At 37.7% G+C, this 144,179-nt stretch overlaps 2 protein-coding genes across 2 annotated transcripts; one reads left to right on the top strand and one right to left on the bottom strand.

Moving 5' to 3' along the window:
• Positions 1-30,416: 30,416 nt before the first annotated feature.
• On the bottom strand, positions 30,417-30,626 carry LOC137246426 (barrier-to-autointegration factor-like). Its single transcript, XM_067777527.1, has one exon. The coding sequence runs from the start codon at positions 30,624-30,626 to the stop codon at positions 30,417-30,419; it is 210 nt and encodes a 69-aa protein (XP_067633628.1).
• Positions 30,627-37,529: 6,903 nt separating this feature from the next.
• On the top strand, positions 37,530-113,173 carry LOC137243896 (uncharacterized). The gene is made up of 3 exons (XM_067772184.1): positions 37,530-38,245; positions 96,143-96,349; positions 104,626-113,173. Exons 1-3 carry the CDS (start codon positions 38,167-38,169, stop codon positions 104,946-104,948), a joined length of 609 nt encoding a protein of 202 aa, XP_067628285.1. The 5' UTR covers positions 37,530-38,166; the 3' UTR covers positions 104,949-113,173.
• The last annotated feature ends 31,006 nt before the right edge of the window (positions 113,174-144,179 follow it).

Below are 144,179 nucleotides of genomic sequence, written 5' to 3'. Positions count from 1 at the left end.
TTGAAGAACCGGGTCTGCCGAGTCGAGATTTGGTATTACGTAGCAGGTATTAACGTATTGTGGCGTATATTAACAGTTCAATACATAACTATGCTGCTACTAAATAAATGCACAAGCAGCCACACTTGTGTACATGAACACATCAAAGTAAGCCATATACACACGTACATAGAAGGCGACGAAGAATATCTCACATACACATATGTAGTCATCATCATGCTCAAGTTCCTTGCAAAAAATAGTGCGATTAATCCCTAAAGAGATTGGCTTCCGATTGATCTCTTTTGTCTACATTTGGGCATAATTGCTTCCCTTTAGTCCCTTTTGGCTACAGTTGAGGTTAGTCAGATTGAAATATATAGCCCATTTTAAGAAATATTAAAAAAAAATAAAATAAAATAAAAAAATTTTAAGCACTTCCTTTATAATAAATGGACAAAAATCAGCGAAAAATAAATATATAAAGACATATTCTTGCTAAACTTTGATTTCTAAATTTCCACATAGAAACTGCAAAAATATTTATGAGAAATAAAAATATAAAAGTGGAGCGCACATTACTTGGATTGGAAGGTTGGTAGGAAAGGAGATATTATTAGTCAATCAATTGCGCTCCACCTTTATATTTTTACTTCTCATGAATATTTTTGCAATTTCTAATTTAAAAATCAAAGTTTAGCTATATAAGGAGACATTTTGCACTGATTTTTGTCCATATATATAAAGGAAGTGATTAACATTTTTTTATTTTATTTTTATTTTCTCCTATTCTTACAATGTCTCGGTATCTTAACCTATCTGTTAAGTTTTAAGCTTGCAGCTCAATGAGAACTTACATAAAAATCAATCCCAAAATTCCCTACGTTCCGTTTGATTTTTCTAAATATCTCCTCAGTCTGTGCGCCCCAGCGAAACTTTTTGTATTGTGTCATCAGCTGTCATCGGCCTTTGAATTAAGCTCTAAATTTTTAGCCTCTAGCTCATCGAGAAGTTACTTAAAACCCGTTTTCCAATTTCCAAATTATTATCTAATTTTTTCGATCCGTGCGCCACCTAACGGAATTTTTTTGTCCTTTTGTTCCTTTGTCACGGTGTCTTAACCTGTCTCTGAGGTTTCATGTTTGTAGCTCAATGGGAAGTTACTTTAAAATCGATCTCAAAACACCAAATTTCCAAATTCTTATCTAAATATTTCGATCCGTGCGCCACCTAACGGAATTTTTTCTCCTTTTCTTAAATTTTCTCGGCGTCTTATACTATCTGTGAAATTTTACAGTTGTAGCTCAATGAGAACTTACATAAAAACCAATCCCCAAATTCCCTCCGTTTCGTACGATTTTCCTAAATATCTCATCCCCTTGCGTCCCCCAGCGAATCTTTTTGTATCGTGTCATCGGGTGTCATCGACTTCTGAACGAAGTTTGAAATTTCAAGTCTCTAGGTCATCGATAAGTTACTCAAAAGCTGGTTTGAGAATTTTCAAATTCTTATCTAATTATTTCGATCCGTGCGCCACCTAACGGATTTATTATCTTTTGCTGCATTGTCAAGGTGTTCTAACCTATATGTAAAGTTTCACATTTGTAGATCAATGAGAAGCTACTTAAAAATCGATTACAAAATTTGTATGAAAAGCGGACAAACATTCAACCGACCTAATATAAAGGAAGTAAAAACGGGAACGAAATGAGAAAAATAAAAAACATCGGAGCCCTATGCCGTACCTAAATAACTAAAACTTAACGACTGCGCCGAAGTTGGGGTTAAATTTTAGGGGAATATTTTTTATTCCTTTTTGTAAAGTGGGCGGTTAACTTACATTAAATAGATTTGGTGGTTCGGCAAATCTTTTGATTGTGTTTCTGCCATGAAAAATGCGACTGAACACTGTTTGAGTCCTTATTGAACAAAAAACCACTAGTCTTCATATGGCCCCACATGGGTATAAAGGGGATTGGTCCTATCGATCCTTTTTGAATATAAATTGTTACAACTAGTCTCTTCATAGTACATGCTCAAACAAAAGGGAACAGTTCAACTCATACAAAGAGATCAAAACTGGCATTGGTCGCATACACCTTTGCGACTCATCTCGGACTCATCCTAGACTAATCGCATTTTTTGCAGGGTTGTTACTCACACATACACACGCATATAGCTAAATAACCAAGTATGAGATACAACTGTTCCAAATTGCATGTTCATGAAAAGTCTAGACCTTAGGAGAAATATGCGAACGAGGCAACAGAGAGTATAAAAGCAGCGCATGGTGAGGAAAAATCAATCAGTTTGATTTAAACCCTCTATTAGTTGTGAAGTATAATTGTGAAGTAGTACTCCCATTTTGCAATACTGAATATTGGAGTTATTTATTCGACAGTTCAGCGATTTGAACGTAAGCAGACGGTGCATAATTTTCAGGAACTCCCCAAAATTCCTTACAGTATATTGAAGTGAAACAGGCATATGCCAATATTGATAGAGGATCGACTAGTTAAGAACTCTGCCACGGACAAAATCCAAAGCAACATAAATCAACGCCGAACAATGTTAGGTTATGTTAGGTTAAAAAGACTACACGAGAAGTTGCATCCCAGCACAACACTAAGGCCAACATTGGCCCCACTGTGATACCCTAAACAGTAAGGTACTGCGTATCGAATTACTTCGTTGCATCAATAAATTTAACTAACGCTCTTATTTTGTGCTTTGTAACATCCGCTAGATCATTTAGAAACGATTGACCAAGAGCAGCCAACATCCTTCTACATAGTGCCGGACAGTGGCACAGAAAATGCTGCATGCTTTATTCCTCCTCAATACCTCTGCAGCTGCGGCAGTAATCGGAACATTCGATGCTCGTTCTAGCGGCGTGAGAATTTAGCAAAGAGTGATCAGTAAAGACACTTAACACAGGCGAAAGCCCTGACTGATTTAGAGCCAAAATGTGTTAGTGCCTACTTTATCATAGGAAGGTCAAACCAAGCCTGATGACTCGAACTTAAAGCGGCCATAGATATACCTACCGAGTTATTTTCGGGATGAATGTGGGCGGTCGTACCCCTTCAGCTTATCAGCTATACAGTTACTTTTACTATACATGTGTCCAGGTACCCATATAAGGCTAATACTGAAGTCCTTGGCTATCTCATTGCTCAGTTAGAAATTGCTAATAAAGCAGCCCATATTCGATAGCAGAGTGTTTGAGGGAACTCTCCCTGTATATTAGCATAAATATCATCTGCTTAGACAATCACCTTATGGCCCTCCCCTCCCATGAGTTGTAGTGGTCGATACGCCTTCTTCGAAAGAGCATAATTAAAGCCACCAGATATATCAAAGAATGACACCAGTATGTATTCTTTGATGTCGGGCGACCTTTCAATGACAGACACCAAGGAGTGTAGAACATTTGCAGTTGATCTGCCTTTACTATATACATGTGGAGCTTGTGAAAGAAGTGATGAGTCGATCTATCTCCTAATAAAATATTCCTGTAGTCTTTCTTAAGTTTTAAGAAGAAAAGAAGATAGGCTTTTAGGCTTCAAATAGTTGGATTTTGAGTGCGAGGCTTTCTTCGGCTTTGTGCAAAAACCACATAAACCTCCCTCCACAATGCGGGTACGTTGTTAAGCCTTAGGCAGCATACAAATATAACCAATAAACGTGGCTTGATTAAATTAGCAGTATATTGCAGTTGGGCCGCGAAGATGTCATACGGCCCCCTGAATTATGGGCCCCAAAAGTGGATAAGGTCCAGTCTAGCTACCTCTCAACTGTGATTTCTTTTATTAACGCAGGTGAGGGTACCGCTCCGCTAATTTCGGTAGCAAACGTAGAGGTATATGCGATCGGCAGATCACCCTCCTCAAGCCGAAGAAGCTTTCGAACAAAGCTTAACACAACCAACACGAATCCTTGAAATGTAGCTTTAGCAAATAAATTATGAGAGCTATCAAGGATCATATCCGATTCCCTGCTGGTATTTTCAAAGTCGAAGTTCTAGAAATAGAGAGGGTATATACATTGTATACTCCTGTCGGTGGACTCGGTGGGACGCGAGGTATGCATTTACTCAGATAGCCAAGCAGCGTGTTCATGGCGCTTAATGCCCCCATCACTTTGTCTAAGGCCGTCAGCATCTGCAAGAGATTGCATCAAGCCGCAGTTAACTTCCCAAACATAACCTTTATATGGGTACCTGGTCACAGGGACATCGAAGTCAATGAAAAGGCAGAGGAACCTGCGAGACTCCGAAGGCTGTCGAGATGCATCATCCACTTACATTAATCGAAACATACATAGCAGATTCAGGAAGTCAGCATTCTCCAAATGGTACTCCTCGGACACGGTAAGGACGGTAAGGAAACAGATGACCTAATAAATAGTTCAAGGAATGACATATTTATTATCACTACCAAAATCAGGGGCCATTGGCCGCTTGGCCTGCATGCTGAGAGAATGAGGATCTCTTTGAGCAGCATTTGCAGAAGCTGCGGCGAGGAGGGAAGCATAGAGACAGTCGCGCCCAGCTCTAACACACTTTAGGCTTTGAACTATTGGCAGTTATATACTGCCGGAACTTAAGGAAGTAGCTAAGTGTTTTTTAAAAGATATAAGCAGGTTCATTGTCCGCCCCAAATGCTTTGAATGGAGTACTGATTAGCCATACTAAATCAGCAGCAATTGGTTTCAAAAAAATGTGCATAAAAATTGGGCCCCGCGCGCTACTTGGGCTCGGATCTTTGGTATCCGGGCGACTCAGAAACCAAACAACCAACCTCTACTCTGTGCTAGCATTCATATACATAGTCGTATGTAGTACGTATGTATGTTTGTTAGTAGAACGTGCAACACATTGTGTCATATAAATATACAATTAATTCAATCTGCAAATATTTGTTGCAATGTAATGTACGTAATAATATACAAGGATCGCAAATACGAGTTTGTTCATATGTAATATATCTCGATTGTTAAGTCCAGTACTCAAACACTCATACTGTGACTAGTTCTGTGCGGATTCAATACGTATGGCGCCTTCCTGGATTGCTTACGTCTGACGGAAACAACCTTCACATGTAAAATATGTGTTTTGGCGACCGACGTGGAGTGGTGGTGCCGTTCCCCGCCTATCACAGCGAAGTTACTGGACTGAAGTTCCGGGGAGCGCAACATCAAAATTCATAAAGGAGTTTTTTCAATTAGTAATAAGGTTTTACTAAGCGGAGTCGCCCTTCGGCAGTGTTTTGTCAAGCACTCCGAGCGTATTCCTACTTCTTCTCAGTGAAAATTCATCAGCCTTACAGCTATCGTTTGGAGTCGGCATAAAACATGTATGTAGCGTCTCGCCAATTTGTAGAAAACTTAATAAAGAACACGACACAAATTGGAAGAGAAGCTCGGTCTAAATCTAGCATTCCACATCAATGTATGCCATGGGAAGAAGACTGCCTGCAAGAAGTATCCTCTTGTCTAAGTACACCTCGAACCCACCTTCAGAAGCTTAGTGGAAAAAATTTTCTACTTATGAAGCTATTATCGTTTCCAATGCCTTTATTGAGTCAAATATACGCAATCTCATCCAATTCGATCTAAATCTTCTTATCAGTACCTGACTCTCAGAATGACTTTCATTCCCTCAGGGCGTACAGAATAGAGGTGATACAACTGGCGAACGGGGTCTGTTGTATAGCTACCTAATTTTCAAAAGCCGAAAGTTCTAATGAGCATATCGCACAAGATCCTAGCACTAAGGCCTTTCAGCCCTTTTTTCCTCTTCAATTCACGACATCGTTCGCTATCACTGACAGGCAACCTCGGCGGTAGGAAATGAAAGAGAAAGACTCCTTCACTGAATGTTAATACCGCTCGGTCGAATATTGCTCCCTGGCCCAGCTGTAAGGGCTTAGTGGAGAATCAATCAGCAGTTCATAGCGTAAGCAGCCTCTGAACAACAAGCTCTTCTTGCATTTGTAGCCATCTTGCATCAAGATGGTGGTCAAATTCAATATCGACAAGTCGGAAGGTAAGCACATTCAAGTCGTTGAAGCAAAGTATTTATACGATTTTATAGAGAGACTCGCTTGCTCCAAGATGCCTGTTTCTATTTAGTTTTGGTTGTGTGGGCCGCAAAAAAAATATCCGGAGTTTAAGAGGATTTTAACAAGAGAGCGGTCCCTTGTCGGGTATGAATCTGGATTATTCCGGTACATTTCGGCATTCTAGTACTAGCCGCAGAAGCTATGGAACCCTCTTCTAAAGTTGCCTTGTTTATCATTTCTCCAAAATGTATTTGGAGAAAGAAGCCAACAGACTTAAATGAATGAGAAGGGATAGGCGACACATCCGTAGTTCCGTTATAGAGTTGCATGTCCCTGGCTTCGCCTTGTAACAGCGCCTGCTTTCAACCGCACCACTTGGTATACAAACACTCCTCATAATGGTCCCCGTTTTCCTGCCAATACAGACTTTACACGCTAATGCAATCGGCACGCCATACGATTACCTTAAGCGTTTTCTTTAGATTCGCATTGCTGGTACTGCCTCGTTGATCTTGCTACTGCTCGTAGGAATCGACGACGCGTTGCCGTTTGAAACATTCCTGACCCAACAAAGTGTGCAGCAAACGGTTTCTTGGTATATCCTCGTACATTGTAACACCTCCCATCTGCGTCATGTTGTGAACCTGCTCTGGTGCTAGCTGCTTACTCCGAGAAAAAGGTAGAATTTGACAAACTCATAGTCGGTCACGGTCAGAAGCATCCAGCCCTGGGTGTCGGCTACGTCGATTTTACCTGACTCGACGCAATGTTCACAAACTACTAATCTAGGGAAAGTGGATAAGATCAGCTCGATTCCTTAATATTTTCTTTTTTAACACGTAAGTGTGCGGTCAACCGAAGGGTTCACTTTCAATCGGTGCTATACGTAGCCGTGGATACTTTAAGTCACCCTGTAGCAGCGATTTTAGCGCAACAGCTAAATTCAATTGAGGTTTACCAGTTCACAGATATCCAAGATGTTCTGAAAAAGATAGAGAAAGGTTCTAAAGAAATTCCGCTGAATGTCAGGCAATTTTAACCGCTACGTGATTTCTGAAGTGTCTTCCATGACATAATCTATGTCATAAAAAAGCAGCTAGATTGCACCAGAATAGTGCGACTGCAACGACCAACTTGATAGTCTTTGTTGATTTGAACAAATCGGAAATTGTAGAGAAGTGTCGAGTTTTCCTGGCCTCCATAGGATATTCGCTTTACTAGTTGGGTGTTCTTCTTCATTTAACCCCAAACACACGATACAAGCACCTTCTGGTACTAGTCCAACTAGCTCGGGAGCGAGTTTTTTAACCCCTCGAGCCACGCTTCTTACCGCCGCCATGTATACCGGGGATAAATTCTGAGGCCATTAACCTTGTAGATATAACGACATTCCCACTTTCAGAAAGCTGGAAATCTCTTTGCTGAGTCCTGGGCATAGCAATTTCGAAGGGAGCGAAATTGTAGATTATATGGCCAGGAAAAGCGCCGAGATTGGTATCAAATAGGCGGACAACTGTGTACAACTACCGTTGGATCTAAAGGAAAAGAACTTGCTATGGATTAACCGGAACGGTACTGAGGTCTCAAAATCCTTATGGCAATGTATGCTCGAGCTTCTTTCTCATACTTAACAAATCTGTTGGGACTGTATTTAGGGGCTTCAGCTTAGAACATTGTGCTATCGCATTGATTTCGAAGCATGACGTAAACCAACAATTTTTCCGTCAGAGCGAGAAGGAAGACGACGAGAGGAAAGACGAAGAGTGAAAAGAGCATTGGAATCATCGCTTTATTTTGCGACACAGACAAAACGACTCAGACTTCTTGGCGAACGTTTAATTTATATTGTTGTGGTGGTGAGGGTCGTAGATCTTGCGCTCCTATTTAAGTTCAGACAAAAAGCAAGTGGTTTCATAAATATTATTTTTGAAATATTCATGCACTCAACGACTGCATTCACAATGGACAAAAATGTCGCCGAGCGGGAAACTCCCACGCAAGAACAAGTGTTCATCTCGATATGAAGCTAAAACCCTTTTTTTATATCCTCATCCCCTCAGCGCGTTAGGGACTTAGAATATACCCGCGGCAGGTATGCCTGTCGCAAGAGGCGAAAAAAATAGCAAATTGATTCATGGGGTTATTTAGAGCAACCCTTCCAAGGTGTTGCCAGCGCAAAATATAGCCTCTTCAACCCAATTGTCAATTTCACCTACCCGTGGCGAATCCTGTTAGTTTAACAGCCGAGGCTCTGGCGACCCCAAGTTCTTCATGGATCTAGGTGGGGGAAGGGCGGAATGGCCTTGAAGGTTTCATATCGTCATAGTAAATCGTTCTAGAGATGGTTGGGCTGGTGCCTTATTGGTGCTTGTTACCGGAACGTAGCGGATCTGCATCCGGCAAAGGACCTCTACGTCGACGAAACTCCTCAAGGTCTTCGGGCAGTGTCCTTATCGCAACAACAACAACACACTCTCAGTATAAATAATTTAGATCTCGCCATCGAGATAAGTTTCATTCAGTGATCTCGATAATATCCACCTACGCGTGGAGAGATACGTAAAGCTATAGACAGAAGCCTTACTGGAGTAAGCTTGAAATACAGCTGATCTGGCTTGGAGCTCATAATGGCAGCCATCAATCAAGTATATGCCACTAATACAGCTAATTTCACGTCTTGTATTGAGCTATGGGCAGGTTTAAGCTTTTAAATCCGCTAACTCAAAGTTTTGTTTTGCTGCTCCACTTAGATGATGATTTTGGTAATTTTTTAAATTAGGACTAGTTCTGCTTTGACCTGGATGCAATGCAATTGCTATAGCAATAATTTGCACAAACAACAACAACTACCGAATATATGCAACTCTGTTTGTTTTTCTTGTTTTTTTTTTGTTGGTTGATACGATTTTTTTCCTCGATCCACGTACATACTTATTTTCAACCCGAAGCGAATTAAATTCTTCTATCCTGTAATGAATTTATTTTTAGAATCGCACACCCAAATATACATACATACAAGCAAATACCAATCCTCCTCACTGGCTCTCCGACCGTGCAATCAACAATCCAACTAACCGATCGGTCAACCGGTCGCAAACGCACATTATAACATACAATGTACGAGTAGTATCATATTTATATTTATGTTTGTATGTAGTTTGTTGTTGTTGTTGTAGATAATGATGATCATGCGAATGGTGATGATGGGAATGGTGCTATTGCTTGTGAAGTTGATACTTATGCTGACATTAAATCTGTAATCGGAAGGCGAGCTTCCTTCAAATTTACATTTTTCACACAGTGGCTGAGGTGAAAATTCACGATTTCAGAAATTACCCGAACACAAATGACGCTTCGGATAAGGAGAGCAGGCGAAGTGGATTGGAGTAAATAATTCGACCTTAATTAAGAATAATTTCTGTTTGCCAGCTTAATCTTAGCAGCTCACTCTCACAGTCTAACCTCAACTTTAGCCTTAACCGATTCTATGTCGCACTATTTATTATTATTTGCATCAGTAGAGTTAACTTAATCTTATTTAGTGTCAATATAAATCTTAATCCTTATTTCAGTGTCAATCACTCAGTATTTGTTCTAGTCTCAATATGAAGATGAGTCTCGTCTTCGCGTAAAGCTTTAATCTCGCTCCAATCTCCATTTAACTTTTAGTCCCAAATTTAGTTTTTGTTTCAGTCTCCGTCTTCGTCTTAATTTTAGTTTTAATTTTAGTGTTAGTCGTAACTTGCCTGCTAAAATCAGTTTCAATTTTTTTCTCTGTTTCAGTCCAGAGCATTCGATTCAATTCTAGCCCCAATCTAAGTTAAAATTTTAGTCATGTAAATGTGAAAATTTTAATCTCAGTCGACTTTTTAGTTCTTGTCACAGTCCTAATCTAGTTGTAAGTCCCAATCCAAATTTTAGTCCCTGTCTCAGTTTTTCTTTGTTTCACTTTCAATCTGACATTTAGTTCTCGTTTCAGTCTTAATTTTAGTATTAGTTTCCTATTCTATATTTTAATTCTAGTTGCAGTATAAATTCTAGTATTTGTCTCAGTTTCAATAGTAGTCTTAGGCTTAGGCTAAACTTTAGTGTCCCTTTCAGCCTTAATTTTAATTTCGAATTTTCTATATCAGCCGCAATTTTGTCTTACTTTAGATCTAAGCTTATTTTTCAGTCCAAATCTCTGTTTTAGCCTCAGTCTCAGTTTTACTATCCACCTTAGTTCCAATTTTAGTCCCCAATTTTGTCAGCCAATTGTTTAACCTCAATTCGAATTTCAGTTCTCATATTTGTTTTAATCTTAATACCAATCTTAGCCCACGCCCAAGTCCAATCTTAGTCGTAGGCTACGTTTTAAAGGCAGTTCAACCGACGTTTTAAGTCAATTTCATTCGAAATACAATTTAAATGAAAGTCTTAAACTCATTTCAATCTCATTCTCGATTTGTGTTTCAGTGTCAGTCTTAGCTCGAATTTTAGTCACAATTTTGGCCCCTGTCTCAGTATCCCAATCGATTTCAATTTCTATCTGAGTTAAAGTATCAATTTATTTCTCTTATTCTCAATTCAGTCTACTTCGATATCAAGTTCTTCTTAGATTGAATCTGGGTTTCAGTCTCATTGCCAGACTTGGCTTGAGTCTAAGACTTAGTTTCTGTTTTAAACTCTGTTTCAGTAACAGCCTCAATTTTAGCCTTAGTCTAAGTTTTACGCTGTGTAAATTTCAACCTTAACCTCAACGGCGGCCGCCGTGGTGTGATGGTAGCATGCTCCGCCTACTACACCGAAGATCCTGGTTTCACGCTCCGGAAAAAGCAACATCAAAACCTTTAGAAACAAGTTTTTTTAATTAGAAGAAAATTTGTCTAAGCGGGGTCGCCCCTCGGCAGTGTTAGGGAAGCACTCCGATTGTATTCCTGCCATGAAAAGCTCTCAGTGAAAACTCATCTGCCTTGCAGATGCCGTTCGGAAGCGGCATTAAACAAGTAGGTCTCATCCCGCCAATTTGTAGGACAAAAATAGGAGCACGACGCAAATTGGAAGAGAAGCTCGGCCTCAGATCTCTTCGGAGGTTATCGGGCCTTACATTTATTATTTTTTAACCTCATTATAAATTTCGGCCTCAGTCCCACTGGATGGTCCAGTCTTTGTTTTTGCCCTAATTTTGATGGCAGCTTCAGTCTCACTATTTGCCAATTTTAGTTGTGGCCCTACGTTCAATAAGTTATCTCATAATGACCAAGCTCAAGGCCCATCGATAGTCCGAAATACTTGGCTCCTCTTCTACATGCTCGAAAAAGCGAACCAGGGTTAATATGGCACCAGCGATTAGAACTCTTGGCCCGATTGAACAAATCAGTGGTTCGACTTATCTTCAGTCAACGTGAGCTATATGCCTAAAATACTAAGGCGTCTAGTTCGTGCGCTACAGAGGATCCTTACCTGATGCACAATTCACCCTCGATTTACTTATTTTGCGGGGATACGGCATCTCACGGAGCTCTATATGTGACAGTTGTAGCTTTGCAAAGGCTTTAGAACATGACCGACTTCGATGAGAGACTCTACATTTCAGTTTTTACGAACATATCCAAAATGCCCGCTAAGTATGTATGTACAGGCTAAGCTTTGTAGAGTGTGAGCCAGGGGCTTGGCGAAGCGTTATATTGGTTTTATTTAGCTTCCGAGTCAGTGCAAGGGCAGAGGAGGTTTTGAGTGTTGTGAAGAGTTATATCTCTTAATACTGGGTTATTCAGGCTTATACCGACCATTGCATCTCGACAGGGTCTGAGAACGAATGTAACCTATACACAATACAAAAAAAAAAAATCATTAACCGCCGTTTCCTTCATGAACGCAATCTTCAAGAGAACTTTTTTCAGCGAATACTCAAAGAGCCATCACACCCTGCTTCTTATTTTTGTAGCGATAAGAAGATTCTTTGAAGGCTTTGATCTCGACCATCTCGGGAACGGCCATCCAACTCTATCTTTCCGTGAGATTGAAGTTTCCAGAGCCTCGCCTGCTAAATATGCAGGACTCTTCCATGGGTTGAAGAGGTTGAAAATGGTTTTGGAGAAGTTCTAAGTCGAGCTGGAAAACGATTGAAAGGGTGCTGCACACCCTTTGTATCCCTGATCAGATCTTTCTTATCACGTACACTGACTAAGTTTAGATAGATTAGATTAGATATTTTCACTGATTAGGCGGGGCCTTTCGGCATAACAGAAATGTTATTTAGGCAGGTGGGTTGTTTTTATGAGATAGATTCCCTTCTTATTTACATGTGCAAAAATCTGAACCATTCCGTCTCTTTAATATAGCGCAGACTTTCCTCGACTTCAGCCACACCTGACTTGACCACTGCTTGGCGTATAATTTTCTCAGACTGTCACTGTTAATATTCCAACCAGTGGACCTAGAATCCAGGTCTCATTGATGCGGAGAAGTTAACATTGAACACCTCAGATGTGGGATCTAATTTGGAAGCACAGGAAGGGGAGACCTTCACTGAGTTGGGAGAGGCATCAGGAGAAAGACTTGACCTCCCTTGGTGCTCCCAATCGGGAATTAGGGATAGCTAGCGTGACTTGTTATGACACGAACAAAATTTCTTGGGCAGTTAAGATCCAATGAATCATGATGATGATGTCTGTCTGCTAGTTGGGCATTAATATTTTCATGATTGTCAAAGTACACTGACACACCAACTATAATAATTAGACGTTGGAGTAGCTTGCTAGCCTCATAGTTAAAAAGAGCGTTCGATCTTCCTATTATATGTCAATTCCAAACTTACCATTCAGCTTGTATAATGCTGAGAAGATAGCTGTAAATTGGGTATGGGAAATAGACTTTCCCTATTTAAGACCTCCCTGGGGTTATTATGTGGACTGAGAGGAATAGAGCAGTTTATATGACGCAATATTTTCGGAGCATATCCAAAACCGTCGCGCCTCCACAACAGAAACGCAGTTAGTCTAAATGCACTTCAACTTCCTCTTGAGTTCACCAGACCGGATAAAGATTCAGCATAATTTGCAGAGAATTTGTGGTTATGGAGGGAAGTGGGCCTGTTATAAGCATTGTGTCTGGTCGTTGCACGCTATCTATCGTGCAGTTAGTGCGGAATGTCTGAATAGCCGCTCCTCGTACTGTTAGGCATTATATTAGAATGGGTCTTTCAATCGCTTGGCGAAGTGTCTGGTAAACCATTTCCAAAGAGCGACCCCGCTTGAGAAAGTTTTTTGTAACTGAAAAAACATGGTGCTAAAGTTTGGTGTGGGCTTGTACTTTAGGAGGATGGCGAGCGCACTACAACCATACAACGGTGGCCGCTCGAACTGCGTATATTATTGTTGTATTGACAGAATTTCGACCCGTCCAATAGACATAACCGCTCAAGAATTGTCATCGAAATCCGTTATTAGAATTCCAAGAATGCTGACATGTATTTTGTTGTTGTATAGAAATGTTGTAGTTTAAGGTGTCGCTTCCACATTAAAATTGAAAAGAGAACTACCTGCGAGACCTGCTTTCCCCTTCTTTCAAGAATTGGTGAGTCTAATATCAACGTGTGTGACTCAGCAAAGATTTGTACAGACTAAGCGTGAGACTAAGGCTAATGACCTCCTTATGCGCTTCCAAATAAAAAATCGCATCGTCGACGTTTTTGCAAGGCACCTGCTTCCAGTAGGAAGCTTGAGATCACCGGAGCCTGGTGTGCTTAAGTCCTGAAACCCTTGGAACGCAGCATACATGGAGCATAACAATGAAGCAATCCTCAGTTCACAGAGGAGCTTCGGACAACCTTAAAACTGAAAGAAAGGAAAAGATGGAAAAACTTACTGACTTATCAACCTTCCCTAGTAATTGGATTTTCTAAAACACATTGAAGTTACTGTATGTGTGTGTGCCGCTACAGACGTGTTTGGCTCGTTTAGTCACGCATTACGAAATACAAGCAAGCCCTGCCACTGTCCAACGAATGGCTGACATTGCGGCCAACAACAAGCCTTTACACATGCAGACTGTTTTCCTCTCAAAAGTCCTAAATAGGTAGAGGGCGATATATGCAGACATAGAGTGACCAAAACCAAGCTACCTACATTTTTCTCACTGCTTCCAATAGCTTATTAAAAAAATAAAGAACCCTTGCTGGGTTTCGGCGCATTGGGCGATGCGTATAAATTCAAAAGATTAGCCAGTGGCTAAATTCTGTCTACGCTTACAATAACCAACATAAAGCCGCACTTACACACACACAAACTTACACAATTAAGTGCAACATACATTAAAAAGCTGCAAGTCTTGGACATATCAGACAGATAGACAGTCTTGAAACGATATATATTCATATGATACAAAAGTCTAGAAGACAAGTAGAGACTCTATTAAAGCTCGGAACGAATCAAATAATACAATAAATGTGGAATGCAAAGCAAAGTAAAGCAATATTCCACACAACGAGCAGCATCAACTTGAAAATTGCTAAGTGTCTGTCAGTTTTTGCAAGGAGACATGATGCGAATCCAGTCACAAGGCACAAAAACAAAAACAACAATTAAGGACCTTAAAGGGTTAAATGAAAATATTTCTTATAATAAAAAGGTGAGTGGCGTATGCGGGTAGGAGCAATTGTGGGTATGACATAAATCCGATTGCTTTGGTCTACATAAAGGAAAACTATTTAAAATAGTAATGGAATGGTTGGGTTTCTAGTCTTCTTTGATAACCTACCTTGAATGATGAGGCATAACGATTGCATGCGTATAAATGCTGATTATGCCTAAGGAGTTTATTGCCTTGCCATTTCTTATTTTTAATTAGTTTGCCTTTTATCTTTGGCTCTTTACTATGAAGGTGCGAAGAGCAAGACGCACTTGCTTTTGAAAATTACATAGCAAGACCCGCACCAACCTTTCCGGCCAACTTGTTCACGGATGGGTCGAAGTTGGACGGAAAGGTTCGGGGAGGGGGCGGCCTTTTGTCAAGGACTAAATATAAGCCGCAAGTTTAAGTTGGCTGATCACTGCAGTGTATTCCAAGCGGAAGTTGCTGCGATTAAGGATGCGGTGGATGAAATGCTATCCATTGCTACTACGGTTAGGGAATTTTAAATCTACTCTGATAACCAAGCGGCTATGAAGGCCTTGAGTTCAACTACAATGCGATTGAGGGTGGTCTGGGAGTGCCTGACCTCGCTTGCGATTGCATCGAACTATTTTACAATTAAGATTATCTGTGTCCCGGGCCATAGTGATATCCTGAGTAACTGTCAAGCGTTTCTCTTAGCCCGCATTGGTATAACTGAACCGGATGAAGATGGTTGTACAGATTTCAGGATTCTGCTGGCTACATGTGGATTGCCGTTAGGCGGACACCACCTCTTGCAGGGTAGCATGATCTTTCTCTCCAAAAGTGGATGGCAGGAGGTCCGCCGAAATAATTGGGTTCACTAAGGCTCACCTATCAATGATCATTGGGGTTTTGATAGTGTACTGTCCCATGGGTATCCATGCGGTATGTCTCAATATACTGGAAACTCCATCCTGCTGCAACTGTATGGAGGATGATGACGTGGAATCACCAAATCACTTTATGCTTGATTACCCAGCTTTTACCAGAACTAAGCGAAAATACTTCGTTCGCGACTCACTTAGATCTCCCGATTTATCCAAAGTTGAGATCGGTCTCATTCGGAGCTTTATCGTTGCTACCCAATGATTCTCTAAGTAGCTATATCTACGTCACCGTTATTTTATTTTATGTGGTATCACAACGGACCTTCACGTTGTGCAAGTGAGCTTCCCTTATTACGGCAGCTACCATCTAAACTAACCAAACCTAACCTAACTTCAGCGCTAAACGCCATCAGTACATAGATAAATTGCGTATTGAATCAAAAATCCAGGCAATTCCACTTACAAAGCAATTGGCGATCCGCTTGCATGCTACGCGTCCCAGATATGGTCGCCAAACCTTAAGGTTACTCACTGGAAGAAAATACAGGCTTGCCAAAACACTGCTCTTAGAATCGCTATGGGCTATCTTCTTATGTCCCCAGAACACCACATACAAAGTGAGACGAGAATACTTCCCATTAGGGGGAAAAATTAAAAGCAGAACAAACAGTTTCTGTTGAATACCCAGAAACCTGGGCATCCCAGCAGACATCTGGTTGAAGAGGCCCCACCTCCAAGGGCTTAAGAAGTCATATCTTCTCAGGAAGCATAATGAGTAAATACAGCACTTGAGAACACAGCCGCATGAAACAAAAAAGCAGAAGCAGGTCCTCAGTGATATCCACAAAAAGGCGTCAGACCTCTATGCCAGGAATTGCCTAGCGCGTCACTCTAGCTCGACTGCGATCTACATACTGGAACCAAGACCTCTAACACCCCTCTCACTCTGGTCCACCGCTGTTGAAACTGCAAGTTTACTTGGATATTGATGACAATTTTGGAGTGTTCGCACCTATTGGATGAGGCGACGCATTGCTCCAACAACAACATGGTGGAAAGGGAGAGCATGTTGCTTCTCTGATAAATGAGCTGAGACACTCTAGCAGGTGACTATATAGGCAACGAGCTTAGCTAAACCCACACAACTCTAGGACGTCCTGATCACAGTTTCAAATTTATGAAAGCTCTATAAATACAGTACCTAGAGAATTTGATCAACCGCCTGCAGGACGATCCAGAAAGACCGTATCTACCCCTAATGACTCTAAGGCAGCCGTGGGCAAATACAAACGCGGTCGGTTTCTATGAGTAATCAGGAGCACTCCTCTTCATACCCACAAAGGCTCTGGAGGTTATGCTCAACCTTCTGGCGAAGAACTTCCGTGGTAATTAGTTACACTAAATTCAATCCCACCCTAGAACGAAATCAGTTTAGGTCAAACCAGTATACCGGGAACTTATGTCAACTATTATAACTCTCCAATTCTTTCTCTGGGTAACGCATTCTCGATCAGTCTTCACGGATGGTTTCAAATGGCAATGTGGACAATTTGACGTGGCGAAAACCAGGCTTTCCACAGTCGGTCGCTAAACGAACTGGGTTATCTGTCAACCACAATAGTGAAGTGGGGGTACCCGATACTAGTAGTGTGCTTGGGAACTGTGTTGGGAAGAAAGCCACTGGCCAGACAGAGTTTCATTTGAGGCACATCGCGCTCGTCATCTTGTCTTCTGCAAACAGTGACTCATGTCTGTATTCACTTAGAAGGTTAAAAGCATATGAGTACTTGAACCCACATGGAGGTGTCCAACAAATTTGGTCTCGCATAAATGAGAACCGAACTAGGTTTCTCATTAATCTTAATCGTTTCTTTTTATGACCATCTAGTAGGAAATCCCAAAGAATGACTTTTGTCGCAGCTGGAGGGATGAGGGAGCAAATAGAAAGTATGAAGTTTTCCTATTCAAATGCCCTGGAAGCTCTTCATCTCTTTAGTGAAGCTTGGCTCTGCTGAAATCGAAGCCATCCTGTGCGATGTAAGAGGGAGAAATTGGTTCATACATATTTTAAAGATGAAGGGCATTATATTATTCCACTATTGTTTAAGCCAACTTATCAAGTCATAACTGTCGCAAATTGGGTGCACCAAGGCAATTAAACTCTGGCTCTACCTGTTCCTCCCTTCATATGCCTCCAAACTGGTTACGAAAGGAATACTTACAGAGCCGGAGTGTCATTTTACATTATTGTAGCATGACCAGCCAGCGAAGCCTTTGCACTTTTATTCGTCGTAAGATGTTCTTGTCATCGTTGTCATCACGGGAAAGGACCACAAATCTTTGGAGGGAGACACCGTTCATGATTCCGAATCACACCTACGCTGATGGGCGTCTTGAAGACCGTGATTTTTTTTCATCGAAGAGGAACTTTACTTTTCAGTTGCTTACTCAGTCCAAGGTAGTTCATGTTGACAAGAGTGATTCTACGTTTGATTTCTTAGCTGAGACTAGTTAGAAATAAAACCACAAATCTTTTCCAGAGTTGTAAAAGCAATGAATATTGGTGTCAGCATCATCTAAGTACACGAGACGAAGTGTGTTTGTAAAAATTAATATAACCATATCTGTATTCAACAGGCGAGGCTATGGTAATTATACTTTTCGTATGGAAGGTAGGCTCGCGAAGAAAGTTCGAATCCTTTATTAAAGACTTCAAACATCAATCAGGGTGAGCCAAGAAGGACGTAAATATTTTGGGGGCTATCACAAACCAACAGAATATGTTCCTGTTCTTCGGCATCGCATAGCTTGACGACAGAGACTGCTACCTTAAGTTCCATTAAACTCAATGTAGATCACCGTCATATCCAACCCGGACTGCCTCCAAAGTACAGTACCGATATTAAACCCTCAAGTGACTTCCTACATGGGGTATTGCAGGTTCCAGTAGGCAGGTCACAGGCAATGGGATTGTCGGTATTGAGCTGTGCTGATGAATATCATCGACGTAAGTCAAATACGATCTCATGGTTGCTTCCGATTGATGTATACACATCACATACACAGTGAGACGCGAATGTTAAGCATCACCACATGATTAAAGAGCATACTAAGATATAAAACCTGTAGTCGCCTAAGGTGACATCTCAACAGACAACTGCTTGTTACGAGTCCGCCTCCCTGGATAGCAAGGAAACACCTACGTAAGCACAACGATGAGATCCGGCAATATATAAAACACACGTTTCATCTGACATATAGCCACCTATAGCAAAAGTAAAACTCGATCTTCCCAGGGAGACTGCTTATGATGAAAACCCGTCGCTTGTTAAGACCCGTTATCAATTTTCTCCGTCCCTGATAATACACGTTTTCTAGCGCAAATTTAAGATGACATCGATAAGTATATGTGAATGGCCGTTGTCGACACAACAACAACATAGTAGAGCCGGAAGTAATTGAGATTTAAATCTTCGATAAAAGGTGATCTAACACCGAGCATCTCCGAGTGTGGGCTTCCTCCTTTTTTTGAGAGGGTTCGTACTAAAACTTAAATTTAAGCTTTGCTTCTTGGCTGCTTAGTTGGCTAGTCAACCATCCTCTTGTCTAGTAAGAGGTAGGTGCCTCAGGTATTTGCTGACCACAACCCTTATATCACTTCCCCCAAGTCCTCTGATGAATGACAAATGTAAAGCGCGATAACCTCCGAAGAGATTTTAGGTCGAGCTTCTCTTCCAATTTGCTCCAATGTGCTCCTTTTAAATTTTTTTCTACAAATTGATGGGACAGGGCCTACTTGTTTTATGCCGACTCCGAACGGCATCTGCAAGGCAGTTGAGTGCTTGCCAAATACTGCCGAAGGGCGACCCCGATTAGAAAAATTTTGTTCAATTGGAAAAACTTGTTTCGGGATCTACGGTGACAATATCCGGGGATTATTTATTAAAGGTATTTTCTACTTTAACTTGTTGTTGATAGAAGTGGTCTCATTCAATCGGCGATGGTGTGTTATGCGTCATTTCCTATAATCGACTATAATTTGCTTTGTTTCGCAAGATCTCTAGAGTGCTTCGAGAAGTCGACCTCAATTCTTTGAAAGTATGAAACCGATATTATTAGTTGGCCCGGCGGAAGGAACCAATACGTGCACAGACAATCACTGCATTTGGAGATTTTGCTTCATCACTCCTACGTCGTCAGATCTACTGCTGCCTCCAATCCGAACCTCCGCCTACTATTTGATTTACCGTGTCCCAAATCGCGTCTTTGATCTATATGTTGCCTTGATAAGCGTAGTGGTCTCTTTCATTCGCAGAAGGTGTGGTCTGGAATTCGGGTTTTCAACATTTTTCTAAATATACTATGGAAATATTAACGGAAATAACCTTGTGCGGTTGAAAGTTAGATGAGGCAGTAGCCGTCCTGTACAACTGCAACTGCAACTGTGGGCTCAACTCAGGAACTAATCTCTAGTCCACTTTTATGCAGTTCTTCTGCTCTTTTTCTGTGTTGAACTAAGTATCGATTTTTTCCGTGCCTCCTTGGCAGCAATATCTTTACACACCAGTTTGTTAATTCCCATTTTTTTATACTCAGTTGAGCAGAGCTCACAGAGTATATTAACTTGATTGGATAACGGTTGGTTGTACAGGTATAAAGGAATCGAGATAGATATAGACTTCCATATATCAAAATCATCAGTATCGAAAAAAAATTTGATTGAGCCATGTCCATCCGTCCGTCCGTCCGTCCGTCTGTCCGTTAACACGATAACTTGAGTAAATTTTGAGGTATCTTGATGAAATTTGGTATGTAGATTCCTGGGCACTCATCTCAGATCGCTATTTAAAATGAACGATATTGGACTATAACCACGCCCACTTTTTCGATATCGAAAATTTCGAAAAACCGAAAAAATGCGATAATTCATTGCCAAAGGCGGTTAAAGCGATGAAACTTGGTAGATGGGTTGACGTTATGACGCAGAATAGAAAATTAGTAAGATTTTGGACAATGGGCGTGGCACCGCTCAGTAATTTAAAAGTTTTGCAAGCTGTAATTTGGGAGTCGTAGAAGATATCATGATGAAATTTGGCAGGAACGTTACTACTATTACTATATATGTGCTAAATAAAAATTAGCAAAATTGGATGAAGAACACGCCCACTTTTTAAAAAAAAATTTTTTTAAATTCAAATTTTAACAAAAAATTTAATATCTTTACTGTATATAAGTAAATTAAGTCAAAATTCAACTCCAGTAATTATATGATGCAACAAAATACAAAAATAAAAGAAAATTTCAAAATGGGCGGGCTCCGCCCACACAGTCCACCGTCTGTCCTTCCGCTCGGCCGTTAACACAATAACTTGAGCAAAAACCGATATATCTTTACTAAACTTATCCGAAATCCGACCATAACCACGCCCACTTTATCGATATCGAAAATTACGAAAAATGAAAAAAATGCCATAATTCTATACCAAATACGAAAAAAGGGATGAAACATGGTAACCGGATTGGTTTATTGACGCAAAATATAACTTTGGAAAAAACTTTGTAAAATGGGTGTGACACCTACCATATTAATAAGTAGAAGAAAATGAAAAAGTTCTACATGGCGAAATCAACAGCCCTTGGAATCTTGGCAGGAATACTGTTAGTGGTATTGCATATATAAATAAATTAGCAGTACCCGACAGATGATTTTCTGGATCACCTGGTCCACATTTTGGTCGATATCGCGAGAACACCTTGACATATACATCTAAGGGCCACTCGCTTTTAAAACCGTCATTAATACCTTTAATTTGATATCCATATCGTACAAACACATTCTAGAGTCACCCCTGGCCCACCCTAATGGCGATATCTCGAAAAGGCGTCCACCTATAGACCTAATGCCCACTCCCTCTTAAAATGCTCAGTAACACCTTTCGTTTGATACCCATATCGTACAAATATTCTAGAGTCACCCCTGGCCCACCCGAATGGCGATATCTCGAAAAGGCGTCCACCTATAGACCTAATGTCCACTGCCTCTTAAAATGCTCAGTAACACCTTTCGTTTGATACCCATATCGTACAAACATTCTAGAGTCACCCCTGGCCCACCCTAATGGCGATATCTCGAAAAGGCGTCCACCTATAGACCTAATGCCCACTCCCTCTTAAAATGCTCAGTAACACCTTTCGTTTGATACCCATATCGTACAAACATTCTAGAGTCACCCCTGGCCCACCCTAATGGCGATATCTCGAAAAGGCGTCCACCTATAGACCTAATGCCCACTCCCTCTTAAAACGCTCAGTAACACCTTTCGTTTGATACCCATATCGTACAAACATTCTAGAGTCACCCTTGGTCCACCTTTATGGCGATATCTCGAAAAGGCGTCCACCTATAGAACTAAGGATTACTCCCTTTTAAAATACTCATTACCACCTTTAATTTGATACCCATATCGTACAAACACATTCTAGAGTCACCCTGGCCCACCCTAATGGCGATATCTCGAAAAGGCGTCCACCCATAGACCTAATGCCCACTCCCTCTTAAAATGCTCAGTAACACCTTTCGTTTGATACCCATATCGTACAAACATTCTAGAGTCACCCTTGGTCCACCTTTATGGCGATATCTCGAAAAGGCGTCCACCTATAGAACTAAGGATTACTCCCTTTTAAAATACTCATTACCACTTTTCATTTGATACCCATATCGTACAAACACATTCTAGAGTCACCCCTGGCCCACCCTAAGGACGATATCTCGAAACGGCGTCCACCTATAGACCTAATGCCCACTCCCTCTTAAAATGCTCAGTAACACCTTTAGTTTGATACCCATATCGTACAAACATTCTAGAGTCACCCTTGGTCCACCTTTATGGCGATATCTCGAAAAGGCGTCCACCTATTGAACTAAGGATTACTCCCTTTTAAAATACTCATTACCACCTTTAATTTGATACCCATATCGTACAAACACATTCTAGAGTCACCCTGGCCCACCCTAATGGCGATATCTCGAAAAGGCGTCCACCTATAGACCTAATGCCCACTCCCTCTTAAAATGCTCAGTAACACCTTTCGTTTGATACCCATATCGTACAAACATTCTAGAGTCACCCTTGGTCCACCTTTATGGCGATATCTCGAAAAGGCGTCCACCTATAGAACTAAGGATTACTTCCTTTTAAAATACTCATTACCACTTTTCATTTGATACCCATATCGTACAAACACATTCTAGAGTCACCCCTGGCCCACCATAATGGCGATATCTCGAAAAGGCGTCCACCTATAGACCTAATGCCCACTCCCTCTTAAAATTCTCAGTAACACCTTTCGTTTGATACCCATATCGTACAAACATTCTAGAGTCACCCTTGGTTCACCTTTATGGCGATATCTCGAAAAGGCGTCCACCTACAGAACTAAGGATTACTCCCTTTTAAAATACTCATTACCATCTTTCATTTGATACCCATATCATACATACACATTCTAGAGTCACCCCTGGCCCACCCTAATGGCGATATCTCGAAAAGGCGTCCACCTATAGACCTAATGCCCACTCCCTCTTAAAATGCTCAGTAACACCTTTCATTTGATTCCCATATCGTACAAACACATTCTAGAGACACCCCTGGTCCACCTTTATGGCGATATCTCGAAACGGCGTCCACCTATGGAACTAAGGATCACTCCTTTTCAAAATACTCATTAACAGCTTTCATTTGATACCCATATCGTACAAACATATTCTAGAGTCACCCCTGGTCCACCTTTATGGCGATTTCTCGAAAAGGCGTCCACCGATAGACCTAAGGCCCACTCCCTCTTAAAATGCTCAGTAACACCGTTCATTTGATACCCATATCGTACAAACAAATTCTAGAGTCAGCCCTGGTCCACCTTTATAGCGATATCCCTAAATGGCGTCCATCCATAGAACTATGGCCTACTCTCTCTTAAAATACTCTATAATACCTTCCATTTGATACACATATCATACAACCACATTCCAGGGTTACCCTAGGTTCATTTTCCTACATGGTGATTTTCCTTATTTTGTCTCCAAAGCCCTCAGCTGAGTATGTAATGTTCGGTTACACCCGAACTTAGCCTTACTTACTTGTTTCAGCTTGCAAAAGTATAGAAGCGCAGGCGTATGATATCTATTTTTCATGCAGGCCGTAGGACAGCCTACTTTTATTTAGGGTAATAATCTACTCAGATTTTGTATGCTTCGCGGTCTTCTCAAAAGCGCTTCTAAAAGGTAATATTACTTTTTTGCCTTGTACCCCCCCCCCCCTCCCCCTTTTTTTCGTGAAGCTGGGTTCTCTTATTTCTTGATCTTCAACCGCTATATTAACGAGGCCCCGCCTTTAAGTGAATATCACGATGTCCGTATTAGCTGTCGCCAGCTGAAGATCGTAGCCTGTCTTCCAACTACGTTGCGTATAGCCTGACTGTAAGTTGTGCCAGATTGCAATTTCGTGCTGCTGGGACAGCAGCCACATCTGCTGCGAAAGGAACCAGAAAAGAACATTATGCCATGTGCAAGCGATGCTCACTGTCGTATTTAGCATTCCGGAAATCGGTGCTGACTCGCCTGCTATCTTAACTTTTCTCTGATCGTGAGATGTTAGATACTAATCTCTCAAGATATTCAGCCGATATTCTGTAGCACTATCGATCTTGCAAGCTGGCACGCTGCAATATGGAAAATCGTAGAACAATTGCTGATTAAAAATGGTTTTTTCGATGTCGCTACTGGCATGCTTTTTTATTTCACTCAATAGTTTAAGGACCAAACTAGACTATTACACCGAAAAATTATACATATTATATGAAATGATTGTTTTACAATATCACAAACTTTAAGTTTTGACGGACGTCCATGTTAAACCCATTCTCTTCATCACTTTCAAATTGATTTTAATGTTATACGTTACAGGAAAAGGTATGATGTATTATATATTTCTGTAAACCTGGTTTTTTGAAGAATATGAAACTACTAATATGCTTTTAATATTATGTTTATGTTTACCTTAAAATAATTTCAAAATAAAATATGGTGAAAAAAAGTTTTTTTAAAGTTCATCGAAACTTTTGACAGTTGCCCACGTTTACCCACACTTTACATTTTATGTTGATTTATAGCCTAGCTATCCACAAACATAATCAAATAAAAACAAGTAAGAGCGGGACTGTCTTCGGCTGTGCCGAAGACTTCATACCTTTTATGAATGGGGCTGAACAATAATCTTATCCCGTTCGTAATCTCCGAATAATCGGATGTATAAGATAAGAAATATATAGTGAACAGATCTACATACATACCTTAACGATTTTTAAGATAAATATAAAATAAAAAATAGGTAGGTACTTTGTGTGAGGATGCAAACTTTCAGGTTTTTTGTGATCTGCATGTAAAAATTATGACTACGAATCACGTATTTCAAAAACATATGACGTAAACGTAACTATTTGATGAAATTTGATGAATTTTGAAGCTTCTAACCGTAAAAAAGGGGCAAAAATTACAGTTTATATGAAGTATATAATATATATACCACCGATCTCTATGATTTTTGAAAATTGGTGAAATTTGAAGCTTCTAGCTGTTAAAACGGGGCAGAAATTGCGCAAAGTTTCTTATCTGAACAATTGGTTGTATGAGATATATGCTATGTATTTGGTATTCCATCCCATTTCAACCAATTTTGAACCCGACCCCTTTAGAATTGGCTGAAAGTTTTTCTTCTTTTTCTAGCTTACGAAAGACGTTTTTCTGAATTTTTTCATCCAACTCAAAAGAAGTTATGAATTTAAAAAAAACACCGTTTTTGTTTTCAAAATGCTATAACTTTTTCAAAAATTGACCGTTTGGGATCTTTTTTTTTTAATTTTTTTTAAATGTACTTTTCGGAAAAAATACAAAAAAATTTTTAAAGTTTTTTTTTTTAATTTTTCAGTTTTTCGAGATTTTTCGAATTTCGCCATTTTTGTTTTTTTTTTTTGCTCATAAAAAACTTCAATCAATTCTGCAATCATCCCCACTAATCCCGGAGTGGGCCGATTTTTTTATATTTTTTTTTATTTAATTGAAAAAAAATTTCAAAAATAAAATTTTTTTTATCAATTTTATTTATATAACAAAAAAATGTAAGAAAATGATTTTTAAGTATCCTTTTCTTTATATATTATGGTAATCTACGATTAAAATGACTCGCTTTCGCTGTCCAGCATTAATCCTGCATACAAACAGACAGACGGGCAGACGGGCATGGCTAAATCAAATCAGCTCTTCATCGTGATTATTTTGGTATACTTAATGGTGGGTCTATCTATTTTCCTTTAAGGACTTACTTTTGGGTTTCGTGACGAAATTAATATACCATTTCATTTTCATGAAAGGTATAAAAAGCTGCGGAAATTTGCGATTTTCGGAGTAACTATTAAAAATGTGATAAAAGTCAGAAAACGGAAAACCGCTCGCTATCTATTGGGGTTTTAAATGTTGCTGTGTACATCAATAATTTGCGGTAAGTTTTGTAATTTTTCATTGATATTAGGAAGTTTATCTATTTGCACTCATGTTGCGTGTGAAAATATTAATAAACAAGTTGCACACCAGAGAACAGCGCTGAATGAATCTTCTTTCTTCTCAATAAAAATCCCAGTTTTGTCAAGTGACCGTGAGGGTTGAATACAGATTTACACAATAAAAAAAGTAAAGCATTATCTTTTCAAACATCATAACAAAAACACTAAATGCAGTTTTACCTAAATTTTTCAATTCCAGTGGGTGGAAATATATTATTACTATGTAAATTACCTATTTTTTATCAATAAAAATTCCTGCTCTTCCGTGTGACATTTTAATTTGGATCCTATTTTAAACAATAAAAAAGTAAAGCATTAAGTGCAGTTTTGCATAATATACCTACAATCAGAACCTTTGTTGACAGAGTACTTATGAATATACACCTTAGGTAGGAAACTAACGAGGTTAAAAGCGATTATAACGGAATTTTCAAAATACCCTTTGTTTCAACGCACTACCCTCATATTTCATATTAGTATATAAACCGAACAAAATATTAGTGAATTAACAGAAATGTAATTGTTACGAATACAAATAAGTATGTGTTTCGTTGTCCCTTCAAAATGTCTACTTTCAAGTGTTTTAAACGTGAAATAATACTTTCGTATATCGAAGGAGGAAAATCATTGGAGGCATTATCAACAGTTTTAAAAGACAATTATCACGTATCTGAAGACAACTTATGTTTCATCCTCAGTGTTTTTCAAAGACATATTATTCATACTTTTAATAAACGATGGGCAGAAGCTTCACGGAAAAAGGATACATTTTTAATGAAAAACAGTAATTGGTTAGAAGCAAAATATTCAGTAACTTTACCGAAATCTGAAGACGTTACAACCAGCTCCACACCATCTACTTCTTCTGGAAAACTTGGGAAACCGTGCGTAGCTTATCCAGATTTGTCAGAATCCAGTAAAAGAAGAAAAAATACAATGCTACTTAATTAATATGGATTTGAACACGTCTATAATGCATATCTTCAAGGGTTATGTATGATAGGAGAAGGAACAGAAGCTAAACTTGTGGAAACATTAAGGTTTGCTGACAGTGAAAATAAGGCCTTATTCTCCAGTCTCATAGAAGACGCAAGGCAGACAAAAATGTTTACGGATGAAGAAGCATTCAGCGTATTTATTGACTTGGATTTAACGAAAGCACAATATTTGTACTACGGGACAAATGAGCGATTTGACTAAAGTGACTGCTAGGCCTGAAAATGAAGATTCTTATTAATATGAACTGTCTACTTTACACGCCTGGATTCGTTGTATGTAAATGATTTTACATATTTCCTATAATCTGTCTTTCCAAACATGGTGAGCCACAAGCGAAGAAAAGAAACGACTCAAGCAAGAGAAGAAAACCCTGGTACAAAGGCGTTTCCGTGAAGAGCTAGGATTGATCATCGACACACCAAGGGAAGTAAGTTGTAATACTAATGACGGTAATACTTCCAGAAGAATTTTTCATAATGCATGCTGCTCTGCTGAAATTACAGGAGTGGATATAAATTTGGTTAGACGACTTTCCCAAGCTCTTTCAATGATAAATGCTGAAAAATTTGGCAGTTATGCTATTGAGACTGCCAGGATCTATGTGAGCAATTATGAATAACATTACATGGCATCTTCAGATCACAAATTTTTTATTCATTTATGTCATGAAGCATTTTGCAGCACTTCCTATTGTTCAACTTTCGGAAGATGCACAATAATCCCGTTATAAGGATTATAAAAAATTTCGTTTACTTCATGCTAGAAAATGATCAAAATCCGCTACAAACAAGGACGTATTTCATACTCTTCTTTATACTTCAGATCCTTACATAACCAGCATTAGAAAACTGTATACTAAAAACGTGAAGGAACTTGATGAAGACACGTTAGATCTTTTGAAAGTGAACGAATTAATTTTAGATCCTGAAGTTCATCAGGAATAAATAACATAATAAACATATGTATATGTACAATAACAATAGTAAACATTACAATTAATTAATTAACCTGTGTTCAATTTCAATCACCATTTTTTTATGTTTTTGTTATTTAAATTGACTTGTATTTTGAAGGACTATTTGATATTTGGTTTTTGTAGGCATAAAATAATAGTATTAAGTGTGTAAATGTATAAATTTATCTAGTGCGTAAACGAGCTGTCAAATTTTGTATGAAAAATCATTTACACAATTTGTATAAATTTACGCGCACATTTCATTGTAACAACGCGGTAAATTCAAAGGAATGCAACCTTGCAGACATTACAGCAGGCATTCCCTTCAAAAAAACGCGAGTACTCCATAAATAGTGTAAGGCATACTCCTTTAGGAGTATAGGAGTGTTCCAAAACTAATCTGTATTCATAAAAAAATGTGCTCCAATTAACATTGCGATGTCCTAGGAGAGGAGTAGGTGATCCCACTCTCGCTTTGTTTGTGAGTATTCCATAGAGTACATACGTGAGAGTACTTTCCAAAGTACTTTCACTGTATTACTCCATGGAGCACCCACAGAGCATCATATGCCAAAGTCCTAAAGAGGAATTGTGTCGGAAAGAATTATCGGAGTGAATTTAATTTAAAATGAAAGTAACTGAAGAGGGGCAATACAACTTTTATATTTTATACTACCAATATTCTTATGTTATTTAGCATTTGCATGAATAAAGAAACTAATATTTCACTATACATACTATAGAATGTATACATAAAACCAGTGCGCGGTTGCATTTTATCAGAGTTGCCATAGTAAAATTTTATTATCAGTTATTTGTATGCAATATTTTACTTTTGGCAACTCTGTCCGATCGTCATCGTGTCGTGATCAAAACGAGCAATGATCGACTGATGGTGGTCCGCAAACGCATTGCAAAGGAGTATTGTTAGAGTACTCCAACATGAAGAAAATCGAACACGTAATCCAACAATTTTTGCAGGGTTTTCAACAGAAATCTCCAACATCAGCAAGTAAAGACGTTTTAGTTTTGATTTTTCACTTAATCTTGGCATTTTTTAATTTGTATAACAATCAAAAAAATTTTGTTTGGAAATAATACAGCTGATAAACAATCAAGTTTATCAAGAATATTACTAGGTGCGTTCATATAACAGTGTGTGTAAATGGATATAATTTTACACCTCATAAGTTTATATGCTTTCATGAGTCCCCCTATTGTTAATAAATAAATATTGTAACCAAAAGCTTTGAGAAGAAATTGTTTGGGATTTTATTTAGTTCACCACACTAGAATATTTATATTCTATTTACAATACCCGTGCATAAAGCTCACCGCTTTTCAACAGATATGAGCTTGTTTAAGCTGATAAAAGCTTCATTAAAGTAGAGAACATACATACATACATAAAAGTACTTCAGCGCCTATTTGTATGCTACGAATTTATTCAAAGTGGTAAAATAATTTATGAGCGTAGTGGTGTACAATGGGAACTGCTATACATGAGATTAGATAACTGTAATAAGCTTTCTATACAAACAAACCACTGCACTGTGGGTCAAGATTTACGATTATGTTGTCAAAACTTAATCTGAGATATTGGAAATAACTAAATAAATTTTTGAAGCGAGATATTATACATGGATATATGCAAGTTTTATGCGGCAATATATACTATACCCGGGAGCATAAAAGCTTAATTTTAGAAGAACTGCCAAATCATATTAAAAATTTGTATTCATTCAAGTCTGCTAAAGTTTGGATTTTTATGGAAAGGATTCTTTAAGGATAGTTCTTTCCAAAACAGCGAGAAGGCATCTGCACTACATGGAAACTAGAAAAGTCAGAAGGTCTAAGTTAGAGTGGAACTGAACATTATATACTCAGCTATGAGAGTTAATTAAATTTAAGTCCTTTAACCCTAAGGCTGGGTACGAGTTTGCGTTAGTTTTTTTTTGTCATATAAACTGGTAAAGCAAAATATTATTTGCACTAATTGAAATTCAAATATGGTTACTAATGTATATGTAGCAGCCATTTGAGAATAAAAATCGCGTGCGCATTAAGTTAGTTTGTCCATTCTTCAGTAATTAGTACTTTTGAAAACATATACTTTTTGTATTATAAATTACATTTAGATATATTACTTATAACAGAGTTTTCATACAAAATTTTATAAAATACAAAACATTTTTGTTTTCTTATGCGCGCTTTTGAGACTGTTGTTACCATTTAGTGCATATGTGGGATGTAGTTATGTTGATTTATTAATTAAAATAGCGTGACTTAGTACATATGTATGTATGTAGCATAGCATGCTCACAGCAACTCTTCACACTAATCATTTAAACAATTATAACAATCTGATGCTAGCTTTGAACTTGCATTACAAAATCCCTTCATCCAGTCCTTAAATAATCCTTCATATTTTTTCAATATTAAATATTGTCCCAGCACGGTGTAAGCCTTATCAAATCCAGCCCCAATAAAGCTTCCTCCTAGCGTATCACCAATGCCCGCTAACTCTGTCAGAGATTTGTTGCCCATCGGCTCCGCCACAAAGTTTCGGTATTTTTGTTAAGTTCCAACCATTTCGCTCCTTTCAGTGCTTTACGCTAAGGCTTTAGTAGTGATAGTAATTTTGTAAATGCCAGTAGGCTTTGGAGAAATTATAAAATTGTAATTAAATACATATTTCGTGAAATAAGAAATAGTTATGTATAAATATGTATGTATATTTTTTTCTCTTTTGAAAATAGTTAAATCGTATAAAAAAGAAAAAATTACTTCATGTTCAGGCTTTGACTTTAAAGACTTGGTTTCCTACAGCGGCCGCTCATAGGGGAGAGCACGTTGTAAAAAATATTGCAATGTAAAAGTAAATATGTGGAAACTAAGAAGACGGTGAACGTAACGTAATATAGCGGCAGGGCATAAAAAATTAAGGCTTGGTTTCCTCGGAAAGCGGTGCCGCTTTATCACGACCGCTAAAGAACGGCCGGTATACTCACCGTTTTCAGCGGCTTCGCTTTGTTGTGATCTTAGAACCACGATCCGCTAAATTACATTCTGTAATTTTTCTTGTTTTTATTAGGGATTTTGTAGTTTTTATGAAGCACATATAAAAAAACCATGCTAAAACTTTTTTAAAAAAGGCTTGGTTTCCTCGTAAGCGGTGCCGCTGTATAGCGGCCGCTACATAACGGTAGAGAACGTTGTCAAGAATGTTACAGTGTAAAAGTAATTATATGGAAAGTAAGAAGACGGAGAAGTTCACCGTATACGTCAACGTCAACGAATACAGCGGCACCGCTTTCGAGGAAGCCAAGCCTTTACAGCCGTCATGATGGTAGAAACTCGTTCAACACCTTTTTTTCCCCACCGTTATTGTCAAAGCGGTGAACATTTTGTCAAATAACTAAAAAAAAAACTTAAGTAAAAAACACGTAAAAGTGCAAAATTAAGTTTTTGAATCGTCTGCCTTAACTGTTTCTGCTTTTTTCACGGCTACAAGTTCCGCCACCGGATCTATTGTGACCCCAAGATCTCTTGACTATGTTTCATGCCATATGTTTTATGGTTCTGTACTGCTACATCCATACGGCCTGCATGCAAGCTTCCCTCACCCTAAAGGAAAAGTTTTTATTCAAACTCGTCTCGGATGGATATGGCTTAACGAACTACTTTTTTCACCCTCATGATTCTGATACGGAAATTTTTGTTTATCTCGATTAGTTTATGCCGTTACGGATTACCGTTTTGCGGTCAAAACTATTATACCCTGTTAGCTTAGCTCAGCTTAGTATAATAAGAATTACTTACTTGTCCATCTTAACACCCAGATGCAAATCCAAAAACAAATATTTTATCCGTGGCGTAGACTACTAGGACTTACCCTGCGCTTGCAGGCTAAGATTTCAGCTATTAGAAGTGATACAGCAGTTAGATCTAGAAGCAGCAAGTGCCATAGGCCCTAGAAAGCGTGTACTATTTTCCAAGAGGACGAAGTTATTTTATTACATAGGTCCTGGTTTTTGATAGGGTTTTCAGTTCGGTTGTTAAACAAACTTCCGGTAACACTACCGACTCATTCAGTCAGTGTGAGGTCTTCGTTAGCCGGTTCAGTTCAACCCAACCTAACCTATCCAAAAATCGAAGCCAAAACAAGCCCTTGCGTTTTGTATCTGAAACAGATCTGGAAAGAGTTTTCAAAGGAAGATACTTAATAACTGAGCTAATGTTATACTAGAAGATTAAAAGCGTGCAAAACGTCTAACAAGTTTTAAGTAAGTTTGAAAGTTTTTGGCCAAAGAGGTTTTTACCTTTTAGCTCACTGTGCTCCGGTCATCCAAGTCAATCTGTTATACCATAAACGCACCCAGGAAATATTCATACATTAACGATTATTGAGTATAGGGAAAAATCAAATAGTATCTCCCATATGACGCTGGAGCCATTGTAGAATGGGTGATAGAGACGAAAGAGACTTCAATGGCTAAGGTAGGGTGAAGGTTGTGGCTACGGCGACAACGGTGGTGGTATCTGTTGGTATGTGTACAGCTTGTTGTTATTGTACTGGAGCTTCGGCGCATGCCGTCGCAGTGTGGTGACTTTGGCTTTTTCGGCTTTATTCTTTTTTCGTTTTTTTTTTGTACTAACAAGAAATGCATATATACAAACGCACCCGCACTCGCCATTGCATACAGCAATATATGCATTCATACAAGCTTCCACAGCGCTGTTGTCAGTTCGCACACATACAATGGTCGAGCGCAGATGAGTGCTGCCACAAGAATAAAAGTAAGTGACTAAAGTCATAAAAAAAGTACTAAAAGACCTGGAATGTATTACATAACTGGCAAAACTGCGATCAACTCAAATAATCGCAATGTTCAGAAAACGCGAAAAACTGTCTGCCTCTCCCATATACTCCCATGAAATTTGTAGTTTCTAAAAAGCCTTTTCTCGCTGATTAGTGGAAGTATTAATAAATCAAGTATACAGTTCGATAGCAGTTGAATTAGGAAGCTTGGCGGTACTCATAGCTTATATCTACATGTATAGTAAAGTTGTCACGAAAGAGTTTATTTATCAGAATATGATAATGTAATGTGTTTCTTTAGGCCCACTTGTAGAATGGCAAGTTATTTTTTAGTTCAGAAGTAATTGTCAAAAATATATGAGCTTAACCCGTTAACCCTGAGTTAAAATTCGAACTTGCCATTTTGCAAGTGAACCTTAATGTTTTGAAATGTTTTATTTATCTGAATTTAGATATTTTGTTATTTTGTAAAGAAAAATTGCCCTTTTTTGTTCTATTATTTCCAAATTTACGGAGGACACTTTGGTGTTGGTTTGAACAAACTTGAGACTCCTTATTTAGTAACGCTTGACAGTGTAGAGAACATCGCATTTTAGCAGACGTAGATTTATTAAATGAAGTCTAGCAGCCTATCTAAAACAAGAAGGGGTTTAGATAAATCCTTATTTAGAGCTTGATTTGCATACCCAGGGGAGGCAGATGTCTAAAAACTCAATAAAGATAACCTGGCGGGAGCGCTCGATCATCGTCGTTCACTATATTGCAATATTTTTCATACGAATGAACTGTACTCTCTATGAAAAACTATTTAAATTTCGCACTAGTTTAATAATAATATTTACTTAACATTTCTTTCAGAAAGACTCGATAGGGATCGAGATATAAAAAGTCCATTTACAACATGTCGAATCTTGTGACCGCTATTTGAGTATTTTCTTGAAACTAAGAAAATTTTTCAGAACCCCATGGCAATAAAGCATGAGGGAAAAAAATTTCACTATTCGGTACAGGGATCGTAAAAATTTAAAAAATCGCCCGAACTTGAAAATGTTGCTTTCGAATTTTAGGGAAATCGAGTTTAGGACACTTTGAATGAAACTTTGTGCTCTATAATATTGTAATATTTGGGATAAAAAAGTTCTCGAGATAAAGCAGGGATCGGGATATTTAGAAATATTTAGAAAGTCAATTTATAGCACGTGGAATCTTGCGACTGCTATTTGAATAACTTCCCGTAAATCTAGATTCTTGAAATTAAGAACTTACTTCAGAACCCCATGACAATGCAATAGTTTTAGCTAGGTGGCTCAGTGATCGTCAAAATTTAAATAATCGTCCGAACTTAGAAATTTTGCTTTCGAGTTTTGAGGAGCCTCCCAATAACCTAGAGACCTGAAACTTTGAACGAAACTTATGGCTTTATAAGGTTATTATATTTAGAATTTAGAATGAGGCAGGCATCCAGATTTTTAAGAGTTATTAAACGTCCATTTATATTTCTAGAATCCTGCGATCGATTTTTAAGTAACTACTCATTGAGCTAGAAAATTGTAAGGCTTAGTTCAGGTCACCTTGAAAATTGAACAAAAGGATAAAATAAAAGGAAGGTAAACAAAGTTTTAGTACTTCATTTATATAAATGAACCAAAAGAAACGCAAAATATCTCTTTAAACAAAGATATAACCATAACTTACAAAAAAGTGGAAAATGCTTTGAAAGTATACACTTTTACTTTTCCTTTTATGTTCATAGGTACTATCCCTCAATAACGTACAAGGTCCCAAATTGGATAGGGCTTAAGTGAAGAGGGGTGACCCTACACGAGAAACCTTGCACGAAATATCTAGGAATCATCCTAGACAATAAGCTGTCATGGAAGCTCAACGTGGAGGAGAGGGTTAAGAAGGCTTCCACGGCACTTTATGCATATAAACGAATGCTGGGGTGTACATGGGGCTTATCGCCCTCTCTTTCTCATTTGGTTTTTACAGCGATTGTAAACCCTATTATATACTATGGTGTTCTTGTTTGGTGGAAAGCCACACAAAAAACAACATACCTCAAAAAATTAGAGGGGGTATGCAGACTATCAATGCTTAGCATTACGGGAGCTCCGAAAACAACCCCGACAGCTGCACTGTATGCCATTCTGCACATTCAACCTGTAGACCTGGTAGAAGAACATAGCGTTAACAACTGCAACCAGGCTCCGTGCCTCGGGGAAGCTTGAGCGCCGACCATACGGCCATAGGAGTATAGCGTCATCAATCACAAGACGAACAGACTACCTGATTCCCCATCTGCGCTTCGAGGGCGATCTTAAAGCCACAATAGAGGTAGACGGTTGGCGCAAGGGTGCGAAAATGTTGGACGAGGCGATACACGTGTACACAGATGGTTCCAAAGTAGTGGAAGGAGTAGGGTGTGCGGTATACTGTGCTGATCCGGAAATAAACAGATACTACAGGCTGTCGGATTTCTGTAGCGTGTGCCAAGCGGATATAATACCCGTGACAAAAGCAGAAGAAACCCTAAAAGAAAATATCCAAAACTGCAATCGTGTTAACTTTCATATTGACAGTGAAGCAGCAATTAAGGCATAGCACAGCATCTAAATGCGCGTTAGAGTGTAAGCAGTCCCTGGAGAGAATAGGGACAGGGAGAAGCATACATCTATATTGGGTCCCAGGGCATATGGGAATAGTTGGGAATGAAAAAGCAGATGAACTAGCTAAAAACGGCGCATCCCTTGAAGCTTGCTCCGTAGACGTCCCAATTAGACTGGGTGAAATTAAGCGAAGGCGAGAGGTGCACATGATCGACCAAGCAGTTAAGGCGTGGGTTTAAACGCGGGACTGCAAAGTATCGAAGATTATGTGTGGGTCTTACAACCTTAGACTAACAAAGTTGCTTCTATCATTAAAAAGAGAAGACTGTAGACTCATGACGGGTATTCTGACTGGGCACTGCCTTCTGGCGTCACATGCCTTTAAATTAGGCTTGGTCAGTGATAGCAGATGTAGAAAGTGCGGGCTGGAGGAGGAAACGATCGAGCACGTTCTGTGCTCATGCCATGCGCTTGCCAGGCTAAAACTCCAGCTATTAGGAGTGATACAGCTGTCAGATCTAGAAGGAGCAAGTGGTTTAAGTCGTATGAAACTTCTAGTATTTGCCAAGGGGACGGATTTATTTTATAACATAAGTCCTGCTTTTGGATAGGTTTTTTTCAGTTTGGTCGTTAAAACAAACTTCTGGTAACACTACGGACTTATTCAGTCTATGTGAGGTCCTCATGGACCGGCCAGTTCAACCTAAGCATCCCTCAATAAACCCCAAATATAGTCTCCCAGCATGTTTTCATTATATTGGCCTTGGTGACAATTACTTTTTGGTGAATTTAAATCGTTAAAACCTTCAGTAGTAATGAAGTGGTGTTTTGGTTGTTCTGGTGTCGGTAAAAACTCCTTATCGGCATTGCTTTTATAAGAACTAAGAGATGATCCACTTCTCTGCGACAATTTTTGCGGTGGCTCGGGTACTGGTGGTGTCAGATCGTGTGCGACTGGAGCAGAAGAAGATTCAAGAGCAGGATATCGATAGGTTTTGCATTTTTACCTCTACGTCTTTTACTCGGATTCACAATGCAAAAGTAGCAGTCTTTAACGTGGTCTTTTCGTTCTCAACAGATTGTTGGTGTTGCAAATTTCATAGATATTTTCTTACCTCGATACCAACCTAAAATATAGAAAGAGAAATCAAATTATCTACTTTATTTAATTTACTATTTAAGTAAAATTTGCTTATAATCCAAACATCTTTCACAATAACTACAAGCAACATGTGGGGACCATGTCTTGTATTGATTCCAAACAGGACAGCCAAAATATGCTTCGTAGGCTTCACAGAGGATTAGTGATGTATTTAATTCATATTTTATATCTCGAACTTTAATAAATTGCCCACATATTTAACAAAAAGCATCAGCTTCATATTTACACTTTCGCGACAACATTTTAGGCTATTCTAGATTTGTACAAAACACCTCTAGCGCCATGAGTATTGTTACTATAACTATTACGAAAGAAAACTTTAAACGGAAAAAATGTATTTTCTTTTCGTTTTTGTTTATAATAAAACATAAAATCATGAAATAAACTTTAGGACAAACAACATAATTTTTGTTTTCTAGAGTCGTGTATATACATTAGGGTAGTACCAGAACAAAGCGGATAGTTTTTCTTATAATGGAATTCGTTGAACGTTTGACTGCCTTTCTCTATGCGATGGCCAATTTTTAACAGAAATTGCCTTAAAAGATGAAATCTTTACTACAGAGTAAAACATATTTAGAAAACTGCCAATATCGTTCCCAAGTAAAAAGTGCCACTTTTGGTTAAATTTAACCAAAACGGCAACGCTAGTGCAGATACAAAAAAGCTGTAATATTGAGTATTCTTCGCGCAGAAGAGTCTCATCACGTCATTCTTTCATATTTTCTACGATTGACATACTAACACAACTACACACTTTTATGTATGTACATACGTATAGTAAGGGGTATAAAAGATTTTATGAATGTGTACAAACAAACAAATAAACATAGCAAACGACCTACAACGACAAACGACAACGGCAACAGCAACATTAACACCGCCAGCCAGCAACAACACACAGCAACAATATCGGCAACAACGGCGGCTGTGTGGCAGGCATAACGACCAAACCGAATCGTTTGATTCCAATATATCGTACATAGTGAGCGAGTGAGTGATTCAGTCAGTACGATTTGTGGCTGTGCGAAAAAAAATTAACAAAACATTCCGACAACGTTGGTGTGCGACATTCACAACATTTAATACCAAAAAGTTTATTGAGAAAGAAAGAGTGTCCTGTTTGTTGGTGGCTCATGCAAACCAAAAAAAAATTAAATAAGAAATAAATAAAAAGCGAAAGTGGTGCTAAAAATATATTTAAAAGTTTAATAAATTAAAATTAAATAATATTTATTAAGCAAAAAATTAATAAATAAAAAATAAAGTGCTTTTAAAGTGTTGTTGCTGTTGTTTTTTCAACACGTCTCATTGTGTTGCAGTGCAAAAGGCGTTAATTTAAAAAAAATATTCCAGCAGCTGCTCAGTGATTATTTATTCAAAGCAAATAAATATCAATCTGTATTAATCAGCAGATTCCACATTCGTTTGAACAAATTGTTGAAGTTTTCTCCTTTCACTTTTTCGGGGAAGCCATCATCAGCCTTGTCAGCCATGACATCAGTGCGCAACAATGCAGTCTCCACCGCTCTGCTGCTGGGATGGGTTATTTTTGGGTGCCTAAATTGTTCTGGTATGTGAATATGTAAATATGTATGGATGTGTATTGAAAAGAAAAAAATATTTCGCGATTTCTACGTATAAGGGGGAAATGCCGCTTATAACAATTTCTACAAGTAGAAAAAATGAATGCATCGTTAACTACGAAAAATTGTCCTTTAACCATTTAAAGCTGCTGAGAGTCGTTTTTTTTTTTCTAATATTTTTGTTTTTAATTTTTCAAATAAACTTTTCTAAAGAATCAACAATAAATTACATATGTATAAAACTGGGAGGTGTTTTCATTGAGTAAACCTTTATCTCATAGATTTAAGTTTTTGTATGATAGCACATATGGCAAAAGTCATACTGGAAAAATTATGTATCTGTGTAGGTTTATGCATTAGGGTGTGTTTTATTTTTCAACTTTTTAACACAAATCACACCACCCTAGATATCTATATCAGGTCTTAAAATGTGCTTTCCTTAGTCAAATCACTTTAAAACAAGTAAGAACGGGACTGTCTTCGGCTGTGCCGAAGACTTCATACCTTTCATGAATGGGGCTGAACAATAATCTTACCCCGTCCGTAATCTCCAAATAACCGGATGTAGAAGATAAGAAATATATAGATGTACATACCTAAACGATTTTTAAGATAAATATAAAATAAACAAGTAAGGAAGGCTAAGTTCGGGTGTACATACTCAGTTGAGAGCTGTGGAGACAAAATAAGGGAAAATCACCATGTAGTAAAAAGAACCTAAGGTAACCCTGGAATGTGTTTGTATTACATGTGTATCAAATGGAAGGTATTAAAGAGTATTTTAAGAGGGAGTGGGCCATAGTTCCATAGATTGACTCCATTTAGGGATATCGCCATAAAGGTGCACCACGGGTGACTCTAGAATGTGTTTGTACGATATGGGTATCAAATTAAAGGTATTAATGTGGCTTTTAAAAGGGAGTGGTAGTAGTTGTATAGGTGGTCGCCTTTTCGAGATATCGGCATAAAGGTGGACCAGGGGTGACTCTAGAATGCGTTTGTACAATATGGGTATCAAACGAAAGGTATTAATGAGTATTTTAAAAGGGAGTGGACCTTAGTTCTATAGGTGGTCGCCTTTTCGAGATATCGCCATAAAGGTGGACCAGGGGTGACTCTAGAATGTGTTTGTACGATATGGGTATCAAATTAAAGTTATTAATGAGGCTTTTAAAAGAGAGTGGTGGTAGTTGTATATGTGAAGGCGTTTTCCAGATATGGACCTAAATGTGGACCAGGGTGATCCAGAACATCATCTGTTGGATATCGCTAATATATACTTTATATATATAATACCACGAACAGTATTCCTGCCAAAATTTCAAGGGTTTTTCATTTCGCCCTGCAGAACTTTTTCATTTCATTCTACTTAATATGGTAAGTGTCAGACCCTTTTTACAAAGTTTTTTCTAAAGTTATATTTTGCGTCAATACACTAATCCAAATACCATGTTTCATCCCTTTTTTCGTATTTGGTATAGAATTATGGCATTTTTTCGTTTTTCGTAATTTTCGATATCGAAAAAGTGGGCGTGGTCATAGTCCGATTTCGGCCATTTTTTATACAAATACAAAGTGAGTTCAGATAAGTACGTGAGCTGAGTTTAGTAAAGATATATCGATTTTTGCTCAAGTTATCATGTTAACGGCCGAGCGGAAGGACAGACGGTCGACTGTGTATAAAAACTGGGCGTGGCTTCAACCGATTTCGCCCTTTTTCACAGAAATAAGTTACCGTCCCAGAATCTAAGGCCCTATCAAATTTCACAAGGATTGGTAAATTTTTGTTCGACTTATGGCATGAAAAGTATCCTAGACAAATTAAATGAAAAAGGGCGGAGCCACGCCCATTTTGAAATTTTCTTTTATTTTTGCATTTTGTTTCACCATATCATTACTGGAGTTGAATGTTGACATAATTTACTTATATACTGTAAAGATATTAAATTTTTTGTTAAAATTTGACTTTAAAAAAATTTTTTTTTTTTCTAAATTTTCGATATCGAAAAAGTGGGCGTGGTTATAGTCCGATATTGTTCATTTTAAATAGCGATCTGAGATGAGTGCTCAGGAACCTATATACCAAATTTCATCAAGATACCTCAAAATTTACTCAAGTTATCGTGTTAACGGACAGACGGACGGACATGGCTCAATCAAATTTTTTTTCGATCCTGATGATTTTGATATATGGAAGTCTATATCTATCTCGATTCCTTTATACCTGTACAACCAACCGTTATCCAATCAAAGTTAATATACTCTGTGAGCTCTGCTCAACTGAGTATAAAAATGCCAAAAAACCTCCTTATCTGAACGATCGGTTGTATGGGATATATATTATATATAGCTCCGATCGAAATGATTTTTACAGGAAATCTTCTATGATATATTAGAATATATATCATCGAGTTTCACTTTTATACTTTTTAAATTGCGGTAGGAATGGCCAAAATCGTCTTATCTGAACGATCGGTTGTATGGGAGATATATGTTATAGTGGTCTGATCCTACCGGATCCGACAAATGTCTAATATAATACAAAAATACATACTTGTGCCAAATTTCATTGAGATATCTCAAAATTTGAGGGGCGGACGGACATGGCTATATCAACTCAGTTCGTCGCCCTGATCAATTCGGTATACTTAATGGTGAGTCTATCTTCTATATTTCTCAACGTTACAAACATCGGACCAGAGTTAATATACAATTTCATGTTCATGAAAGGTAAAAAAAAGTATCGATAGCATTACCCACTTAAAAACTTGGACCAAAGTATCTATGCCATTACTCATGCTCAGTAAAAGACATCGTGTATACTCGATCCATGTGAGTACTTCGGAACTTTTACCAAAAGTGAAGAAATTTAGAAGGTTTTAAAAGAGATCGTATATTTTAAATTTATTATTTTATTTATTAGAAAAAGCAGATACATTTAGCTCAGACCTCAACGCTGTAATTAGCTGCCCTACTCTGCATCCGATGAGTACCATTTCGGAGGTAGCCATAAAACCTGTACGAAATTGTTTCTTCTGCAGGGTACGTACCATAAATATGTACATATATATTGCAAATTTTTTTTTTAAATTTAACTCTTTAAAAGAGGACGTGGTCGAATAGCAAAATCTTTTGAATTTTCTTTTAATTAGTATCACGCCCATTTTACAAAATTTCGGTCCTGCGTCATCAACTCTATATCGTCAACTTTTACCACTTTATCAGTATTTGTTACTGCATTGTCTCTTTTCAATTTCTTTTTTAAATTTTTGATGTTGAAATAGTGGGCGTGGTTATAAAGTGATTTCGCCCATTTTCAATACCAATATTCGTCAACAAGGCAGTAAAAGCTGCTAACTTCATCCAACAAAAAAAAACGCAATTGAATAAACACGTAACATTTTTAAATGTATTGAAACTTTGTTGAGTTATCAGCTTTTCTTAATCTTGTTGGGACTAGGGGGTTTTTGTTTGAGAAATGTTTAGTGGTTCTGGGTAATAAACACATATCTTTTTGCCATCATAAGCGAAATCGTGTCCCATTCAACAAATATCTAAAAATGTTTTTGAGTGAAAAGCTTAGTATCCACATCAAAAGAAAAATGCAAAGTTCAGATAAAAACGCTCAAGAAACATTTCGTTTTTCAAGTAGTACCCACCTCTCAAGAAAACGAGTACGCATTCTGTAACCTTTTTCTAAAGATTTATTAGCAAGCGTGCACAGGAGAGCCCTGGTTTCGCCAAGAAATATATGAGCGCCTTATTATTTCTTGAGAAACGACCCTGTAAGAACACAATCGGCTAAATAACAGGGATAACAGTGGCTATAACAGTGACTGTATTTATAAGTTTTTGTAATGTAAGTTTCAATTCTATTTGAGCTAAAGTGTTCCTTTTCTCCTTTTGATGGTATTCTCGTTTACTTGAACGCATATGTTGATTTCAACAAATCTTCTTCTGATGCATTGCTGAGTCTGATTTTTGTGTCTTGCGGGGAAGGGACGGCGCTTCACAGAGAACAGAGAGGTAAAGGAAATGCCAGATTTTCCTGGCCACTAATACTTCACCCAAATGAATGAACACTGAACTATTTCTTGAGCGTTTTCTTATAATGTGAATACCACGCAAAAATAGGAGTTACCAGCTTGAGTTCGGATAAGCTCGTCTACCAGATTTGGTGATGAAATCTAAATTTTTACTCAAGTTTCGCATTAATGGGCTGCACTTTGTTGAATTCAAATATTTAGACCATATGTACTTGATAAAAAAGTGCGAAATCCTCAAGTAAGTTTTGGAAAAGTATCGATACTACTCGCTCAGCACTCGTATCGTTGTATTACTAGCCTTCATTAAATTCTCTTTCATGTTTCTCGGTAAACTTCAGTACTAAATTGGGTGATCGTGTGATCGATTTTTGAGTAACTTTCCATGGAGCTAGAGTGGTGAAACTGAGTTAAAAGTTATGAAGAATAAAACTCAATGAAAATGCAACATGAGGTGAATATCACTAGGTGGCGCCACGAACGTGATATTAAAACAAAAATGTATTCTGTTCTCGTGTTTCTTTCCAAAAGCCTATAAAGAACCTTTGAAAATAGCACAGAGCAGGGGTCTGCAGTCCATAGCACAATTGTGCTTTCTTGCATATGAGAAGTTTATAAGAGTTAGTTTTTGGTGACCCATGTCTTAGAGCCATATTTAAATGCAATGTTTGGAATGAAAAAATCTTGTAACTAGGGCGGGGATCGAGATATTTAGAGATATTTACAAAATCTATTAAAAGGAGGTAGAACCTTGCGATCGATTTTGAGATAGAAATTTTAAACCTTCCAGTTCAGGACAACGACACAATGCAGCAAGAGAAAAAAAATTGTATTCAAGGGGTTGTTAATCGCAATTCACAGCTTTCCAATTATCAACCTCACCTACGCGAGGCGAATCCTGTTAAAAATATGATTGTATCATACACATATTTAGCAGGCGATGTTCTGGCGACCCCAAGTTCCTCATGAAATGATCGGGTGGAGGGCGGAATGGACTAGAAGATTCAATGCTGTCATGTTAAATCATTCCCGAAATGGTCGGACTAGCTCCTTAATGCTTGTTATCGGAACGTACCGGATCTATATCCGGAAAAGGATCATCAACATCGATAACAGTCCCCGAAACCTTCGGGAATGTCGTTATCGCTACAACAACAACAACAGGAGAAAAAATGTCCGCTTGGTGACGCACAGCTCGAGATACTTAGATAATTCATTTGAAATTTGCAAAATTTTTTAATTGAAACTGGAACATTGATCTGTCTTTACTTTGGCTTTGAGAAGCTTTACATTGTTTTCTTATGGTCTTGGTGTTTTGAGGTCTGAGGTCGTGAAGACAGCGTGGGCTACTCATCCAGCTGTAACCCCTTAAAGTAATTCGTTTCACTAAACAACGAAAAACGACGACAAAGCTCAAGGATACGTTAGAAATAATAAAAGAGAATATAAAAAACAAGTAAGGAAGGCTAAGTTCGCGTGTAACCGAACATTACATACTCAGTTGAGAGCTATGGAGACAAAATAAGGGAAAATCACCATGTAGGAAAATGAACCTAGGGTAACCCTGTAATGTGTTGTTTGTACGATATGGGTATCAAATGAAAGGTGTTAATGAGTATCTTAAAAGGGAGTGGGCCTTAGTTCTATAGGTGGACGCGTTTTCGGGATGTCGTTATAAAGGTGGACCAGGGTTGACTCTAGAATGCGTTTGTACATTATGGGTATCAAACGAAAGATGATAATGAGTATTTTAAAAGGGAGTGGGCCTTAGTTCTATAGTTTTCGATATATCGCCATAAAGGTGGACCAGGGGTGACTCTATAATGTGTTTGTACAATATGGGTGTCAAATTAAAGGTATTAATAAGAATTTTAAAAGGGAGTGGTGGTAATTGTATATGTGAAGGCGTTTTCGAGATTTCGACCAAAAGGTGGACCAGGGTGACCCAGAACATCATTTGCCGGGTACCGCTAATTTATTTATATATGTAATACCATGAACAGTATTCCTGCCATGATTCCAAAGGCTTTTGATTTCGCCCTGCAGAACTTTTTCATTTTCTTCTACTTAATATGGTAGGGTCACACCCATTTTACAAAGTTTTTTTCTAAAGTTATATTTTGCGTCAATAAACCAATCCAAATGCCATGTTTCATCCATTTTTCCTATTTGGTATAGAATTATGGCATTATTTTTCATTTTTCGTAATTTTCGATATCGAAAAAGTGGGTGTGGTCATAGTCGGATTTCGGCCATTTTTTATACCAATACAAAGTGAGTTCAGATAATTATGTGAACTGAGTTTAGTAAAGATATATCGATTTTTGCTCAAGTTATCGTGTTAACGGCCGAACGGAAGGACAGACGATCGACTGTGTATAAAAACTGGGCGTGACTTCAGCCGATTTCGCCCATTTTGAAATTTTCTTTTGTTTTTGTATTTTGTTGCACCATATCATTACTGGAGTTGAATGTTGACATAATTTACTTATATACTGTGATATTAAATTTTTTGTAAAAATTTCACTTTAAAACAATTTTTTTTTAAAGTGGGCGTGGTCGTTCTCCGATTTTGCTAATTTTTATTCAGCATACATATAGTAAAAAGAGTAACGTTCCTGCCAAATTTCATCATGATATCTTCAACGACTGCCAAATTACAGCTTGCAAAACTTCTAAATTACCTTATTTTAAAAGTGGGCGGTGCCACGCCCATTGTCCAAAATTTTACTTATTTTCTATTCTGCGTCATAAGTTCAACCCACCTACCAAGTTTCGTCGCTTTATCCATCTTTGGTAATGAATTATCGCACTTTTTCCATTTTTCGAAATTTTCGATATCGAAAAAGTAGGCGTGGTTATAGTCCGATATCATTCATTTTAAATAGCGATCTGAGATGAGTGCTCAGGAACCTACATAACAAATTTCGTCAAGATACCTCAAAATTTACTCAAGTTATCGTGTTAACGGACGGACGGTCGGACGGACGGACATGGCTCAATCAAATTTTTTTCGATACTTATGGTTTTGATATATGGAAGTCTATATCTATCTCGATTCCTTTATACCTGTACAACCAACAGTTATCCAATCAAACTTAATATACTCTGTGAGCTCTGCTCAACTGAGTATAATAATAAAGCACCAATTTTTAAACTTAGCAGCTGTTTAATTTTAGTTGTTTTAAGGATTCCAAAAAAAAAAAATCGACTTCGCCGCCCACTCAACATAAGCCTCATATTTAGGCGAGATCTTTAAGTCACATTTTCATTTCGTAGTGGAAAAGAGACCCAGCCTAATGTTTATATGTGCCAAGACCCCCAAAAAAGACTTAAGTGACAAAAATTCAAGATTTTCAACTTATCAGAAGACAATAGCCATCATAAACTTAAAAGCTCTGTTACTTAAAAGTCGTTGTAAAATTTTGTCAAGGTATTTTGGACTTAAGCTAAAATTTGCAAATTTTTAATTTTTGTTTTTAATAATAGCAATTCTTATACTGCGAAATATTCGTCGTTTACGTCTTTTTGGTGCTGATGGTTATATACATATGTATGCAAATGTGTGAATGTGAATTCTGTTTGTATGTATGTGCGTATGTGTGCATATGCAAATATGACAAACAGTTGTATAAACAGATCTGAAGATAAAATCAATCACACTAAAATTCCGTTTAATTGCTGCGCGTTTTTTTTTTTTTGAAAGTGCCGCAAGTTCGGTTTTGAGAAATTGTTTGTTCGAAGTAACTTGAGTAGGTAATAGATATTCATTCGACCGTGCATACAAGAAATCGCACAGGACCGCCCTTAAATTTGAAAATTTTGCTGAGGTGGTCACGGAACAAAGTTTCATTTTTTATATTTCTAAGAAGGGGCGGAAATTGGGAAAACTTTACAACAACTAAGGCATGACGTAGCTGAATGCGTTTATAACCATTTCAAATTATTTTTGTTTTTACTTTGTTATCTATGCATTCATGTTTCAAAAGCTATGACTCATTATTTTGATCTTGAGAAGCTCTTGAACGACGAAGGAACGCTTTCACAATCGATTTCATACTTTGGTGAAAGTTAAACCACTATAGAGGTAATTTTACCAGACCAAAAAATGTTGGGCTTCTTTGCTTATCGGTACCAACGAATAACGACAAGTTATTGTTTTATTCATTGTAAAGGTTTAGATGAAAGATTTGTATCAGTTGTTCGTCCACAGCTGTGCTCACTTATGCACTATACATTTCATACTAAATTTTTCCAAAAAAAATTGCCATCATAGCGACCCATATCTGAATTTCCGCTCCTTTTTTTTTTAAAACTTTGCATCTCTGCGTTGTTGTTATTATTGTTGTAGCGATAAGGGCACTGCCCGAAGGTTTTGGGGAGTGTTATCGATGTTGATGGTCCTTTGCCGGATATAGATACGGTACGTTCCGATCATAAGCGCCATTAAAATACAAGCCCGACCATCTCGCGAAAGATGTAATATGACCACATTAAGCCTTCTAGGTCCTTTCGGGCTTTTCGAGAAGAGCTTTTTGCCTCTTATCGTTAACATCAGATATAAGTCATTGTTTTACTGTCGGATTGTTATCGATAGCAAAGTATTACTGTGGACTTATCCGTATGTAATCGGCTTCTTATCGCTGAGTCATCGGCTTCTTATCGGCCTGTTATCCGCGGATTATCGTAATCGATTTTATAAGTAGGTTTTATCAGCATCTGTTTCATAACACACCGATGAGTCGTCGACAACACGCCGAAAGCTAATTGATATGAAAAATCGATAACTTTTTGATAACAATTGGATGACTTATATAACAAAGCTGCAACTTTTTAATAACATACTGATACCTTTACGATAAGCAATTGATTACTTTTCTATAGCAAACCGATAACATTTTGATAACACATACGATTACGATAAAAAATTGATAATATTTTGATAACAAATCGATAAATTTTCGATAACACAACGATAACAAATTGTTAATACACCGATAAAAAACCTATAACTATTCGATAGCAAATCGGGTACTTTTTGTTAACATATCGACAACCTTTCTATAAATAATGGATCAGTTTTCGATAACAAACCCGATAACTCGTGGGTAAAATATTTGTGGCTCATAATATTTATACCTTTGTTATAGATAGCAAGTATATGTATAACACATAGATAGCTCGTCGATAATAAACCTATTACAAATCGATAACTCGTCGATAACAAATAGATGACACACCCAATATATTGTCGATAACAAATACGTATACCATAAAACAGTATACATTGGGGTGGGTCGATTTTTATGGACGAAAGTTAACCGATTTCGCGCCATCGATGTTTCGGTAGGATTTGGGCTCAGAAAAAAAGTTCCAAAACAAATAATTTTCGAGCCTGCGAAATTTCATTTTTTGGCTTTTTTTTCGACTTTGATTTTTAAGGTTTTTTTCATGACCTACTAAAAAATGTTCATATGTATAGCCTGTCCGACCCTTAAAAATCAAAGTCGAGAAAAAGCCAAAAAAAAATTAAATTTCGCAGGGTAGAAAATTATTTTTTTGGGTATGCGTAGTGGAACTTTTTTTCCTGAGCCCAAATCCTCTCTAAAAATCGATAGCGCGATATCGGCTAATAAATCGACTCAGTCTAGTATACATATTGTATTCAAATAGGCACATTTTAGAAATGAAAAAATCTTTTGAGCGTTTCCGAAGTCACGATCTAGATTGCTGAGTTGCTAAATAGGCATCTTTTAAGTAGATCTACGTAATTCAGCTCAAAAATTAGATTGTATAAACTCGATGAACTACATAAATGTTAAATTGAAGCTTAGATTTCAATTGATGCATGTATTCGCCTATAAAAACCCAAGGTAAAGTATTTATCTCGTCAGTATTTGAACTTGTTATTAAGGAGAATACGTCTTGCGCCAGCATATTTCTAGCTCTCTTCTAGCGCACGCATATCACTCTCTTCATTTTTATTCTGACGTAAAGAAAAAATATGCAAATATGTTTTATTGCATCATAAGTTACAGCCCTTTCCGCTACTTTATATTTATTCCAAAAACCAAAGAGCATACATGAATACTTTAAAATATTTATCCTTTCACCGTGGCTAAAGTCAAGGTCAAAAATGCACTTTCAAGGCTATTGAATTGGGTGTGATGTGATGTATTTGCTACTTGTATAACAATTTCTCTTTTTTTGTTTACACTAGCACTTAGCACTTTTGCTTACACAAATAATGCTCTAAAATGAAAAAGAGGTCAGACACAAGATTCTTGGCAAGCAGATAAAGCCAAATATTGAGATTTTTTTGTGGCATTTTAGTATTGATATTTGCTTGAATTTAAGATTTATTCACTAAAACTAATACTCTAAGGCGGACGTGAACCGATTTTGTACTAGATAAAGAATTGTTTTCTTGTTCATTACCGGAACAACTTTTTTTTAAAGTTAACGGGCTGTTCGGCTCAACTAATAAGTTTGGGTTTCGAAATTGCTATACCCTAAAAGTTTTGAGAATATTAAATAGAAGTAAATTCCTTTATAGAAAAATATGTACAAATGTAGATCAGGTCAAGGTTAGGTTGGATTGAACTGGCCGGTCAATAAAGATCTCACATAGACTGAATGTGTCCATAGTGTTGCCAGAATTTGTTCGACGATCAAATAGAAGAGCCCCTATCAGCTGCTAGAACTGAATGTTATAGAACAACTCCGTCCTCTTGACAAATACTTGAAGTTTACTAGAACCTAGCTTAATTGCGGACACGACATCTGACAACCAGCATTGCCATATATTTTTTTTTCCAAGTCGTCAGACGCCGCCCAAAAAATCGTCAAAAATTGTCATATCTATGGCAACAACCAATAACAACCAAAGTTGAGTTAGGACGAAGTTGGGTTATTACCACGGGGACGTACGATTGTATTCACCGGAAACCAAAATGAAATAGCCGGATTTAAAAGCGATTTTCTGAAAATTCTTTTTGATTGTTATTTTTTGTTGCCACTTACAACATACAGGGCCGCAGAGAGGGGGAGGCAGCCAGGGCAATTGCCCTGGGGCCCGGAAGGTTTTTGGGGGCCCGGCAAGGCAAAGCAGTATTGACAGTACTCTAACTAGGATTTCATAGATACATACATATTTTGTTGCTACCAAAAATTGTTTTAAAATTGAAAATCACTTAACCAAAATCATAAGCATCCGATCAAATACTATAGGGCATAGTCATAGTCGAAATAAAATGTGATTTTAAGTTAGATAAACGTTTTTGACACAATTGTATAACCGCTATCTGTCAAAAATGCTTCAACTAACGTAAAATGACAATTTATTCCGATTTCCCAACGACTTAAGTGGTCGCCATTTCCTTCAAATCATACTCCATACTACTCTAAAAAAAACGGAGAAAAAATAAAGCGTGATTGGCTCGTTTGGAGTGCAACAAAAGAAGCACTTTTTTGTTTGCCATGCCGGCTTTTCAGCAAAATTTCCGAAAATACCCGATCAGCTTTGAAAAAATCTTCAGATTATTCTAAAGAAAAACGTTGGAAGAGGTTACACGACAAAATTCCTGAACATGAAAATAGTTAAAATCATAAAACTTGCTATATAGAGTGGCGCCAATATGAAATGAGAATTCGAAATGCAAGTTCAGTGGATTTTCTCTTAGCGGAAACCCTTTAAAATGAACCAGCTCGCTGGAAAGAGATACTTCGCAGAATTCTTGATGTTGATTTATTTCTTGGAGAAAAAGGATTGACATTTAGAGGAGATAATTCATTGATCGGAAATCCAAAAAATGGAAACTTTCTCGGTATTTTGGAACTGATCAGCAATTATGAACCCCTATTGCAAGGACATTTGGAGAAGGTTACGGAGTCTTAAACGAAAAAGAATCATTTCCAAGCACATTATTTGTCTGGTGGAATACAAAATGAGTTCAACGAAATCTGTGCAAGCAAAGTAATTAGAAAGATGGAAGGCGAGAGAAAGTCCGTCAAGTATTATACAGTAATAGTGGATGCAACCGCTGATTCGGGGCATATTGAGCAGACTGTTTTTATATTGCGTTATGTTTTATTAGACACGGACTCCGGAAAATCGAAAATCCAGGAACGCTTCTTAGAGTTTGTCGATTGTAACGCAAAAACAGGAGAAGCTATCGCTGAGCTGATTCGCTCTAAACGCACAATATTCCACTGGATGACTGTCGTGGGCAAGGGTATGATAATGGCAGTAATATGAGCGGTCATTACAAAGGAGCGCAGAGTCATATCCTGAGAGATAACTCCCTGGCAATGTTTGCACTTTGTGCTTGTCATAGTATAAATTTATGTGGAGTGCAAGCTGTTGAATATTGTGCAGAAGTCATCACATTTTTCGGTATTATGCAGACATTGTATAACGTCTTTAGCGCAAGCCCTCAGAGATGGGAAATTCTCAAGGAAAAACTAATTGCTCCTTGCACAGCATGTCACAAACACGATGGTCTGCTCGTGTGGATAGTGTGAAACCTTTCGCAACTCACATTCCCCAAATATTGAAAGCTATTGATGAAATCAAGCTTTTGAATCTGAGTTCAGAAACAGTAACGGATTTGAAAGGTATTGAAGCGTATATGGGCAAATTGGCTGAAAGTGTTGACGGTAATCAACCATCGAAATCTGGTACTGCAAGCTAGAAATGCCACACTGGACGTGGAAACAGAAAATATACGTAGCCTGATTGATGAGTTGAAGAAGTTCAGGGATCAATGGTCGATCATACTTCAATAATGTAAGGTTCTGACAGAGAGTATAGGAGTTGTGAATACCTTCGCAGAGAAAAGAAGGAAGATAAGAAAGCGCCAGTTCGATGAATTCCCTGGCAAATCACCTGAGTGTGTTTCCGGAACTCAATTCAAACAGCAAGTTTTTTACGTTCTTTTGGACTGCTTTATCGGTAACATGACAAGAAGTTTCGAAGCCGTAAATGACATTGCGATTAAATTTAGTTTTTTGTGGAAGTATCAGGATCTGACGGAAGAAGAGCTCAGAGAAAAAGCAGCGGCATTCTGCACGATTTATGGTATCAATATTTCTACGGATCTAATGGATGAAATCATTCATCTCAAAGCCATCCAGCAAATTTGGGATGTGATTCGCTGCCACCATTTCAATTTCTGAACAAATTTCATGACTTGAAGATGGAAGTATTATTTCCGAACATCTGCATAGCATTAAGAATATTTTGCACACTTCCAGTCAGTGTGGCTGAAGGGGAGCGTTCTTTTAGTCTATTGTCTGGCGTGAAAAATTTTGTACGTTCTACTATGAGCCAAAATCGCTTGACAAGCCTTGGAACATTGGCGTTGGAGTCCAGCCTTGTTCGCAGCATTAGTTTTGAATAGGTAATTTCCATATTCGCAGACCGAAAAGCACGGAAGGTTTTCCTTGGCTGATTCAAGCTCTTGAAATGTACATATTTAGAAAAAGTTAATTTAAGCAAATCAAACAATGAAATCTAATATTTCATTTATGTAAGTGCTCCAGTAAATCTTATTTTATATGATATAAAACTGACAATGTGAATTGAAAAATTTATGTATGTTATGTAATTTTTTTTTACTGGATTGAGTTTATTTTTTAGGGGGGCCCGTAAACGCGTACTGTCCCAGGGGCCCGGCTCGGCTCTCTGCGGCCCTGACAACATATAAAACCGTTTTCAATTCATTTCGTTTTATTTTATAAATAACAACAACGTCTTAAAAGATAAATGTGTATTACATACAAAAGGTACTTATTTTTAGTCATTTTAACAATTATTATTATTTGTTCTTTGAGCTCGAATCGAGCCTCCTATATCCTATATCTTAGTTCATTTTTTAGCTTATTTATTTGCGGTTCAATATTATGACAGGAAAAGTTATTCAATTTTAAATAATCTTGGCCAGCAATATTCCTTTTAATGTATCAGATTCCAGACGGTTTCGGATTTTTGTTTTGTTTAAATTTATTTTAGAAAAAATTCGTTTTACATTCGCTGAAGAGTGTGGCAAGCACATTAGATCTGCAACGAATGCACATAAATTAGAAAAGGCGTATGTAGAGTCAGCTCTCTTGATAGTAGAAGTAGTTTTCCGAAAAACTTCTGGAGGAACCTTAGAAATGTCTTCAAAATAGAGGAACTGCGGCATTTGTGGTATAGTTTTTGGGTAATTTTGGCCTAACCAAAAGTCCAATTCACCTCTTTTTCGTCACATTTTGTTCTGTCAAATATCATCGATAGCGTACTTTATCAAAAGTTTTATACCACCAACAGTTTCTAATTTATAAGACGAAATTCGGGTGAGCCCAAAATACCGCTTCCCCAAAAATTGCCGGGTAATGTGATACGCAAACGTAGGCTAATTTCGTATAATATACCATTTAACCCGAATAATAAACAGATCAGTTTTACTAAAGAAAATATTAAATAACTTCTTTTAAAATTTACCAATTTTATTAATAAAAGATAAATAGCGTCTCTAAAGATAAAATAAAATGCCTCCTTGGCTCGTTGATATTAAAAATGAATAAGTTATTGGATATATCAAAACTGCTTAAAACTTCAATTTGTGCAAGTCTCGCAAATAAAAATTAGATTTTATTTGGGAATGCAGACGTTATGAGCCCAAACCGTATCGCACTGTGAACAAGCACTCCATTCTGATATATTTTTTTCATCCTTCCATAACTTTTCGCAAAAGGAGCAAATTGCTTCGTGTGTAGGAATTTCAACAAAACCCCTTGGCTTGATTCTGCGTAGACGACGCTTACTTCGGAGTCACTGGTTAATTCTTCACATTCAGCGTTTCTAACTTTGAAGGTTCCTTTTCTTTTTTATGCTCAGTTGAGCAGAGCTCACAGAGTATATTAACTTTGATTGCATAACGGTTGGTTTTACAGGTATAAAGGAATCGAGATAGATATAGACTTCCATATATCAAAATCATCAGTATCGAAAAAAAATTCGATTGAGCCATGTCCGTCCGTCCGTCTGTCCGTTAACACGATAACTTGAGTAAATTTTGAGGTATCTTGATGAAATTTGGTATGCAGGTTCCTGGGCACTCATCTCAGATCGCTATTTAAAATGAACGATATCGGACAATAACCACGCCCACTTTTTCGATATCGAAAATTTCGAAAAATCGAAAAAGTGCGATAATTCATTACCAAATACGCATTAAGCGATGAAACTTGGTAGGTGAGTTGAGCTTTTGACGCAGAATAGAAAACTAGTAAAATTTTGGACAACGGGCGTGGCACCGCCCACTTTTAAATGAAGGTAATTTAGAAGTTTTGCAAGCTGTAATTTGGCAGTCGTTGAAGATATCATGATGAAATTTGGCAGGAACGTTACTCTTATTAATTTATGTCTGCTTGATAAAAATTAGAAAAATCGGAGAACGACCACGCCCACTTTTTAAAAATTTTTTTTTTTTAATTCAAATTTTAAAAGAAAAGTTAATATCTTTACAGCATATAAGTAAATTATGCCAACATTCAACTCCAGTAATGATATGGTGCAACAAAATACAAAAATAAAAGAAAATTTCAAAATGGGCGTGGCTCCGCCCTTTTTCATTTAATTTGTCTAGGATGCTTTTAATGCTATAAGTCGAACAAAAATTAACCAATCCTTGTGAAAGTTAGAGGCTTAGCTCCTACGACGATAACTGTTTTCTGTGAAAAAGGGCGAAATCGGTTGAAGCCACGCCCAGTTTTTATACACAGTTGACCGTCTGTCCTTCCGCTCGGCCTTTAACACGATAACTTGAGCAAAAATCGATATATCGTTACTAAACTCAGTTCACGTACTTACCTGAACTCACTTTGTATTGGTGTAAAAAATGACCGAAATCCGACTATGACCACGCCCACTTTTTCGATATCGAAAATTACGAAAAATGAAAAAAATGCCATAAATATATACCAAATACGAAAAAAGGAATGAAACATGGTAATTGTATTGGTTTATTGACGCAAAATATAACTTTTGAAAAAAACTTGGTAAAATGGGTGTGACAACTACCATATTAAGTAGAAGAAAATTAAAAAGTTCTGCAGGGCGAAATCAAAAGCCTTTGGAATCATGGCAGGAATACTGTACGTGGTATTACATATATAAATAAATTAGAGGTACCCGACAGATTATGTTCTGGATCACACTGGTCCACATTTTGGTAGATATCTCGAAAACGCCTTCACATATACAACTAAGAGCCACTCCCTTTTAAAACCCTCATTAATACCTTTAATTTGATACCCATATCGTACAAACACATTCTAGAGTCACCCCTGGTCCACATTTATGACGGTATCTCGAAAAGGCGTCCACATATAGAACTAAGGCCCACTCCTTTTTAAAATACTCATTAACACCTTTCATTTGATACCCATATCGTATAAACAAATTCTAGAGTCACCCCTGGTCCACCTTTATGTCGATATCTCGAAAAGGCGTCCACCTATAGAACTAAGGCCCACGCCCTTTTAAAATACTCATTAACACCTTTCATTTGATACCCATATCGTACAAACAAATTCTAGAGTCACCCCTGGTCCACCTTTATGGCGATATCTCGAAAAGTCGTCCACCTATAGAACTAAGGCCCACACCCTTTTAAAATACTCATTAATACCTTTCATTTGATACCCATAACGTACACAAAAATTCTAGAGTCACCCCTGGCCCACCTTTATGGCGATATCTCGAAAGGACATCCACCTATAGAACTAAGGCCCACTCCCTTTTAAAATACTCATTAACACCTTTCATTTGATACCAATATTGTACAAACGCATTCTAGAGTCACCCCTGGTCCACGTTTATGGCGATGTCCCGAAAAGGCGTCCACCTATAGAACAAAGGCCCACTCCCTTTTAAAACACTTATTACAATTTTCGTTTGACACCCATATTGTACAAACGCATTCTAGAGTCAACCCAGGTCCACTTTTATAACGATATTCCGAAATGCGTCCACCTATAGAACTTAGGCCCACTCCCTTTTAAAATACTCATTAACACCTTTCATTTGATACCCATATAGTACAAACAAATTCTAGAGTCACCCCTGGTCCAGGTTTATGGCGATATCTCGAAAAGGCGTCCACATATAGAACTAAGGCCCACGCCCTCTTAAAATACACATTAACACCTTTCATTTGATGCTCATATCCTACAAACAAATTCTAGAGTCACCCCTGGTCCACCTTTATGTCGATATCTCGAAAAGGCGTCCACCTAAGGCCCACGCCCTTTTAAAATACTCATTAACACCTTTCATTTGATACCCATATCGTACAAAATAAATTCTAGAGTCACCCCTGGTCCACCTTTATGGCGATATCTCTAAAAGACGTCCACCTATAGAACTAAGGCCCACTCCCTTTTAAAATTATCATTAACACATTTCATTTGATACCCATATCGTACAAACAAATTCTCGAGTCAGGCCTGGTCCACCTTTATGGCGATATCCCTAAATGGCGTCCATCTATAGATCTATGGCCCACTTCATCTTAAAATACTCATTAATACCTTTCATTTGATACCCATATCGTATAAACAAATTCTAGAGTCACCCCTGGTCCACCTTTATGTCGATATCTCGAAAAGGCGTCCACCTAAGGCCCACGCCCTTTTAAAATACTCATTAACACCTTTCATTTGATACCCATATCGTACAAAATAAATTCTAGAGTCACCCCTGGTCCACCTTTATGGCGATATCTCTAAAAGACGTCCACCTATAGAACTAAGGCCCACTCCCTTTTAAAATTATCATTAACACATTTCATTTGATACCCATATCGTACAAACAAATTCTCGAGTCAGCCCTGGTCCACCTTTATGGCGATATCCCTAAATGGCGTTCACCTATAGAACTATTACCCACTCCCTCTTAAAATACTCTTTAATACCTTCCATTTGATACGCATGTCATACAAACACATTCCAGGGTTTCCCTCGGTTCATTTTCCTACATGGTTATTTTCCCTTATGTTGTCACCATAGCTCTCAACTGAGTATGTAACGTTCGGTTACACCCGAACTTAACCTTCCTTACTTGTTAATATTTGGCTTCACTTTTTCCCCGATCTTCCAGCTGATTCTTATTTGGTGATTTTGTTAATTCTGTCGATTTTGACTTTCTTCCTCTTCTGGTAGCAACTGGCTTTCTAATCTTTGGCAATGGTAAAATCTGCCATGGTGAAACGAATCCTTTACTGGTTGATGCTACAGGTTCTGGAGAAGTCACTAGATTTGTATTAGATGTCGGTGAAGTAAGAGTACGTCCAGTTGCATTATTTTGCTCGGAAACTTCAGAGTTTTCGTCAGTTACGTGCTCACACATATCATTTGCAGCAATATAGTCTGCATCAGTAAAAATATTTCGATCGAATGGGTTTATACCAGTAAATCTGAAACCGTTAACTGCAACCTGGTCAGTCTAAACCTTATATACGCTTTGGAAAAGAGACCAACTAAATCGAATTTAGTAACTTTTCTCTCATAAAACGCTTTGATTCGTTACTGTAATAAGTCTTGAAAGGGCTCATGAATGCTCTATCTAGCGGTTGCATTTTATGAGTGGAATGCGGAGGCAATGATATCATCACCACTCCGTTTTCACGAGCTAAGTTGATCACTTCAATATTTATCGCTGTAGTGTCCCCCTACAATAAAGAAAATAAATCTTACATAAAAGGCAGGCTTAAATCGTAATTTTTCATAACAACATCGTCCATTCTAGTTGAAAATCGCCAAAATGACGACGGCGTCGTCAATCTGTCAACCCTGCTGACAACTCTGCCGCCTCTAAATAGTTGGAGCATTGAACTTGCATACGCAGCACACGAAAACAGAACGTGCTCAGCAGTTTCTCCCTGCTACTCGCACTTTCTATTCTATATCGATGTTGCTGACGAGGCTAGACTTATAAATATGTGACGCCGGAAAGCAGGGTCCAGTTAGTATACCCATCGTGTGCCTTATGTCTTCTGTCTTTAGTGATATGAGCCACTTTGTGAGTCTTACATCGCACATGATCTTAGAAATTTTGCAGCGCCTTTCCACGTCTTTCCTGCTTGATGGATTATATGTAACTACTGTATTCTTTTCATTTCACACGTCTACCGTCGATTTAGCAAAAGTGCCAACTCATCGGCCTTTTCTTTACCGTCTATCTCTTTATGACTGGGAACCCAGTGTAGATGTATGTTCCGGCCTGCGCGAAGTTTTTCTAATGCTTCTTTGCATTTGATCAGCTTTTCTTAATAAAGTACTGTGTGAGATTATTGTCTTAAGAGCCGCCTGACTGGATCAGGTCAATGAAGAAACGAAAAGTACTACCAGGATAACAATTTGAATTTAAACATTTTTGACATATGAACTTTGTTCACGGTATAAGGGAATAGAGAATGTAGCCGTAAGTGCAGTCAGTATAGTGTAGCATAATGTGGGAAAAGTGAACGTGGAAGAATTGATATGAGCGAAATCAGACAAGGCAGGGAAAACAAAGTAAAATAAAGTAGTGGATAGGAAAGAGTAGGAAGGGAAAGCAAAGAAAAATCAAGTTTGTTATAGGTGTGTTAAGAGCCATATATAGAGGAGTTACTGATTTGTTATCGAAAAGTTATCGATTTATTATCGGAGTGGTGGCTTAACATCAACCCATGGGCGAGCTTTACTTAATATCAGTTTACTAAATATCAGTTTTCTTGGCGTAACTACATCTTTATGTTTACACATCGAGCCTCATGAGTACTTGGTACCCCGCCTTTTTTTTAAATAGGCGTGGCACCTCCCACTTCTAATAAAATACATTTTATATATATGATTGGCCATAAATCAAAACTCGATAAAGTTGTCAAACAAGATCTTGTGGGATATGAGTCTGAGAGAAAATGGATAAAATCAGTTAAAGACCACGCCCACTTTTATATAAAAGATTTTAAAAAGAATTTTATCTTTGCCAAAAGTAACTCAATGCTCAATTCTGGTTCACTTCTAAGGTGTAATAATAAGAAAAATTGGCACCAACTAAACAATTTCGAAAAGGGGTGTGGCACTGCCCCTCGCTGCCCACAAAAGCACTTTCTTATGTGCCTGCTGCACTTCAAGCCTGTTGCGCTCGTTGACGAATGCACCTCGTAATATCGGATTTTCAGAATCCCGTTACCACATATTCCAGACAATTTTCAGAAATACCGACAAGGCTCGTTATAAGAAACTCAAAAATTCGAAACTTTTAATTTTTTTTACGCTTTTTGTAGTCGGATTGTGTCTCGTCGGACTCTAAGTATGAAATTGATAATCTATCGACGTAAGAATTCAGCCCATTCCATCTCTAACAGCATAGTTTTGGCACAGCTGCAGCTTCCTCTATAGCAGTATTTGTTCCTTGCAGCCAAAAAACTGATGGATAGCTCAGAAATAGTGGTCTGGTGAGCTCTGTTAAAGATGCAACTAAGGTCCATGGGCAGATTGGTGTCCTACTTTGAGATTTTAAAATCGTTTTAACCCAGTCGTAAAATTCATTTAATCTTGACGACTGTTCTATAGAAACCATTTCGAGCTATTATATATACATATGTGACTACCCCACGGAAACCCCTAATTAAGTACCAGGACTAATATTATAATATAACTCTCTCTTCTTGGCAAATACCTTAACTTTCTAAAGTCCTAGTTGAATTCCTGCTGGAACTTCTAATAACTTTGCCAGCCCAAATATACGGAGCCTTCAGCTCGCGAATGCAAGACATGAATACAGAATGTTTCCCTCTGCAGCTTGCACTTCTTGCAACTGTTCTGACTGACGACGCCTTATTTATAAGCATGTGACGCCATAAGGCAAAGCTCCGTTAATGCGCACATCAAAAGTCTCAAGTCTTCTAGCTTTAGAGGTAGGAACAACTTATTAGTCTAGTCCAGTGCTTTTTCTAGGATGTTTTTATAACTGGACTAGTTTGTGAATATTCTGAGTCTGTTTCCGATACGATTTTAGTACATAATGTTTACATTACTTTAAGGAGCACGTAGGGGTCCATTCTTTACCATTGGCGATCTTTTTCGAATGATTTCGTAGTGCTTAGAAATTAGATTGCGTTCTATTTGGAATATTTTTGGAGTGACTTGTAATGTAAGTCATCCCGCTAGGGACCTTTTCCGTAAGATGTCGGGTTTTGCTTTTAATATCTTAGAGATATTTTTGCTGTTATTTTCGGCATTTTATGGAAACCATTACCAATTGTTTTCCAAGATACTTTCGGGCCATCTTTGGGATTGTTTCGAGAACATTTTCATGTCTGGGCTCCCTATAACGTTTTGTTACTGGACCAGTTTGTATATATTCTGTGCCTATCTTCGACTTGATTTTTTTTTTACACCGCTTTTAGGATTTCTTCGGAATCTGTTATTTACCATTGGTCATCTATTCTATTAGCTTGCCGTCTATTTAAAATATTTTAGGGGTGACTTTAGTAATGTAAGGTATCCCGTCTGGAATCTTTCGAAACGATGACGGGATTGGTTCTCGATAACTTCAAAATCTTTGCACGATTATTTTCGAGACTACTCCGGAACTTTTCCATTATTGTTTTCGAAATAATTTTACGACGTTTTGGAATAATGTCGTGACTATTTTTATGTCTTCTCCCCCTGGAACAGTTTTTTCGGGATTAGTGAGTGAATAATCTGTATATTAAGTTGTAAATATTCCATTGGATTTTGATATTACTTCCAGCATTTCTTCGGAATCCGTTCTTTACCGTTTCTGACCTTTTCGGAATGATTTCCTGACGTTTTGGGATTAGTTTGAAATATTTTCGGAATGACTTTTGTAATGTTGAGCACCCAAATCGGGACGTTTTCCGAAAGAGATTAGTTCTTAATAACTTGGGCACACAGTTTGGGATTTTTTGGAAAGACGACAGGATTAGTTCTTATTAACTTCGAAATCTTTTAGCGATTATTTTCGGCATTATACCGGTACTTTTCCTAGATTACTTCGGTCTGCTTTTGAACTATTTTGAAACCATTTCAATGTCTCCTCTTCCTGTTACGTCTTGTTACTGGTTCGTGACCTTTTTTGAGATTAGTTCTTAATACCTTGTCCTTTTGCGGTTATCTAAGAGTATATAGCGGAACCTTTCTCTTTTCTAGATTACTACGTGACCGTTATCTTTTGAACTATTTCAAGACTATTTCGGAATTGTTGTTAGTTTCATCTCAAAATTATTTTAGATACTTTTTCGCCGCTGGTGTTATGGCAGCGGACTTTACATAACTCTGTAAAAGAGAGCATTCAACTAATGCAGTGATGCACTCGAGAGCTTTGTAGAACTTCGGAAACTATGCGTTCGCCTACACGTCGTTTGAGCGCAGCGACAGAGAATCTGTAAACTAATCAATCAGTTTTAGCTTGAACTTCAAGCAGTAAACATCTTATGCGTGAATTCTATGCTCAAACATTATCCATGTACTACTAAAAAAAGGAGCGTTTGGACTCGAAGCTCTGCCGGTGTTCTGCACCACTGAACTAATGTCACCCTACCTATCATAATCTTTGCAGATGGTTCTGATTTTTTCACAATCCTAATGCATGCGTGTGGCATACATTTTTATACTCAGCTGAGCAGAGCTCACAGAGTATATTAATTTTGTTCGCATAACGGTACCTCATAACGGCATAAACTAATCGAGATAGATACAGACTTCTATATATCAAAATGATCTGGGCGAAAAAAGAAATTCATTTAGCCATGGCCGTCCGTGCGTCAACACGATAACTTGAGTAAATTTTGAGGTATCTTAATAAAATTTGATATGTAAGTTCCTGGACACTCATCTCAGATCGCTAATGAACGAAATCGGATATCGAAAATTTCGAAAAACCGAAAAAGTACCATAATTCATTACCAAAGGCGGATAAAGCAATGAAACTTTTAAAAGAAGGTAATTTAATAGTTTTGCAAGCTGTTATTAGCAGTCGTTGAAGATATCATGATGAAATTTGGCTGGAACGTTACTCCTATTGCTATACATATGTGTTCTAAATAAAAATTAGCAAAATCGGATAACGAACACGCCCACTTAAACAAGAAATGTTTAAGTCAAATTTTAACAAAAAGTTAAATATCTTTACTGTATATAAGTAAATTATATCAACATTCGACTTCAGTAATGATATGGTGCAACAAAATACAAAAATAAAAGAAAATTTCAAAATGGGCGTGGCTCCCCTATTTTTTATTTAATTTATCTAGAATATTTTTAATGCCATAAGTCGAACAAGAATTTACCAATCCTCGTGAAATTTGGTAGGGGCTTAGATTCTATGACGGTAACTGTTTTCTGTGAAACGAAATTGGTTGAAGCCACGCCCTGTTTTTATACCTAATCGACGACCGTCTGTCCTTTCGCTCGTCCGTTAACACGATTACTTGAGCAAAAATCGATATGCCATAATTCTGTACCAGATACGAAAAACGGGATGAAACATGGTGATTGGATTGGTTTTTTGACGCAAAATAGAACTTAAGAAAAAACTTTGTAAAATGGGTGTGACACCTACCATATTAAGTAGAAGAAAATTAAAGGGTTCTGCAGGGCGAAATCAAAAGCCCTTGGAATCATGGCAGGAATACTGTTCCTGGTATTACATATATAAATAAATTAGCGGTACCCGACAGATGATGTTCTGGGTCACACTGGTCCACATTTTGGTCGATATCTCGAAAACGACTTCACATATACAAATAAGGACCACTCCCTTTTAAAACCTTCATTAATACCTTTAATATGATACCCATATCGTACAAACACATTCCAGGGTTACACCAGGTTCATTTTCCTACATGTTGATTTTCCCTTATTTGACAAAGGATGAAGGAAAATCGTTGCAAAAAACGTCAATAGTTTACAATTTGGTCGATATTTCCTAAACGTATGTGATATGGAATTAAAAACCACTTATAAACCATCTACGAAACCCTACGAAACCAACGCAGCTAAGCTCTCACCCGAACTTAGCCCTCCTTACTTTATTAAGTTCAATTTGGATCATATATGTACTGCGCTTGTTTATATTTTCACAAGGATAAAAATAGCAGAAAAAAAAAAACAAAAATTAAATGGAAATTTAAATCCCACAATTTACATTTAATTTCTCAGAATTTTCATCTTGCTTAGCATAAATATTGCAATGTTGCAACTTTTGCGTGGCAGTCTCTCAATTCATTCCATGGGGATTTATGAAAATGAAAAATTATGCAAAGCTGTGCAAATGTGTTAGTGAGGGTGTTTGTTTTGCTGTATATATGTAAACAAGTTTTTATATACCCAGTAACAAAAGGTAATATATAGGAAATGAGTTGGTAATAACCAAAGTGAGGGTCTACTGCTGAATTCATCGCTGAATTTTAACACAGCGATGTCCTACGAAATTCATACCTGAACAACTCGCTTACCCGTGGATATTAACCAGTCAATTATATGAATTGCCAACTTACATACTTGGGTAAATGAATTGATCAGCTGTTCACCTTACCGACTCACATACTTTGATAAAATAACTTTTGTTCAAAATAACAACAACGATTTTAAAACGAAATTTGTTTCTTCCCTCACCCCGCATCCTGTTACACATCGCTTACCTCTTTCAGTTCTGAATTCTTTTGCTACTGGGTAGCTTGGAATGAGTGAACACATACATAGGTATGTAAGCATTTTTATATGCATATATGTAGGTTATGTTATGGCATTTTGTTCGAGCATGCAAAAATTGGCAGTAGCAGTGGCAGCGCAGCAGCAGAGCTTTTAAAAAGCTTGCATGCTGCAAAACAATTCAATTCTGAATTTTGTGATAAGAATTTAATACAAAATTCAAGAATGCGCATACTCTAACAAACATACCTACACATATACGTACATACATATGTACATAAATGCATACATATTTATGAAAATATAAAAGGGCCGTTCCATTGGTTTATCGAGCTCTGGCTCTGGCTCAAATCTCATTGGAACGATCTGGATCAACTTTATGAGAACTGGCAGCACTAATATAAAACATCTGTTTTGTTCAAAATAAGAAGAAACGTACACAAAATTTTAAGATACTGATAGAATTATTAACATTTAAATAGTTTCGCACGTAAGCAAACTATTTATTTTCCTTACATCATCTTCAAGTTGTTTACCCTTTCCGTGTTTTTGCTTTTAAATATGGCGAAATCTTGTATGTATACACATTTGTATACATATTTATTTCAGTGCTACCATGGCTCAACTATATGGTTGTCTCATCTCACCAGCTGATTTTATTTTTTTCATTTCACTGAAGTAGGGATTGTCAGAAGGAGATAGCAAACTCAAAATGAAACCAACACATTGACAACATTTTCTTACTACACACAAAAGCTGCTAAGTTTTATGTTTTCATTCCATTCCATTCGTCTAACAGCAACACTCTGATTTTGGCAATGTGAACAAATGTATGTTGTTGCTGTAGAGATGAACCAACCATATAGTTGAACCATGAGTGTTACCAACTCAAAAGTGGTTAGCTGTCAAAAAATCTACTACAGAAAACGAAACGAACAGAACTGCTATACGGATCAGAAATTGAACCAGATAAATATGTATCAGGATCACAACGTTGTTGTTGCATTTGCATGTTAAATTTCTATCCGTATCTCGCTCAAGTCTCAATGGAACGTAACTAATATATGTATAAATCTATAATGGATGAAACCAGTAACTGAAATGCGACAAGAATGGAATTACTAAGTAATTAAAAAAAATACAAAAATGAAAATGGCATTAGAAATAGATACAAAATTAGAAAATACAGTAATCGCAATAGCAAAAAACGGTCAAACCGAGGGGCGGAAATGCTAAGGCAAATTAACATACAAATATAGGTACATACACAAATTTTTATATACAATAATTGTAAGTGAAATCATGCACCGCTTATTTATGTACAAATATCTATATGTGTATGTACTTGCCAACGTACATACATACAAAGAAAGGAACTAAATGTATATTTTGACTGAATATCGGCTTTTATAAACTTTTTTATTTACACACGTGAATGGATATGAATAGAAGCGTACGCAGCGCACAACGGTTTATTAGGGTGGGTCAAAAGCATAATGGATAAGTAAAGCTTTTTCCCCTATTACGTTTTACAACTCGACTTAGTTAGATTTTAATAAAAACAAATCAACTTTAAGGCCCGGTTTTTCAGTAATTGGTTAATCTAAGCTTAAACTAAAGCCCCCATTACTGATACTCAGCATAGACTTGACTTGACTTGGCGTAAACTTGGCAACTTAGCCACGATTATACTCCACTTGGCGCATACAATCTGGCATCATAACCAGCGGTGAAATTTATTTTTAAATAAATGTCAATTTGTATGACAAATTGTCAAAATGAAATGGAAACAAACAAATGGCATCTCAAAATGTAAACGTCACTTAGAACTTACATAGAAAATCAAAATTCAACAGACTTCTAAGTCAAGTTAGGTGTTGCTAAGTTTTGAGTAATCAGTAACATGCAATGTTCATTTAACAGAACTGTAAGTGACAGTTCTCAAGCCAAGTCAAGTCTATGCTAAGTATCAGTAATGGGGCCTTAAGTTTGCTTAAACTCTAGTCAAATTTAAACTCCAGTTAAACTACTGAGCAACTTTTCAGCACAGTTTAAGGACGCCTTGTGGTATGCTTTTTTATGCGGCAACATTGGTTTTGTATTATCTAGATAATTTGTAGATACGGCAACAGCTGGATTTTGTTTACCCAACAAACATGGAAAAAATTCTCCGCCGAAATATATATCTAGTTCCGGAAATATCCAACATCGTTATTTAATTATTCTTAAACCAGATAGTTCTCGAGTTGATATCCAACTTCAATCTCCAATCACTATCCAACCTTTGAGAAATTTTGTAAAATTATAAGTTTTCGAGTTGATATCCAACGTCACTAATATTTTCCAATTAATATCCTAAGAGAAATCTTTAGAAATGTACAGTTCTCAAATTAATATTTAACACGTTTCTCCAGTTGATATCCTACATTGGATATCGGTTTGGCGTGAAGTTGAAAAAAAATCTCCAAGGTGGTACCACCAATGCAAATAGCTATTGTGAGAAATACGCACCTAATTGATAGCAGTAATGAGGCGTAAGTAATCAAAAATATATTATATAGGCGGCCGCCGTGTTGTGATGGTAGCGTGCTCCGCCTACCACACCAGAGATCCTGGCTTCATGCCCCGGGCAAAGCAACATCACAATTTTAGAAACAGGTTCTTCAATTAGAACACACTTTTTCTAAGCGGGGTTGCCCCTCGGCAGTGTTTCGCAAGCACTCCGTTTGTATTTCTGCCATGAAAAGTTCCCGGAGAAAACTCATCTGCCTTGCAGATGCCGTTCGGAGTCGGCATAAAACAAGTAGGCCCCGTCCGGCCAATTTGTAGGAAAAATTAAAGGGAGTACGACGCAAATTGGAAGAGAAGCTCTGCCTAAAATCTCTTCGGAGGTTAGCGTGTCACATTTATTTATTTTTTAAATTATATATATTTCATTTTATTTTCGTGAAGAAACTGTAGTATCGAGTCTTACATTTGGTCCAGTTAAAGTAAGTAAATTTGTTCAACTTAAGTAATAGCATTTTTTGCTTTATAAAAAATTCCCTCTTTTGCTGAGTACGCTATGATTCTCGAGTTGAACCACTGTTTCGAAACAACTTTTGAGATTTTAGAAGTATGCCTAGTAGGGCGGGTCGATTTAAAAATCGCTCATTGCTCCTTTGGGTCGAACTTTTGTGTAGGGGCAATTTCAATTCTACCTGCTGTGTCTTGTGGTGGCTTAAAAAAAAACAACACAAGCAATTTTACGATCTGCAATTCTGTCACAGTGATACCTTAATTTTTTAAAACGGTTGAATAAAAAACCCACACAACTATGTTTACGACATGCAAATGCATCACAGTGATGCCTTGGTTTTAAAAGGGGGTTGTAAAAACGCTAATTTCTAATAATTTTTTTAAATTTCTTTTCTATTACTAAGTTAAATTCATTTTTTCATTTACATATGTTCTGACAAAATAAATTTCTAAAGAGAAGGAAGGCTAAGTTCGGGTGTAACAGAACATTACATACTCAGTTGAGAGCTGTGGAGACAAAGTAAGGGAAAATCACCATGTTGTAAAAAAAACCTAGGGTAACCCTGGAATGTGTTTGTATGACATGTGTATCAAATGGAAGGTATTAAAGAGTATTTTAAGAGGAAGTGGGCCATAGTTCTATAGATGGACGCCATTTAGGAATATCGCCATAAAGGTGGACCAGGCCTGACTCTAGAATTTGTTTGTACGATATGGGTATCAAACGAAATGTGTTAATGAGTATTTTAAAAGGGCGTGGGCCTTAGTTCTATAGGTGGACGCCTTTTCGAGATATCGCCATAAAGGTGGACCAGGGGTGACTCTAGAATTTATTTTGTACGGTATGGGTATCAAATGAAAGGTATTAATGAGTATTTTAAAAGGGCGTGGGCCTAAGTTCTATAGATGGACGCCGTTTCGAGATATCGCCATAAAGATGGACCAGGGGTGACTCTAGAATTTGTTTGTACGATATGGATATCAAATGAAAGGTGTTAATGAGTATTTTAAAAGGGAGTGGGCCTTAGTTCTATAGGTGGACGCCTTTTCGAAATATCGCCATAAAGGTGGACCAGGGGTGACTCTAGAATTTGTTTGTACGATATGGGTATCAAATAAAAGGTGTTAATGAGTATTTTAAAAGGGCGTGGGCCTTAGTTCTATAGGTGGACGCCTTTTCGAAATATCGCCATAAAGGTGAACCAGGGGTGACTCTAGAATTTGTTTGTACGATACGGGTATCAAATGAAAGGTGTTAATGAGTATTTTAAAAGGGCGTGGGCCTTAGTTCTATAGGTGGACGCCTTTTCGAAATATCGCCATAAAGGTGAACCAGGGGTGACTCTAGAATTTGTTTGTACGATATGGGTATCAAATGAAAGGTGTTAATGAGTATTTTAAAAGTGGGTAGGTCTTAGTTCTATAGGTGGACGCCTTTTCGAAATATCGCCATAAACGTGGACCAGGGGTGACTCTAGAATGTGTTTGTACGATATGGGTATCAAATTAAAGGTATTAATGAGGGTTTTAAAAGGGAGTGGCCCTTAGTTGTATATGTGAAGGCGTTTTCGCGATATCGAACAAAATGTGGACCAGGGTGATCCAGAACATCATCTGTCGGGTACCGCTAATTTATTTATATATGTAATACCACGAAGGGTATTCCTTCCAAGATTCCAAGGCCTTTTGATTTCGCGCTGCAAAACTTTTTCATTTTCTTCTACTTTGTATGGTAGCTGTCACACCCATTTTACCAAGTTTTTTTCTAAAGTTATATTTTGCGTCAATAGACCAATACAATTACCATGTTTCATCTTTTTTTTCGTATTTGGTATATAATTATGGCATTTTTTTCATTTTTCGTAAGTTTCGATATCGAAAAAGTGGGCGTGGTCATAGTCGGATTTCGGCCATTTTTTACACCAATACAAAGTGAGTTCAGATAAGTACGTGAAGTGAGTTTAGTAAAGATATATCGATTTTTGCTCAAGTTATCGTGTTAACGGCCGAGTGGAGGGACAGACTGTGTATAAAAACTGGGCGTGGCTTCAACCGATTTCGCCCTTTTTCACAGAAAATAGTTATCGTCATAGAATCTAGGCCTCTACCAAATTTCTCAAGGATTGGTAAATTTTTGTTCGACTTATGGCATTAAAAGTATCCTAGACAAATTAAATGAAAAAGGGCGGAGCCACGCCCATTTTGAAATTTTCTATTATTTTTGTATTTTGTTGCACCATATCATTACTGGAGTTGAATGTTGACATAATTTACTTATATACTGTAAAGATATTAACTTTTCTTTTAAAATTAGAATTTTCTCCGATTTTGCTAATTTTTATTAAGCAGACATATAGTAATAAGAGTAACGTTCGTGCCAAATTTCATCATGATATCTTCAACGATTGCCAAATTAAAGCTTGTAAAACTTCTAAATTACCTTCTTTTAAAAGTGGGCGGTGCCACGCCAATTGTCCAAAATTTTACTAATTTTCTATTCTGCGTCATAAGTTCAACTCACCTACCAAGTTTCATCGCTTAATCCATATTTGGTAATGAATTATCGCACTTTTTCGATTTTTCGAAATTTTCGATATCGAAAAAGTGGGCGTGGTTATTGTCCGATATCGTTCATTTTAAATAGCGATCTGAGATGAGTGCCCAGGAACCTACATACCAAATTTCATCAAGATACCTCAAAAATTTACTCAAGTTATCGTGTTAACGGACAGACGGACGGACGGACGGACGGACATGGCTCAATCGAATTTTTTTTTCGATACTGATGATTTTGATATATGGAAGTCTATATCTATCTCGATTCCTTTATACCTGTACAACCAACCGTTATCCAATCAAAGTTAATATACTCTGTGAGCTCTGCTCAACTGAGTATAAAAACATAGGCATTTCAAAGTGGGATTTTTCAAAATTTGCCCCTACGACCCAAAGGAGGGGGGCATCAGAATTCGTTTTAGAGGTATGGTTCTATCGGCAAAGTTTCTTATTTTGATCCCTAGAATATGATTTTTACAGAGCAATGGGCGATTTTTTTGCCTCCCCACAAATCGACCCGGCCTAATGCCTAGTTATCAACATGAGCTTTAATGGTACTCAAGCCCAAATGCTTGTTGGGTATATTCGACGCCATTTCGAACGAACGAAAATCACCGATAGGTTAACTAGAGTTTAACCCAGCCATATCGGCCGCTTAAGCTCAGTTTAAACTTCAGTTAAAGTAGACTGAAAAACTGCAGAATAAGTTTAAGCGTAGTTTAAGTAGCAAACTGAATTGAACTTGTACTGAAAATCCGGGCATAAGACAACTCCACTCGTGTTTTTGGTATTACGAATTACAAATTATTTCAGTTGAAGTTCAATTGATTATAGTTATGTACGTTCCAATGGCGCGTGAACCAGATACGGATAGAAATTTCACATGAAAATGCAATAACAACGTTGTGTTCCTGATACATATTTATCTGGTTCAATTTCTGATCCGGATAGCAGTTGGGTTCGTTTCGTTTTCTGTAGTAGATTTTTTGACAGCTAACCACTTTCGAGTTGGTAGCACTCATGGCTCAACTACATGGTTGGCTCATCTCTACAGCAACAACATACCTATGTTCAGATTGCCAAAATCAGCGTGTTGGTGTAATGGACGAATGTAATGGTATGAAAACATAAAACTTAGCAGCTTTTGTGTGTAGTAAGAAAATGTTGTCAATGTGTTGGTTTCATTTTGAGTTTGCTATCTCCTTCTGACAATCCCTACTCCAGTGAAATGAAAAAAATAAAATCAGCTGATTAGATGAGCCAACCATATAGTTGAGCCATGGTAGCACTGAAATAAATATGTATACAAATGTGTATACATACAAGATTTCGCCATATTTAAAAGCAAAAACACGGAAAGGGTAAACAACTTGAAGAAAATGTAAGGAAAATAAATAGTTTGTTTACGTGCGAAACTATTTAAATGTTAATAATTCTATCAGTATTTTAAATTTTTGTGTACGTTTCTTCTTCTTATTTTCAACAAAACAGGTGTTTTATATTAGTGCTACCAGCTCTCATTAAGTTGATTCAGATCGTTCCAATGAGATTTGATGGTGAGCCAGAGCTCGATAACTAAATGGAATTTTAACCATTTGAAAAAGTGATTTTTTTATTAATAGCAAAATGTATATTAGCTTAAATTTATTTTATAACTACGAAAATGTTGGTGACAAAATTGACATGTCGCGAATACGGAAAAATTTAGCGTGGTCACTCCAATCTTTTGGGAATGCCAGGCACCAATTACGAAAATGTTTAAGTGACAAATGATGAGCTTCTAATGAAGTTATTTTGCAGATTTGTTAGTTATTTTCGGTTAAGTAAGGGAGCATTTTTCTCCTTACTAAACAAAATGAAAGACCATTTCCGCAAACGGGTTCGAGGGACAGCTTTACCTCCATTTTAAAATTATGCGCTACACTCCGATTTCTTGCTGACGGCAGCTATCAAAAATGCTGTGGAAATTATGTTAATGTTGGCCTGGAAAACATCTACAGTTATTGAAGAGGTTTTAGATATTATTGAGGATCGTATTTGAACGAATTGGATTAAAAGCCAAATGACTGCAGTGGAGCAAAGCGCTTTAAAATCGCATTTTTAAAAGGGGATTCCCAAGAGTAGTGGGTAGTATCGATTGGACTCACGTTCACGTAATTTCACTTATTTTCGCTGCATCCGAACTTCGGCTTGATTCGTTCCACTTCGGGAAGTCGCTCCATAAGGTCAATAAATTTTTCAGCGTAATCCTTCCTTTCAACCATGTTTTTTCTATTAATTTGTAAAAAATTGCTGATTTTAAAGTTTGTTAAAATCAATTTAAAAAAGGTTTAATACCCCAACCTCCATCTTTTTTTTTTTAATTTTCCGGTAATGTTTTACAAGACGGTGCACCATCTAATTTTTATCAAAAAATATCAAGGATGGCATCAAAAGGCGCGGCTCGGCCTCCGTTTTTAGAACCCGAAAGCGGAAATTAAAAATTTTATTTCTGTCGAGAGATATTTGCAGGCACGCATAAAATGGCCCGAGAGAGTCCGAAATATTAGGCCCGATCCATAGTTTTTTTTTTTTGCATAGAAGACTTTCTGCGTTGGCGGCCTTCGGCCTCGATTTAAAAACATACCCCTGGGTGGGCCAACACCTTTCTGCATTAGCGTGTTTGTGTGTACAACAAATCTGGAAAAATACAACAACCACATGAAAATATGAACCGATTTTCTGCTTATATCTTTTGACAGAATAAAATGTTTAATTTTCGCTTTCGGATTCTAAAAACATAGGTCGAAGTGCGCCTCTTGATACCACCTTTTTGATAAAAATTTGGTGGTTCACCGTCTTGTAAAGCGTTACCTTTTTTCCAAACAACTGCAAAATTTTCTGAGACAACTGCTAGTTATCAGTTGTCAGATTTTGATGTCTTTGACAACTACACCAACACAAGGTTGTAAACGGTAATGCCACAAAAAGTTGTTAGATCAGGCAACTTCAACCGACACTCTTTTTGACAGGTTGAGTTGTAATCTGTAATACCAAATTGCAAAATATCAAATGAAAGAGAGTTGAGTTGTAAACCGTAATAATAATAATATGACTTGCCCTTTTAAAAACATTCAAATATTTAAGCATTCTCGAATAAATTTTTTTTTGGCAGAACTTTTCTACACATAAGACTTGGGAAAACTTATTATGGCTTCGAAAGAACGAAAAAAAAAAATCAAAAAATTGAGGTAGATTTTTAATCTTTCAGCTTTTTAACAACATTTTGGTAAAGTAGGCGTGGTAAGGCCGGGAATTTTTCCGTAAAAAACAAGGAAATAAAGTTAAAAAACTATACTATCGACCTTCACAATGGGCTCCTTTTAACTCTGCACAACGATTTCAACGTTTCTCCCATGATTGGAAGCTCCCTTGGTCCTGCAAAGTAAGCCCGTTTAGCACCACGGTTACAGCTTCTTCGACCTCCTGTACGCCGCCATGACGAGTTCCTTTGAGGTGCGACTTCATTTTGGAAAAAAGTCGCAATATCGGGGCTAGGGGGTACGTTAGGCACTGTTAGGATGCCTTTTCTTCAAAAACTCTTGCTCAACAAAGGAGGGGTAGGCTGTTGCATTGTCGTGATGCAAGATACAGCCATCCTTGGGGAGTTCGGGTCGTACACGAAAAACAAAGGGGTTTTGGGCACTGTTATCGATATTGATGATCCTTCGCCGGATATACATAGATCCGGTATCTTCCGGTAACAAGCACCATTACTGTATAAGCCCGAACGTCTCGATTTAAGTTGATCACATTGAACTTTCGAGACCATCCTGTCATCCGCCCCTTAGTTTCATAAGGAGCTTGGGCCGCCAGAGCTTGGGATGCTCAAGAACAAAATTAGCCACGGGTAGGTGACATTGAAAATTGGGTTGGAGAAGCTATTAATTGAGCTACCGTTCCATTGAAAGGGTTGCGCTACTCAACCCCGTAGGTATTCAAAGGGTTAATAAACGCTGTTCGTAGCTTCCGCAACCCAATTGTCAAGGCTCTGGCGACCCCAAGTTCCTCATGAAACTAGGGTGTGGGGGAGCGGAATCGTATAGAGGGTTCAATGTGCTCATATTAATCGTATATCCGGAAAAGGACCATCAACATCGATAATACTCCCCAAAACCTTCAGGGAGTGTCCTTATCAACAACAACAATAACATCAGCTAACATCTTCCCCATCCGCTCGGGTTGTGGCCATTATGTTCACGGTATTAACCATGTACAGATTCAGCATTGCGCGTAGTAAGTACCTGCTGGTAGGAACTAAATCCTCAGCTTATTTCACCTACAAAAAACTTAGTTAACCTACAATCTTGCTAATTTCCAGGCATGCTTAACGAACGAAACGATATCATTTCGTTACGATAATCAACGCTAATAAACCAGGGATGCACCTTAACGTTAAGCTAATCGTTTATCAAAAAATTTCCACCGTTTCCGTTGAAACACTTCGAAATATTATCGATAAAGAAATTATCAAGATAAATTGTATCTCGTTTTTAACCGAAACGAAAAGCTTTCGTTAACGTTAAAAACGTTAACGAAAACGTGATACTTTATGTTTGAATTATGCTGGCAATGCTATAGCCATGGTGAAGCCGTAAGGTGGCAACAACGAGCGCACATACACACACAAACTCTATGTAAGTTGTTTGTGTAATTCGTTGGTGGCAATGTCAAAAATACTCTGAGAAATGTTCGTACTGTCAAAATTCATGAGAAAAGTTGCAATCAGCTTGGATAATGCTTTCACCTTTAATGACTCCGCCATCAATCAGCTTTGCCAGCATAGTTTGAAATTAATAATCAACATAAACGATTTGATTTCGTTTTGATATGGCAGAAAACGAAACGAAATCATTTCGTTAATTTGACGATCTTAACGTTAATAAACGAAACGAAATGACTTCGTTTCGTTTATTAACGTTGATTATCGTAACGAAATGATATCGTTTCGTTGGTTAAGCATGCCTGTAATAAACGAACGTTAACGTTAATTTGACGTTCTTAACGTTAATAAACGAAACGAAGTGACTTCGTTTCGTTTATTAGCGTTGATTATCGTAACGAAATGATATCGTTTCGTTCGTTAAGCATGCCTGCTAATTTCTATGTGCCCTACCCTAATTCACTACATTATTATGCACTATACAAACATCCTAACTCTTGAGTTTATTTTCATAAGCTTCCATGTGTACACCCAACAACATAAATTCTTGCATATCGTATTCGTACATCTGTTTGTCGTATGCACTCCCTATTTTGTGCCGCATTATGTATGCCACAGTAGCATGCCAATGAGCCGGTTCACTACTGGAAGCTCTCTCGTTCTATTCACAATCGAATATGCTATAATCCACCGCTAAGCTATTTCAATGTTTAATTGCTTCATTATAATTATTATTTGTTGTTGTTATTTATTTTTGCTTTTTTTTAATTTCTCCTCAATGTAAAAGTGTTGCACACATGTTCACAAGGGTACTTCCATATATGAGCACTTACTTTAATATAAGCGCATATTTAGGTGCTTACAAGAGGAGGCTGATAAGTACGTAGTATGAAAGCTATTTAGATGTATTGTGCTTGATCTTTCAGCCTATTACTGTATGTTGAGGGTTTTAAAATATTTAATTTTCTCTTCAGGCAGAGCTAGGTAAATTCAACTCCATTACATTACTCATTACATTCCTCAGTAATTGGAAAAAGTTATCAATTCCTTTCCTCCACAGCAAAGGAATTGATTACATTTCAATGACTCAAAAAAAAAAATTCAAAAGTAATTTCGTTTTTTGAGGCTCGAGTACAAAAAATTTTTTGTTTGTAATTGAAAAAAACAAAAAATACTTTGCGCAATTGTAATTTCTTTCGCAGTACTTTCGAATTCACTTATATTACAAGGAATAGAAAAAGTACTTTCAGATTTCCCATTCCATTCCTCAAAGGAATTGCGAAAGTAATTTGAACAAGTAAGGAAGGCTAAGTTCAGGTGTAACCGAACATTGCATACTCAGTTGAGAGCTATGGAGACAAAATTAGGGAAAATCACCATGTAGGAAAATGAACCTAGGGTAACCCTGGAATGTGTTTGTATGACATGTGTATCAAATGGAAGGTATTAAAGAGTATTTTAAGAGGGAGTGGGTAATAGTTCTATAGGTGAACGCCATTTAGGGATATCGCCATAAAGGTGGACCAGGGCTGACCCTAGAATTTGTTTGTACGATATGGGTATCAAATGAAAGGTTTTAATGAGTATTTTAAAAGGGAGTGGGCCTTAGTTCTATTGCTGGACGCCTTTTCGAGATATCGCCATAAAGGTGGACCAGGGGTGACCCTAGAATTTGTTTGTATGATATGGGTATCAAATGAAAGGTGTTAATGAGTATTTTAAAAGGGCGTTGGTATCAAATGAAAGGTGATAATGAGTATTTTAAAAGGGAGTGGGCCTTAGTTCTATGGGTGGACGCCTTTTCGAGATATCGCCATAAAGGTGGACCAGGGGTGACTCTATAATGTGTTTGTACGATATGGATATCAAATTAAATGTATTAATGAGGGTTTTAAAAGGGAGTGGTGTTAGTTGTATATGTGAAGGCGTTTTCGATATATCGACCAAAATGTGGACCAGGGTGACCCAGAACATCATCTGTCGGATACCGCTAATTTATTTATATATGTAATACCACGAACGGTATTCCTGCCAAGATACAAAGCCCTTGATTTCGCCCTACAGAACTTTTTCATTTACTTCTACTTAATATGGTAGGTGTCACACCCATTTTACAAAGTTTTTTTCTAAAGTTATATTTTGCGTCAATAAACCAATCCAATTACCATGTTTCATCCCTTTTTTCGTATTTGGTATAGAATTATGGCATTTTTTTAATTTTTCGTAACTTTCGATATCAAAAAAGTGGGCGTGGTCATAGTCGGATTTCGGCCATTTTTTACACCAATACAGAGTGAGTTCAGATAAGTACGTGAGCTGAGTTTAGTAAAGATATATCGATTTTTGCTCAAGTTATCATGTTAACGGCCGAGCGGAAGGACAGACGGACGACTGTGTAAAAAAACTGGGCGTGGCTTCAACCGATTTCGCCCTTTTTCACAGAAAACAGTTATCGTCCTAGAATCTAAGCCCCTACCAAATTTCACAAGGATTGGTAAATTTTTGTTCGACTTATGGCATTAAAAGTATTCTAGACAAATTAAATGAAAAAGGGCGGAGCCACGCCCATTTTGGAATTTTCTTTTATTTTTGTATTTTATTGCATAATATCATTACTGGAGTCGAATGTTGACATAATTTACTTATATACTGTAAAGATATTGAATTTTTAGTTAAAATTTAACTTAAATAAAATTTTTTTTAAAGTGGGCGTGGTCGTTCTCCGATTTTGCTAATTTTTATTAAGCGTACATATAGTAACAGGAGTAAAGTTTCTGCCAAATTTAATCATGATATCTTCAACAACTGCCAAATTACAGCTTGCAAAACTTTTAAATTACCTTCTTTTAAAAGTGGGCGTTGCCACGGCCATTGTCCAAAATTTTACTAATTTTCTATTCTGCGTCATAAGGTCAACTCACCTACCAAGTTTCATCGCCTTGTCTGTCTTTGACAATGAATTATCGCATTTTTTCTGTTTTTCGAAATTTTCGATATCGAAAAAGTGGGCGTGGTTATAGTCCGATATCGTTCATTTTAAATAACGATCTGAGATGAGTGCCCAGGAACCTACATACAAAATTTCATCAAGATACCTCAAAATGCATGGAAGTCTATATCTATCTCGATTCCTTTATACCTGTACAACCAACCGTTATCCAATCAAAGTTAATATACTCTGTGAGCTCTGCTCAACTGAGTATAAAAACTACAAGTTAGTCTGTGTATAAGAACTTACTCCGGTTAATGTGGGTGACTTTTCGGGTCACACTTTTCGTTATTTCATCAGATTTTTCTTGTGAGTGATAACTGAAGGCATTTTGAAACACCAATGAATATCAAATAATTATCCTCTTAAAGTTCCCAGCTAAGTAAGGACATATCCTTTCCTTCCTCCGTTATCGAAGTGTGCTGGCTATAGGAAAGCATCATACTTTTTAATTTTCTTTAATACATTCAGCTGGCATAACGTAAACACCATTAATGTTCCGGAAAACTTTTTTCTCCTATTCCTGATATTTTTATCCATCCATAGTTGCCTCCTCTGAGCGGTTTAGGAGTGGCATCCACGCCGTTTGTCGCGATGTCGGTGACCAAGAACTGCCAACCCCCTAATCCAAGGTGTTATGCGGACCGTGCCTATTGGAAGAATTGCAGCCAGGAAATTAATTCGGCGGCTGTATTCGAACAGAGCCTTCCCGATACCGGGCCACCTCGGAAAGTATTGGTGGCCTTACGTAGAGGGCAATGCTGTGGCGGACGAATTTTTCCCCGTATATAATAGTAGACCGCTGAGCCCGCTTTTTGAGCAGGTGGTCGTACGACTGAGATGAACGACTGATTTTCTAATTGTAATTAGGACGATTATAAGGGGAGGAGTTGCAAGCCAAGGAAGACAAAAACGCATTAAGCGATGCGTCGGACTCGGGGAACGAGAGTAGTGCTGATTCAATGAACTCCGTGTTGGAAAAGCATAAAAGTGAAAACGGAACGAAAGTGGAGAAGGGTACGGAGCAGAGAAGTTAAGAGAGCACTGTCGCTGTACCGAGCAGCACTAAGAATTATCCAACGCCTGGAAGCAGTGGTCGACGCAACAGAAGTGGAAATCGAGCGCTTGGAATGGGCTCATGAGATGGTATAAGTAGGTCGAAGGCAATTCAAAAGGTTTGCTGCGAGAGACCCTCGGTACTGCAACCGGTACGAGAAGGAAGAAGCGTCGAATGGCAGAATGAAGAGGCAACGTTCGGCGGAAGGCGACAAGCTTGTTTTCAAGACGCAGAAACGACCAAGTCCCAGAGCCGCGAGGCAGGACAGCCGCATAGACAGGACAAGTAGGCCTAAAGCTGTAGGACAGATGGGTCAAATGGTGAAGAAGCAACTACCTCGAAAGCTGCAAGTCAAAGGGAGGACATCAAAAGTAGCAAAGTGCTAACTATGGAAGTAAGAGGTAAGCCAAAGGGAGATAACGCTAAGGCTCCGGCTTTTCCCGAGAAGATGAGTGATATGGCATAGCAGTCACTGACTGTGGCGCTGATTGATCGTAGCAATCGTTTCGGACAGATGACTACTGAAAGGTGGAGATCTGTAGAAAGGAAGTTTATTAGCTTAATGCTTAAGGTGATGCGCGAACAACCAGGTTAGTCCCGAATATACCGACACAGGATAGGACATTGGGATCTATACATTTATTTCAATTGTGTTGCATTATTCCAGGCTCAGCGCTATGATTCTGGCTCACCTGATATATGTTTAAAAATTAATTAAAGATTATCTAGGGAAATTCCGCCAGGTGCTAATGTGACCTAGCGAGACAACTTGACTCATATTAGGAATCTCAACTTGAATACTATGCGGCTGGTAAATTAACACAAACACGCATTTGGGAAGAGCATCTAAATAACTGCAACCTCTCTTGGGTGTCGATAAGCCGTGGTCAATAGTCAAATTCTTGTCTAACCCGAAAAAACACAATGATAATATATCGATCGCCTTTGGCGATAAAACTTTGCGGACTCACAGACATGCGTGAGCGGTTTTTGCCGGCAATTTGTAATGCTTCCTTGAGTATACAAGGCCAGATGAAGTGCAAACAGAGGGGAACATAAACACAAACACGACATGTGACCCGTTACCATCACCCCACAGAGGTTGAAGAAGCCATGAAAAAAACCAAACCTTTTAAATCATTAGGTCAAGATGGATTAGCCATGCCAATGCTAAAACATCTTGGCGCTGAGGGAGTAAGCTACCTGACGCGCGTTTTCAAGCCTTTGAAACCGGCTAACGAAGGTGAGTCATAACGACCGGTATGGTTCCATTCGCCAGTTGCGGAGACATTGGAAACCTTCCTGCTCCGTCAGTTTACTGCGAAGCTTCGTCTAGCCACTCATCAGCATGGTTTCCGCAAAATGCATAGCACGACCAACGCTGTCAAAAGCTTTTGACACAGTCAACCACGCACTCTACAACAAGATATAGAAGGTTCACCCTTTCCTCTTTGTATAAAAAGATAGACTGCAAATTATCTGAACCTAGCCGACCAAATCCACGGCCACTCTGTTTTGCGACGTGGAATATTGGACGTTCATTATCAGTAATCCAAAAATCTTAGGGGTAACATTCGGTCACACTCTCACCTTCAAGGCGTATGCCATCAAAATTGTATCTAAAGTACAAAGCCGCAACAAAATCCTCAAGTCGCTGGCGAGTAGCACTTGCGGGAAAATATGAAGAAACGTTGCTAGCCACGTAACAGGCAATTGGCCGGCCGCTCAACAGTAAATCTAAACTACGGTGATACAATCTTACTATACCCTTCCTCGTATATGGCAAGGAGAAATGATTTACCAGTCATTGAAGACAGTGCTTGTATTTTGCAAAAGTTTTCTTATGATCCAAGCAGTTACTATGGCCTCATAAAATCACCGCTTGAATCGCAAAAATATTTTTTACACTAAGAATTTTTCAATTACTTTTGCAATTCCTTTGAGGAATGGGAAATTATTAATTACTTTTGGCATTCCTTGTAATGTAATTTGAAATTTTTCAATTCCCTTTGCAATTCCTTTCGAAAGTACTGGGGCAGAAATTACATTAGAGCAAAGTATTTAAATTTTTTTTTTTCAATTACAAAAAAAAAAATTTTTTGTACTGGAACCTCAAAAAACGAAATTACTTTTGATATTTTTTTTGAGCAGTTGAAATGTAATCAGTTCCTTTTCTGTGAAGGAAAGGATTTGATTACTTTCCTTAAGTACATGTAATGGGGAATAGACGGTAATTGAATACCTAAAGTAATCATTACTACCCAGCTCTGTCTTCAGGCGTGCTACTCCATATCTGCCTAGCCAGAGTCACACATTCGCAAAGAATGTGAACCGGTGTTTCATCCTCCAGCTCACAAAAACCACAGATTTATATAACGCATAAATTTAACTTACTTAGGTGATGTCGTAGACTACAGTGTCCCGTAAGTGAGAGTTCGTAGGTCCTCTCTGCTTAGATTAATGAGCACTCATTGCTGGGAGTGTAAACGATTTGGCCTGCCATTCCCCTGGGCATTCAGTCCTGTGTTGTCTGAACTGCTTTGTTATCCAGTTACTTATGATTTTCCTCATGTGTGCCTTTGTGAGTCTACAGAAGGGCTCTGGCGTAAAGAATGCTTTTATAGCGCCCTGCTTGGCTTGTTTAGATATATTTTAAAGTCTTAGAACAGTTTTAAATGTCCAGTAACCCAATTTTGGGAGATAGCCCTCATATTTTGCCATGGAGTCGAGTGCCGGGGAAGAGCGCTCTTGTTTATTTTTTTTTTCGTGTAAGGTAGCTTCTAGATTAGCATTCTTTATATTAATAGGGACTAACGAATGATTTAAGAAAGTAATCGTAAAAACTCGGATTATGACACATCATCTGTATTTTTTGGCCTTAGATCTTTCTGAATCAAATTGATAAATTCAAGGCCTACCAACCCTCACCTCTTACAGCGGTGTCGCGCCACCTCTTACTCTTGGTTTTGATAAGTGTGAAAGGGTTATGGGGTGAAGTAGCCAATGTAGTCTTCTTCTACATGAAAACTTATCCTAGGCTTAAACAATAATCCAAGCCTGGTCATTCAATTCGAAACCGGGCCGCCGTCCACTAAAATTTTCTTTTTCTTACAATCGCAAGTGTAGATTTCTATAGTTTGAAACTAAAACCCAGTACAGCGCACTCACTTTCAGGAAGGCCGGTGTAATCTAAATTTTAAACCAAACTTGGTTTGGTCATACATATATGTAGTATAACAAAGTTTCAGATTTGGGCTCAAACATTAACCGTGCTACAGTGACGTGATTATTGCCAATGTCGTCAACAAGCGCTAGATCCTAATGACTGAGTTAATACCTGCCAACCATGCTAAATTCTTCACTTTGCCGCCTACTATTTAAAACTTAAACTTCAAGATTGATAGCACATGCTCTCCTTCACACCACCACCATCACAACTTAGGTCGAAAACTTGAAAAAAAATCCTCAAGCCAATTTTCACAGGCGGTATATACAGTGGCGAAAGCTGCAAGCTTAGCAAAATATTCCTTAAATCCCACGCAGTTCTTGTTTGTGTCTCCTAATCACTTTCGGTTTTTCTTCCTCCTAGACAAACAAGACGCGCAGATGAAACCGTACTTAGCCTTCATTGTCTATTGTCTTGTTTTCGCCGTACACAGTTTACGACTAAATACTTACTTACTATCTAAATTGGTGCTTAACCATTTAAACGGTTATGGCCGTCCAACAAGGCGCTACAAACGCTTCTTCGCTCTGTCAACTGTCACTCCGTTTAAATTCGCTGGACTACTATCGCCAACGCGTAGAGGTCCATAAATCTTTCGAAGAACTTTTCTCTCGAACATTCCCAGAGCCGCTTCATCTTATGTTGTCATGGCCCATGCTTCAGACTAAATGGAAGCAGGTGTTTAGGTGTCAGTGAGCTGATGTTCGTCTCTTAACACGTCTATCCCAAAAACTCATATCTTATCCTAACGAAATCGTGACAGAGGCACAAAAATTGCCCAGCCGTCTTATTCTCCGCAAGAAAAGAAGGAAAGGATGGGTTGTTACGTATACTGATTACAGTCTTGTGTTACTACCGTTTGAAGTGGCCTGTCAACAATGCCCCAAATTGTCTGCACTCTGGTCTTCTCAATAAAAGCGAATACCTAGCCCACCTACAACCTCTATATAATTCTCAATCGCAACGTGCTTTCCCTCTAGCTGAATATACTCACGACAAGGTATTATGCTTCGGAGGACCTTTGGCTTGGGACTACCGTATGTATAGGTAGAAAGAGCTCATACAAGGTTCTGCGCCTAGTGAAAAGAACAACGCTAGTTTTGGCTGAGTAAGTCACGAATCTCAAAATTGTAAGTCCTTAAAGGAGAAGCGATAGACCCACCAATAAGTAAACTGAATGTCGATCGGAGTTGATTTGCCCGTCTGTTTGTCTCACTGTTTGAACGCAAACTAGTCCCTCAATTGTTGATAAAATTTGTCGGAACCGGCCGGATCGGACCACTTTAGCATATATGAGGAATACAACCGATTTTTCAGAAAAGAGGATTTGTGTCATATCTTTCTGAATTTATCAGATTGAAGCTTCAAATTTCCCCATAAGCTTTCGTATATGGCACATATTGTTGTCAGAAAAAATCATTTAGATCGGTCGTGTAGTACTAACAGACCCGGCAGACGTTGTTCTGCCCTAACTGCATAATTTTTAGGAAGTTTTTACCTCTTACTCTCCCTCCTCCTCTCTCCCCCTTTTCCTTATATTTTTATTCACTCCTGCCTCTGCCTTCCTCATGCTCTGCGTCCCTTTCTCCCCCTCCGTCTTTTCCTCAACTATTGCTATCTCTCTATCTTCGTCTAACTCTATCTCCTTCTCAGTGTCTTTCTCCTTCCCCCTTTGTTCTTCTCTATAGTTCTTTTTATTCTTCTCCACCCTTTATTCTCAGTCATAGCCCCAGCTCCAGTCCCTGTCGCAGCCCGAGTCCCGTTCGTGATGCAAATTATCCGAATATCATAATGAAAATTACTTTACTTTAAATCTCTCATCAACAGCTTTCATTTGATATCCATATTGTACAAACACATCCTAAGATTACCCGGATCCACGTTTTGGTCTGTATCTCAAAACCCTAGCCACCTAGCGAGCCTAGGGACTTTCGTGGGGGAAACCGCATAAGCATGCGCATTTGTGCATAATTCCGTTGTGTTGTGCCATTACATAACAACATACAGACATTCGCATTTATATATACATAGATATATCCCATACAACCGATTGGGATAAGATTATTGCTCAGCTCCATTCATGAAAGCTATGAAGTCTTCGGCACAGTAAGGACGGGGCTGTACCTATTTGTTTATTATTCGCTTTCTAAGTATGCGTTTCATGGCACTATTGGAATGCAAAGGGTTAAGAAAAGCCATTAAAGTAAGATGACCTTATTTAAACAAACAACGAGTAACATAATTAGTTTATATTAATATCAGCATGATGAGTCATCATTACAATGATACACAAACATATCCGCCAACTCTCGTACCCTACATATTTACATAGCGTTCAGTTTATTTCAATCTATTTACGCATGCTCAACATGACATTTGAGAATTTTCGATTTGTATTCTTTACTTTAATTGAGGAATTCAGAAATTGTGTACAGCAAAGTTGTTTGTTGTTGTATTAACAGTTGTTTTTTCCATAACTTTCGGTAATTTTTTTATATGTTTTAACCCTTATCCAGCAACAACTACATGTGTATACATGCGCCCATACAAACGATATACAAAACATACTCGCACGTACTTAAATTCATTAAATTACTCATTGTCCCATTATTGGCTGGAAATTTTAATTGACCTTCCATTTGAGTATTATCCCGCGCATTTTTCATTGCTATTATTTTACAATATTTGTGCGTTTCGCGCTTATTTTGTATGCTTGTTTTTTGTATTGTTCCACATAAGTTCAATACCAATCGCGGATGGAGCGATAAAATCTTGACGCAGTTAAAATACAAAAAGAGGGTTCCAGAAACAAGCGGAATTTATTAGTAGACGAATCCGCAAAAAATATGGTCAATAATAAATATTCATCAATACCAAATGTCTAAGTAATTCGATGTTGGTGCCACCTAACGGCCATTTTGTTATGACTCGCTTATATTTTATGCGAATAGTGAAAGAAAAAAATACTTGGTGCGATTCACCTCCGAGGAGATGCAGGCCAATTATGTCAGAGTGGCCTAATCGTTAACCAGGCAAGTTAACCCAGCGAAGAAGCGACTGGCGCACCTTGTTGGACGGCCATAACCGTTAAGCGCCGATTAAGTAAGTAAGTAAGTAAGAGATTTAGGCCGAGTATCTCTTCAAATTTGCTTCGTGTCCCTTTTAAGTTTTTCTCTAAAAAATAGCTAGACATGTAGGTCAGGCCTTATGCCGACTACGAAGGGCAGTTGCAAAGCAAATAATGATTATTCTAAATACTCAAGTGCTACTTCGGATCATAAACACAAAATTTCTAAATACTGTGACGAATATTAGCATCACTAAGTGATATCACATCACTAAGCGGTTATTAAATAAAGGCACAACAACAATAAAGCAAGCTGCCACTCTGGTGTACGTAAACAAATCAATCATCATTTATGCACATACATACAAGGCAGCAGAGAGATACTCACAAACGCATGACATCATCAGCCGAAGTAGTACTCATATATACACACGCATATGGCTAGTGACCAAGCATGAAGCTCACGAAATTACTAGACCTTAAAAGAAATTGGTGAACGAGGAAACCGAGAATATAAAAGCAGCGCAAGCTGAGGCATGACTGAGCAGTTTGATTTAAACACGCAATTAGTTGTGAAGTAAGAGTTTTTGTGAACTAGTCTAATAAAGACCATTTTGCATTACTGAATTTTGGAGTTATTTATTCGACAATGTAGCGATTCGAACGTTAGTAGAAGGTTTGGAATAAGCAGAATTTCCCTAAATTCGTTACAATACATATCGCTCATTGCTGCACCTAGTGAAACTTTTTCTTTATATTGCATTATCGTCTTTCTCACCAATGTTCCATTCTTGAAGTACAGAGCTGACCGCGAAGCTGGATAATAATTTAACACGAGATTTCCCAGATACAGACTTGAAAGCGCCTTAATTAAAAATCATGTATCTAGCAAAGAAAATTACCCGCCATCCACGCGGTGGAGGTAGACGCCCTAAAAATGGATCGCGTTTTTCTTCACAGGTCTAAAAGAGCAGTAAACTAGCAGTGCTGAGTATTTGAATGTAAGGCGGACTTGCCAATCGTGACTTAAGTAGGATTGTACGGCAGTTCCGTGTTACTACATACGAGTTGTGGCAATTAAGTTCCGAGAATTTGTCAATAAAAAACCAAAAAACAATTACTGTAGGCTTTTAAAATAGTCTCTTTCTAACTCTACGCAACGATTTCAAAGTTTCGCCCACGATTGAAAACATGCTTGGTAGTTCTCCGAAGTTAGCCCTTTTAGCACCACAGTTACAGCTTGTTGGGCCACATGTACGCCGCCATAATGAGTTCTCTCAAGTTGCAACCAAATCTTGGGGGATGGAAACAAGTCGCAAAGGGCATAATTGGGGCTATAGGGTGGGCTGAGGCAATGTTGGGATGCATTTTTTTCCCAAAAAAACTCTTGCACAACGAACTAGGATTGGGCCGGTGTATTCTACTGGATCGATCCCAATACAAAATAATAAAGTTACGAAAGACTGCCCACAGATTTGACGTTTAAGTAGAGAGGAGCTTGGATAAAAATTATTATTTTTTAAACAGTTACAGTGACATTTCTTCGTTGTGCTAACTGGCACAATTGGTAATACCAAAGGAACTTAAATCGTTTTACACCTGTCCCTTCCAGCGGATCGCCCTCTTCTGCTTCCTTTGATGATTTCCGATAAAAATACTTTTTTGGCCGGAGCAACATTTTTCATTCACAGACCTTGCCAGCGTAGCCGCTGTGCTTTCTGCATACGGAAACTGAGCTTCTAATATGACAAAAGCCTTCATCCCGTTGCAAAGATCCTGAGTGCAACAACAATGATTTGAGCCAGATAAATCCAGATAGAAGTCTGGTTCAATTTGTGAGCCAGATAATTTGTTAGTTTCTTATCTTTAGTTCGGCAACGCTGCCTTGAATAAACCTACTTTTTTCAAAAATAGATGGCGCTGCTTGGCCTTATCCTGTGTGACAGAATGAAATACAATGGCGACATCTGCCTATCACAACTCATATGTACAAAAATATCACGACCTCTGCTTCTCAAGTCTCGCAATGGTCCAGAGCATCATTCCCGTGAGAACTGACCGTGATACAGAGCTAGAAAACTCACTGGATGATGGCTAAAGAAGACGATCCTGAATCAGTAAGATACTCTATATGAGTTAATTTGAAAATCAATAGTCTCACCGACTGACCGAACCATTACCGTGAATCTCTGCAAGTATAAATAAAATCAACCAGGTTGGGTAAGGCAGGGGTGGAAGAACCAATTAAGAACTGGACCTCGTCCCTTTTTCTTAACTGCGATATATCAATCGAGCTAGAACGAGGGATAATAATAAACCAAACTTCTGCTATAGCTCATAACTATAAATAATATTCTGGCAGATTATATGGTACGTTGAAGATGTGACGATCCTGATTTCGGGTCAACTCTCTTCCGTGATAAGTAAAATCATATAAAAAAACGTTCACGAGGCAGGCAAGTCACCTAGCTTTGAGTTACCAAGGTCAAACGACAAACGATTGTAAGCTCAACTGGAAAGTTTGCATCGAAGAGCGGATACGGGAACACTGCATCGCTTGCTTCGTCTATAGTGGTGCTCGGTATGAAAGGGGATCTCAGCCCAAAGATGGCGCTATGGCTATAGGAAGTAGTGCTGTCGCATAACACCATGGAATGCTGGGAAGCTTTTAGTAAGAACTACAATTTCACCAGCCTAGATAAAGTTCAGCGCACTGCGTGCGTTGGTACCACCGATGCTTGCTACACCTGTTCCATTGGGCCAAAACAGATGACTATCCATACGTACACTGTAGTTTTAGTTCCAATACGGAATGATTTGAAAAGGGATATGGTTCCAGCTGATAATAGCGTGAAAATCTACGTCGACAGCTCCTAAATGGACTCAGATGTGGGGGCTGAAATATATATTTGCATTATCTAGAGATTTCAATGTTACAAAAACTGTCGTCATACTATAGTGTTTTTCAAGGAAAATTTCTCGTGATTTGGCAAGTCTGCAAATCACTCAAGGTCTGTCTTCCCTGCCAGCCAAGCAGCAATAAAGGCGCTAGCTGCACTATACACCAGCTCTAGGCTAATAGGAACAAGCAAGTAAGTGTAAGCTGAGTTAACTGACAATTTAGAGATCTCCATTATCTGGTTTCCGAGTCAAAGGAGAATCGAAGGAAATAAGATGTCTGATGAGCTGACAAGTAGGGCTCAGCGGAAATAGATTAGGGAATAACCAGCGTCGAAGTAGCCATCCGTTAGAATTTGGAATTCAATACCTGCTGGCATAAAAAGCAAATGGAACGGAAGTAACCTGAATGATGTCCGATATATATACTTTTTCACAAAATGAACCATTTACATAATGTACTGTGTACTTATTTCTTGTTACTTGTTTTAATATACTTATTGATTGATTTAATTTAATTTATCGTTAATTTATCGTAAACTATTTTTAATTTATTTCTGGATCTGAGTGTTATTTTTCTGTTGTGCAAAAAGAGATGTAAATCTTACTGTACTAATATTTTAGAAATAAAATTGAATTGAATTGAATATGTACCTCTAGGCTCATCCAAGGGAAAATTCAAAATATTTACGTGGACAAAGCTCAGCGGCAAAAGTGGAAGAGCACCGAGAGCTCTACAATATCAAGATCTAGACCAGAATATATTGAAAGAAGGAGAAAGAGTATACTAAGTAGATCTAGGGCCGACACCCGCAAACTTATACTGGTCTGCACAGGCCATTTGAATTTAGGAAAAGATGTAGGATGCATAATGACCACTGCAAAGCTGAGAAGACTGCAGAGCACTTTCAGTGTAATAGCCTGGCTCTAGCTAGGACACATCTAAGATTTAAAAATCTGGGAAAGAGCGATTCCAAATATTGTTGATTTTATAAACAACTTGGGCTAGTTGTAATACATATCCGATAGAGCATTCATTAGGTTAAGACAGTTTTATGTTATCAAAAAGGCTTTTCACCAGCAACTTGATAACCTGGGTTGCAACTAATATACTTACCTACCTATCCACACTCTGAGAGCCAACCAAACTATTGCCGCGCAGCAACTTCGCTCAAAAAAACTTCTCCTATACTTGCAATGGAACTTTAACCTGATACTAAGGCCCGTGGCGAATACTTTTAGCAGCTGAGGCTCTGGCGCCCCAAGCTGCATGGAACTTGGGGATGTGGAAAGCTATGGCCTAGAAGGTTCAATGTGTTCATATTAAATCGTTTCCGAGATGGTCGGTGTTGTACTGTAATGGTGCTTGTTACCGGAACGTGCCAGATCTATACAAAGGACAATCAACATCGATGACACTCTCCAAAACCTTCATGCTATTTTATGCAGGCCCAACGATAGGGGTGAGGGGGGAGGATGGGGGGGGATTCCCCCGGGCCCGCGGTTCGTCAGGGAGCCCCCGATTTAGAGGTACTAAGACATTTTTTTTAATTCAGGAGAGTCCTTACTTGTTCCATGTGCAAATTTTAAGCCGAATTTCAAAAGCAACGAATATTGATAATAATTTTTTGCCTGGGCCTGAGGAGACAATAAAAACATCAAAAAAAATCTATGTTTACATGAATCCGAAATCGTAAAGTTTTCGTGGTGACACTGATGAAGATTCATCTTCAAAAAGTATGTCAACAATACCACCAACTGTGTATCAAAGTCCAGATTATTTAAACGACTTCGATATCGGTACCGTGAATAATGAGTTTTTGCGATCTGAAGATGTCAACGAAATAATTCGTCGAGTTCATCAAAAGTGTCCTGTTATTTTTCCATGTGATTGTCATGAGGAGGCATTTCCTACCTCGTTGTTAAACAGAATCTTGCCAAATGGAAAGAAAGTGGAGCGTGACTGGTTAGTGTGGAGTGCCAGTAGCAATGCTTTTTATTGCCTACCATGTCGTCTGTTAAGCTCCAATACTTTAAATCGACCTAAAATTTGTTCTGCGGATATTCGAAATTCCAGGTATGGAAGAAGCTATACGATAAACTGCCATCACACGAAAATACTCAAGATCACATTAAATGTTATATTCAATGGCGATCTTTACAAAATCTAATTAAAAAGGAGGCTACAATTGATACACTTATCAATGACCAGCTAATCACTGAAACTCAAAAGGGGAAAGAAATTTTATATAGAATTTTGGACACTATTTTATTTTTGGGTGAAAGAGGCCTAGCTATCAAAGGCGAGAGTATGTATCTTGGTGAACGAAACGATGGACATTTTTTGGGCATCTAAGATCTCATAACCAATATGATTCGATACTTAGAGATCATTTGGAGAAAATTAGGATTTCACAACAGCAGCACAAACGTTTATATGTTCACTATCTTTCCCCAGACATTCAGAACGAGTTTATAGAAATTCGTGCAAAACACGTGACGGAAACTATATTAGATCAAGGCAAGAAAGCCAAGTATTTTGCTATTATCGTTGATGCTATGCCTGATGATAGTCACGTTGACTACGTTCATTTTGCGCTAACTCCATTTCAATTTGAAAGCAACAAATTTTACAATTCAAGAACGGTTTTTGGCTTTCGTGAATTGTAACCAAAAAACTGGTCGCAAAATCGCTGATCTAATTTGCCATACTCTAGGTAAACATGAAGTCCCATTATATGAAAGGAGCTTACAACGGAGCACTACGTCACATTCTCGACAAAAACTCGAATGCTGATTACTCGCCTTGTGCAACCCACAGTCTCAATTTATGTGGCGTTGATGCTGCAGAATGTTGTACGGCTGCAATTACTTTCTTCGGATTTATACAAAAATGTTTTACTATTTTCAGCAGCACTCCACAACGATGGGACATCCTCAAAAAAAATGTACCGAGCTCTCTTCATTGTCTATCAGCCAAAAGCCAAATTTGACTGCAAGCATACGGCGATGTTACCGGCATTCTCAAGTACATCAACAAGTTCGAATGTATCTTACTGTACTCAATTTGGTTCAAAATACTGACTACCGTTAATGAAAGAAACGTGGTCCTCCAAGCTAGAGACGCCACCATAGATGATGAGGTCCGACAGGCCTGTATCTTCTTCTAGTGAGTGTTTTTTAGGCTTGGTGACCATATAGGGGACGCATAGCGAGCAATCGGATGGCCAATTGCTTTGTATGTGGTAATGAGAGTTTCTTTGTTTTTCCCCAAGTATTGCCAGAGAGGGATTTGAGGATTTTATTATGGCTCTGGATTTTCGGTACAATTGCGTCTGCATGCTCACCAAAATGTAGATCCTGATCAAACGTCACACCCAAGATTTTGAGGTGTAGGACAGTCGGTAGCGTAGTGCCATCGATGTGGATGTTCAAAATGGTCGACATTTCGGACGTCCATGTTGTAATTAAGGTCGCCGAGGATTTAGTCGGTGATAATGCCAGATTTCGCGAGGCGAAAAAACTGGAGAGATCAGGGAGGTAGCCGTTTGTTCTCTTGCAAAGCGCATCGATCTGTGGACCTGGGCCTGTGGCCATTATTGTGCAGCCGTCGGCGTAGGAGACGATAGTAACTCCTTCTGGTGGCGAAGGTAGCTTAGATATGTAGAAATTAAACAAAAGTGGGGGTAGGACACCACCATGTGGCACCCCTTGTTTAATTCTTCTCGGTTTTGATGTTTCGTTTCTAAATTTTACCGATGCTTCCCGACCACCCATATAATTTGCGGTCCACCTTTTAAGACAGGGGGAAGGGTAGACCCTTCCAGGTCTTGCATTAATGTGCCATGGTTGACCGTATCAAAAGCTGTGGATACGTCTAGCGCAACGAGTACTACTCTATGGTGGGGGTTTTGATTTAAACCCCAATTTATCTGGGTGCTAATGACATTTAGCGCGGTGGTGGTGCTATGGAGTTTTCTGAAGACATGCTGATGACAGGCTAGCTGCAAATTTGCTTTGAAGTAGGGGAGCAAAATGGCTTCAAGCGTCTTGGCTACTGGCGATAGGGGAGATATCGGGCGATATGACTCTCCTATCTTAGCTGATTTCCAGGCTTTAGTAGCGGGACCACCTTGACAATTTTCCATTTTTCGGGAATGACAAAGTTGGAAAGAGACAGGTTGAAGACATTTGCTAAAGATTTGAAACCCTCCTTCCCTAGGCTTTTAAGCATCGTCATGGCTATGCCGTCTGGGCCCACTGCTTTGGATGGTTTAGCATGACCGATGGCATCCCAGAAACCTGGGCATTCCAAAGGACATATGATTGATGAGCCAACACCGCCTGGGGGCTTAAGGAGTCATCTCCGTAAGCATTATGAGGAAATACGGCACCTGAGAACTCAGCCGTACGAAGTAAAAAACACAAGCAAGTCCTCAGTGAACTCCACAAACAGGCGTCGGACCTTTATGACAGGAATTGTCCGGTGAATCCAGTACTCAAAGAACAGTCCCCAAAAGTTGCGGAAGAGGAACGCAGGGAAACGCGAGTCACTTCTAGCTCAACTTCGTTCTAGATACTGTAACAGGCTAATCACTTAACTATCCAGAATCAACCCCGACATACAAAACGTATGCCCCGCTTGCAATATGTCCCCACATGACACCAACCATCTCTTTAATTTTAATGTGGAACCAACGTCTCTAACACCCCTTTCATTATGGTCCACCCCTGTTGAAACAGCAAGCTTCCTTGGACTCCCGTTAGAGGATATTGATGACAATTTGTGACCGGTCGCACCTATTAGGTGGGGCAAAGCACTGCTACAACAATAACAACAATATGAGGTCCGACATATAGATGCCTTATTAGCTGATTTGAAGGCGATCAGGAACCAATGGGAAACAATTTTAAACGAATGCAAAACAGCTGCTAAGTATTCAACTGAACATCTCGTCAAAGTTACCGTACATTCGAAAGAGAAAAGCCAAAAGATGTTCTGAAGATAATTTAAATGAAATGATTACGGATGATTCAGAGTCTCATTTTAAAAACAATACATTCCTGGTGATCGTTGATTCGGTAATCACTGGCATTACTGAACGATTTGCAGCTATGGGAGATTTGAGCGAGACGTTTTCCTTTTTGTGGCAATTTGAAGGCATGGACTACGGTTCGGGCGAGCGCAGCACAATTTGTCGAAAAATACAAGTAGGACATTTCTCAAATCTTAGAATGCGAAATAATTCACTTGGAACTCATTTACGAAGCAAATTTTGATAAAGGTCTGTCACCATTGGAATTGCTGATGCCATCTACATATGTTAAAAATCTGTATACGATTTTCCCCAGGCTCATTCCATTTCAAGACACCCGGTCCGCGCAGGACATGATTTTTGATTTCGATGAAATTTTAATATATTGTTCTTTGATCAAAATAATGAAAGACGTGTTTTTTTTTTGCTCCAAAAAATTTTTTTTCGGATTTATCGGCAATTGAATTCCATAAAACGCAATCGGTATTTTATTCACCTATTTTTAAAAATATAGAATATGGCAAAATATTTCACTAAACCTCCAATACCGTCACAAGAGCCATGTCCTGTTACAAATTCACTGTAATTCTGAAAAATAATAATAAATATATGTTTTCAATAATAAATGTGATATTTAAATTAATTTTAAGCATTTGGCATTGATCGCCTTGTATGCTGATATGTATTGCATCAATATATGGCGAAAAAAAGTATTCCAAAATTCATATTTCGAAAACAACGAGTGTTGGCTAATAGGCTTTTGGCCAAGTTGAAATATGAACTGTTCACTCAATATAGAAAAAGTTTAAACAAAAAAAAAACACCATTTTTGAGAAATTAATTTTTGAAAAAAGTCATAAATTTTTACTAAATACTAAACAAAAAATTTTTTTTTAACTATATGCTATTGTTTATAAAAATGTATAAAAGTAAATATAATAACGAATATTTCAAAGAAAAAATCATGAGAATCGGTAAATTTTTGACAAAGTTATTGACAGTTGAAAAAATAGGTTAATAAAATACCGATTGCATTTTATGGAATTCAATTGCCGATAATTCCGAAAAAAAATTTTGTTTAGGCAAAAAAAAAAAAAAAACAACACGAGTTGTATTATTTTGACCAAAGAACAACATATTAAAATTTCATCGAAATCAAAAATCGTGTCCTGCGCGAACCGGGTGTCTTGAAATGGAATGAGCCCCCAACATTTGTGTTGCTTTACGTATCTTTTGCACTATATCCGTCACTGTAGCTAATGGAGAACGTTCCTTCAGCGTCCTTTCAAGAATCAAAAATTTTCATAGATCGTGTTCACCTCAATAGCGAATTGCAGGACTTGCCACGCTTTGTGTTGAATCCGTTTTGGCAAGACAGTTAAATTTTGATATTATTATAAAAATTTTGCAGAGAAAAAAGCATGTAAAGCCACTCTTTGATATCCGAACTTTCTATATTGAATAATTCAAATTTATAATCATCATTAAATTTATCAGAAATGTACTAAAATGTTACCAAATAACTAGAAAAGATTATTTGAAACAATACGTGGCTGCTAAAAGAGAATTTTATTTCTACTAATAGTATAAATAGTAAATATTCTGTGTTAATTTTATTGTCAGCTCTTAGTCCAAAAATCATTTAGCTGATGTGGCAAACATTTTTTTTGATATAATCCAACAATAATGATTCATGAATGAGACGTCATTAATTCAAGTGAATCAAGTGTATTAGTGGAGTTTTAATAGGGGGCCCGTAAATTGTTTAGTCCCGGGCCCGAATTTTCTCTCTACGGCCCTGATTTTATGTTATGGTATGGTTACGTTTTCAACCTTGGTTCTACAAAAATAAATTCGTCCATTTCATCAAGATCTGGCAGATGTCAAAGAAAGTTTACAGCTCAAGGGGATTTATGTGTATTAGGATGTCTTTTTCTCCCGCCAAATTTGCAGTTTCTCAGAAGCCTTTTTGAAGATTTTTTATTGCGTATAGTATACACATACATAGATAAATTTAAAGCGTTTATTGTTATACTCAGCGTGCTTTGCACACAGAGTATATTAACTTTGATTGGATAACGGTTGGTTACAGGTATAAAGGAATCGAGATAGATATAGACTTCCATATAACAAAATCATCAGCATCGAAAAAAAATTTGATTGAGCCATGTCCGTCCGTCCGTCTGTCCGTTAACACGATAACTTGAGTAAATATTGAGATATCTTCACCAAATTTGGTGCACGAGCTTATCTGCACCCAGAATAGATTGGTATAGAAAATGAGCGAAATCGGATGATAACCACGCCTACTTTTTATATATATAACATTTTGGAAAACACAAAAAACCTGATAATTTAGTAAATAATACATCTAGAATGTTGAAATTTGACAGGTGGGCTGATATTGAGACTCTTGATAAAAATTTGGAAAATTTGTTTAAAATGGGCGTGGCACCGCCCACTTGTGATAAAATCTAATTAACAAATATTATTAATCATAAATCAAAAACAAGTAAGAAAGGCTAAGTTCGGGTGTAACCGAACATTACATACTCAGCTGAGAGCTATGGAGGCAAAATAAGGGAAAATCACCATGTAGGAAAATGAACCTAGGGTAACACTGGAATGTGTTTTTATGACATGTGTATCAAATGCAAGGTATTAAAGAGAATTTTAAGAGGGAGTAGGCCATAGTTCTATGGGTGGACGCCATTTACGGATATAGCCATAAAGGTGGACCAGGGCTGACTCTAGAATTTGTTTGTACGATATGGGTATCAAATGAAAGGTGTTAATGAGTATTTTAAAAGGGACTGGTTGTAGTTGTATATGTGAAGGCGTTTTCGAGATATTGACCAAAATTTGGACCAGGGTGGCCCAGAGCATCATCTGTTGGGTACGGCTTTTTTTTTATATATATGTAAAACCACGAACGGTATTCCTGCCAAGATTCCAAGGGCTTTTGATTTCGCCCTGCAGAACTTTTTCATTTTCTTCTACTTAATATGGGAGGTGTTACACCCATTTTGCAAAGTTTTTTTCTAAAGTTAAATTTTGCGTCAATAAACCAATCCAATTACCATGTTTCATCCCTTTTTTCGTATTTGGTATAGAATTATGGCATTTTTTTCATTTTTCGTAACTTTCGATATCGAAAAAGTGGGCGTGGTCATAGTCGGATTTCGGCCATTTTTTACACCAATACAAAGTGAGTTCAGATAAGTACGTGAGCTGAGTTTAGTAAAGATATATCGATTTTTGCTCAAGTTATCATGTTAACGGCCGATCGGAAGGACAGACGGTTGACTGTGTATAAAAACTGGGCGTGGCTTCAACCGATTTCGCCCTTTTTCACAGAAAACAGTTATCGTCCTAGAATCTAAGTCCCTACCAAATTTCACAAGGATTGGTAAATTTTTGTTCGACTTATGGCATTAAAAGTATCCTAGACAAATTAAATGAAAAAGGGCGGAGCCACGCCCATTTTGAAATTTTCTTTTACTTTTGTATTTTATTGCACCATATCATTACTGGAGTCGAATGTTGATATAATTTACTTATATACTGTAAAGATATTAAATTTTTTGTTAAAATTGGACTTTAAAAAAAATTTTTTTAAGCGGGCGTGGTCGTTCTCCGATTTTACTAATTTTTATTAGGCATACATATAGTAATAGGAGTAACGTTCCTGCCAAATTTCATCATGATATCTTCAAGGACTGCCAAATTAAAGCTTGCAAAACTTTTAAATTACCTTCTTTTAAAAGTGGGCGGTGCCACGCCCATTGTCCAAAATTTTACTTATTTTCTATTCTGCGTCATAAGTTCAACTCACCTACCAAGTTTCATCGCTTTATTCGTCTTTGGTATTGAATTATCGCACTTTTTCGGTTTTTCGAAATTTTCGATATCGAAAAAGTGGGCGTGGTTATAGTCCGATATCGTTCATTTTAAATAGCGATCTGAGATGAGTGCCCTGGAACTTTCGTACCAAATTTCATCAAGATACCTCAAAATTTACTCAAGTTATCGTGTTAACGGACAGACGGACGGACGGACATGGCTCAATCAAATTTTTTTTCGATGCTGATGATTTTGATATATGGTAGTCTATCTCGATTCCTTTATACCTGTACAACCAACCGTTATCCAATCAAGGCTAATATACTCTGTGAGCTCTGCTCAACTGAGTATAATCATTAAACCTATCGTAACAAAATTCGGCAAGAGATTGCCTTTACTATAAAGAATGCTTTGAAGAAAAATTAACGAAATCGGTTAAGGACCACGCACACTTTTATATAAAACAAATTTAAAAGGGTCGTAGACTGGAATAATAAGCTATAACTTAGCAAACAATAATTTTGAATCAATGATATTTCACTTATCAAGTTTTATTGTAAGAGGAAATGGGGAGACATTTTTTTTTAACGGGCGTTGCCACGTGTTATGTAGAAAAGCAATTTATCTGAAATGAAATGTACAATTGAAGCTCACGCTGAGTATATAATGTTCAGTTACACCCGAACTTAGACACCTTTACTTGTTTATTCTAATTTTAACAAATCTCTATTTCTTTTAAGTTTTAGCAGAGCCCCAAAAATCCAGTGAAAAATCAGGTCAAGACAATCAAGATGTTGGCGACTACGATGAAGCGAGTCCCGAGAATATAAAAGTGCCAACCAAAGCTGAACCCACATTAAAGCCATATTTCGATGAGGACAAAAAAATTGTGTACGCTAAGCAGGATTCCAAAGTGATTTTGAATTGTCCAGCTAAAAACTATGATGGTAAGTAATTAGAAAAAAAAACAATGGCCTTAAAAGAAAAATGTGTAGATATCAACTAAGCTATAGACAGAAGGATGTATGTATGTATGTATTTACATATGTGTTTTTGTGCATGGAAAGTATTTTTTCTGATGTTTGCATGATTCATTGGCGTAGCTTTGTAATCACACAAACAACAAACAAAAAACATTTACGAGGGTAACACAAGGAGTGCGAGGCTTGGGCATACATCCTTTGAACGCAATGCGCTGTTTTAATTTTTTTTCATTGGTGCTCCACTGTTTGTTGTTGTCTTTCTTTTTTGTTACCAAGCAGCAGGGTGCAAATTGTAAATGCATGCATTCCAATGGCGTCATGTTCATGATCACCTTGACCTGCATAACTCGAAATTATTGTTTAATGGGAACATTAAAACAGTTTCTAGTTTGAAAGTAAATAAATGTTTCATTATGGACTGGCACTGCCGCAGCACATTTGCATCTAAATATGTGTACCTAAATGCATACTTACAAATTACGGTTTTTGGGTCAGCTTTACTTTAAAAAGATTAAAATTTAAGAAAAAGAGTCAGTTATTTAGTCAATGTGGAGTAAATGCTCGCTTGGACAACGTGAATGACCACTGAAGTATCACATGAGATAATAGTGACGTAAGCTCCATAGGGAATCGTTGTTGTTGTTTATGTTGTAGTGCTTCGCCCCATCCAATAGGCATGATCACTCACAAATTGTCATCAATATCCTCTAACAGGAGTCTAAGGAAACTTGCAATTTCAAGCGGGTTGGCTGTTAGAGGTGTTGGTTTCACATTGCAATTGAAAATATGGTTATTGCCAAGGGAGCACACACACGCGCATGGTATACACGACGTATATGAGAGTTGGTTCTAGACAAGTAAGAGTTTAACCTGTTACAGCATCCAGAACGAATTTCGGCCGGAGTGACTCGTGTCTCCCTTGGAAGCGTGATTTCTTCTCCTCCAGGGGTTGGATAATATTGTAACAAATTTTTGGGATTTCTTGATTACTATACACCTTCTGCTAACGTTCGAATCGCTGAACTATCGAATAAATGAAAATTAAAGAAACTCGTTTAAGTCAGGAACTTTTTTTATAAAAATAGGCTAATAGCTGCATATGGTGACATTAAAAAGAATGGAATGTGGTATGACATCCTTCATCGGAATTCGGTCACCAATGCTAATTCTTTTGTCTTAGATATCAACGGGGTGGATGTTTCTCACCCAGTGGACGTTGCTAATCACTTTAATGACTTTTTTGCTACAATCGGAAAAGCTTCCTTGCCCAATAATAGCCCTATTAGCTGCACATGTAACATCAACCTTTTTGATTCTGGAAATACTTCTCCAGAAAGTAGCTTCTTTTTTGACCCTATCTCTGGCACATAGATCCTGAAGTTAGTAAACTCTTTGAAAAACAATAATTCAACTGGAAATGACAATATTTCGAATCGCATGTTAAAAAAGATTGCTCTCTATGTTGTTGACATTTTAAAGTATTTATTTAATTTTTGTATAGTCTCAGGAGTATTCCCAGAGGATCTGAAATGTGCTGTTGTTATACCACTATATAAGAAGAGAAATAGGAAAGATAAGAACAACTACAGACCTATTTCTCTTTTGACATCAATTTCGAAAGTTTTTGAGAAAGCTGTGAAGTGTAGGGTCATGGCTTATTTGGAAAAAATTAAATATTTCAGTCCTATGCAATTCGGTTTCCGGTCAGGAGCTTCTGCTTAAGATGCTCTTCTTGACCTATTTAGCTTTATGTATAAGTCCATGGACGAAAGAAAGTATTGTGGTAGTTTTTTTGTTGATATGACAAAAGCTTTTGACATGGTTGACCATAATATTCTTCTAAGTAAACTACATTCAGCTGGCATCCGTGGAAATGTTCTTGATTGGTTTAAATCATATTTAAATACAACAATACAAAGGCTCAGAATAGACAATTCTTTAAGCACAGCTAGTTCCATGGATTTGGGGGTCCCTCAAGGTTCAGTCCTTGGTCCAGTTTTATTTTTATTTTATATAAATTCTATATTTTCAATACCTTTCCTGGGTAAAGTCAATGCTTTTGCAGATGACTTGGCTATTGCATATGCGACAAACAATGCATTCAATCTTTTTGCGGATATAAATCATGATGTGCACCTGCTGAGGCAATGGTTCGCTTCTCATAAGCTGATTGTTAGCAATAAGACCAAGCTGATGTATTTCAGCCTCTCAGGCAAGGAAGTGCCAAGCAGTGATATTACTTTGCATTCTGCAAGTTGTATGCCGTATGAACTTTATACTCATACTTGTATTGATCAGGGGTCTCGAGTTGGATATGCACCTGAATTTGACTGCGACGGAAAATGCTTTAAGATCGAAGTGGTATCCAATTTTAAGTACCTGGGTGTTATAATAGATCAAAATTTGAGTTGGTCGTCCCATATCTCTACTATGAAACAATATCTGTTATCCACTCTGCGCTCATTTTATCGTCTTAAAAAACTATGTTCACGCAGTGTGCTGAAAATGGTGTATTTTGGACTAGTACAATCTAAATTACAATATGGTATAAGTTGCTGGGGAAGTGCGTATAATAGTAAAACTCGTCCGCTCTTAATTTTGCAGAAGTGTTTCATAAGAAGAATATGTAACGCGAACCGCCTATCGCACACTATGAACCTTTTTAAACGGTTAAATATTCTGCCTGTGAGGCACTTTTATTTCTATAAAGTTTTAAAAATATTTGTATGAGGTGTGGGTATCTACGTAGTCCAATATACCCCCCACAAAGGCTAAGAAGCAGCTCACATTCAAATGTTGTAGTTCCTGCTTCTCGTACCACCCTGTTTCGCAACTTCTACACAATAGTGTCCTGCATGGTTTTCAATAAGCTTCCTCCTTTCTTGAAGGAGGTGAAATTATGGCTCCTTTGTTTGAATCATGATGATGTAGAAGTTCTGTTGCGGCCTGTTACGTAAAGTGTTTCCCTTTAAAAATTTAACAAATTTTATAATTAATTAATATAATTACTAGTATTTTCATTATATTTTTTGTCTTTCACTACCTCTGTATACTTCTTTCGTGGTAAGCACACTTGTAAATTGGAATTTGTTTAATTCTTCAACTTCTGTAACTATTTTTACTTCATGACATAGATTTTGTATTGCACCCCACAATGTTCAACATAGATTTATAGTTATTTAAGGAAATGGTGTTACCTCTGTCCTGTTATTTGGACACTAAACACCATTAACTGTTATCTTTTGCAAATTTTATATACATAAGTATACTTATGTTTTATGAATTGTATAAATTTAAGATTGCACAAGATAATAATGAATAAAAATGAATGAATGAATGAATGAAAAATAACTCCAATATTCAGTATTGCAAATGGTCTTTATTTAGACTACTTTGGGGGTAGTACAATTATTCTTCACTAATAGCGTGTTTAAATCAAACTGATTAGTTATTCCTCAGCTTGTGCTGTTTTTATGCTCTCTGTTATCTCGTTCGCATATTTCTCATTAGGTCTAGACGTTTCACGCACATGCCTTCTAGAATAGTTGTATATCATGCTTGGTTATTTAGCTATATACATGTATATCTGTAATTTATGCTTTTCTTCTAGCCATATGCCTGTGCATGTGTGAGTAACATCGTTGCTCTTAGCTACATAATCTCTTTACTTCAAGATGCTGGTTATGTGTATTGAATATTCTTCGTTGCCTTGTATATAGGTGTTGCTGCATGCTTTAATGTGTACATGTACATAAGTGTGGCTGCTTGCTATTTTTGTTGTTGTGATTATTTACTAACAGCATAGTGTTGCTAATGTTGGTCACAATATATATTGCTAAGGGGTTTCAATCGGTTCGCTTTCTCCGGACTCTTCGCAAGGGTTGTGGGAGGTGTACGCTCAGTAAATTACTGATGTCCAGCACAACTCCGATGTAGCTACAATGCTCTGCGTCCAGTTGTGCAGATGTTTGGTACTTTAATCGTAGTATCACTGGATAGCATCATATTCACCGCATCCTTAATAACGACATTTTCCACTTGAAAAAAAAAACTTCAGTAATCGGCCAGCTTGAGCTTGGCGCTTACACCTCTGCAAACAAAATGGGAGACAGTCACGAAAAGCGACGGGTACGCTCAACAGTTTTAATGACTACCTCCAAACTGGTGCAAATCAGTTGCAGAATGGGACAATTGGTAGCCACAATTGTACCTACAGAGCTTAGGCCCCTCGTAGGAAAAGTCTACTTCCTGTTCGCCCTCAATCTCTTTTACGAGCTTTAAATTGGCGAATTAAACATGGCGATGCCTTAAGCGGTGAAAACTGTCACCGCCTACGACTGACCAATTTAAAAGCACGTTGAGCATGTTTGCAAAGAGGGGTAGCTGTCGTTTCATAGGACCATCTCAAAAAATCCTAAAAATATCAGTAAAACTACCTCGGAACTAGTGCAATTGTTGCAGAGATCGATATCCTGCCAGAACCCGCCTCCCCTTCTCACTTATTCCTCTTAAAAAAACGCAGTGCCACTTTACTACCATGTCAAATTGACCTTGCAAAATAATAAACAGATTGTCCAGAAATGTTTGTCTAAACAGAACTTACAAGTCATTTGCGTAGGTCACTGTTTCTAGTTCCACCCAAATCTCTTTTAAAACAACCACTCAGAGTGGAGGAGACAACCCCATTTGGGCGTGGCTCTGCAAGCTTTTATCTCGATTGGGGCCATACTCTTATCCTACACGACCATTCCCTTTCTTTATGAATTTAGCCAAAGCCCTCGATTGATATACCGACCAGGGCCCTTTCGTTGGCCACAGGGCCTTTTCGATTGCCACGGACAGGGCATAATTAAAAACCTTTTTAGCTGTCTGTCAAGGCACCTATAACAAATCTTGTGCGTCTAAGGATTCCTTTATTTGCTTTACAACGCATTCCAAATTTTTTTAGGAGAAAGAAAGCGGGATTGATTAGTCTGAAGCCCTTGAGTGATACGTGAGAACAGGTAACAGACTTTGTAATTACTATGTTCTCCTACTTCAGACACCAGTTCAGTTTACCGGTACCGGGAGCTTGTAAAGTTTTAAAGAATTACTAGCCCAAACAGGGAAGTACTTTATGGAAGGTAAACTCAATTTGTATGGACCCTTTCATGCCTACTTTGAATGAACTGTCATTTCTTGTCCAAAGCAAATTACTTTTTAATCCACCCACGTACTTACGTACATAGATATATAGCCATGCTTAGATTCATATGGTCATTCGCTCAAACATATGTACACATGCACATATTTGTAATTTACATAGTCACAACAAAATATGTAAATTAATGCCAACGTAAGCGCATGTGTTCGGTCGTCTATTGAGTTCGTTTGTAGACAAATTCACACCTACTTCATTTTTGTTATTGTTGTATATACACACCTTTTCCATGGATTGATCTATGCGAAATTAGATTTGCTTTCAACTCCACCCTACGTAGAGCCCATGCATTTATGTGTTCTTATATACATACATATGTAAGCCCAGTGCCGGAAGTGAAGTATAGAAGTGCGTGAAGGGACATAACGGGTAGGGTCCCCAATTTATATCAATATTGGAATAAATAGGCGTTATATGACAGACCACCCGCGTCAGAGGCGAAGTGTTGGTTAGAATCATGCAAGCGTCTGGTAAGTAAGTAGACGGGGACTTCTGTTAGGAAGACACCACAGTATGACAGTTTGAATAACATAGATGTCTCTAGGGAAAGCGAATAGATTCGAGTCCCCACACCTGAGTCCATTTTGAAGCCATCTTAGTGTCCTTGCCGTGTCCCTCTTCAAACCATTCCTATTTGGAATAATATTGTTATCATCGCTCTCAAATTGCAGTTTTCGGTAATAAGAATCTTGTTCGGAATTAAAAATTCCCGGCGGCAGTAAATTATGGATACTGGTAAGCACTATCTGAGTATACTTCCAGCACCCAGATTCCTCGAGTTTTGTGCCGACATACATAATATATACATGTCAATCCTGAGCACGTTTAAGATGGGTCTAAAGCCGCCACGGGGCAGTTGAACTAAAAATTATCTATGTGATCGGCCGTCATTGGTGCAGCTCAGGAACGTAACATCCAAACCCAGAAGAATTGAACAAGTAGCTTTTGTTTTATTTTTACAAATGAAGCCCCCTTCCCTCACCAGACTGAGTTACCATTGTATCCTACCCCGATGTCTGCCCGATAATGAAAATAGGTCCTGGCGCATCCATTGTTGAGCTATGCTCTAAAATTAACGACTATCTCCCCAGTTTTTACAGTTTTTTCATCTCTGTCATCTCACTGTCACCGACCAAAACCTCGGTGACCTTATTTACAACGTGGATGAAGCAAACGTCAACCATATTGGATATTCACGCCAATTGCACTACGTTACCGACTGTTCAAGACCCAAAAAAAAACAAAAACTAGGTGTGACGTTCGATCAGGTCCTACCTTTGGCGAGCGTGTAGTCACACTTTAACAGAGCCGTTACAAAATCCTCCAGTCCCTTGCTGGTAGCACTTTGGGCAAAAACACAAAGAAATGCTCATATCCACTTAAAAACCAGTGAGCCGGCTGCTTGTTTGCTCCGCCTTCCCAATATGATCGACGAAACTAAAATAAACACACTGAAGGAAATTTCAGGCGTGTTAGAACATCGAGATCAGAACTGCTACAGGATGTCTTCTTATTCCTTTAGATCATAATCTACACAGTGAGACGAGAATACTCCCAATAAAAGAGAGAAATGCTAAAAAACAATTTCTGTTGAATACCTAAAATCTTGGGCATCCCAACCGATTGAAGAGGCTCCGCCTCTCGGGAACTTAAGAAGTCATTTCTGTAAGAACTATGGAGAAATTCCGCACTGAAGAAGTCAGCCTTATGAAGAAAGGAAGCACAAACAGGCCCACAGAGACATCGACAAAAAGTCGTCTAATTGCTATGCATCTCCGGTGAACTCCGATCTCAAAGACAAATACGCCAACTAAAGGAGGAAAGGAAAGCAACCTCCCCAGGGAGACACACGTCATTCTAGCTCAACTTTATTCTTGTTATATTGTAACAGGTTAAACTCTTAATTATCCAGCATCAACCCCGACATACAAAATGTATATCCTGCTTGCAATGTGTCCCCACATGACACCAACCATCTTCTGCATTCCAATGTGGAACCAACGCGTCTTAAACTGTCTTCTATGCAACCCTGTCGGATTCCCATATAGTATATATTGATGACAATTTGTGAGTGATTGCATCTACAGGATGAGACGAAGCACTGCTGCAATAGCAATAACAGATCAATGCTGAGTATATTATGTTCGGTCCCACCCGAACTTAGACTTCCCTACTTGTTTTATTATGTATTACTAGCAACTGTATTACTGCAAAACTTTTAAGAAGTGTTTACCTCTTACTCTTCCTCTCCCTCCCTCTCTTATTCATTTATTCACTCCTCCATATGCCTTTCTCCTTCTCTGCTTCGTTTTCTCCCTCCCCGTCTTTTGCCGAACTTCTTCTCCTCTCCATCTCTCCCTTTTTTCACCTAACTCTATCTCAGTCTCTTTCTCTTTCCCCTTTTGCTCTTCTCACTAGTTCTTCTTATTTTTCGCCATTCCTTATTCCCAGTCCCAGCCCAAGTCCAAGTTCCACTCCCACCCGGTCTTGGGTGCAGTTCCCGAAAATAAGTGTCGTAAATACTTATCTAGATAAAAAGCTACCTATGTGCTACATTTCAGGCAAATCGAACTATGCATAGAATTTGTTCGAATAGAATGGTTCCTGGTACCTTCGCGGAAGGAATTTTTCTCTCCGTAAGAACCATCCTCATATTTCAGGAAATATTCTAAAAAAATAATTAGCGAAATTGGTCCAACCGTTCTGAATTTTGCGCTTGGCAACAACATTCAGCGACTCATTTTTATTTTAAAGATTATGAAAAATATTTTTATTTCATTAACTTCAAAAAGTCCCGGCCCTGAAAATCGTAATGCCTAAGACACCCACCCTTTAATACGGCCCTGTGTGTGTATACCTGTACAAATCTTTCTCATATACACATCAACATTAATACATACAGATTTGTTCTAATATTTAGCATTAATTAGAATATATTTTTCTATTCTAATAAACATACGCTTGACCTCTATTCTGATTATTATTTTCTAATTTTTCTTTGGTGTTAATTTCTTTTCTTCATGCATTTTGACTTGCGTAGAAGAACATCACGTCATAATTTGGTCCAAGAACAACAACACCATCGCAACTGGACGTGATGTACTCGTCGATGCGTCGCAATATCAACTGGACAAGGATATGAATTTGATCATTAATAAAGTTTCTGAAAAGACCAAAGGCGATTATTATTGCAGCATAATGCCACAAAATGTACGTATGAATATAGTTTTGGAAATTGGTGAACAGCCCACAACGGATAAAAACAGGCAAATGATGGTGACAGCAAGTGTTTTGTGTTTGGTCTTATCATTGCTGGCGCGAGAATTGAGTTTTGGAATTGTAAGCTTAGACAATATTTTTTAGATATTTATTTACATAAAGCAGATGCAACAACATTAGAGATATTATAATTGTACCATAGCTAAGAATAATTGTATTTGTTTTTGTTTATTTTATTATTTTTCAATTCAATTGTCTACCAAAACTTGCATACCTAAGTAATATAGAGATTGTATTAAAAATGTTAGTATAAAATTCAGTATGATATTTAATTCAAGTGTATGTAGATTTGGAATGCCGAGAAGTATATACTTATCTATTCACCCTACATAACTTAAAAAAGGCGCATGCCATGTGACACAAAAAAGATTTTCATCGATTCGACGAATAATATGAATAATCAGTTTTTGATATTTTCTCAGTTTCCACGCAAGGAGCAATAATTTAAAAAATATTTGCATGAGTTGGGATGTACAATAAGTCTTTCATCGAATCGACGAATAGTCAGTTTTCGATGTATTTTGAGTTTTTAAGCCAGGAACAATGATCTCCTCACAATATTCGCTTGAGTTAGGATGTACACGAGTTTTCATCAATTCGACGAATGCACCGAAGAGTCAGTTTTTGATGTTATCATGGTTTCCAAGGAAGAACAATAATTTTCAAAAAATGTTCGCGTGTATAATTATGTTCATGAGTTTTTCATCGAATCGACGAATACTCTAAATAGCTAGATCCCGATTCTGTGTGCTTGTTTCCTTCAAACCGATACATTTTGCGCAAAGATTCCAATGTTTATGAATTATATTGTATTTTTTTTTTTTCAAAAGAAAATCATGTAACTTCGACGAATAATCGGAACAGTAAGCTTTTGATAATTTTTTGGTTTCCAAGCAGGAACAATGATTTTCCGAGAATTAGGATATACATGAGACTATTATCGAATAGACGAATACTCTGAGTAGTTACGTATTAATACTGTATGCCTTCTTCATTCAAACGAAGAAGCATACATTTTTTACAAAAGATTCCAAGGCTTATAGATATTAATTTCGTTTGCAACGAAGAGAAAAGCTAATATTTAAACAGAAAAAATTCCACGTGTTCGTATAATAGTTTGAACAGCTGGCTTTGATATTTATTTTACATGTCAAATCGATGAATTTCGAAAAAAATCAATTTTTGAGGATTATAATATAGTTTTTTCATCAAATCGACGAACAACTGTAAAACCTAAACAAGTTTTCATCAGTTCGATGAATATTGGGTTTTAAATAATTCACAACACTTTTGTGATCTTTTCATTTCAAATTGTTTAGAATTGGTCATAAGAGAAATAAAGTATTTGAAGTTTATATTTACATATATTTTCATCGATTGGACGAGTAATCGAAAGAGTAAGTTTTTGATATTTCAAACAATGGAGCTGCTTAGAATATTGACGTGCTTTATCACAAATATGTATTTTTCATCGAATCAACGATGTTGGAGGTCCTCTAATTTAAAATAAAAAACAGCCGCTCTTCTGAACAATAAAGAATGTTTATTTCGACTTACTTCAACGTCGGTTAGATACACACAGATAGAAAAAGAATTATTCGTAAGTTAAAATGGCGAATACAAAGAAAGAATTCGCAAAGCAAAAATGCGATTACAAGTTGCAAATGAAAAACAGAGTTGCCACATGAAATAGAATTTCAACACTCCTCCTCAAATCTGGTATTCATTTGCAGTCACAAATTAATAATTTAACTCAAAAAAAAACTTTGAAGTTATTTTACATGTACTAGATTAAACCTAACAATTTTACAAACTTGTTATGATTTAACTTGCTTAGATTTTTCGTAAATACATCTGCAATATTATCTGAGCTTGAACAATATTGTAATTCAATTAAATTTTTCTGATACATATCTCTTATATGATGATATTTAATTTCTATGTGCTTACATCTTGTATGGTATACAGCATTTTTGATAAGATGTAATGAGCTTAAATTATCACCATTTACAACAATTTTGTCAGGCCTATGTACATTTATTTCGTCCAAAAATTGTTTTATGAACATAACCTCTTTTGCGGCAGTTGACAACGATATGTATTCCGCTTCGGTGCTGCTCAAGGCCACTGTTGATTGCTTCTTCGACTCCCAAGACACCGCACCACCGGCTAAAAGAAATACATAGCCAGTGAACGATTTGCGCTCGAGTGACTCTCCACCCCAATCAGCACCAGCATAGCATTGTATCGGCGTTCCCTTCTTACTGTACGTGAGCGATAAATCAATCGTAGAACATAAATATCTTAACACCCTTTTTGCCGCTGCCAAGTGTTCACTATGTGGCTCATTATTATGCTGCGCAAGCTTGCACACTGTATGTATAATATCTGGCCTTGTGCACAACGCCAGATACAACAACGAGCCTATCAGCGACTGGTACTCTTGTTTGCCAACGCGCTTGCAACTAGAATCAGCGCATAATATTTGTTGCTTAGGATCGAGTGGTGTTGCTATAGGACGACAGTCTAACATGTCATGTTGTTGCAGCAATTCTTTGATTTGCCCTTTTTGTCGTATAGCTATTGCGCCCCTTTCACCTTCTCTTTCGACTTCCATACTAAGAAATAATTGAACAGGACCCTTATCTACCACTTGCAGTCTTTTCGAAATTTCGTGTTTAATAGAGCTCATCTCTTTCTTGTTTGAGCTGGCTATTAGCAAATCATCTACATACACTGCTAACAAATTGATGTGCCCGTCGTGATGCTTCGTATATACGCAAGGCTCTGTTACACATTGTTTAAAACCAATATTAATTAAAACGTCATGCAACCTCATATTCCATTGACGTCCTGCCTGTTTCAAACCATATAAAGCTTTCTTTAACTTTAAGACTTTATTGGGATACTCGCTGTTTGTAAATGTTTCAGGCTGCACCATATATATTTCGTCATCTATGATACCATTTAAAAACGCAGATGAAACGTCAACATGGTGTAGGTATAGCTGGTACTCTGCAGCTAACGCGAAAATTGTACGGATCGTAGAATACCGCACCACAGGTGAAAACGTATCGGTATAGTTCACCCCATATACTTGGCTGCACCCTTTGGCTACTAGCCTTGCCTTAAATCGATCAATTTCACCGTTCTTGTTTTTCTTGATCGAAAATACCCATTTGCACTTTATGGCTTTCTGATTTTTTGGTAAATCTACTAGCTCCCATGTATCGTTGTCTAAAAGAGCTTGATATTCAGCACACATTGCTTTACGCCACTCACTTGCATGGTCACTAGACATGGCTTCACCCACTGTATTCGGAATATCAACATCATTGAGAAAATTTGCATAATGGTATTCTTTCTTTGGCCTTCCTGGTTTCCCTGACCGCACCAACTTAGGCCGACCAGGTCCTACTTGTTTAGTAGCAGGCTCTTCATCACTTTCTTCTTTTGCAGATTTATAATCACTCTCTGGGTCATCTTCAGCACTAACACGTTCATTATCTAGCTTGTCTTCAGTGCTAACACATTCACTTTCTGGCTTGTCTTCAGTGCTAACCCACTCACTCTTTAGCTTGTCTTCAGTGCTTACACATTCACCTTCTGGCTTATCTTGATTTGACTTTAAAATATATAAATCAACGTTTAGATTTTCTTTCGGAATAGTTGGTTCTATAAATGATACATCACGTCTTAAAATAATTCCTCTTGTGGCAGAATCATACAAGCGATAGCCCTTGGTAGCACTACCGTAACCAACCATTACATACGCTTTTCCCTTAGCATTGAATTTACTTTTAGGTTTTTTATCTAAGGCGTAAGCCACTGATCCAAATGTTCTTAGATGTGACACAACTGGTTTTCTTTTATACCATGCCTCATAAGGCGTCATTTCATCAACTGCTTTTGTTGGTGACCTATTTCGCAAGTAGGCTGCAGTATTTACAGCTTCTGCCCATAATGTATCACTCAAATTCGCACCAATTAGCATGCTCCGTGCCATCTCTACCAATGTCCGGTTATAGCGTTCAGCTACACCATTCTGCTGCGGGGTGTAGGGTACCGTGAACTGATGCAAAATGCCACAATCTTTTACATACTCCTGAAACAAATTATTTGTGTATTCAGTGCCATTGTCACTTCTAATAGCTTTAATTAGACACCCAGTTTGACGTTCAGCGAAAACCTTGAATTCTTTAAATTTACTGAAAACTTCGCTTTTGTGCTTCATTAAATAAACAAAACCATATCTTGATTTGTCATCTACAAATGTCAATACGTATTTCGAACCACCAGCCGATGTTTTTACTGGCCCAAATACATCTGTATGTACTAGTTCAAGTAATTCGCTTGCTCGATTTGAACTTGATGTAAATGGTTTTGTTACACATTTACTCTGCATACATACAACACACTGAATAGATTTTGGCACATTTACTTGAAGCCCGTTCACTAAATTTTTGTTTACAAGCATACGCATGCTGTCATAGTTCAAATGACCATACCGTGCATGCCACTTCATTGCTTCATTCTGCTGGCCTGCAAAGAATAACATTTTCTTATTTTCTGTGAACAAAAATATACCACCAACTTTGTTTCCACGCAATATTACGCTGCCGTTGTTTTCATATACCGTGACAAAATCTTTTGCAAATTTAACGCAAAGGTTATTTTTCACTGCTTTCGATACTGAAATAAAATTGCATTGCAATACAGGAACATAAAGTACATCAATCAGCTGGATTTCTTTCCCTTCTGCTTTTAGTCGAACTGTTCCCTTTCCCATTGCTTCTATACATTTGTTACCAGCTAACAAAATGTTTTCATTGTATTCATTCAACTCATCGAACATGTTTCTGTCACAACACATATGCGACGTGGCTCCGCTATCGATACACCATACGTTCGACTGCAAGTTGTTTGACTCAAACGCTGAGAACAGAGTAAATGCTTTTGGTTTCTCGTTTGTTTTATCTGTCTGTTCCTGGTTTTTGTTGCTTTTGTTGCATTGTGCAGCAAAATGACCCGTGCGTCCACAACTAAAACATTTTAAGTTCGATCGATTTCTAGAACATTTACTTCGCTGCGACGACTTGCTGCCACTGCTTTTACCCTTTTCATGTGCCATGAAAACTTGCACGCTACTTTCTGCAATAGGCGACATACTCATTTTTCGACGTTGCTCTTCCTCAAGCAATTTAATTTTTAACAAACTCAGCTTTGGAAGCTCATCGCGTGACTCTAACGCGACAACTAAATTTTCGAAAGACTTCGGAAGACTAGCTAGGAGCATTATTACAAATAACTCCTCCTGCAGATCTATACCAATTTCTGCTAGCTTCTCAACTATACTCGAAAAATTGCTTAGATATTGTTGTACTTTATCACTTTCTGCCATACGCATATCCAGTAGCTGCTTAAATAAAGACACCTTTCGCGCAGGGCCTTTTGGTCGATGTATATCCTGCAACACACTCCATGCTTCTTTTGCTGTTTTGCATTTTTTCACGTAGGCAATTTGTATTGGCGTTAGGCTTAACACAATTGTTGCCATGGCCTTCTCATCACTCGATTTCCATGCTTTTTGTTCAGCGTCTTCGGCTTCTGTAGCTGGCTGCATAAGTGCACCTGACACCACATCCCAGAGCTCCTTGTATACAAGTATACTTTTTACTTGAACGCACCATGCGTCATAGTTGGACTCATCCAACTTCTCAACATTAAAAAACGAGGAATTGTTCATTTTTCTTAGCACTTTATGTAGGGGCTGGGCCCATAACCTGTTGGAGGTCCTCTAATTTAAAATAAAAAACAGCCGCTCTTCTGAACAATAAAGAATGTTTATTTCGACTTACTTCAACGTCGGTTAGATACACACAGATAGAAAAAGAATTATTCGTAAGTTAAAATGGCGAATACAAAGAAAGAATTCGCAAAGCAAAAATGCGATTACAAGTTGCAAATGAAAAACAGAGTTGCCACATGAAATAGAATTTCAACAAACGAATACCCTGAATTTCTGGATTCTTCGCACTTTTCTCGTTCAAATCAAGGAAAATTGGTTCTTAGAAACAGATTCAATTATTTTAAGATTTGATACCTTTGCAACGAACTACTGCATACCCTGAGAACATTTGCATTTATTTGATGAATATTTAGAAATTGTTTTTAAGCTCTTTTTATATCAAACCGAAGAATGCCGTTTACAAAAATTTTGTTTCCATCTAATCTAAAAGGCCTTTTTTGCCGTTTTTGCAATCTATTATGAAGCGTTTTTCATCGATTCGATGCATTTCCACATTTTTTTGATTTCAAGCAACTAAAGTCTAGTTTATGAGGAAGGCAAACACTTTCAAGTTTTGTGCTTAGCTAATTTCCTGGTTAAATATTCTTGACCGCCTTTATGGATTGGATGAATTTCTGGCTTTTATATTTTTTGATTTTAACTAAAAGAAATAGATATTTTGGAAAATTAGTATAAAAAATATACCTAAATGAAGCGTTTTCTGAATAAATTTACCATCTTTAATTATTTTTCATCAATTCGATGTTTCCGGTTTTAAACAACAAAAAGTGTAGTCATAAGTAAGGTAAGCTTAAAAAGTTCGATTCATCAAATTCATGAAAACAGTTCGTCAAATAGATGAAAAGTACGTTTTCTGGCTTCTTTGAAAACATACCATGCCTTGTCGCTACTTCGTGAAACTTGGATAGTTGGTGTGTTCGTCCAATCGATGAAAATACTTCGGTTGTATGATATAAGAGTATAAACTCTGCATAGTTGTATTTAAGAAAACTGAAAACTGAGCTAATTGAAACTTGTTAAGCTCATCGAAGAGATATACATACATAGTTGCTTAAGAAAGAATTGATAAAAATCGGTAGAGCTTTATAAACGCTTCTTAAAATCTTCTTCCGATTACCCAAAGCATTTTTAGTATCTTTTCTAAGTATCTTTTAGTTTGCGGAAAAGATATACGTTTGTAAGCATTCTTAAACAAGAGCGGATTTGAATTAAAAAAATATATATTTTCAAGTCAGCCATAAACTAAAGTAGAACTTTTTAAAACTCTAAACCGCATATTTGTTTACATACATACAATTACACACTAAATATGTACTCTTTGTAAGGACTTTGTAACTTTGGCAGGATTTGGAAACTTAAACAGCAGTTATAATAGAAAATTTTTCTATATGCAGTCAAAATCGCATATGCAGTACTTGTTAGAATTCTAAAAAGCTTGTAAAATAGAAGTACTTAAGAAATTATTAAAAAATGTAGCTTAATGACGAATTAAAGAAGTCAAGGAATTGATGAAGAACTTGTAAAATATACTTAAGTATGCATTCTAGGGTGGAGCGAATAAAAAATAAAATTTAAAAAGCGTGGCACATATATGTTGGCGATACTAAATTTAGTTGCAGCTTTTTTGACAGATGGCCCATAGGAAATTATGTTAAGCTGCAACTTACTTTAGCACCTATTTTATTCGGGCTATAACTATCCGTCTTAGTATCTTAATGAAGAAAATCAACTTTTGAAAGATACAAAATTTCATTTAACACATTAAATGACTTTTTAAATTGAGATTGAATAAATTTTTTTGGTTGGAAAGGAGAGTTTTTCTCCAAAAGTTATATTTTTATCCTTTGTTATATTTGTAATTTTTTATCAAAAAAACTATTTTCCACCAAAATGTGTGTTTCTATCTCCAAAACCATGAAATAATTTTTAATCGAGTTTCTTAAACCTTGTACATATCTCTAAAAATGGATTTTAACCTTCAAAAACTGTATTTAATCTCAAAACTCTTGTGTAAATATCTTGGAATTTTATCAATACACCGGGCTTATAATGAAAACATCACTTTTTAACCAAAATCACATTTTATTACATAAATATATTTCATTAATAAAACCACACTTTATCACTAAAACCAGATTGTATCGTTAAAACCAACTTTTATTATTGAAACCGGGTTTAAGTCTCTACAATCAGGTTTATCACTGAAATCGGGTTCATAACCAAAGCCGCATTTTATCACCAAAACCATTAAAGCCACATCGTATCACTAAATCCGCGTTTTATCACTAAAAAATTCTTTCTTAAAAGGCCGGTAGTTTATTTTTCTAATTTAATCCCTAAATCGTTATTTTATCAAAATGGATCTAGCTCATCCCAGACAAATAGCTCGGCTTTTATCATGAAATCAGTTATTCCACTGCTTTCCTTCTATCACTAAGCTCAGGTTGTGATGCGAAAATCGTTTTTATATTTTTTTCGACCACTTTGGGATTCAAATCAATATTTTTGGAATAACTCAAAAATTTACGAAATCAAAAATTTTGCTGTATGATTAATTAACAAAGTCTGTATCTATCACAACAAAATTCTCTAGCACGCCTCAATTGTCGACCGCTGTATATTAGTTAGTCTTTTAACGAATATGACAGCGAACTATCCACAATAACAGCTGACTTCTGACAATTGACGTGAGATTATTTTCATAACCCATGCGTCACATAAAGATTCTCCATCAGAAGTCGATTGTCGATCAAAGTTATAACTGTCCTTTTAATTTAGTCATTCGTTCAATCTACTATGACAACTTACTGTCAACCATGACAATTGACTATGGACTGTGACAGCTGACAATCATTATAACTTAAGTTTACAACGTCTGTTTATCAAATCAAGATTCTTTACCAGGGGTCGTCGACCAAAATTCCAGCTGACCTTGTTTTCTTCGTAATTGACTATGACAGCTTACTATCAGCTGATAGTTAACTGTGACAGCTGACAATCGCCATGACTCTAATTTACAAAGTCTGTTTACCAAATGAAGATTCTTTATCACTACTCATCGACCACAAATGCCAGCTGAGTTCGTTTTCGTAGACTATGACAGCTGACAATTGGCAAAACGAGATTTTGAAAACGACTTAATATAGAGCTCGCCAGTGTCTTAGATTCGTTTATCGTGATGTAGTTATGTGAGCTTAAATAATTCACATTTTAACAATAATTCTAGCTTAAAAGAGTAGAATCAGATATTTTTTTTAGTAGCGATTCACATAATAAAAGCATGCAAACTGACAGTTAAATAAAAAACGCAGGAAACCGAAAAGTGCCATTATTTTACAGTATGGGAAGATAGCGATGGAAGAAAAAAAGTTTTAGTGAAAATATTTTTTTAAACAAAAGTAAACTAAGAAATCTGTCTAAAAAAATTATAAAACAAAAAAATCTTAGAAAATGTTAGGCTTCATCTAAATTATATTTGCTACAAAGTTTTATTATCAAATTATTTTTATAGCAAATTATAGCAACAATTTAAAATAATAGAAATAATACTATACACAAATTAAAAAAAATATATATATATACTTATTAGTAAAAAATTATTCACCGTTAAATAAAATCTATTATAACTGCTTGTTTACGCATGCCATGAGTACAAATTTTTATTTAGGACATTGAAAGTTTAAAAATTATGTATCGTACTTGTAGATGGATTATATTGAAAATTGTATATGTAGCAAATAGTTATAGCTATGCTTGTTAATAGCTTACAGAATTTATTAAACAAAAAACAAAACAAAGTAAATAATTTAGTAAGAAATAAAAATTGTATGAAATGTAATGAAAATTGTAGTAGCTTCCTAGCAGCAGCAGCACTAAAAAGGCCTTTAACAAAAATTTTAATTATACATCTATGACTTTAATGTATGTATGTATCAATTGTTGTGCTTTTAATGAAGCTGGAGGGGAAGTAAAATAAAAACCGAAAATTACAATTTCTGTGTACTTAAATGATAATGCAAGCCAAATAAAATAATAAATTGCATGTACATATAAACTGATAAATAAAGATTGCGCTCTTATTTTTCGAAAATGGCAAAAAAGTGTGTAAAATCTTTTGTTTGTATGAAGAAAGATTATCGTTGAGGCATATGCAATACCACCTACATATCTGACGGCAACCAAATTTTACACGAGTTGAAAAAAACGAGTTTTCTTTTAATATTAATTATAAATTTGATACTGAAATCTTTTTTCTACTTTTAATAGGTACAACTTACCTCAGTAAACTATTATTGAATTGAAGTTTATCATAATTGTGTGTTTCTGTAAGTTTTATTTTTTACAGACGGTTTTGCAAATAAATTTTCCTCTTATTTTTGCTCTTATTTCCAACCCGCATTTCGAATAAATACAAAATTCTTTCTTTTTATCTTTTTATACTCAGTTGAGCAGAGCTCAGAGAGTATATTAACTTTGATTGCATAGCGGTTGGTTGTACAGGTATAAAGGAATCGAGATAGATATAGACTTCCATATATCAAAATCATCAGTATCAAAAAAAAAATTTGATTGAGCCATGTCCGTCCGTCCGTCCGTCCGTCTGTCCCTTAACACGATAACTTGAGTAAATTTTTGAGGTATCTTGATGAAATTTGGTATGTAGGTTCCTGGGCACTCATCTCAGATCGCTATTTAAAATGAACGATATCGGACAATAACCACGCCCACTTTTCCGACATCGAAAATTTCGAAAAATCGAAAAAGTGCGATAATTCATTACCAAATATGGATTAAGCGATGAAACTTGGTGGGTGAGTTGAGCTTATGCCGCAGAATAGAAAACTAGTAAAATTTTGGACAATGGGCGTGGCACCGCCCACTTTTAAATGAAGGTAATTTAGAAGTTTTGCAAGCTGTAATTTAGCAGTCGTTGAAGATATCATGATGAAATTTGGCAGGAACGTTACTCTTATTACTTTATGTCTGCTTAATAAAAATTAGCAAAATCGGAGAACGACCACGCCCACTTTTAAAAAAGAAAAGTTAATGTCTTTACAGCATATAAGTAAATTATGCCAACATTCAACTCCAGTAATGATATGGTGCAACAAAAAACAAAAATAAAAGAAAATTTCAAAATGGGCGTGGCTCCGCCCTTTTTCATGTAATTTGTCTAGGATGCTTTTAATGCCATAAGTCGAACAAAAATTTGCCAATCCTTGTAAAATTTGGTAGAGGCTTAGCTTCTAGGACGATAACTGTTTTCTGTGAAAAAGGGCGAAATCGGTTGAAGCCACGACCAGTTTTTATACATAGTCGACCGTCTGTCCTTCCGCTCGGCCGTTAACCCGATAACTTGAGCAAAAATCGATATATCTTTACTAAACTCAGTTCAGGTACTTATCTGAACTCACTTTGTATTAGTGTAAAAAATGGCCGAAATCCGACTATGACCACGCCCACTTTTTCGATATCGGAAATTACGAAAAATGAAAAAAATGCCATAATTATATACCAAATACGAAAAAAGGAATGAAACATGGTAATTATATTGGTCTATTGACGCAAAATATAACTTTAGAAAAAAATTGGTAAAATGGGTGTGACACCTACCATATTAAGTAGAAGAAAATGAAAAAGTTTTGCAGGGCGAAATCAAAAGCCCTTGGAATCTTGGAAGGAATACTGTACGTGGTATTACATATATAAATAAATTAGCGGTACCCGACAGATGATGTTCTGGATCAACCTGGTCCACATTTTGGTAGATATCTCGAAAACGCCTTCACATATAAGGGCTACTCCCTTTTAAAACCCTCATTAATACCTTTAATTTGATACCCATATCGTACAAATAAATTCTAGAGTCACCCCTGGCCCACCTTTATGGCGATATCTCGAAAAGGCATCCACCTATATAACTAAGGCCCACTCCCTTTTAAAATACTCATTAACACCTTTCATTTGATACCCATATTGTACAAACGCATTCTAGAGTCACCCCTGGTCCACTTTTATAACGATATTCCGAAAAGGCGTCCACCTATAGAACTAAGGCCCACTCCCTTCTAAAATACTCATTAACACCTTTCATTTGATACCCATATTGTACAAACAAATTCTAGAGTCACCCCTGGTCCACGTTTATGGCGATATCTCGAAAAGGCGTCCACCTATAGAACTAAGACCCACGCCCTTTTAAAATACTCATTAACACATTTCATTTGATACCCATATCGTACAAACAAATTCTCGAGTCAGGCCTGGTCCACCTTTATGGCGATATCCCTAAATGGCGTCCATCTATAGATCTATGGCCCACTTCCTCTTAAAATACTCTTTAATACCTTCCATTTGATACACATGTCATACAAACAATTTCCAGGGTTACCCTAGGTTCCTTTTACAACATGGTGATTTCCCTTACTTTGTCTCCACAGCTCTCAACTGAGTATGTAATGTTCGGTTACACCCGAACTTAGCCTTCCTTACTTGTTATAATTAACTTTACAGACATAAATTTTAGTATCTATTGTTTGTAAGGGAATAAAATAAAAGTAGTGACAGTCTGAAGGAATTACATGTTTCAATTCTAGTAAGTGCTGGTATTTAGATTTTTGTATTGGTATACGAGACAAATAAAGAGCGTGAGGAGTGTTTTTATTCCATTTACGTTTAGGTCGGTGTGGAACTCTAGAAAAGTGCTTTCGAAAGAGAACTTATAATTGATTGATGCATCGGAAGATTATTTCAAGACACGTAAATCGAAAACGACTTTATACCCTTTTTTGCGACCTGGGCGTATGGATTCATATAATTGATATCCTTTATTATCATAGTCTTTAAAAAATGTGTAGTCCAACTCTCGTGCGTTATATGGAAACGGATTGCGTCTGGATTCCTGTGTTGCCGAAATATATTGGCTAGGTAAATATATTTGCCGATTCTTTAATTTCCGCTCAATTACAGAGTGAACCGAATCTACCTCCTTCTCTGTATGCCCCTTTACTAAATTTTTTTGAGTTATGTCAACATTGTATTCAATGGCAAGCCTAAGGAGTGCATTGGCGACAACAGAATTTCGATTCTGATATGTGCAACCATCGGAATAAACAACCACAGGTTTTACATCTTTACGAAGTATTGATGATATATAGTCCACATAAAAGTTGGCAATCGTTGAAGACTTTAAGTCGGCTGCGGTTTCATCAAACCAATAGCAAACAACTTCTTTAGTAACTAAGTTGTAAGCTGTGAAGTTATGCACAGCAAGCTTAGTTTTATAATAAACAGCGCTGGCGTTTAATTTTGGGCATAGTTTAACAGCCTGTAGGTCAACGGTAATTAAATGAATTTCTCCAGAATTGGCAAGAATGGTATCATTCTTTTTTTCTAATCGTGCTGAATTTTTGAGGTCGATGTGACATTTATATGCCACTTCGGATATATTTCCGGTCTTAAAAGCAATGCAAGTATCACACTCATCTTTTTTAGGTTTATAAAGAGATATATTTTCTTCGGAGAAGATATTATCAAAATAACATCTTGAGAATACGGGTAGAGAAAGTTCGAGAGCACTATTTTTATAAAGAGAGTACAAATGTGATTTTGTTTCAATGACTGGCTCTAAATAGAGTTTTCTTGATGTTGACCTGCAGTAATGTGACGGGAGCTTTGGCAAAGATGCCAAAAAATTTAAAAAAAATTTTTTTTTTTTGAAATTCTTCGTGGAATTGAGTTTCATTTTAGAGCTGCACGAAACCTGTGTATTAGTGAGCCACGAACGTACAGTCCATGCCTTTAGTCCTAAGGTCGATAAAAACATATTTTTGCAAACCCTTCGCCTTTCGGTACCATCTTTGAGAAAATACGCGAAAGAATTTGATTTATTTAAATTGCTGCGCTTAGTTGCTTTTGTATTTTGAACGTGAACCAGCGAACAAACATATTTTTATTTTTGTTGCCCATTAATGTTTTTCCAAAAGTTTGCAAAAATGTGTTCTCTTTGCTGCTCACTAAACCTTTTACAATCAAATGTTTTACTCTTTTTGCAAGCTTTAGCACAAGTTGACTTATTAAGCACTCTCTTTATTCGTGGCACATCTTGGACTATTTTGTTTTGTGTTTTTCGAAACCCTATGTACTCTTCTCCAAGCATTCTTTTCTTTTTGTTGATCTTCTTTTCCAATTGTCTGTGTTCCGTTTTCGTCTTTTATTTTTGTTTTTTTCCAAAATTTTTATTTCTGTTCATTGCTGGGGGAAGTATGAATATCACAGTCACCTTTGATAGAATCGTTGCTGTGTTTTTTTGATTCCGCCGCATTGTTATCTGTGTCGCTCTTCGCTCTTGCCGTAGCTGGAAGAAACACATACAACATTTCTTTACATGTAACCAAATAGCCGCATAGTGTATTTCTTATGGAGGTGGAGGAATTTTCTTACCACGCGGTGAATTCCTTACCCGCGACCTTCTGAATTGCGTAGGTTCCTCTTATGTATATTCTGGCTTCTTTGCAAATAGTTTTGGTTATACCTTTCTTAACAGGAGAATTGAACATACTGGGAAAATTGAAAATTGAAAAAATTGAAACCTGCTGAGCAGAACTAAATGATGGTTGGTTTTGCAAATAAAATTTGACTACACACTTTACATGCGGTTTTGCATTTATCATTTTTTTTATGGAATTTTCTGTTGGAATACAAAATTTTTTATTTTTATAGATGAAATTCGATGCCTGGAATGCAGGGTTACCAAATCTCATTTTTGCCACTTTCGTCAGTTGGGAGGTTTTGCAGTTGGTAGATAGGTGGTATTGCATATGCATCAACGTTATGTAAGTATTGCTACGAATCTTAAGGATTCTCGGCCATTCTGTGCCTTCTGTTATCGTTCGGATCACTGAACTGTCGAATAAATGAAATCAAATTGTCCGTATGCAAAATGTTCTTTACCTACAGCACTACTATGGTAGTACTTCACAATTAAATTACTCGCGTGCTTCACTTACAACGTTTTAAATTCAAACTGATTGACTATTCCTTCCTGCTTTTACATCAGACGCCGGCAAATAGTGAAACAATTGTTCGCACTCAATTCACACGTATGAGCGTTTGGCGCAGTAACATCGATTGTGTGCGTCACTTGCAATGTTGACGAATGTTGTCCATATGTATATTAGGAGTACATATTTAAAAAAAAAAAATCCATTAGGGTGTGTATATTTTGCAAAAAATGTATCTTAGGATAAACCATTATTTTCCTGAGTAGAATTGGCAAAATTGAAAGAAATAATAATAATAAACGATTTTGTTTTGTTGCTTGCTAAGAAGCGAATGAATAACGCAAAACAATGCGTTAAATGATGTGCGAGATCATCGCGCTCTCACTAACACATCTGCATTTTCATATTGCCACGTCTGTTTTGTATACCGTTGCCTCCTCGCCTATTTCTCCCAGGGTATAGACCAGTGGTCGTCAGCTAGTAAAATAATTATTCGCGCTCACTTCACACATAATCAGACCAATTCTAAATATTCTCGCGGAGTTTTGTTCTCGCGGATTTTTTTTATTCCCGCGGAAAAATTCCTCCAATTCTTTTCTCCTAGGGAGAAGAATAATTGGGGAATAGGGATTTCGAATTTTCGAGGTCAGCTGTTTTGTCAATTGAAATTTCGTTGCGCATTTCTCATTTTGTTTAAAAAATTGTAAAGTTTAATTATTGTTGCCAATTTCTTTGAAATTAAGAAATAAGGTATAAACAATGCACATTATTGCATTTCATGTGGTATTCACTGAAATGAGTACTGAGGACCATAAGAAGAAGACCGGCGGGATAACACAAATCCGCCGGAGTTGCCTGCATTCGGGGCAGCTTGAGCGCCGACCATATGGCCATAGTAGTATAGCGTCATCAATCACAAGACGAACAGACTACATTATTCCCTATCTGCGCTTCGAGGGAGATCTTAAGGCCACAATAGAGGTGGACGGTTGGCGTAAGGGTGCGCAAATGGCAGACGAGGTGATACATGTGTACACCGATGGTTCCAAAGTAGTGGAAGGAGTAGGGTCTGCGGTATACTGCGCTGATCCGGAAATAAGCAGATCCTACAGGCTGCCGGATTACTGTAGCGTTTTCCAAGCGGAAATATTAGCCGTAACCAAAGCAGTAGAAACCCTGGAAGAGAATAACTTAAGCTGCAACCGTGTTAACTTTTATATTGACAGTCAAGCAGCAATTAAGGCAATAATCTCGCATAGCACAGCATCTAAATGCGTGTTAGAGTGTAAGCAGTCTCTGGAGAGAATTGGGACAGGGAGAAGCATACATCTATATTGGGTCCCAGGGCATATGGGAATAGATGAGAATGAAAAAGCGGACGAACTAGCTAAAAAGGGCGCATCCCTTGAAGCTTGCTCCGTAGATGTCCCAATTAGATTGGGCGAGATTAAGCGAAGGCGAGAGGTGCACATGATCGACCAAGCGGGAAAGGCGTGGGTTCAAGCGCGGGGCTGTAAAGTGTCGAAGATTATGTGTAGGTCTTACAACCTTAGACTAACACAGTTGGTCCTCTCATTAAAAAGAGAGGACTGTAGACTCATGACGGGTATTCTGACTGGACACTGCCTTCTGGTGTCACATGCCTTTAAACTAGGCTTGGTCAGTGATAGCAGATGTAGGAAGTGCGGTTTGGAGGAGGAAACGATCGAGCACGTTCTGTGCTCGTGCCCTGCACTTGCCAAGCTAAGACTCCAGCTATTAGGAGTGATACAGCTGTCAGATCTAGAAGCAGCAAGTGGCTTAACTCCTAGGAAGCTTCTAGTATTTGCCAAGAGGACGGAGTTATTTTATAACATAGGTCCTGGTTTTTGATAGGGTTTTTCAGTTTGGTCGTTAAAACAAACTTCTGGTAACACTACGGACTCAATCAGTCTATGTGAGGTCCTCATGGACCGGCCAGTTCAACCTACCTACCTACCAGCCTGCATTCATTCTGCAAAGCAATTTTCTAGCGGCCAAGTCGAGCTGAGTTCACCTTTCGCCATATGCCAAAATCTATTTAAGCCTTCATAAAAAATCCTTGCGCAATTTCTGGATGGCTGCATCAAATATGCGAAGAGCTCTTCCGTTGCTTATGATATACTTTTTGACTTAAAATAAAGAATATTGTGGTAGAATGTACATATTTTAGAAGTAACAACGGTGGAGCCTATTGTATATTTCCGCAATTTCCAAAAAGATATTTTGCAAACAAACGCTCATGCGCAGAACGTTTTAATGATATTATATTTTGTTAAAATATTTCTTTAGACTCAAGCAAAAAAGTAGTATTTGCGAATTCTTTTTTTAATTTTAACAAACATGGGTGCATAAATCTCACCTGATTTTGTATTAACGACTAAACCACCACCACTACGTGATTTTAGTTTTACTAACTGCCACAGTTTGTTTTGGTGACCCCTGTTGTAGACTTTTCACGAACAGCCGAATATTTCCTTATTCACTTCTCTTCTCTCTGCATCTCATATTCGCTGCTGCCTCCTATGCATGTGTGTATACTTAATCTAATGCAGCCCTAAAGAAATTAGTCTCCGATTGATATCTTTTGTCTACATTTGGGCATAGTTGATCGCCTTTAGTCCCTTTCGGATACAGTTGGGATTAGTCAGCTTGAAATCTGCGTAGCCCATTTTAAGAAATATTAAAAAAACTGCAACGAAATTAGTAAAATAAGAAAGATTACAGGTGATTGAATCGAATTATTTAGAAAAACGAGTAGGGTTAATGTAGTACCTGAATAAAATAAAAATTATGAAAAACGGAATTTTTGAACTTGCTTATTTCAATATACCGGAAATGAAACTAAAACAAGTTTAATTATTTTTTAAAATAGATTACATTGGTGAGTATCATTCTACTACCATTTGGGTTAAAAATACGACTGGTCCCTGTTTGAGTCCTTATTGAACCGAAAAGGGAATAGTCTTCATATGCTCCCATAGGGGTACAAAGGGGATTGATCCTATCGATCCCTTTCGGGTATTAGTCTCTTCATAGGACATGCTCAAATAAAAGGGAACAGTTCACCTCATATAAAGAGATCAAAACTGGCATTGGTCGCATACTCCTTTGCGACTCATCCCGGATTCATCCTAAACTAATAGCATTTTTTGCAGGGAGGGGTCCCCAAAATCAAAACTGTGGCTGTGTGAGTAAATCTTAAAGCCCCGACACATAAGCACTTTTTCATATAACACAAGCTTATGCATTATGAGTAGATTGCACGCATTTTTATGGAGAACGGTAGAATGGGCGACACTGGCGCCATCTGATATTGAAAAGTAGCCATCTCCCAAATTTTGTTACAAGCAAAGCATAAGAAGAAGAATGTGACATTTGTTTTGGTTAAGGGTGTTGACACACTTTGCAAGTGAAATTATTTTTCCCACTGGTTGGTAAATTTTTTAACATTTTTCGCAAGTAAAAACTGTAATATAAAAAATGAATACGACACAAAATATGTTAGCAAGTATCTTTGTTGTATAGGGATAATGTTTATACCAGTGCTTTGCGAAATTTTTTATGTGAATGGGCAAGGCGAAATAAACTTCAATTGCCAAGTCTGAAGTTCTTTCATATTTACAAACGCAACATCTTGGTTGATTGTGGCAATGTTATTGGAAGCATAAGCTTGCGTTAAGCGCATCTTTATGAAAAATGTCATTGTGTCACGGCCTTTATTGGTAGTGGTTTAGTTGTTGATGAAAAATCAATGAGGTAGGGTGTATGTATGCACTCATGTTTGTTAACACACAAAAAGTTATTCGTAAATATGCCATATAAATACTACTTTATTGCTTGAGTATAAGGAAAAATTTAAGCAAAATTAATTGTTAACATTAAACCATGAAAACATTCTGCACATGAGCGTTTGTTTGCAAAATATCTTTTCGCAAATGCGCAAATAAACAACAGCTTCGCCCGATGTTGCTACTCTGCTTGTTCAGCGACAACAAAAGACGAATAAAGAGGAAAGGGAATAATAATACGTGTGAAGTGACGCTAATAATTATTCAACTAAATGAGGATCGCTGATCTAATGTCATATGCGCTCTTTGTTATTGAGTATAAATAAAAATCAAATTCTGTGTGTGTATTACCTACGGAAACGTATTTCCCACACTTCAATCACCACCAAATTTTGGCTATAGGTTCCATCGATCAACACGTAGGTTTTAGGCTAAAAATAATTTCGATATATAAAAGAGGCGTGGCACCTCCCATAAAACTGGAATCTGTGGTACTGCATAACTCTGAGGGTATACATGCCAGAACATTGAAATTCAGTAAGGAGTTATATGAGGTCAATCCCTAACACCTCCAGTAAAATGTGGAATTGGGAAAAAGGGGCTGGCACCTTCCCTACAAATGGGGTCTTTCAGAACTATGGCTGCCGTACAAACTTAGGTTATTTTAACACCTAAAGTTTGACTGCAGTGTTGAGTTTGGCTGTTATTCCTTTTGGACGTTTAGTAATCTGTCACCGTTAAAAAAATTTGATAGCTTCAGTCTATCTACATCTTCTATAAAAATTAAATTCTGTGTGTGTGTCCCTATGGAAACATATTTCCCACACTTCAATCATCACCATATTTCGGCTATATGTTTCTTCGATCAAGACGAGGGTTTTTCATATTTCAGAATAAAGAATTTTAAATTAAATATTTTTTTTTTTTTTGCTATGCGTACGAGCAATTTTAGCTCCCAAATATGATCATGTTAACAAAATCAATGACCGTATTCAAAACCAAATTCCTGGTGAAGTGGCGAAATATAAATCGATCGACACAGTTACAGATGAAGATCAAGTTGTGAATTATCCAATTGAATTTCTAAACTCTTTAGAACCACCTGGAATGCCTGCGCATATATTAACAACTTTGAAAATTGGCTCACCAATCATGCTTCTTCGGAATTTAGGTCCACCAAAATTGTGCAATGGAACCAGACTTTGCCTTAAGAAATTAATGCCGAATGTAATCGGAGCAACAACCATCAGCGGTAAAAGCGAAGGTGAAGATGCGCTCATTCGACTGATCCCAAAGATTCGTACACGTTTGCCATTCAATTTTAAGCTCTTACAGTTTCCTGTACGCCTTGCTTTTGCAATTGCAATCAACAAAGCACAAGGACAATCGCTTACTGTTGCAGGATTAAATTTAGAGAGTCCCTGCTTTTCCCATGGCCAGCTACATATATGTTGCTTGCTCTAGAGTTGGAACGCCAAAAAATTTGTTTATCTTTGCACCGAACGAAAAAACCAAAAATATTGTGTACCCACATCCATTACAATAAGATACAATAATAAAATGCTTTAAACGAAAATTTCACCAAATATGCGTACAAAATTCTGATATTGAGACTTCTATCACTTCGTGGCGACAGGCTGACCATCCATTCGCATAACAATTCGCTGAGCTTGTAACATGTTAGTTGACTAGCAACAGGCAATATAATTTCATCCAAGTGATATATAATACTATGATTCTCCACTGTTTTATGAGCTTCGCTATTTAAGTAAACAGATTTACCAAATTTACTGACGTTGTTGGACGCATGGCGGAACGATACAAGGTGGCAGCATGGTGACATACCTGCAAACATAAATAAAAATTCCATCTACTTTGTTTTTATAAATTCGATGGCCAAATGTCAATATCGTACTGCGCCGGAAGTTTGATGTATCAAATCAAATAAAAAAAGTTTATAGTATCATTCCGCCATGGTTGGACGGAACTGTTCCTCCGACAGGCCAATTATAGGTGGGGACAGATGTGAGTCCTCTGCTTGACAGATTGACCCAGTTCTCGACAAAGCACACCTTATAAGCTTAAATTTGCTGCACTATTGCGATATACGGCAAAAGCTCGTACTGCTTTTCATTAAATTGCCTTCGTCGTTGGCATATAGAGATTTATGGTGTAATTTTTAGAGGAGCCCGCTATTAAGGGGCCACGGCATCTTTCTACGTCAGTACAGGTAGGATAAAAACATGTAGAATCTGATTAATGGTAGATCATTATCGTGCGCTTAAGTCTATCCACAATACGCTAAATAGATCATTATAGCTAAATCGTAATTCGAGATCTCCTATGGAAATCAAGTTCCTTTTTGGCGATAAGAGTTTATGCATGACTTTTACCAACTCATCATCATAAAAACTACTGGATTCGAGCTGGGTTCGGATTTAACCGACGAATCTCAAGAAAAAAGCTGATTGTTCAGTTTATTCGAAAGTTTATTCGAATCGTTTATTCGAAAGCACCAAACTTTCCATTCGGTTCCTTTAATCGAATCCTAATTTTGCACCTAATATGCGGACAACGTGCGTCATTGCCATTAATATCTATTCACACCAGGTGAATCAGTGCCCAAGTATACGGAAGATCTAACTGTAATGTAAACAACTTATGTACTGAGTAATATGCGTAACAAATTGCCAATAAAATATTTGGGCTTACTCATTTTGCACATATGTACATATGCTATTATTCCATGAATTTTGATAATGCAATAAAATCTTATGGGAGTACCTACACTGAATGCGAATTAATTACCAAAACCATATCACCAATCACGAAATGAATATTGAATTGACAAATATGGTGATAATATTCAATTAAAGACCACCATAAACCACTGTGCATGACTAAACCATTGCCTGATAAATGCTTACAAACTTTTCTAAGAAAGCTAAACCTGAATATCAAAAGCTTGGCACAATGGCACTAAAGCGGTGAATTTCAAAAAAAGTTTTGCTTCGTAGTTCGAACGGGAACAGAGCCGAGCATCAGCTCTTGCCCCGTCTCTTCTGCCCTTTCCGGGAATGTCGCTTGTGCGAGGCAAGATTATCGGCTCATGGTCCCTCGTGCCCTGTGTACCGTGTGTCAGCAATTAATACGTAGGTATTTCATGCGTACGACCAACCTCATAGACTTCATACCGTGATCGATGCCTTTCCTAGATGTCCAGGGCAAGCAAAGGGAATCCGAGACAGCGCACACCACAAAGCCTCACAACTACTATGCTGGCTCATCCGTTCGTGACTCCCAAAGTGACGGCCTCATAACTGACGGACTTCGAATTTCTGCAGTTGAATTACAACGGTTAAAGAAGAAGATAACAAAAACAACTGATTTTGACACCAAGCTAAACGCTAGATTGAACTCCCGAACATGCTGTGGCTATTGTGTCCATTTTAAATATCATAAGAGAGATAATGGAGAGTTTTAGCTTTCATTATCCATCATAACGCGCAGTGCAATCAATTTAACCTTTTGTGATCCTTCGCGAACTTAATACGCAGCATGACCTCTGGAATTTCAATTGGTAAGCGAGTTGTAGAGCTCATAAACCGCGTTGGACTCTATGTTCCATAACCTCGTAACACACCGACTGAACTAACTTAAAAAAAGCTGAATAGGACGAATTCAAAGCATATACATATGATGCCCGAGAGGGAGGGCATGAGTTCTGCAATATCCACGATTCGACCTCAGCTCGCTTAACACTCAGAAATGACCCCAAATTTTCTACATGTAGCTGCGGCGGAAATAATGCGATCTCTTGAAACGGCTGAACCCGCAAAACCCCTAATTTGGAGAGCTTAATGCGGAGTTCGGAGGGGTTGTAAACAAACCCAAGTGAGGTTGTAAACAACAACAACAACCGAGCTAAAAAGGGGGAGCATCCCAAGAGTTGTAACCCCTCTTCCAGTTCTGATAAACTCTAGTCAATCGTGATAGCCTTATCAAACGGCTCATCTTTATACCTTCCTTCGATATTCGCCAATGGCAGCACGTATAGCACCATAAATCTGTATAGTTATCAGCTTTTGTGATATAACTCATAGAGCTACGACCGCGCTAAATAGCATAAATACCCATGAACGAAGAACTCAATTCTAAAAAAAGTCTTTGACACTGTCAACTACGGCACGATTCTTGTCTGAAGAAGTGGGCCACTAACAGACAAGTATGTACAATATAGAAACGAAAAATCTAAATCAAGGTGAGTTAAACTGACGGTTTCATAAAGACGTGTCCTAACTCTTCTCTGTTTACTTTCTACACATCCAAACTTCTGTATCTATCGAAGGTTTCACCATAGTTTCTTATGCACTATAGTCGTAATTGACTCCGGCCCTTCGAAAATGAGCTCTGTTCTATCTCTGCAGTTTTTTTCACCGCATGTGACTTCGTACTGTCACCGACTAATCTAAGCCGTTTGCGTCCATCTGTCGGGGAAAAGGCAATGAAACACTGCTGACGATGTATAAAGCAATGTGATTCATAGGGGTTGCTTAGCGCAATACAAAGCTTTTTAAAATCACAGCTTCCCACCCAACTGTCTACCTCACCTGTCGACCCTAACTTCGTCATGAAACTAGGGGGCGGTTAGCGGGATGACCTAGAAGCTTTAACGTGGTCATATTAAATTGCTCTCGAGATGGTCGGATCAGTACCTTAATGGTGCTTGTTACAGGAACGTACCGGATAAATGTCTGTCTAGTATTTGCCAAAGATACGAAGGTATTTTATAACATATGTCTTCATTTTTGGGTTTTTAGTTTAGTCGTTTTTCAAACTTCTGGTAACACCATGGACTCATTCCGCCTGTTAGGTCCTCATGGACCAGCCAGTTCAACCTAAGCTAATCTATATCCAGCAAAGTACCATCAATATTTATAACACTCACCAAAAATTTCGAGGAGTTTCTTTACTGCAAGAAGAAGAAGATGTAAAAAATCAATCGGCTGCCATCCTAAACAATATCCACTGGAGAAAGTTTCAGGCCTGAAAAACTCGGCGCTCTGTACACCATTTACGTAGCGAGGCGAAACCGACCAACATTAGAGAGAGTAATAAGAACAAGCGAGTCTGGCGACGATATATACACAGAGTCTTTGGCTTCCTTTAAAGAATCACTCCCGGTTAGAATAACATTTCCTGACATCGCTGAGGACGAACGCACACTTTCCACAGATACGCGTGTCACACTGGCTGAAGTTAGGTTAAGATACAGAAACAGGATAAACTCGTTACGTCAGCACGCAGCGAAACCCATCTTTTCGACTACAACGTGGGAACAACAACTTCTTTAAGGTCCAAACCTGTTGAATTTGTTGGTTTCTTTGGACTCTTTCCAGAAGAATTTGATAACAATTTCTTGAGTAATCAAGTTACAACAAAAACAAAAACCACTATAAAAATGTTCACGCTTCATTTACGAGTCTCCTTAGCCATTGGAACAAAGCACTCTGCGTAGAGATTGAAATTTCTCCTTAGAGAATGGCTGCCGGGGTGTGGTGGTAGGGAGCCCCGATTACGACATCAAAGTTCTTATCTCAAGTCCCGAACTAAGCAATATCAAAAATTTAGAAAACCTTTTTTGAAGTATAAAAAAGACGCGAGTACCGGCGCATCAGCTTCGTATTGGTTTGTTATAACTGGGTTAGATATGTGTCATAGCTCTTCGTCTTTGCATCTCCTGCAGTAATCATTATAGGGAGCACCAGTCCGTTGTGCATACTTCCTGATTGCTATGTGGCCGGGTTTAAGTCCAACCACCAGATATATGTCCCGCTTCCAAGAAGAATGAGATTTCTTGTCCGTCTCGCCTCCCATTCAGGTCACACGAGCTTAGTGTAGTAGCAGGATTCGAGATTGCTCCATCTCGCACCCGCTTCTCTAAGAAAAATCCCTTTCAAAGTGAGCTTACAGATAGCGAACGGCATGCTCAATCCCTGAGGGAAGTTTGCTCAGCGGTTTCGTTAAGAGATTTGCGGCACTTCTCTACTGTCCTGGACTTACATGGGACCGATCCAAGCGCTTTCAGTGCAGCCTAGCGGTCAGAGTAAATACAAATTAGATCATAGCTGTGACCAGCATTTTCTCAGGCAGCCACCTCTGCCTGAAAGACGCAGCAATGATCGGGTAGGCTAAAGATTAGATTCCACCCTAGTTGAGGTGCAAAGACCCCCCTGCCCCCCTTTTTAACCAGTTTGGAGCCCTTAGTATATATATGCAGCCTATCGCTCAGGTCTGGCGGCTCATTCAACCAATAATCCCTATCCGGGATAACAACCTCGAACTTCATATCGAAAAATACAGTCGGAGTGCAATAGTCCGACGAAGGCGAATCCAAATTCTTAAGGATGGCTGCATTGCCAACCACATTGTCTCCCCAGCCGTATAACTCTCGCAGCCGCACAGTGTAACTTTTTTCACTTTTAGGATGCCAAAATTAATAGCAGCCAAACCAATAGAGCAATTCATTTGAAATTTTGCAGTGTGGTTGCAGATACCAAAATCTGATTTGAGAATAAAAATGGGCGTGATACGCCCACTTTTTCTGCTTGAAATTTCACGTAATCATATTTTCTACTTTAAAAGCATTTTCCAGTGCCAATATAAATAAAAATTGTTTAGATTTCTTAACTTTATCTTAGAGGCTTTTGATTATTATTTAAAACATTTTATTTTCAAAGTCAAATGCAACATTGGTACATATATATGTAAAAACTGAATCGAAATACATACTTATAAATAAAAAGTTATAAAGTCAATATCGTCGTCATGCTCTAGTTCGGATAATAAGCCAATAACTTCACCGGTTATGCTCGCCGCTTTGACCTAAGCGTTTTCCGCAAACTGTTTATGAACGTGTCTGACGATTTCAGCAATCTGTGCAGCAAATCCAAGTTACTACAAATTCTTGACTTTTTTGTGGTGAAAAGTTCACGATAGTTTCGTGCATCTTTGTTTCTGGGGTCTTGAGCTTCTTTCGAAAGTTGACCAGTAGGAATAGAATAGAATATCAGACACGATTATACTCTTTCCATGAAACAGAATTTTATGTACGCTCACTGGCATATTGTACCAAGCATATTCCGATAAATACAGTCTCTGTCACATAGTGGTCAAAAGCTTCAGAATTTATTTGAAACCCACATCCTATGAATGAAAGTATTGAATGAAACCTTTTCAAAAGATTGATGTTTATGCCGGTTATGTCTGATGTTATTTCAGGATCTCCAAAAAATCTTCTAACAGTGTTGCCGGTTTTTTGCTTTGGCATATCAATCAAAAGACCAACTTCTTTCCTGAATCTCTTTTGGATATGTTCTTTCTTCTTTTCCATTTTCCTTATTTTCTTCGCCCCGCACACACCAGGTCTTCATTTCCATTCGAAAAGCGATGTGTAGCATACATTCCATGCATCGTATCCAAGAATGTAAAGGGCAAATTCCGAAAGCAAGCATGTTTTGTCAATATTTCGCTCTAACAGGGCTCGCATATTGGTCACATCTTTTGGAGAAGCCCCACATATGTAGCACTTTTGCGATGATGTATATGGCGGCAGAGCGTTTCAAAATTTACCATCAATCATGCACAACACAAACGTTGATTTCACCAGTAAGTTTAGGTTATCTGTTTGAATTGTTGTAGGACGAAGACTGGAAATTTGGTCTTTGAAAGATTGCACCTCCTTTGAAATAACATCTCGTGTTTCTTTTGTAAAACCAAATTTTATCGGGCGGCAGTATCTTGTGAAAGATGGAGCAGGATTAGTCCAAACTATAACCTTTCGTTTGTCAATCATTGTACACATTTGAAGGAGTACTAGGGAATGAAAAACATACTAGTGTCTTATTTGTTTTCTTCCGAAAATTGTTGTTTGTAGCAGCTAACGTTTCTCCATCTTTGCTTTTTAGCCAAACTTCAAAGAGTGCATTTCGTGAAATAGCCATAACTAGTTGATGATAATGCGGTCCGTCTTTGGTATGATTCGCTTTTAGTTTTGTTCTCTATTTATATAGTCTTAGTCCAAGCGTTTTATTATATCACTTGTCATGGAATAAGAAACTGGGTTTTTACGGGAAAATAATACCTGCTAATGCTTAACAAAAATATACTTACCCATTTTTTTGTTTTAAAGATCTACCTAAGATCTCAAACTTCGAGCGGGCTTTAGGTATGCGTTTATGTGATGTATACATACATATGTATATTCCCGAAGCACTCAATTGCTTAGAAGTATCACTCATAATAGATGACCCTCAGGTAGGCGTGCATACATAACATAAGTTGATGGGATAAGTGCACACCTCGTAAACCATGGGAAAACTCATATGAGAAACAATGAAGGCTATTCAGTGCACAAGTTCCCATTTTCTGGGTTTTTACCATTTCAGGTATAACTGACTTTTTTTGGGATCTAGTATTGTAGACTTGAATTAAGGACATTCCATTGTTAGGTCACTGCGCTTCATACGTGAGAGAGGGCATAGAGACCTTAAGTTGACGACTACAAAGAAAAACGCAAAATTTCGCAATGTTTTTTTTTTATACTCAGTTGAGCAGAGCTCAATATATATATAGATATAGACTTCCATATATCAAAATAATCAGGATCGAAAAAAAATTTGATTGAGCCATGTCCGTCCGTCCGTCCGTTAACACGATAACTTGAGTAAATTTTGAGGTATCTTGATGAAATTTGGTATGTAGGTTCCTGAGCACTCATCTCAGATCGGTATTTAAAATGAACGATATCGGACTATAACCACGCCCCTTTTTCGATATCGAAAATTTCGAAAAACCGAAAAAGTGCGATAATTCATTACCAAAGACAGATAAAGCGACGAAACTTGGTAAATGAGTTCAATTTATGACGCAGAATAGAAAACTAGTAAAATTTTGGACAATGGGCGTGGCACCGCCCACTTTTAAAAGAAGGTAATTTAGAAGTTTTGCAAGCTGTAATTTGTCAGTCGTTGAAGATATCATGATGAAATTTGGCAGGGACGTTACTCCTATTACTATATGTATGCAAAATTAGCAAAATCGAAGAAGGACCACGCCCACTTTAAAAAAAAAAAATTTTTTAAAGTAAAATTTTAACAAAAAATTTAATATCTTCACAGTATATAAGAAAATTATGTCAACATTCAACTCCAGTAATGATATGGTGCAACAAAATACAAAAATAAAAGAAAATTTCAAAATGGGCGTGACTCCGCCCTTTTTCATTTAATTTGTCTAGGATACTTTTAACGCCATAAGTCGAACAAAAATTAACCAATCCTTTTGAAATTTGGTAGGGGCAAAGATTTTATGATGTTAACTGTTTTCTGTGAAAACGGGCGAAATCAGTTGATGCCACGCCCAGTTTTTTATACACAGTCGTTCGTCTGTCCTTCCGCATGGCCGTTAACACGATAACTTGAGCAAAAATCGATATATCTTTAATGAACTTAGTTCACGTGCTTACTTGAACTCATTTTATCTTGGTATGAAAAATGAACGAAATCCGACAATGACCACGCCCACTTTTTCGATATCGAAAATTACGAAAAATTAAAAAAATGCCATAATTCTATACCAAATACGAAAAAAGGGATGAAACATGGTGAGGTAATTGGATTGGTTTATTGACGCGAAATATAACTTTAGAAAAAACTTTATAAAATGGTTGTGACACCCACCATATTAAGTAGAAGAAAATGAAAAAGTTCTGCAGGGCGAAATAAAAAACCCTTAAAATCGTGGCAGGTATTACATATATAAATGAATTAGCCGTATCCAACAGATGATATTCTGGGTCACCCTGGTCCACATTTTGGTCGATATCTGGAAAACGCCTTCACACATACAACTACCACCACCAACCCCCCCCCCCCCCCCCCCCCTTCAAACTCTCATTAATACCTTTAATTTGATACCAATATCGTACAAACACATTCTAGAGTCACCCCTGGTCCACCTTTATGGCGATATTTCGAAAAGGCGAACACCTATAGAACGAAGGCCCACTCCCTTTTAAAAATACTCATTAACACTTTTCATTTGATACCCATATCGTACAAACAAAGTCTAGAGTCACCCCTGGTCCACCTTTATTGCGATATCTCGAAAAGGCGAACACCTATAGAACGAAGGCCAACTCCCTTTTAAAAATACTCATTAACACCTTTCATTTGATACCCATATCGTACAAACAAATTCTAGGGTCACCCCTGCTCCACCTTTATGGCGATATCTCGAAACAGCGTCCACCTATGGAACTAAGAATTACTCCCTTTTAAAATACTCATTAACACCTTTCTTTTGATACCCATATTGTACAAACAAATTCTAGGGTCACCCCTGGTCCACCTTTATGGCGATATCTCGAAAATGCGACCACCTATACAACAACCACCACTCCATTTTAAAACCCTAATTAATACCTTTAATTTGATACCCATATCCTACAAACACATTCTAGAGTCACCCCTGGCCCACCATTATGGCGATATTTCGAAACGGCGTCCACCTATAGAACTAAGGCCCACTCCCTTTTAAAATACTCATTAACACCTTTCGTTTGATGCCCATATTGTACAAACAAATTCTAGGGTCACCCCTGGTCCACCTTTATGGCGATATCTCGAAACGGCGTCCACCTATGGAACTAAGGATTACTCCCTTTTAAAATACTCATTAACACCTTTATTTTGGTACCCATATTGTACAAACAAATTCTAGGGTCACCCCTGGTCCACCTTTATGGCGATATCTCGAAAATGCGACCACCTATACAACAACCACCACTCCCTTTTAAAACCCTAATTAATACCTTTAATTTGATACCCATATCATACAAACACATTCTAGAGTCACCCCTGGTCCACCTTTATGGCGATATTTCGAAACAGCGTCCACCTATAGAACTAAGGCCCAATCCCTTTTAAAATACTCATTAACACCTTTCGTTTGATGCCCATATTGTACAAACAAATTCTAGGGTCACTCCTGGTCCACCTTTATGGCGATATCTCGAAACGGCGTCCACCTATGGAACTAAGGATTACTCCCTTTTAAAATACTCATTAACACCTTTCTTTTGATACCCATATTGTACAAACAAATTCTAGGGTCACCCGTGGTCCACCTTTATGGCGATATCTCGAAACGGCGTCCACCTATGGAACTAAGGATTACTCCCTTTTAAAATACTCATTAGCACCTTTCTTTTGATACCCATATTGTACAAACAAATTCTAGGGTCATCCCTGGTCCACCTTTATGGCGATATATCGACAAGGCGACCACCTATACAACAACCACCACTCCCTTTTAAAACCCTCATTCATACCTTTAATTTGATTCCCATATCGTACAAACACATTCTAGAGTCACCCCTGGTCCACCTTTATGGCGATATTTCGAAACGGCGTCCACCTATAGAACTAAGGCCCACTCCCTTTTAAAATACTCATTAACACCATTCGTTTGATACCCATATTGTACAAACAAATTCTAGAGTCAACCCTGATCTACCTTTATGGCGATATCCCTAAATGGTGTCCACCTATAGAAATATGGCCCACTCCCTCATAAAATACTCTTTAATGTCTTTCATTTGATACACATGTTATACAAACATATTCCACGGTTTCCCTCGGTTCATTTTCCTACATGGTTATTTTCCCTTATGTTGTCACCATAGCTCTCAACTGAGTATGTAATGTTCGGTTACATCCGAACTTAACCTTCCTTACTTGTTTTATCTGAAAGTATATAAAATTCCCCTTAATGTGTATGTATTCCTTCAATGGAATTGGGCGGAATCAGGTAAGTTTTATTCTATTGAAAACGAAAAATTTTCTAAGGTTACCAAACTTTTAGAGGCTGTCTAAAACAAAAAAAAAAAATTAAAAAATGCCTACGTGCCTGAAACTTACCAATGCTGTTATAAACTACCCAAGCATGTTAAATAAAATAGCGTAAAGTCAAAACAGTTTTCGGAAAATCCACCACGTGGCCATAAAATTGGTCAAAAATTTTGGACTGTGAAATGATTTTTACACTTGTTTCAATTATCCAAGTTTCATAATGCTTATCATGGTGATCGTGGGTTTTTTTACTTTGCTGTGTATACATTTTCTTAACAGTTGGTTATTAATCTGTTGCATGTCAAAACATTTTTGTGATTGGAGAACATTGTTTTTTGGACATTTGGCATCCTAAAAGTGAAAAAAGTTACACTGTGAGCCGCAGAGCAGAAAAGGCCGCACATTGCTTGGCCATTAAATCGATTGATAACACATTAAAAAGAGTTTCCAGCACCTCCGAAGGAGTGGTGCGCAGAGCACCCCCACGCAGCCTAAAACACTTCTTTGTACCTTCTGGAATACCCGTAGGTTTGATTTAGTATCTAAGCTCGTCCACCAGACCAATGCGCCGTATAAAAGGATCGGTCTAACCACAGCAGTGTAAAGCCACAGGGTAATATAGTCCTCATCTTCGCGCAACAGCTCCCCTACAGCTGTACAGTGCCACCGTTGCATTTCTCGCACGCTCCTGAGTTTTTTCCCTTCAGGATAGTTTCCTTTCCAAAATTACTCCTAGGTATTTGGCTGGGTCCCTCCGCGTCAGAGTCATACCCGCTAGCACCGGCAGCTGCAACGTTCAGTTTTGGCTGAATTTATCGATAGACCTTTACTCCTGGTGCAGTTCTCCACCAGTCTCAGCTTACTTTGCTTAGTTTATCGGTAAAAACTTCAATAAAAAAACGATGAGCCCTCGATAACAAATCGATAATACACCGTTAACAAATTGGTAAACGGTCGGTAAAACATCGATATCTTCTCGGTAGTAATTTGACAACTTTTAGATAATGTATCGCTAATAGTTTGGTAACAACTCGAAAACTTTTCGATATCAAATAGATAACATTTTAATAACGAAGTGATAACCCGCCGTTGTAAAATCAGTAACTCATTCAAAGCCTTTGTTATCGATGGCAAATTTATAATAATTCGATATCATATACGCTATCTCGTCTATACCTTATCTATAACACACCTGTAATAAACCTATATCTCACCGATAACAAACGTTAGCGGTTTCATTAAAAAATTGAAAACTCTCCGTACGATTTCAGTTTTTGGTTCTGTTCCGGAATTGGATCCAGGTCTGGTTTTGACTTCGTGTTCGGGTTCGAGTCCTTTCCCTTAATTTTTTTTCTTTCCTTTCATTTCCCTTCACTCCCTTTCTTACCTTTCCTTTCCTTTCCTTTCCTCCTCTTTCCTTTCCTTTCCTTTCATTTACTACCCTTTCATTTGATTTCCTTTCTTTTCATTTCCTTTTCTTTCCTTTTCTTTCCTTTCCTTTCTTTTTCTTCCCTTTCCTTTTTTCTTTCCTTTCCTTTCATTTACTTCCCTTTCAGTTGATTTCCTTTCTATTCATTTCTTTCCTTTCCTTTCTTTCACGAAAGAAGCTTGGCCTAAATCTTTTCGGAAGTAAATCGCGCCAAGTATTTATTTATTTATTCTAAGCAACTATCTTGTCACTCCAATTTTTTTCGACCACCCTAATGTACCATCGCTTACTTACCACAAAACTCATAAATAAGTTGTAAGCAAACTGAAAATCCAATAAAACTTGTTTTTATGCATAACAATGGCATAATTAAAACTTTTGTTTTTACAAGCAAAGCATTCGTATTTTAAATAAAATAAATAAAAAACGATTTGTATTGAACATTCCAAAAACCAGAAATCTGAAATATACTTATTGCTGAACAAGTAACAGGAATATGACGTGGCTTATTATCTGGTGGGGTTATGCAGATAGCCAAATAGTTATGTACATACGTATGTATGTTCATTCATATATACCGTAAATTCAGAGCGCCGTGTCTAAGGTCGGCGAACGTGATCAAATCGAATTTTTAGCGATTTTCGAACGAAACGTCTTTCGTAGACTAAACTAGATGCTATGATGTTGCAGATCTTTTTTTTTTTTTTTGCGTAGAGGAATATATACATACTTTTGTTGGCTTTTTGTTGGTTAAAATCTCTGCGAATTATGTTCAAAGCTCATAGAAGTCAATAAAGTCGTGAGAATTTATTGATTCATTAATTAACTCAACAAATAATATGATTTGGTACTTTAACATTTTTATACTCAGCGTGCTTTGCGAACAGAGTACCTATATTAACTTTGTTAACATAACGGTTGATCGTAACAGACTTCCATATATCAAAATGCTCAGTACGAAAAAAGGAATTGATTAAGCCATGGTCGTCCATACGTCTATCCGTCCGTCTGCCTGATCATGATAACTTGAGTAAATATTGGTATATGGGTTCGTTGACACTCATCTCCCATCACAATTTAATCGCTCATCAGAGCACTTTTTGTATATATAACGTTTTGGAAAACACATAAAAACCTGATTATTTAGTAAATAATACACCTAGCATGTTGGAATTTTATGTGTGGATGGAAATTGAGACTCCTGATGAAATTTGTAAAACTTTTTGAAAATGGGCGTGGCACCGCCCACTTGTGATAAAATAAATTTGGCAAATATTATTAATCACAAATCAGAAATCGTTAAATCTATCATAATAAAATTGGGCAAAGAGGTTGCCTTTGCTATAAGAAATGCTTCGAAGAAAAATTAAAGAAATCGGTTGAGGACCACGCCCACTTTTGTATAAGAGATTTTTAAAAGGGTCGTGGACGAATAAAATAAACTTTATCTTTTCCCAAGTGGAATTATAACAAAAAATAGGAAAAAATTTTAATTTTTGAAAATGGGTGCGGCGTCGCCCCTTATATGACTAAGCAATTTTCTATGTTTCGGGAGACATAAATCGAAATAAAATTAATGGATCGTCATAAGATTGGGGACACATATTTTCCTTATAGCACAACATATTTCTAGAAAAAATGGACGATTTCGATTAAGGACCGCGCCCATTTTTATTTAAAATATATTTAAAAGAGTCATAGACTAGAATAATAAGCTATATCTTAGTTTTCTATCAATGATATTTCAGTTACCGAATTTTTTAGTAAAAGGAAACTGATAGCGTTTTCTTTTCTGGCAAAAGTGTTACGCTTTATGTATGCCGCGCAAGGGTTGTAAATATATTTTGTTCTGTTCTAAAAAGCAGGTAACACCTTTACGGGGTATTTCGTTCGTTTTTGAAAATTGTTGCCTGCTCGCAACGCAAAAGCGTTACACTTTTACCCTGCAAAAAATGGCGGCGTGGCAGTGAAACTCTGCTAAACTAGCTGATCGTGACAATTTATTTTCGTAACTTCACATATTTTTATTTGAATTGAAGGAAATAATTGCTAATGAATTTTTATTATTATTGACAGCGCGTTTGTGAAAATCAACTAATACACGGGGTAGCCATTTATGTTCTTTGCAGGCACTATAAATGTTCAAAATTTTCTAGGGTAGGAGTAACTCTATTAAGGCTTTACCATTTACTTAGGCAACAAATTATTTCAGAAAAGAAAACGCTATGAGAGACATTTTTTTTAATGGGCGATACCACGCCCCTATTTCGATCAAGGATCACACAAAAAAGAAAAATAAATCTCTCGTAACAAAATTCGAAAAAGTAAATTATCTGAAATGAACTGTACAATTAAATCTCTCGCTGAGTATATAATGTTCGGTTACACCCGAACTTAGACACACTTACTTGTTTGCCTTCAGGTCAAGTTCGATTACATACTTTCACTGCTTTTCTTATCAAATTTCGTGAATCTCTTATTGACGGATATTTATACATATATATCAATTCCGACTGCAGATCGCCCTATCTTAGCAAACGTTTAAAGCAGGGATGCACCTTAACGTTAAGCTAATCGTTTATCAAAACATTTCCACCGTTTCCGTTGAAACACTTCGAAATATTATCGATAAAGAAATTATCAAGATAAATTGTATCTCGTTTTTAACCGAAACGAAAAGCTTTCGTTAACGTTAAAAACGTTAACAAAAACGTGATACTTTATGTTTGAATTGTGCTGGCAATGCTATAGCCATGGTGAAGCCGTAAGGTGGTAACAGCGAGCGGACATACACGCACAAACTCCATGTAGTTTGTTTGTGTAATTCGTTGGTGGTAATGTCAAAAATACTCTGAGAAATGTTCGTACTGCCAAAATTCATGAGAAAAGTTGCAATCAGCTAGGCTAATGCTTTCACCTTTAATGACTCCGCCATCAATCAGCTTTGCCAGCGTAGTTTGAAATTAATAATCAACATAAACGATTTGATTTCGTTTTGATATGGCAGAAAACGAAACGAAATCATTTCGTTAATTTGACGTTCTTAACGTTAATAAACGAAACGAAATGACTTTGTTTCGTTTATTAACGTTAATTATCGTAACGAAATGATATCGGTTCGTTGGTTAAGCATGCCTGGTTTAAAGAGTGACCTATCTTGGACCTTTACTTCGTAGTTGGGATCAACATATGCCCTTATAAATGTTTCCGAGCTCTGAAGTAGTCTTATTTCCTTTTCAGTATCTATACGATAAGGAGGAACTTTTCCAAAGTTATACTTTCTGATTTGGTTCTGGTCTGCGAGGTATTCTTGCATAATGGCCGGCCATTTACCTTACAACTGGTGTTTAGCTTTTGCTAGTATTTTCTTTTGATACAATTATTGAAATTTTTTTCACAGGACGTCTCTGATTGGCAGACTTTCCTATATAAAGTTTTCATTTTTAAACCAGATGTATAGTATAGCAAAATATTCTTCATTTATGAAACTACTAGGGTAGTAGTACGAAGGCTTTGGGGAGTGTCATCGATGTTGATTATCCTTTGCCGGATATAGATCCGGTACGTTCCGGTAACAAAGCGCCACCAAGGCACTAGCACTACCATCTCGGGAATGATTAATATGACCACATTAAGCCTTCTAGGCCAACCCGCCCTTCCCACCAGTTCCATGAGGAACTTTGGGTCGCCAGAGCCTCGCCTGCTAACGTGTATGATAAACTCATATTACTAACATGATACCCCTCGCGTAGGTGATGTTGACAATTGGGTTTCGGAAGCTTTGAAGCTATAAAGCTTTGCATTGCGCTTATCAACCCCTTGAATCCCCTGGACTTTGTAGTCTGTTGGGCCGGTGTTTGATGGCACTATACTACTTTGGCCGTATGGTCTCAGGCCGCCAAGCTATCTCGCGAGACTTTGATCCCTTTGCATTTGTTTGCACTATGTTCTTCGTCAGCAAGTCTACAGGTGGGATTTGTAATCTTCCTGCAATTTAACAAGCAGCCGATCCATCTTGTTAAGGCTGAACTTACTGCCATGAAGTCAGGACCATTCATGATAACCCATTTGAATATATTTTTAAAGCTCCGGCAATGTCATCTTATATCTGAAAATCCCAAGGTACCTTAGTAAGATCGATCATCTGAATACAACATTTTGCATTAGATACCACATTGGTTGGTCATTTACCAGTATGAAAGGGTTGAACGGACTCAAACCAAACTGGGTAAAATTAAAATAACTCTTGACAATAAGTGCTACTTTGGACTGTGTAGGTAATTAAAGTAAAGTCCTCTCCCTAGGAATAAATCATGGACTGTGTCGAGAAAAGAATATATGGCTGTTGCAGTGTTCGAGAGAAAAGCTCTGCTAAAAAGGTATGGTGGGCTCTATGAGCTTTACGCAGATATGACGATAGCGAGCAAATAAAAATCCAAAGAATTCGCTGGCTAGGTCATATTACGCGTATGGACGAAGACGCGCCGGCCAAGAAAGTATTTTAGTCGATACCGCAGTTTGGAAGCAAAGGAGACCTCCACTGAGTTGGAAGCGGCAGATAGAGGAAAACTTGACCTCCCTTGGTGGTCCCAAATGGCGCCAGTTTTTCCGAAACAGGGAACACTGGCGAAACTGACAAAATCGCTTAGGAGGACAAGCTTCAATGCATGATGATGATGTACGTGTTAACGGACGGACGGACATGGTTCAATCAAAATATTTTTCGAAACGGCTAATTTTAATTTTGTTGTTGTTTTTGTATTAACGATAAAGACTCTCCCCGAGGGTTTTGGCAAGTGTTATCGATGTTGATGGTCCTTTGCCGGATATAGATCCGGTGCATTCCGGTAACAAGCACCATTAAGGTACTAGTCCAACCATCTCGGGAACGATTAACATGGCCACATTAAATCTTCTAGAATAATTGTCTCAGAAGCATAATCAATATAGCCGCCCGACAAATTTGAAAATTATAATCTACATCTGTGAGTCTATGCCCTGCGAAAAATTCTTGATTCTGGCATTCCATTTCTGTCATATTAGTACTCCAAAATGGATTATATAGTCTGGCTTTGCTTGTGAAAACTCCTTGTAGTAAATTGTTGGAATTTTTTGGAAACAACTCCCTCGTGGGTATTCTAATAGTATATGACCGTTCTCTTATTCATCCTAATGCAAATTGGGCCACATTTTTTATATGAATGGGGATAAGTTGTGGAGTATTAGCATACGCCAGGAAAACTTCTTAATAAGTCATTAGAAAGTATTTAAAATTTATTCAAATTGTGGTCCAATTTACATTGCGACGTCCTAGGGCAGGATCACCTATCGAACTTCTTATGAATAATCTATGGAATACCTACGGGAGTGTTCTTAAAAAAACTTGTGCGTAGAGTACGCTTAAGGACACATAATTCAGGCACAATTTAACACACTTCCCATCAGGAGATATGAATAGTTATGTTGCACCATCGACACTCCTTATACGCAGCGAGAGTTGTACAGAGTATCAATGTTTAGCATACGGTAGCCCTACATGGTACCCCGACAGCAGCATTGTTTGCCTACATATCCCGCCTGGAGACCTAAAGGCCAAAAATATTCGCGTAAGCAACTACAACAAGGTTAAGGCCTCTGGACAGCTTGAGTGGCGGCTATAAGGCCATAGTAGTATAGCGCCATCTAACAAAGCGGCAAAGCGGAAAATATGGTCCCATGCCTGAGCTGCGAAAGGGATCTGAGCACCACAATTGAGCCGGAGGGTTGGTGCCAGTGGGCAGTAGAGTTGGTGTACACGTGTTAACCGATGGATCTAAATTAACGGATGAAATCTGATCTGCTGTTTACTGTGTCGATCCAGAAATAAGTAGATCCTACAGGCTGCCATATTACTGCAGCGTCTTTCAGGCGGATATTATAGCCGCGGAGATAGAAGTAGAAATTCTGGAGGAAGCGTGATAGTCAGACGGCGATTAAGTCAATCATGTCACACAGTACGTCATCAAGGAGTATCCTGGAATGCAAAGAAGCATTGGAAAAACTTCGCTCAGCTTGGACCATATCTCTATACAGGGTTCCCGGTAATAAAGGCATGAAAGGTAACGAAAAGGCCGATGAGTTGGCAAAGAGAGTGCAGCACTCGCTGAATCGACGGTGAACCTCGTAATCCGTTTGGAAGATATGAAATGGAGACAGGAGTTGTATATGATCCATCAAGCAGGAAAGACGTGAACAGAAGCGTGGGGCTGCAAAATTTCTAAGATCTAATATCTACGATATTAGACTCAAAAAGTAGTTTATATCTCTGAAGAGAGAAGGCTTAAGACTCATGATGGGCATACTAACTGGACACTGCCTTTTGGCGTCACTTGCTTATAAGTTAAGCCTCGTTAGTAACAGCAGATTTAGGGATTGCGAACTGCAGGAAGAAACGGTTGAGCACGCTCTTGTCCGTGTACTGCGCTTGCCAGGTCAAGGCCAGGTCCAAGGCAGCAATTAAGCTACGTCCTAGAAAACTTTTAATATTTGCCAAAGGGGACAGAGTTATTCTATAATATGCGTCTTGGCACCTGATTGAGGTTCTTACGTTTGGTTTTCAAAGAATTGCTGGTAGCACTTTAGACACATTCAGCTTATGTGAGGTCTTTATTGACCGGCCAGTTTAACCTTACCTAACTCTTAAGCAAACCGAAAGCTGGAGCAGATTGCAATACTAGTATGACAGAAATTCAACACATGTGCCAACCCTTTTTGCATAGTATTTTAGTAAAAATAAACAGTATTCTTTCCCCTTCAAACTAAAAATATCGATATTTTAATTCGATACATCAAACTGTTGTCGGTATACATATTTCTTCAATTCATACTGTGGCGAATATTAGCATCACTATAATGTTAATAAATAATCACAGCAAAAAAAAAGGAAGCAGTCACACTTGTGTACAAGCCAACGAAGAATATTCCACACAAATAACCAGCAATTCGAAGCGAAGAGATTATTTCACATTCACATATGCATGTAGTCAGCAGATACCCTGCAAAAATTGTTGGACCATGTGGTCCACTGGAGTACTTACCATTATACTCCACTGTAATGCAGCGATGAACCAACTCATGTTTCTACACGAACATGTTGTAAGCCGATCATTGCTCGTTTTTAACGATTGTAATCACTAATCGATGTTTATTGGACTGTGGTTACTCCATGGATTACTCTGATGTAATGCGGAGCTGGATTATATGGTCCGGTCCTAGGACATCGCAATGTTAATTGGACCATATTTTTTGTATGAATTGTGGTTAATTTTGGAGCACTCGCTTGGTCCATAGCGAGTACTCCATACATGCATGCATG

Source organism: Eurosta solidaginis, chromosome 3, assembly GCF_040869045.1.
Source record: "Eurosta solidaginis isolate ZX-2024a chromosome 3, ASM4086904v1, whole genome shotgun sequence".
NCBI lineage: Eukaryota > Metazoa > Arthropoda > Insecta > Diptera > Tephritidae > Eurosta > Eurosta solidaginis.
The sequence above is the reverse complement of the archived record's forward strand: the minus strand, read 5'-3'. Positions and strand labels throughout refer to the sequence as shown.

Coding starts and splice junctions, on each gene's coding strand:
- LOC137246426 (XM_067777527.1), bottom strand. CDS start 30,626: ATGGGCAACAAATCTCTGACAGAGTTAGCGGGCATTGGTGATACGCTA.
- LOC137243896 (XM_067772184.1), top strand. CDS start 38,167: ATGACATCAGTGCGCAACAATGCAGTCTCCACCGCTCTGCTGCTGGGA. Junction 38,246..96,142: donor TGGGTGCCTAAATTGTTCTG/GTATGTGAATAT, acceptor ATTTCTTTTAAG/TTTTAGCAGAGCCCCAAAAA. Junction 96,350..104,625: donor TCCAGCTAAAAACTATGATG/GTAAGTAATTAG, acceptor TGACTTGCGTAG/AAGAACATCACGTCATAATT.